Here is a 144,179-nt window from a genome sequence, read left to right on the forward strand (position 1 = left end):
TAATCAAAACATATTTATCATCATATTAGGTATGTATTCTGCGTAAAAGTATATTCTAAAAAGCTCATTCTTCTTACAAACATCCCTTGAATTTTGCTTTATTTGTAGTCTCCCTATGATGGCTCCGAGATATCATTATTTATTTATTTACTTTTTCATCTCCATCAAAGTCCCATAGATGTTATAGGCTCATTTTCTTTATATTAGTAACCGACAAATGCTCATCAGTGTCAATCACCCTTAAAGAGACGAACGTTGTCTCTCTCTCTCTCATTCAAAAAATCTTTATTTTAACATTTAACTGTTTAAACATGACATAACGTTAACAAGTGATGAAGCGGATCAGGATCTCTTATACATATGTTTTGGACACGCAAGTGCCTGGAGCATTATTGGCTATCTGTTCTGGACATAATCACAAAAGTAGTGGGGACTGAGTACCCAACCAACCCCAGATTGTTATAGCTGGGGAACTGCTAAGTTTTGTCACATAACCTATACTCATTTTGTCAGACTAACCCTTATAGCAGCTAATAAATGCATAGGCATTTGCCGGAAAAGTGAGGAGCCACTATCCCTGTAGATTAAAACAGTGGTTTTCAACCTTTCTTATTATGTGTACCCCTTGAGCTTTCAGGCATTATCTTCTTATTTAACACAAATTAAACATAAAGTTATGTTGCCTTCAAGGCAATAAATATAAGAAATAATATTATATTAAAGAAAAATAATAGTTGAAATTAGAAAGAAATAAGAATAACAAGTAATATAAATACATAAGTACAAAACAAATAATTAACCCGCCTGTGTTATAAGTTTTATGACATTTACCACAAAAGGAGCTTCTTTGAATATGTCCCCTTCAAACAGGCATTTAAACTTTATTGACGGACATGGACATGCTCGCTAGTATGAAGCAGATGCTATTAAAAAACAAACGCACCAACTAAACTCCCTGTGCGTTCTCCAATTTCATCCAACAGGTAATATTTGAAAAGGTCATGAGAGGGGTTCGTGGGTAAGAGAAGGAATGTTTTTGAAGTCAGACCAAATCGGATAATGATGAAGCACATGCAGGTGGAAAAACAAACGCATCAACTAAACTAAGACTGCTTTTTTTTGGCGGGACGGTTGAAATTGTGTGTGTGTGTGTGTGTGTGTGTGTGTGTGTGTGTGTGTGTGTGTGTGTGGTGTGTGTGTGTGTGTGTGTGTGTGTGTGTGTGTGTGTGTGTGTGTGTGTGTGTGTGTGTGTGTGTGTGTGTGTGTGTGTGTGTGTGTGTGTGTGTGTGTGTGTGTGTGTGTGTGTGTGTTTGTGTTTGTGTGTTACGAGTTTAAAGTTCAGAGTCTGTATGTTCAAAGCACTCTTCTGCATAGTGATGGCCAGGCATGGTCATATTACTGACACAGCTGCTGCAAGCAGCTATGAATGGTAAGATTTGGAAAAGTACTCAACTTTTGCTTTTTTGCATCTTCTTTTCAAAGCAAAACACTTTTATTTTATGCCGTCTGAACTCAGGGGTTGTGTTGGATTGTGCATTGAATAATACAAGAATTATTCCTCACACCGGTTTGATTGTTATGATTTCTACATAAAGCTGCAGTAATAACCCCGTTGTTACGTTAATCAAATAAAAGTACTTTTTTTTAAAAAGGTTTTTTTTATTTGGTGAGAAATATTGTGCATTTATACCTTTGTTTTTCTTTAAAAAGGTTCATTGAGGGGCTGGTGAATTAATGCTGAAAGTACGAGACTATATTATGAGACTACTATATTAGAAAAAAAAGAATAGCTACCTTTTAGTTTGAAAGGTTTAACAAACAAAACTCTTCTACAAAGCATTTCATGGTTGTGTGTGTGTGTGCGCGCGCGTGCGTGCGTGCGTGTGTGTTACGAGTTTAAAGTTCAGAGTCTGTATGTTCAAAGCACTCTTCTGCATAGTGATGGCCAGGCATGGTCATATTACTGACACAGCTGCTGCAAGCAGCTATGAATGGTAAGATTTGGAAAAGTACTCAACTTTTGCTTTTTTGCATCTTCTTTTCAAAGCAAAACACTTTTATTTTATGCCGTCTGAACTCAGGGGTTGTGTTGGATTGTGCATTGAATAATACAAGAATTATTCCTCACACCGGTTTGATTGTTATGATTTCTACATAAAGCTGCAGTAATAACCTCGTTGTTACGTTAATCAAATAAAAGTACTTTTTTTTGAAAAGGTTTTTTTTATTTGGTGAGAAATATTGTGCATTTATACCTTTGTTTTTCTTTAAAAAGGTTCATTGAGGGGCTGGTGAATTAATGCTGAAAGTACGAGACTATATTATGAGACTACTATATTAGAAAAAAAAGAATAGCTACCTTTTAGTTTGAAAGGTTTAACAAACAAAACTCTTCTACAAAGCATTTCATGGTTGTGTGTGTGTGTGTGTGTGTGTGTGTGCGTGCGTGCGTGTGTGTGTGTGAGAATTTTTTTTTTTTTTTTTTTTTTGGCGGGTGCTATAAGGCGGGACTTCCGGTTTGGGAAGGCGGGACTTCCGGTTAGGGGCGGGACAAAGGGCGTGACGTCACACCTGTCAAAAGTTTGACGAGTTGTGGTTCCTTTCTCTCTCTCTTGTATCAGTGTCACACCACCACCATATCTTGATGCCATAGTTGGGAGGCTTAGACAAAATGTACTGTAGAAATCCACACCCCCACAAAAAGCCACACAAAGATCCGTCAAGGTATAAAGTATATAGTACTCTACAATGGTATAATGCACTTCAGTGTCTGAGTAGCTGTGTAGCGTGCACGTCTACCATTGTTAGCCAACGTCTACCATTGTTACCATTGATAGCCAATGAGGTGTATTGACTGTTTCACATGAGATAGGAATTAAATCATCTAAATTAAACTTTGGCTGAGATACTGCACTAGCCTCAGCATGGGAGACAGAAGGTTGTCTCTCTCTGTGAAGTGTAAATGTGGACCAAGGGGGGACACTTTCCCCTTCCTGGCCAAGCAAAGGAACAGTAGGATCAAAGAACAGGTTCGTTCCTGTTATCACCTCTTTGTTACATTAAACAATCAATCAATGTTTACTTGCTAAGTTTTCAAACTCTGGGCTCCGAACCCATGCGGAGCCCAGGGGATTTTACTACCCCCAAAGGTGACTCAGGATGTTGGAAGAATATCAGCTGTTTGTTTCCCCCTCAAAATGAGATCAAAGAATATGTATTTGTTTGAAAGTATTCATTCTATGCAATATACCTCTTCACTTCAAGCTGAGTATAAGATGTCAACAGATGGCTTTAGACATAGGGGGTTTGTGACCCCTGCCGTTATCTCTGTAACTCGACTGTTGGATGTTGATTAACTTGTGAATCCTGAAAGTTTCTTGTTCCCAGGTTGATACTTCCTCCATTTGTTGAGGTGTGAAAGTTTGTGGCTTTCTTTCTTTGTTCTAAGGCTAAAGCCTTAGACTCCTCCCGTTGGTTTCCAGTTTCCTGTCATATCATATATGCCTTTCTTGGCTAAGATTCTTCAGAGTAAATTTGACCCCGGCTGCTCTCACAGGGCTTCTGCCTCAGCCCTGTTCTTTTGATTCTGCTTGTGTTAATAAACTTTGTGTTATTATGCAAGCCAGTTTCTACGATCCTTTTTTTCCACACTACATCTTTTTCATCGTTCACATCTCCACCTGGGGAAACCACGACACCAACATTCACTCCGAAATAACATAACACAAACACAAAGATCAACAAAATATTTGGTTAGGGTCCAATCAGACAATTACATTGTCTGTTTAACAGAGTTAAACAGACATGTTTCCTGAGGGGCAAATTTTACTAGACAAAAAAAAAAAAAAAAAAAAAAAATTGTGTGATGTACATGCTGTGAATGTTAGAAAACTGATGGGATCCAACTGGAGCAATTGAATCAGAGAGGTGCTTCTCAACTTTAATAAAAAGCTTTCCTTAGCAATACAAGATCACCTCAATGCTCTGGCTATGCTCTCAACAGAGAGAAAGAAACTACATCAGACAATCCTGTTATCAACACCAGAGGCATTGAGAAATTTGTCACTCAGAAAGACAGACAAGCAAAGTTCCTGTACAAACAAGAAAAGTCATTTATCCACTCACTCATATTATACAATTATCTTAGAAATACAAACGTACCCTTCTTTTCCTTACTCACTCACAAACTGTTGATTTGTATAGATTCAGCTGATTAAACCCTTTGATTGTTGTATTTGTTGCCATTCCTTTTTAAAGCACAACATGGAGCATTATACAATTGAGATAAACTATCACTGTTAAATTGTAGTTTTCTTCTGACTGTTAAAATGAATTCCTATACTGGACTAGGGAGAGAAACGGCGTCTGCCACTTCCCAAGCAAAGATTGTGATAAACGAATCATGAGAATGTGCACACTGGTGCGCTAACTCTGAACCTGGCGCATGGACACTTTGGAGACGTGGGAAAATGACGATGCCAATGGTGAATTTGAAGCAATTAATATTAATCTTATACATTTAATGTGCTCACATATCAGAGTTATAGATCCACATAATCATACCCAAGCCTCCTCTGTTATTTATGTAAAAAGTGAGACATCAGGTCATGTATTTAAATGCTCATATTAGGGTTCTGAGTGAAAACGAATGCTTGAACTGGTCCGTAGTCTTGTTTCCGGCAGCTGAGCTGAGCAGCAGCAAAATTCATAGCTGAGCATGTAGCAAAAATTATTTACTAAACAGGAACTACTACTTCTGAGAAATACACAATACTTCATTTCACACCAAAGTCTGTCATTTAACATCTGATTCTGGCACTGAGGTAATCATCTACTCCTTTTTTTATTGTTGGCTCAACTGGAAAGCTAAGTAGCCAGCTAACTAGCTACACGTAGCAAGCTAACGAGGAGAAGAATGGCTCTTTTTCCAACAGACTACAGCAGCCTTCTACAAAAGATTACTGAACTGGAGACGACAGTGCGAGGAATACAAGTAAACATAGAGGTAAATAGACTCTGTGGATATGGGAATGAAACGAATGTGCTGCTGTTTCAAAAGAGCGGAGAGGATAAAGCTAACTCACTACCAGCCGGGGCAGACAAAGCCATCAGAGCTAAGGAGGATCCTGTTCCCGTCTTTAAGCCAACAGGTCCCTGAATCACTCTCGGAGCTAAGCCTAAGAGAAAGTCATGTCCCCCTTCAAAGGCTAACAGGTCGAGCAAAGCGTCCTGATATCAGTAATGAAACGGACTGGCCTGCACTCCCTTCCCAGACTGCAGCCGAGACTTTAATTCCCTTGTTTGCTCAGACACAGATGTGGACATCTGTTAAAGGCAGAAGTATCACCAAATCACAAACCCAGTTTTATGTAGAACTAGACAATCGATTTGCCCCACTGCCTAATGACAAAGGATCCTGCTCTAATGAGGGCAATACACAACCTTCTGGAACTGAGGACTGAAAGCGCTTCAGGAAAACAAAAGCTACATGGTAAGCCAAAGCTTTAACCTCACACACTGATAGTGGGAGACGTTTCTGTTAAAGATGCTCAGAAGACATCCAGCAGCAATGTGAAAGTAAATGCTTAACTAATGACAGTATCAGACCTGGCTGACAAAATCTTGCATATTGAGGTGGATGTTGTGATTCATTTTGGATTAAATGATTTAGCCAAGGAGGAGTCCGAGGTGTTGAAGCAGAAGTTCACCCATCTGTTAAAAACTGTGAGCTGTTTGCAGCTTAAAGTGTTCATCAGTGGCCCGATACCTCGAGTCCGCAAAGGAGATCTGAAATTTTTAAGGATTTACTCTCTGAATACATTTTTGTCTTTGGCTTGTGGGGCCTCAGGATCTCGTCACAGTAATTCTGTGCATTAAAAATGCCATCTTTAAAATGCACCTTTGTTTGTTGTCAATAACATACACCTGCCCATACCATAACTCCACCGTGGCGATCCATAACGTGGACCGCTCACTGACACACGCAAACTGTCTGCCATCTGCCCTGAAGAGTGAAATCGGGATTCTCTCCAACGTGCCAGATGCTATCGAATGTGAGCATTTGCCCACTCAAGTCGGTAACGACGACAAACTGCAGTCAGGTCGAGACCCCAATGAGGATGACAAGCAAGCAGATGAGCTTCCCTGAGGCGGTTTCTGACACTTAGTGCAGAAATTATTTGGTTATGCAAACCGATTGTTGCAGCAGCTGTCCAGGTAGGTGGTCTCAGACGATCATGGAGGTGAACATGCTGGACGTGGAGGTCTTGGGCTAATGTGGTTAGTGGTGGTCGGTGGTTGTGAGGCCAGTTGGATGTACTGCCAAATTCGCTGAAACGCCTTTGGGGACGGCTTAAGGTAGAGAAATAAACATTTAATTCACGGGCAACAGCTCTGGTGGACATTCCTGCTGTCAGCATGCCAACTGAACGCTCCCTCAGGACTTATGACATTTGTGGCATTGTGCTGTGTGATTAAACTGAACATTTTTAGAGTGGCCTTATATTATGGCCAACTTATGGCACACCTGTGCAAAAATCATGCTGTCTAATCAGCATCTTGATATACCACACCTGTGAGGTGGGATGGATTATCTCTGCAAAGGAGAAGTGCTCACTAACACAGATTTAAACAGATTTGTGAACAATATTTGTGAGAAATAGGTATTTTGTGTATATAGAAAATGTTTAAGATCTTTGAGTTCAGCTCATAAAAAATGGAAGCAAAAACAAAAGTGTTACGTTTAAATTTTTGTCCAGTGTATTTTACTTCAGTCACACTGCTATCAGTCCTGATAAAGACAAAGGACAACATGTACCATTGGAGAACAATACAACAAGGACAAAACATGGCGTCGATGTGCTTCCATCAAGAAATCAAAATTGCCAAAAGAAAGAAATCAACCCACCCCCCACATCTCAAGACCCATTTGCTTCACCCCAAAATTCACCTACTTCCACCTAATTCAGTTTCTCTCCTACTCCTGCCTTCTTGGATTGAGCTGGTACTTGCTAGCACAAGATTGACATCCCACCCTTTTTTTTTTTTTTTTTTTTTACGTCACCATGATTCCATCTTCTCTCCCCGAAAAAAAACAATCAGCACCACCCATCCCTCCTTGACAATACCAGGCCCAGGAACCGTCTTCTCCTCAGGCTGATAAGAGCATGATCCAAACAGCCAGCTGTGTTCAGCTTTGAGCGACATATCTCTGATGTGTGCTGGTTCCGGACTGCAAGATATATTTTTGTAGGAACAACCAGAAAAGGTCAGGGCCTTACGGAGTTAATGCAGCTTCTTTAATTCCTGTGGTGACAGGTAACAGGTAAAATTGTTCAATTACAGAGAAACAAAAAGCTTAATAGAGAAAATGATTTGATTACTATAACATTTCATATAAAGTGTCCACCAGTGTCTCCAGTAAAGCTCTTCTTAACGTTAGATCTCTTGTAAACAAATTACTAATAATTATATTATTTTGACACATCACTTGGACTTTTTACTTCTTAATAAAACGTGGTTAAATGATGGTATCAGCAGTGTTGGGACTAACGCGTTATTAAGTAATGCTTTACAGTAATTATGATACTTTTGTGGTAACGAGTACTGTAATAATTACTTTGTCAAAATCATTAACGCATTTATCATTACTGTGATTTGAACAGGCTAGTTACTTGTTGCTTCACGTGTATAATTCAGTGTAGCAGCACTAAGGTGTCTGCAGGCAAATCCCCTCCACTGGAGTGCACTCGTCGATCAGCATCTGACAGGTACACGCACCCCAGGTCTGCTCCAGCTGTCTTCAATTTAAACATAATTTTTTTAATAAATGTTCGTGTGAAAGGGTTTTTTCATTAGAATGAGTTGGACGCCACTGCTGCTTTGCTTCACGTCGCTGCTTTGCTTGCCTGCACCATTTACCTGTGGAACCGTGTGTGAGTCCATCTGCCCTTTTTCGTAATCCTGTGCTGTGGGACTGGCCTTCCCGTGATTCGTTTCCCGATCCTGCCTCCCCCGACTCGCAGCAAGGCCTTGACTCACCTCTTAAAGTAGTAACCAATCATCTCATGGTTAATCTCTCAACCGCTGCCTCTCGGATTATTTTACGGTACCTCGGTACGGTCAGACTAACGAACCCGGAACTCAACCTTACTGTTTACTTGATTAATTTCTCCACGACTGTGTCCTGTATTTCACCAACACGGAGTGGTTCAAAAATGTGAACTATAAAGCCATCTCTCTCTACATTTTTTCCCGTCACACAACAGAAAATGTCATTTGCCGTTAATGCTTGTCAGATGCACTGTATGTCCAAAGTATATTTCGTTTCTGTAGTGATGAGGAAAGCTGTTGATTCCATACTAGGTATCAGAAATTTTGACTGGTTATTGACGAGCTGTTACCTGTCTTTCTTTGATACACTGTGATGGAAGAAGATCCAACAGCCAGAATAGGAGTTTTCATGTTAATTTTGCTGAAAGATACAAAATTTAAATATTTCAATTGGCAATCAAATTATTACAAAACCACAAAACTTAGGAACAGCATTCTATAGCAGCTGTGAAACTGTTATTAAGCGCTTTTCATACATAAAAATGCAACTCAAAGTGCTTTACAGGGTTAAACGGTAATGCTGCATGCAACACAATGGCTGCTCTGTAAAACTCCTTTAGATGGTTTTAATATATGTGACATGCCACAAGAAAAGTAGCAACAAGTCGGCCTCAGCCAAGCTAAGAAATCACTCAAAAACCTTTATTAAAATTAGGATTTCTTTTTTTTGCATAGGGAAACTAGTGTACCCTTGCAATAGCAGCCACACAAAGTAATGCAGCTTTTGTTACTATCCCCCACCTGGCTGCTCAGGTAGGTGAGAAAAACTTAGACCTGATTCTTCACTGATCTACTTTGGAGACTGCTAATATTCAAATTGACATAACTTCATTAAATATTCTTTGATTCCCACAGGTACAGTATAACATTATTGGAAGCTTAACCACCCTTTCAAAACACCCCATGGCCGACTTGTTAATAGTTTTTCTCGTGGTGCCCCACGTGTACACATTCATGTTAAAATTAACTCTTTGGTTCAAAGCCAAAGCAGTTGAAATTGGTTTCCTTGAAAGCAAAGTGGTATTAAATAAAGATATGTGAATTGCCAAGGCATAATAAACAGGTTGAACTCACTCTTGGAAAAGCCGTTTGTCTTCCTTTTGGAGGTTTAGTACAAACACCCCATTGTCGTGATTGATTCTGTTAGTACAATTAAGTTTTGTGTTTTTAGGCTTCAGGCAGAACCATGGTTCACCTGTGTGAACATCAGTGAAGTCGCACACTGGACGCTTTGAAGGACGCAGGCAAATGTTGCACTCGGTTTTTTCGCTAACCGAGCCTGAGCGAAAAATGCTTCTGAAATTGACCCTGTCAGGTTCTTCACTGTTCAGCCTTTGCAGCACTGTGACAGCCTCACTGGGATGAACCAGAGTCACCTGATAATACAGAGATTCAGAGGTTTTATTTTTTGTTCAACTAATATTTCTTAAAATATAATTCTTATATATAAACTTCATTCTTGAATTTACTGCTTTATGGACAAGCTGCAACCTGAAGTTACATGATGGGATAGGTCAATGATGCTAGGCTATTAGGCTTATTTAGGATGAATTGAATGTGCTATGTGCTAAGATCCTAAAAGAAAACAACATGGTGTCAGAGTGAACATCAAGAATGACACACTTTACACTACCACTGAACTTAAGTCTGCAATGAAATTGCATGGAGAACTGGAGAACATGCGTAACGCGTTTGAGCTAGGCAGTTGACTGCGGCTACAATAGCGGCATATGAAGACTTCTTTAAAGGAACCTGGATTGTGAATGAATACATTAGGCAATAGTTCAGTTTGAGTGTGTGTATTAACAGAAATATTTATTTGGAGTGTGTTCTCAATCTGCCTTGTCTGTGTGATGTTAAGTGTTTTTTGCACTTTATTTTGATAGGCACGGAATGTGGTTCTAGATCCTGCAGAGTGTGCTCTCAATTCCTTTTGATTGTGAGTGTGACTGTTTCCATCTGAGCGGGAGGAACTTCATTTACCATGTTTCAGTGATGTTCTGATGACGTTGCCATAACTAAGCTCTAAATAAAAACTACTTCATTGAAAGAATGAACGTGCAACAGGTTATGGGCACAGGCACAGCACGGGAGGCCAATGGTAAAATGGTAAATGGACTAGATTTATATAGAGCTTTATCACCACATTGAAGCAGTCTCAAAGCGCTTTACATATTAGCTCATTCACCCAATCACTCTCACATTCACACACCAGTGGGACAGGACTGCCATGCAAGGCGCTAGTTGACCACTGGGAGCAACTTAGGGTTCAGTGTCTTGCCCAAGGACACTTCAACACATAGTCAGGTACTGGGATCGAACCCCCAACCTCTCGATCAGAGGACGACCCTCTACCCCTGGCAATGGCACAGACTGAATCTCTTTTTCTTTTTTTTTCTTTTTTATTGCTCTTTGTGCTCAAGCAGAAAAATTCACAATGCATGTCACATGGTCTACAATACACAATCTCTTTCATCCTTACTGACCGCCAGAGGCGGTGCTTAAAGCACTGGATGTTCCATCTTGCACATGCGCAGGTCGAGTAATTATATCAACAAAGATGGGTGATCCGGAGAGTCCATATCTACCGGTGTCGTCAGGTGATCTGTTCCTTCTATATTCTCACGATTGCTGATAACGATAGCAGGTCGGTTGTTTGCTATTCACAGCTTGTCGTTTGTAGCTTTGTAACCGTAAGGTTGTCGCCTCGAGTCTTCTCGTCCTTTAGAAGCTGCAACTCGCTGTTTTCCCTTTAAGTGGGGCTGAGACACCACAGTCTGCGGCAGGTGAGTGCACTGCTTCGACTTAGTGACCAGTTTACCAGGGGCTGCCTGAGGTGGTGAGTATCGCACACTTTATTGTCATCGGTGATTTGCCTTGTGATTGTGTGCTGGTTCAGACTCGGTAGCTCCGCAGCTACGCTGCTGTCTCTCTTCAGTGATTCAACAGCTAAGGTTAATCTGCTGTGTTGCTATGCTGCTTTGTTAGCACCGTTGTGGTTACTCTGACCAGTGGATTTGCTTGTGTGAGGCCAACGCGGGCCTCCCGGCACGTTGCTGCTAAGCAGCGGCCGGTGTTTTGAGTGTGCATGCTGAGCGGCTGCATTCACCTCGGCACTGCTCTCTCTCTCTCTCTCTCTCTCTCCCGCTAACGGCAGTGTGCACGCTGAGGTTTTGTCAGATGTTGCGCCAGTTAGATTCACTGGAGCAGTTTGATCACTCCAGGCCAGTGCACTCGCTGGCCTCTGAGTGAAGTTCCTTCATTGAAGCCACTGCAGCTCGGCAGTTATCAATATAACTATTATAATATAATTATTATTGATATATAATTAATATAATTATCAATATGATTATTATTTATATAATACTAATTTGTATAATTATTATTCATATATAATAATAATACAAATTAATAATATTAATTAATAGTAATGAAAAAGAATTGGAGAAGAATGGACTGCCATTTGTGTGTCTCCTGCATGCCCCCCTTCAGGCAGAGAACGGTCATATTCAGTGTCCTGCTTGCCTGGGCATTGGCCACCTAAGAGAGGGGGTGTCCGGTAACTGCAGTTTTATGCCTCATTCACTGCAACTCTCCAGGTTGGCTGAGGCTGTGGGCAAAATAGACCTGCCCTCTGCAGGTAGAGCCACCGGCATGCTAAGCGTGCAGGCACAGCGTCCTGCGATCCTCCAAGGCAAGGAAGGTTGATGCTCTGGCTAACAAGGTAGATGCTCAGCACCGAGTTTGTGCAGATTAAGGCCATCTTGCTTAACCTACAAAGCCCGGTGCGCTAGTCTTCGCAGCTAACCCTGTCGCAGGTCCATCTCCCACCTTCAGGAGGAGGATGGACTGTCCACGGCAGCATCACGAACTCCGACAGTTCCTTCGTTTTATGTTCATGAAAAAGGTTTATCAGTACAGGGTTCTGCCATTTGGGCTATCCCTGGCCCCTCAAATATGTACCCGGTGTGTGGCAGCAGCTCTGTCACCGTTACAGGCCAGCGGAGTTTCAATATTCCCCTATCTGGACGACTGGCTAGTCATCTCCCCGACTAAGGAGCAGGTGTTGAGGGACACTGCTGCTCTCATCACTCACGTGGGAAATCTAGGCTCTAAGGTAAATTATGCCAGGAGCAACCTTGTACCCAGTCAGGTTGTGAGGTACTTGGGGCTTGTGCTGGATTCCTCAGCAATGCGGGCCTCCCTCTCTCCAAAGCAAGTCACCGCCATCCTAAGCCTTCTATGGTGTTTCTAGCATGGCACCCTCTTGCAGTATGGCCTGGTCCTGCGACTCATGGGGATGTTGGCCTCGGCATCCATGGTCATAGCACAGAGGCTTCTAACACTGCGCCCGTTTCAGGTATGGATGAACAGCCTGCATTTAGACCGCAGCCACCACCGGCACAAGGTTGTCAGGGTGTCTGCCCAGTGTCTCCTTACCCTCCGACCCTGGAGGAGGGAATACTTAATGTCGGGTGTACCCATGGGGAGGGTACAAAGGAGAAGGATGCTTCTCTTATGGGTTGGGGTGCTGTGTGGCAGTCCAGGACTGTCAGGGGCCTGTGGAGTGCCCAGCAGAAGCAGCAGCACAAATGTCTTGTTTTTATTATGTTTTTTTTTTAAGATCAAGGTCAAAGGAAGCAGAAGACAGGTATAAGAAATATAAAAATAAATTAGTTTGGATTATAAAAAGACAAAAAACGAATACTATGGTGATCTTACTTGGTAAAAATAGAAATTATATGAATGCTACTGAATTTCTCTTGGAGATGAATAAAGTATCTATCTATCTATCTATCTATCTACTTGAGGAATAATAAATACTGTAATTAAAAATGTTAAAGTTAAAACAACTTTCCCAAATTATTTGACCAAAAATAATAGACAGTGCAGGTGAAAACCCAATAATGGATAATGTGAATAGTATTTTTCTTGATAAAGTAGAGAAAGAAGAAATACTGAATATTGTAAAAAGTTGTGCAAGAACAGGATCCACCGACTGTTTGGATTTGGACATGATATTAGTTAAAAGTATAATTGAAGTGATTATAGAACCATTTACACATATTTGCAATATATCATGCACAACTGGAATATTTCCTGAAAATATGAAAACAGCTAAAGATATGCCACTGTATAAAAATGGAGATAAACATTTATTCTCCAACTACAGACCAGTATCGGGCGACCGTGGCTCAGGTGGTAGAGGGTCATCTTCTGATCGAGAGGTTGGGGGTTCGATCCCAGTACCTGACTATGTGTCGAAGTGTCCTTGGGCAAGACACTGAACCATAAGTTGCTCCCAGTGGTCGACTAGCGCCTTGCATGGCAGTCCTGTCCCACTGGTGTGTGAATGTGAGAGTGAATGGGTGAATGAGCTGATATGTAAAGCGCTTTGAGACTGCTTCAGTGTAACCATGTCGGAAATAAACTGAATAAATAAATAAAAATAAATAAAATAAATAAAGCGCTATATAAATCAAGTCCATTTACCATTTATCCTTGTTAACTACAATTTTCAAAAATTCCAGAAAAAACATTTGTAGCCAGGTTGGACAAATCTTTAGAAAGATATCATATTTTAACTAGTAATCAGTATGGTTTCAGAACCAATCACTCCACGTCAATGGCATTAATGCATCAACTGCAATAGATGAAATACATTATTTTGTAAGCATTTTTGTTGACTATAAAAAGGCTTTTGATACCATAGATCATACAATACTTTTAAATAGAGTAAATATGATTTTAGAGGGGTGGCACATCAATGGATTTTAAGATACCTAGAAAATAGAAAGCAGTATGTGGAGATGAACAACGAAATCTGCATTATATAATCTAACGTGTGGTGTACCTCAAAGGTCAGTCATTGGGCAAAAATTATTTACTTTATACATCAATGATTTTGTTTGTGTATCTAAACTGCTAAAATGTATTCTCTTTGCAGATAATACTACTTTATTTTATTCTGGGGAAAATTTAACGCAGGTGTTGGAATTAGTTGAAAATGAATTTAAAAAAAATGATAAATAATAACAAATTGACACTAAATTTTGGAAAAACAAACCATGGTATTCAGTAACAAAAGGAAAAATATTGAATGTTCAGTTATTATAGATGATATTGAAATAAATAGAGTAAGGGAAACCACATTTTTGGTTATTTCCAGCTCAAATTCTCATCAAACATGAAAATATCAAAAACAATTGCTGTAATACATAAAGTAAAGGATCTATTGGATAACAAAGCACTGTACATGTTATATAACTGTCTGTTCCTTATCTGACCTATTGTGTAGAAGTCTGGGGAAATGCCTGTAAGACAAACATCCAGTCAGTCTTTATATTACAGATAAGAGCCATATGAATAATAAGCTGAAAACAATATGGACATCCAACAAACTCTATATTCCATCAGTTAAAACTGTTGAAGTTCAATGACATTGTAGAATATGTTATTTTGCAAATTATGCATAAAGTGCATAAAAAAAATCTTACCAGTAAATCTCCAGGTCAGATTGTAAAAAGAGTAAGTAAGTATAACTTAAAAGGAAAAAAAAAATATTTATGAAACCAAAGTTTAGGACAAAATTAAAGGAGCGTTGCATTTCTGTGAAAGGGGTCTCTTTATGGAACAATCTGAGCAAGGATTTAAGAGAATGTAAAGCAAATATAAGATTTAAACATCTAATTAAAACAAGTATATTATAAAAATATAATGAACTCCTCTAAAGTACCATAATGTTGTATTGTTTTTGTTTACCCTTTTTGCATGTATGTTTTTGTTCTATAGTGTTGTTTTCTGGTTAGTTTATTTTTGGTTTCTTATGACAGAAAAATTTGACATGAATGCGTGGCTATGCTTATTTTGTAATTATTTGTTGTTGTTTTCTCATGCTGTTGTAAACTGATTATTAGTACAAAGGGACAGATTACATAAGATTATTATTCTTTCTGCTCCCATTCATTCAGAAGTTTGTAAACCTTTATGTTATTAAATTGATTTTTTCTTTTTTAATGTCTGGAATAAATAAAAATACAAAAATACATATGACCAAACCTCATAGCCATTGTAGTGCTAATCAGAAAAGTAACAAAACTGTCAAAAAAAAAAAAAGTAATGCTCCAAACTACATGAGTGAGTAATTAAATTTAAAATATTATCTACAATTCGGCTGTCTTATTTTTAAATCTAAAATAATTGTTTACTTTCGAATCGAGTGGTCAGAGCTTAGCTTTCATGCGCGGCTCGACTGGAAATTTGTAGAGTTTTCCAGATGGAGTATTGAACGGATTGCGTTCAATACCGACTCTGGTGGACCAGCGTGTTAGTGAGCAATTACACGGACAATTACATGTATTAAACAATCGGAAACTTGTCGACAAAAGGCTGACCATAGCTGACGGTTTGAAATGATCAATTAACAGAGCTCCAGTCAAATGTTTGAGACGCTGCCGGTAGCATGCCACAGTCACAGTGGAGACTGAGTAGGAAGTGAACTTCGTGACCTAAAGGAAGTTTGGGTTCACAGTGGGCCCGTAAAATAAATAAATAAATGTGGGTTACTCATGGGTGCAACTCTATGAAGTTTCTCCATTGCCCGCAGAGTTTGACTTTTCTCTGTGGCAGAAGAAGCCATCAAAGTGAGTAACACATTTGTCTTTGTTTATTTTGGTTTTTTGCCCATTTTCAGAGTGATGCAAAAATTCAGAAAATTTTATGAGCCCTACGTGATGAGTTAGAACTGCGGGCCACTCTGTCATCGGACGTCCGGCCGGGCGGTCACTAATTTTTGTCCATCTTTATACTCTTTTTTTATTTAGTTTTATAATAAACCTTTTTTTATAAAATCATCAATGCCTCGCCTGGACTCCATCATTCAACCAGAGCAATAAATCATGTCTCCAAATGAGGTCAACCGCAAATTTGCCGTGACATTGTCATTGTCTGACAGTAAACCTCTGAGAAAAAGTAATCAACTCAAAGGAAGTGGGATAATTATGATATTAAGAACACTTTCTCAACGTTCTGTGAATGCCGACTGATCCATTTAATTTCTATGATTTTTAAGGTTGTTCAAAAGTACACACAGGTTCATTAAAACACAATGGAACAATTGACGCATCAGAAGACAATAAATTGTAGTCTCACCTCAACTTCAGCTTGTCCTTCCCAGACCAAAGGGAACACAGCAGTGTAGCTGCCATTGAGATGATCCACCACCTGCCCACTCACACCTGCTTGCAGATCTCGATTCTTTAGTGACGCGAGTAAGACGTCTCCTCCTGAGGTCTTGGGATAGCAGTAGTAGTCCTTTATTATGATGCTGACCTCCAGCTGATCCCCTATGTACCACTGTCCTGCTTCCCCCACCTTTGGGAGAATAGTGAAGTTGCTGCATAATGGATTACTGCTATTTTCAAAAGTATAATTAGATGTTATGGATGGAGTTTTTGGCCATGCAATGGATTTAAGTATCTTTTCTTCTTCAAGAGACTCTTTTGAAGAAATTGGTCGAAATGCACAAAAGCTCTGGTGGACTTGTGGGATGAAGGCAGGGTTAGCAGTCTTCTGAAACTGGAAACAGAGTTATACAGTGATAGACAAAGACATATTAGAAATAGAAGGCCCCTTTTGAGTACGCAGCTCACCGAGAGGCCGAGTTTTAGAAATTATATAAAGTGTGAATAGAAGGTGGGTTCTCGGAGGAGAGTGGGGGGTACTTTTCCTCTCAGGATTGTCCCCACCTCATTGAGCAGGATCAAACTTCCTTATTATTATTTTATTATTAGCACTGTGCATTAATAATCCATCAATTTTATATAGCGCTTTATCATAGACACTCAAAGTCGCTTTACAGAATTAAGGCATTATTCTTTCACTCCACACTTAGTGGTGGTAAGCTACTATTGTAGCCACAGGTGCCCTGGGGCAGACTGACGGAAGCGAGGCTGCCATAGTGCGCCATCGGCCCCTCCGACCACCACCAACACTCACTCACACACTACATTCATACTAGGCAATGTAGGTGAAATGCCTTGCCCAAGGACACAATAGATACCACTGGGGTGACTGCCACCCCACTGTGGCACCTGGAATTCTCAGTGGTCTCCCATCCAACTACTAACCAGGCCCAGACCTGCTTAGCTTCCGAGATCTAACGGGATCGGGCAATGACAGACTGGTGTGGCCTGCATTAACCAGCCCTCTGTATGGTAAAAATGCAGCGGTTTAAAAACCTGTTTTCCCAAACACAAAAAATTTACTTCTTTCAAAAATGAAGACCTACTGGATGATGGTCAGTAGATAATCTTCAAATAATGTAGACTGATGGACAGACTTACTGCATTAGCTCAGATCAATAGGACGGTTTCTGTCCAAATCTTCCTCTTTTTCATGCACTGAGTAGGGCAAAGTTACAGGACCTCACGGAGCACCCACATTAAATTAGGGGGAAAAAAAATATCATTTGGTTTTTTAAGTTGTTTTAAAAAAAAATAATAATAATAATTTCTTTAGTTTTGTACATTATTAAATGTTTGTGCAGCAGACAGAGAAGTCCATCTGCCTCAAGTGTCACTTCCTCAAATGTCAGTGTGTTTGTGTGCACTGACATCACATTAAACAAGCAAAAAGCTAATTTAAATAGGACGGTCTGCACCAGTTCTGCTCGTGCACAAGTAATTGCTGCAATCTTAGTGAATTCCGCGCAGCAGGTGAGGAAACTGAAAGGATTTAGGGAACTAACTGGAATACCACCTTTTTTATCAGATCTTTGTGAATCCGCCCCTGAGTGTTTATGATAAAGCGCTATTAAAGGGCTGTGTAAATAAACAAGATTAGTGTGGATTAACTAGTGGCAGCTTCTACATTGTCATTTAATCTTGTGTCATGTAAAGTGATGTGCATCATTAACCGGTTTTGTTTGGGAACCGGTTCTTAGTCAGACGATTCTTTGGAATCACTAACAAAAACCCTTTACAATTCTGTATCGGTTGTTCCCGGGCTGTGCCACCACTGTAAACAAGCGCACCCCACTCGCAAATTTGCGATGATGTCACACACACACAAGCTACTGCTTGCACATCACTTTACATGACACGAGCTACTGCTTGTGTGTGTGTGTGTGACGTCATAGAAAAGGCTCCAAAGTTAAAGATAAATAAGTACTGTTGTTTATGGAGGTTTCCTTTATCTATGTCTGATGTGTGAGGAAAATGTTATTCGCCGCTGTTAATGCCAGAGGTGAACACACATGACTCCAGTTCGCCTCTGTGAGGAGCTGTGCAGTAAAATAAATATAGATGGTGCGCTAGCGCCCCCTCACACACGGAAGTCAAAAGCTGAATAAGTTTCACTTCTGGGCCATCCAGAAGTTTATTTCCAAATAAACATTTGGAAATTACCAAATTACTCCAAAATAACAGATACACACACTCGGGGTATTTGGAAGCCGTTGACAAAGTTTCAGGTTGAACAGGCACCATGTCGGGGAGATATTCGCTCCACACACACACACACAGACCTTTTTTGCTTTTATAGATAGACTGGTACAGTGCCCGTCGGAAGTATGCATTCATGTGGGAGCTTAAGTAGAGTTGTCAATTATGGCCAAATGAGTATGTGTTTGAAGGTTGGATGTACAGAGAGGTGTACATACTCTGTAGTATTATAAAGGGGTATATTTGAGGGTTCAAAATGTGGGTGCAATTTTCCTGGTTTAATTCTATGGGACATGCGCATGATAAATGTGTTTGTTGTTTTTTTTTATTCACTTTTATATTTTTTTGTTTGGTGTGTTTTTTTGGAGTCGTGTATTTTTTTAGCTCTCTGTTGTGTTTTTGTGCATTTTTTGTATAATTATTGTTTTTGTTGCCATTGTCGTGTTATTCTGTAGTCATTTTGTGTATTTTTTGTGAAAATAGTTAGTTATGTGAATTTTTTGTGTATTTTGATCCATTTTCATATGTTTGTTGTATTTTTCTGTAATGTATGATTTTTGGAGTCATCATTATGTGTATTCATTGTAGTGTGATTCTATTCATTTTGTGTACTTGTATCAATAATTTTTTTAAATGATTTTTTTTTGTTTTACTAATTTAGTATATTTTTATTATAAATAAATACCGTGTGTGTTCCCGTGAAATGTTTGAGACGCTGATAACCAAACTCCATAGTGATTGTAGCGCCAATCAAAAAAACAACAAAACTGCGCAAAACAAAATGTAAAGCTCCACAATACATGAGTGAGTATGTAAATTAAAGTGTTATCTACAATTCGTCTGTCTTTTTTTTAAAAACCAAAATCATTGTTTACCTTCGAACCAAGTGGTCACAGCTTAACTTCCATGTGCGGCACCACAGAGAATCTACAGTTTTCCAGATGGAGTATTGAACGGGTTGAGTTCAATACCGACTCTAATGAAACAATGCGTTAGTGAGCAATTACACAGTTATATGGTTTAAACAATGAGAAACCTGTCGGTAAAAGACTCACCAGTGACTGACCGTTTCAAATGACGTATTGAAAGAGCTCCCGTTTTTGAGACGCGACGACAGCATGTCAGGCACAGAGATGGAGACGGAAGAAAGAGTGGACTATATATAAATATATATATATATATATATATATTTTTTTTTTTTTTTTTTTTTTTTTTTGGGATCACGTGGATAATAACCATGACATATTCACTTAAATAACTTTTAGCACTACTAAAACGTTTTTAATATTTACTTTTTTTTTAACCCAAACAAACTGCGACGCAGTGACATCATGAACCCGGAACCTGAAGTAGCATGCTCAATACCGCGCTCATTACCAAGAGGGCCAAAAACAGGTGCACACACTTGGGGTATTTGGAACCCATTGACTAAGTTCAGGTCGAACTCATACCACGTCTTGGAGATAGTCGCTCCGCACGCACGCATGCACACACACACGCACACACACACACACACACACACCTTTTTTTGCTTTTATAGATAGATAAAGTCATGAAACTGTTAGGGTTGTGGAAGGTTTTGGGCTCTCACCTGCAAATTGTTCATCCATGAAAGTATGTATAACATAACACCTACAGTCAATAACAGGAGCAGGAAGCCACGTCTTGGAAGAAAAAGACTGTTGACTTTTGGTGTGCTTCTTGATTGGTTGTTCATAGTGAGTGAGGGCTGACTGCAGTGTACTTCAACCAATTCAACTGGTGCAGGACTGAAGTACACCTAAAAAAAACAAAAACAAACAGATGCTCATAAATCAATTCCCATTTATTCAGTATTACAAGTGTTGCTCTTAGGAAGTGCAATCTGATTAATACATTTAGATTAAAAAAATATATTAAGTTTCTTCAGCTATTGATGCTTTTGACAACACTTGGTGGTGATGCTTGGAAACTGCTAATAATTTAAAGGTTGTGGTTATTGATACGGATATGTATGAATAGACTGCCAATCTATTCATACGCAGCACCCCTCATTGGCCAGTTTAAGTGACATGATAGGTGCACCAAGTCTTGTGAGTTTTATTTTAGCTCATTTATTTTAAGCTACCCTGCTAACCATTTTATTTTAGCCCTAACCCTAACCCAGAAAATACCATAAAATGTTTTGTTTTTTTCATATAAGTATTTTTAAAGGTGGATTTTGCCGTGCTAAATATGTTGAAATAAAAAATATATATGACAAAAGTGGGATTTGAACCGATCATTGAGTACAGCACCAGCAAATAATATTTTGCTCGTCAACATGAGTCAAATTCTTTGATATCTTCTTTCATATACTTGAATTGTTTAAAGAGTAAGTACACCCTAAAACTACTTTTTTCTGTTGAATGCATATATGATTAGGAATGAAGTAATGTAGTTCATTGATCCTACTCTAATTGTTCACATTTTAGTTTAAGTATTTAAATGTTGCATTTTAGTTGTAAAATGTGACTACCCTCTATGGCATGGGTCACCAACATGGTGCCAGAGGGCACCAGGTAGCCCGCATGAACCATGTGAGGTGCCCTCAAGATCTCTTGTCACCAATGAGCTCTACTTTCCAGGATTCAAAGGTACAGAGATAAATACATAGAACAAATGTGTTTAGGCAAGGCGAGGCAAATTTATTTGTATAGCGCATTTCATACACAAGGCAACTCAATGTGCTTTACATGATAAAACATTCAATTGTTTAAAATCAATAAGAACATTTAAAATCATCAGTAAAATCAATTCAAATCATCAACAAATACATTATATCAACAACATGACCAAAAATATCTCTCTCAATCATACGCAGTAGAGAAAAAAAGTGCCTTTAACTTTGATTTAAAAATGTTCACATTAGATGCTGACTTCAGCTCTGCTGGCAGTTTGTTCCACTTACGTATTTGCAGCATAACAACTAAAAGCAGCATCACCATGTTTACTGTGAGCTCTGGGCTCCACTATCTGACCTGTGTCCATAGATCTGAGAGACCTGCTGGGTTCATACCTGACTAACATGTCACTGATGTATTCTGGACCAAACCCATTCACAGATTTATACACCAGCAGCAGAACTTTAAAGTCTATTCTGAGGCTGACTGGGAGCCAGTGTAAAGACTTTAAAACTGGAGTAATGTGCTCTGACCTCTTTGTTCTGGTTAAGACCCGAGCTGCAGCGTTCTGAACCAGCTGTAGCTGTTTGATGCACTTTTGGGGGATTCCTGTCAGAAGACCATTACAATAGTTCAGTCTGCTGGAGATAAAAGCATGGACCAGTTTCTCCTGATCTTTCTGAGCCATTAAACCTTTCACTCTGGAGATGTTCTTTAGGTGGTAGAAGGCTGTTTTTGTGATAGATTTGATCTGACTGCTGGATGTAAGATATGAGTCAATCAGAACACCAAGGTTTTTGACTTGGTCTTTAGTTTTAGTAAAGTAAAAGAAGAGCTTTCCTGAAATAAATGTCTTACATTCACCCATATTCCTTTTATTACTTTTTAGAGGCCAGTTTCATGCACAGCTTCTTTAAACATTTTAAATGTGACAATGGAATCAAATACATTAGTTCATGTAACCTTAGTGTGTATGTTCATAATCTCAAAGCAATGCCGACTTAGGCATGTCCTATTGGGAAGAGGCCTCGTGGAAGGCCCATGACACACTTCGGGGACTATGTCTCTGAGTTGTAGTGATTTACCTGCTGTTGAATTCCTTTATTCACTTTGTTCTCCACATCCGCTCTGCATCCAACTGACTCTGTTGACTCACTCCTTGGCAGGGGGAGCAAAAGGCTGCACGTCACAGTCAGTGAAACATAATCGCACGACGCAGCCTGTGTGTCTGCATGATAAGACCTCCAGTCCGTGCTCACCAGAAACTCTCGTGGTGACGTGACTAAAGCACATTTAAGAACTATCTAATCTGAATTGAAGACAATTTGAGACTTTTTAAGGCCTTTTATTTGTAAAAAAAATATTTAACACATTTTAAGGACCATCGGTCACCCTGTTATGAGATTCATCCAATGCTATTTTGAAGTCAACACAACATATTGACTTTTGGCCAGAGCTGTTAGCGTCGGACGCAACTAAAAGTGGCGCCATCTGAGAACGCAATGCATGATGGGCAATTGTCACATTGATTCTTGTTTAGGGATGGACAGTCATCATGTGTATCAAATATGAGGCTGTTTGACCGTTGTATATGACAGTTATAGCGGTTTTTCAATTATGGCGTGCAAAATGGCGCCAGTCAATCAGTTATAAATCACTGTCAGTGAATTTGATGTGAATCCATTGAAAAGTAGCCATGATACAGCACTGAAAATATGATGGTGAAGGATTTTCCAGTGTTATCATAGGCCCCTCCCACTGATCACAGCCTGTTTTTTCTTCATCAGCGATCTGCTCTCATCTTATAAGATTCATCCAACACTATATTGAAGTCAACACGACAGATCGCCTTTCCGCTTGAGCTGTTTTTGAATGCAAAGCATGGTGGGTATCAAATATGAGGCTGTTTGACCTTTTGTGTATGACAGTTGTAGCGTTTTTTCTATTATGGCGTGCAAAAAGGCGGCAGTCGAGAATGCAAGGTGTAACATAGTTAATAAGGTCTGGATTAAATCCAGCTAAATTGTGCAACAATGACACCTGCTGTCAGAGTTAAGCAACTGCAAAGTAGAAATCGCAAGGGATTCTGGGTAATCACAAGTGATTATGGTTAAACACAAGCGATTATGGGTAAACACAAGCGATTATGGGTAAACACAAGCGATTATGGGTCAACACAAGCGATTATGGGTAAACCCTTAACAGCAACGAGGGATTTATCGAAGGTAACTGCCTGCTAATGCCTTTAAATTACAATTAAAGTGTTGTTAATGCACATACACAAGTAAAGATGGCTATATCTGGTTAATGGTGATAACTTGCAACAGTATTTCCACCATGTTTTTAATAAGTAAAAGCTCTGTTTTGACCATTTAAAAGTATGCTAAAATATTGCAAGCTGACATTAGCATTTTACCATCTTCTAGGCTAGTGTATGTGCTGTAACGTTGAAGATTCATCTTTCTACTCTGTGTGTCATATTACAATGCAGGTATGTTGTGCTGTGCCATAAGTTAAGGAGTGTTGTTAAAAAAAAACCCACAAAAGTTTACTATTTCATGTAATTAGTCTTTTGCTAATTTGTATAGTTTGTTATGTGTTGCAAGTTAAAGAAAGAAAAAAAAAAATGTACTTTTTTATACTGTTGATAAAAATACCCAAAGTAACAGTCCAGCTATTTTGTTTGATATTTTTCTGTATATGTCTATGCTGTTTAAATTAAGAATGACAATATTACTTATTTATTTACATTCTGTCAATATGCCTCAGTTAATTATCCGCTATACGATCACAGTATGTCACCATGTCCTGTAGCAATTATAAATATATTTATCTATTTCATGGGTAATCCCTGAACAGCAACTAGGGATTTACCGAAGGCTGGTGTATGTGCTGTAAGACAGAGTAGGAAGCGTCATCTTTCTACTCTGTGTGTCTTATTACAATGCAGATGTAATAAATAGTTGTTACAACCCACATGAGCGGCTCCAGAGACTGATTCACTGAAGGCAGCCTATTATTACATACTGTAGGTCACAAAGACATGATGGGTATTTTTTTACATTGAGTCTTGTTTAGGGATGGACAGTCATCATGTGTATCAAATATGAGGCATGAGTTTAAACTTTGTATATTAGAATTATATGCATTTTTCTATGATGACGTGTACCATGAACTTTAACCCCTACTTATTATTTACTGGTAGGTCATACAGCTTTGGTGCAACGTAATAAAATACTCCACTTGAGATTAGCTTTTCAGAAATGTAAGCATCCAACTTGTACGATAAATTTTCGCAGAGATATGGAAAAGTTTGTTTTTTGACATTTTAAAGCCAAAAGAGGTCGACTGCACATCCTTGACATTGCCCCTATGAGATGACATATGTATCATTAGTGCTGCATTAATAGCCTAGGAGGAGGTCCACGACAAAGGAATTGCGGAAAAGTTGCGGCAGAAACAGAATAACAACTCCTACGAGAACAATTGCCAAATACCATAATGCTGATTCTTACCTTAGCACAAGTTCACTGGCAGACGAAAAGTAAGTCTGACAAAAGCTCAGTGTCACCTTCTTTTTGACTACTGAAGTATTTCCTCCTCCCTTTGGAACGGTTATGCAAACCTCAAACAAAAGCAGGATTGTATTCATAGCTTCAGGTGTTGCACAGAAAAACACCCTGTCCTAAGCCTATCACACACCCTATAATGGTGCGTCACACCCAGTCTCACTTGTCATTGAGCAATATTGTAAGCATTTTACGTACGAAGCTCTTAAAACATAAGACGCGTCAAGTTTGCTATATTATTTTTTATTGGAAGACAAACAATACAAGTAGAAACACAAAACCATAAAAAAACAACAACAAAAAAACAAACAAAGTACAGGACGGTAGCATATTAGTTATACAACTTACAGTTAATATATACATATAAAGCAAAAGGAGGATGGTGTGTGTGTGTGTGTGTTTTTAATGTCCCCAAAAGTACTGATGGACAAACTGACTGATGCAATAGGTTTAACCTGAATGAGTGTCCCCTATTTAGATTTTGTGTGTATGTGTGTTTTGAATGTTCCCAAAAGTAGTTTAAAAACATTAAAAAGTTCCAGAGTAGCCGTTCTGTTCCAATCAAATGCCTGCTTGTACCCCATTCAATGGAGCCCATTGGTTAACATATACAACAATGTGTGCGTGTGATAGGGGATTGGAGGGGGTGGAAGAGTCTTTTTTGCACATCATTTTAGCGTTCACTCGCAGTCCAATGCAATGGATAATTAAGAAAAAAAAAAAGCAAAGATAGAGTATTCTCTCTGAGTAACATTGCTTTAGTTTATTTTTTATTTTATTTTTTGAGCAGTTTTACAACATTCACATTAATCAGTTATAAAAGCTCAAGAAAGGAATAGGCTGAAGCTAGAAAGTGTATACGCCTACCCCGTAATCAATGTAATAAACATTTAGATTATCCGGTGATACAGCACAATTCGGTCTGTATTCAAGATAAGAAATCAGAACAGCATATTTGATTCAAGGTGGTTAGGACTCAGCCACATCCACTTAAGTATCACAATGAATATCACAATTTCCATGCTTTGTTTTTTTTTTATGTTTTGTTTCACACAATTTATGACGTCATTGAAAATAATCAGACTTTTCCACTCAAACAGTTACTCAGTACTCACAGTACTCAAGTAACATTTTCTTCAAGTGTTCCTTTTTTGACTTCCACTCGAGTAGCTGTCCAGGTCACCACCTTTCACTTCCACTCCAGTAACATGACTTCAAAGTAACATTACTTCTACCTGAATAAATATCCTGGCTACTCTACTCACCTCTGTTTGATTCTGACACAAAGTTTTAAAACGGCATCAAGAACAACAAATGTACATATGTATTTCTACTACTAATCCTCTTTGAGGTTGACATTACATAGACATCAGACAAAATTTCTTCCTCAGTTTCTCATTTACAAATTACTGATAAAAGAAAAGAAAAATGTCTGTACACTGGTGACCACATTCTATGATCAAGCAATGTAATAATATCCATAACCAGGTGCGTGTACAGCCTCTGCATCATGCGCCTGTTTACGCAGCAATAGGAGGATATGAAGTAAATTTTCCATAGGCAGACACACACACCGCTAGGTGCCTGTACCTGTCCGTGAATCATCTTTTACCATATTGCAAATACTTTCTCAACCATACACATACCTGTCAAGTTTTGGATTTGAAAATAAGGGAAATTTTCTGGTGCCCACTACGAGCCGTCCCACCCGCCCAACCATACTCCAGTATCCCTTATATTTTAAGATAGGTGTACAAGAAATCTAAAATACCCACTTGTCAACCACATATTAAATACAATTAAGTGATTAGAGTCTGGTAGGTTGACCTTTATTAACATTAAAATGCTGTGAACATTCCTACTAGGGCTGGGCAATATGGACCAAAACTCATATCTCAATGTTTTCTCAAAATGGTGATATACGACATAAATCTAGATAATTTTATTAAATAAAGTCTGACCAGAAATACAATTCTAGGTTGAATTTGCTGATGCTAAATGCCACACAGGTACATTTATTAACAAACAGCTGATCATTATGTGCACTCATTAATCATCTAACTGAGCTTTACATGTTGTTCTGAGAAGTAAAAGCAGCAACTCCTAAAACTAGTATTTTGTTTCATATGATATATGAAATATTATAGTTTTTTATATCGCCAAAATAGAAAACTCAATACATCTTGAATCTCGATATATCGCCCAGCTCTATTTCATAAATTATAAAACAGCCTAAATAAAAACATAAATGTGTATATGACGCACATGTGTTTATTTAATATACTTACAGTTTATATACAAGTCAACACGTTGCATATTTACTGTTTATTTCACATTGCTTGTCTTTAAGTTAGACATTAACATTTTATTTTCATTATATATTTTCTTATAATTTCTCATGCTCACTCATGTGGTTCTCTGGTATTCACTAATGACTTATTAGACACATTTATTACAGACTTTACATCCTTTAACACTTTTTAAAGCAGTGTATATTTGTGGAGCTTGTGATTGGCTGATTTTTCATGGTGACTTACGTTGTTCCTTCTTCTGTGGTAGACGTTAAAATCTCAGTTATTAATCTAACAGAACGTGTAACTGTGTCACATCCTGCTGCTCTTTAGGAAGATAAACTTTCTTGTCACATTTTACAACGTATTTACACCAGTTCTTTGTCTTTTTTTCGCTGGAAAGTCTTCATTCATTCATCTCTCTTCTGAGTTGTTTCCGGGTTTGTTGCCGCTGTCGGCACTAATCTCGGGAGAACTGCCTCTCAGGCCATTTCAGGTGGCAGTTCTCGTGAGGCTAGTGACGGCGTTCAGTTTAGTGAGGCATCTTTTATTTATTATTACATTAAAATATGGGATATTTATGGGAAAATGCTAATACGGGAAAATTTATCAGTTGACTGTATTTAAGGAGCAATCTGATCTGGGGGGTTTGTGAGCTTTCCAATCAGAGAGAATAATGTCTGAGAGCTGTTGATAATTTTTAGCAATAACTTTAGAGAAGTATTGCTGTGTCGCTTTGAATAACCCATTGACGTGCAATGTCAAGAGTTGGCAAGAGGGCGTTTTGAAGTATTTCCAGTTTCTGGAAAGTGTGTTTAATATTTCTAATAATGTCACACACATGGATACCAAATAATATTTCAAGAAGATATGCGAATTTGAATGTTGACAGTCTCCAAAATATTTTAAGAAATCAGGCCTCAACGTTTCTGTGGGTTTCTCACCTACCTGAGCAGCCAGCTGGTGGGAAATAACAGTAGCTGTACATTTGTATTACTTTGCATTAACCCAACAGCATTGGTCGTCAATAGATGTTTCAATCAGTTAAATATGATTCACATCCACAGTTAATGTCTTTGTCTTCATTTGTGTTTAATCAAAGCGCAGTGGGATCATTCATTCAAAAACTCTTTCATTTTAAGGAGCCAAACTCTATTTCTCGCATTTCCTCGGATGAGCTGATGTGTGATTATCTTGTTTGAGTCAATGTGCTGCTGCAGTAGAGAAATAATGGAATATGTGTGAAATTGAGTATTTCTGTGGTCAGAAAAGAAATAAAGAGGGAAAGAAAGCTATTTGTGTTCCTGCAGCCAGCAAATCCTGGTGAGTATTTCCACCAGCTAAACTGTAGTTGTGAATTAACTCTGCTGCTGCTATGATAAAAACACACTCCCTGCAGCAGAGTTTGTCCGACTCCTAATCAGAATAGATGCTTAGCTAGCCACGTGTTTTACTTTAACGGCCGGTTTATTGGCCGAAACTAATAACAATAGCCAAAGAATGTTTGTCAGCTGTGGACTTCCCTTCCCCTGAAAAACGGAAGTCTCCTTGCTCTAAAACAAATCGTTTTAACGTTTTAAAACATTCAAGACTTTTCTTGTTTAAACATGGAGTGCTTTCTTTTTGTCTTCAACTAGCATATTTAGCAAATAAAAGGAAATCACAATTTTCAGGAAATAAAAGTTTATGTGCCTTTTCTCCATTTCTCTCATGTTGACTTGTTCGTGGATTTGCCATGGTGCGTCAAATATCTCAACATCACAATCACAAATTATGTAGTCTTTAACTAAACTGAAAACATGATACTCACTTTTTAAAAAGCTTGTTCTCCTGGCTTGTGAGAGGGTGAAGATATCCACCTTTGGAATGTTCGATCCTGGTATTACAGCTCAGGTTTTTGGGTTTCAGGCAGAACCAGGGATACAAAATACAGTAAGCAAAACAAACTGTGGGCCAGATAACAATGTTATAGTTTTCAATAAAGTGAAAAAAATAAATAAATAAAAAAATGCTTCAACGTCACTGACCGATCTTTTTTTTTTAGAAAATGCCTGTTTTCTCAGCTTTTTGCTCTGAAACTGGCGATTTGTGTAAGATCTCTTCAACTGCTAATTACGGAAGAACTAAACAAGCTAGAAATAATTTTTTGATGAAAGTAGAGACTTTAATCTTTCAGAGTCTGGTGTCAGATTTCAGATTGTCATAGTACAAAATATTTAGTGGGTCTTTAAAAATCAGTCAAAATGCTTTTAAACGGCTGGCACTAAGGAATGTAGAAATTCTGAAAATGGCTGGCACTGAATGAGTTAAGCAGCACTGATATGTGTCCATGTTTACAGAGAAGTTGATGATACTAGCACTGAAATTAGTATTTTCTGCATTCACATTGTTTTTAATGATTTAAATTAATTTGCACTAACATTAACAATATTTTGGTGGAGCAATATTTTGTATCAGACTTTCCTTAAAAATCTAAACATAACACAAGGACATTGGACTAGTTGTGGTCAGTGTGTGTTAAGAAGAGCCAATGTGCAGTATACACTTTGTTTTACTTGGCTGTCATTCATGTGAAATTGATTGACAATGTTTTGTAATTCCTGTGAAATGGATTCAGTGCATAGATACATTCTGAATTTCTTCAGTGACAGTTATTGTGATGTATCGTGGATTAATTTTTCTGTGATATATTGATTATTGCGATAATATCGTTATTGCGGGCAAAAAAAAATTATTGTGATATATCGCATCGCAAGGTACCTGGCGATACCCAGCACTATAATTCAGTATGCTTTATATACGTAAATGGACTGGACTTGATTTTATATAGCGCTTTATCACCACACTGAAGCAGTCTCAAAGCGCTTTACATATCAGCTCATTCACCCAATCACTTTCACATTCACACACCAGTGGGACAGGACTGCCATGCAAGGCGCTAATCGACCACTGGGAGCAACTTAGGGTCAGTGTCTTGTCCAAGGACACTTCGACACATAGTCAGGTACTGGGATCGAACCCCCAACCTCTCGATCAGAAGACGACCCACTACCACCCGAGCCACGGTCGCCCTGTACGTCTGCTATATGTTGCCACCTCTAAAAAATTCCTTTCCTCTTGCCATCTAAATGATTTTTTTCTAGATCCGCCCCTGACCCCAACCCTGGTTTCAAGTGTGCTTGTTGAGCACACACAAAACAGAGTCTGTAAGATGCGTGTGACACTTTAAACGCACTTCAACTTTGAGCACCAACACTTTCTGTATCACCCAACTTCGCACCGGGCCCACTTGTTGGGCCCTCGCCGGTAAGTCCAGCTGCTGTTCACCCTGTCCTGTGCTTACTCTGAGAAGCAACTCTATCTCAACGTTGTGGGCTCTGGTTAGGAGCCCCTGCGTGTAAGTCCCGTGCTCTCTCTGCTCACCTATTGTCACGGCATGCCAGCCATTTCACCATGTCACATTTTAAAACTTTTTTAGGCCTGTACTGGCCATCTGTTTTTCTCTGTCTCTCATCCACTGCAAACAATATATGGCTCCACTCACCTCTGGCTGCCATAGCTGCACTCGCCTCGCTGAGAAGATCGCAGAGCTGGAACATCGTACATCCACATTGCATCGGATCCGTGAAGCCGAGCAGCAAATGGACACAGTCATCTTTGGTACCGGGCAACCAGGGTCTCCGTCTTTCACCGGTTCTGTGCCGTCACTGCCACTGGGGCCGCTTCGCCTCCGGACACCACCGCTCCTGGTCCAACGACTGGAGTCCACTTGCCCCGCCTTCAAATCCTGATGACACCTGGACCCGGCTCGGGGCCAAACCCAAGTTCATCTCCACTCCACGTGACCATCTGCCGTGGTCCCTGGTCCCGCACAGCAGGAGAAACACACGTCCGCCTCACACACCGCATCACAAAATCCAGCATGAAAACAAATTTGATATCCTCAATCTATCGGAATTCCCTTTTCTTGCTGCGCCATCCACTATGCAGTCCAAATCCCCTCCTTCGATCCCTCCTTCAGTAAATCCTGAGCTTTCCTCTTCCTCTGTGGCTCACTGCCTTTCCGTGCCTCAGTTCACTCCGGCCCCGCAGTGCACACATGACTTCCCTGCCTGCTCTTCTCCTCCGGTCTCACCGTCGCCTTCAATATCTCCAACTCCTCCGTCACCCATTCTGGCAACCCCACTTCACCCACTTTTACCCCCGACCATTCTAATTGTGGGTGACTCCATTACACGGAACATCCGCTTCTTCAATGCAGTCACACACTGTTTTCCTGGCGCCACCGTCCCTGTCATCCTCGATAAACTTCCCAGTCTTCTTCACTCACTACCACCGTCTGTCCATAGAATCATTGTCCACGTCGGCTGCGTTGATGCATCCCGTCGGCAGTCAGAAATCACCAAAACACACTTTACCAAACTCCTTCACTATCTCTCCACCTGTGGTAAATCCATATTCATCAGCGGCCCACTCTCCCCACTGCGGAATGGGAATTTTCAGCCACATCCTCAGCCTCCATACCTGGCTCCAAAAAACCTGCAGAGCTCAACATGTGGGCTACATTGACAATTTTAATCTTTTCTGGGGTCGGACATCATTTTTTAATCCTGATGGTTTTCACCTTAATAAACTGGGCAGTAGTATTTTAACAGCCAATCTTCAGCACACCATCCAGCATTTCCCACATGATTGACTATTTACAAAACACACACCGTCTCCTTCACCTTACTCTACTTTGCCCCACCAAAGTGCCTCCTCCTGCCACAGCTCCCCCTACAGGCTCCACCCGTTACTAAATTCTTCTGCTCACACCTTTCTCATTCAGTCCATAATCACAGCCAGGCCCCCTAAACCCTACAAAAATGACACTAAACGCATAAAACGCCCAATCCCATTCTCTGTCCACTCCCTTGTTCCTCACAGCCACCCTCAGTGCTGAAAATACTGAAACTGGCTCTCCTTAACACTCGTTCACTGAACAATAAAGCACTCATCCTACATGAATTCATAACTGACAATAACCTGGACTTCCTCTGCATCACTGAAACCTGGCATAAACCTCTGGACTATTTCTCACTAAACCAAGCTACTCCCCCTGGTTACACTTACATTGAACAGCCCCGTCTCACTGGCCGGGGCGGTGGCGTAGCCTCAGTCCATAAAAAAGCCCTCAACATCAGCACCATATCCACAACATCCTTTCAGTCATTCGAACACATCACCTTCAAACTCCCCGGTCCTTCCTCCCTCGTCATTGCAGTCATTTACCGCCCTCCTAAACCCAACCCATCCTTTTTCCCCAATCTATCTGATTTTATCACACAGCTCTCACCCATCTCACCTTCCATTCTCCTCCTCGGCGATTTCAACTTTCATCTGGACAACATCAACTGCCCCCATGCCTCTGAATTCCTTGCTCTACTGGACTGCCAGAACATCACTCAGCAAGTAAACTTCCCCACACAAACCCATGGCCGCACCCTAGATTTAGTCTGCTCCACCGGTCTCACCATCCAGCAACTTTCCAGTACTGACCTCTGCATCTCCGATCATCTGGCTATCACCATGGACGGTTTAACAGTCCATCTCCTAGCCTACTCCGATCACCTTCAACTATATAAAACTGCCGTGAACACCGCCCGCTCTAACTACTACTCTAACCTCATCCACAACAGTTCCAATAACCAAAAGGCTCTCTTCTCCACCGACAACAAACTCCTCAAACCCTGTGACAACATTTCCCAATTATTTAACACAGACAAATGCAACTCCTTCCTATCATTCTTCCAATCAAAAATTAACACCTTCTACAGTTCCTTAAATATTTCTCTCACTCCCGCTGACTCCTGACGTGCCTCCGCCCCTCTTATCACTTGTTCTCTTTCCAAATTCACACCTGTCCACTCAGTTGAACTGAGTGGACAGTTCAACTCTCCACCATGAAAACCTCTACCTGCGTACTTGACCCTGTCCCATCCACCTTTGTTAAGCACTGTTTCCCCACCACCTCCCATCTCATCTCAAAAATCATCAACTCCTCCCTCACCTTTCCCTCCGTCCCTTCATCACTGAAACTGGCTGCCGTAACCCTCGTCATCAAGAAACCTGGTCTCAACCCCGACATCATGAGCAACTTCTGACACATCTCCAACCTCCCCTTCCTGTCAAAAGTTCTAGAACGCGTTGTTGCCTCACAAATCACATCTCATCTCAACAATAATCACCTTTTCGAACAATTTCAATCTGGACTAAACACAGCACTAAAACAGCCCTCGTCAAAGTCACTAACGATCTCCTCCTCTCATCTGACTCCGGCCTACTCTCAATTCTGGTTCTTCTTGATCTCACTGCTGCTTTCGACATCATCAACCACTCCATCCTACTTTCCCGCTTAAAATCCCTCCTCAATATCACTGGCGATGCCCTCACCAGGATACAGTCCTACCTCACTAACAGAAAACAATTTATCTTCATCAACAACTGCTCCTCCTCCACTGCCCCCCTGTCCCAAGGAGTCCCCCAGGGCTCTGTGCTTGGTCCTCTCTTCTTCACCATCTACCTCCTCCCCCTCGGTAAATTATTCGTCGTCATGATCTCCGTTTTCACTGTTACGTTGACGACGTCCAATTATACATCTCCACCAAGTCTATCACCCATAAAACTCACTTCACACATTCAAACTGTATTTCTGATATCAAAACATCACCCCTGTCCTCCAAAACCTCCATTGGCTCCCCGTTCCTCAGCGCATCGAATTCAAACTCCTCCTTCTCACCTACAAAGCCCTCAATAATCAGGCCCCCTCCTACCTCACAGATCTGCTCCACCCCTATACTCCCTCCCGCAGCCTCCGCTCATCAGATGCAAACCTCCTCTCTGTCCCCAGGACCAAGCACAGAACCTGGGGTGACAGAGCTTTCTCTGTAGCTGCCCCCACCCTAAGGGAATTCCCTACCAAGCCACATCCGCAACTGCACCGACCTCCCATCCTTCAAATCATTTCTCAAAACTCACCTGTTTCACTCAGCTTTTAATGTTTAAACTCAACTCATGATTCATTCATTCTGATGCACAGCAGTGTTGGTAACATACTGCAAGAACACACCACTGACTCCTTGGTAAGTTAATAAACACCTCTGAAATTCTAACCTTTAAAGCCTGATTTAAAATTACTGTCCTTCAGTTATTCCTTGCAGGTAACAGTGACTAACAATGTGCTGGCTATCATCCTTTAACCCACTCATATATGCCACCGTTACATAATATGTTTTAATTCAGAATGAATTATTCATATAAGCTTGGTTGTGATCACAGCGCACCTAATCGCTCTCGATTTTATTTGAAAACGCTGCAAGACGAGCAACAACAATCGCTCTAGTATTTGCCTGTTTGATCTGCTCTAGACTTTGTCCAAACGAGGCGGACTATCTGAGCAAATAAATCATAGAGCATGTTTACCGCTCTAGGGTCTGTCGGTGAGAATGCACCCTCTGGAACAACACACACAATCCAGATCCCCCAAAACACCAAGCCCCCACACCAGGACCTAGTGAAGCCTAGCAAACCCACAGGGGAGCTTTATTAGTGTTCTGGCCTAGCTATTACTGGCTCTGATGCAAGGAGATGGACAGAGGGATCACATGCAGTGGCTCTCGAGGGTCCTAAAAGCACCCACAATGCCCTTGAGGCCCACCACACCCGCAAGCTCATTCACTCCACCAATAAGGAGAGATACCCACAGAAAGTTTCACCCGACCCGAAAGGGGCCAGGCTTGCATCTGAAAATTGGGTAAAGGATTACTGGATTGACTAAGATAAATCCCTAAATTTCCAGAACTGTCAAGAGATTTTACCACAATCTCAGCTTTTCCTTCCCAGACTAAAGGGAAAACAGCAGTGTAGCTGCCATTTAGATGATCCACCACCTTCCCGCTCACACCTGCTTTCAAATGCCGGTTCTTGACAGAAGCTAGTAAGACGTCTCCTCCTGAGGTCTTGGGAAGGCATTTGAAGTCATTCATTATGATTCTGACCTCCAGCTGATCCCCTATTCTAACTTGCTACACCCTGGATCAGTGGTGTTTTTAATAGTATAATCCGATGTTGTGGTTGGGGTTTGTGGCAGAGCAATGGATTTAAGAATTTTGTCTTCTTCAAGAGTCTCTTCAAGAGAGATTGGTCGAAATGCACAAAAGCTCTAGTTGATGGGAAGAAGCTGTGAGATGAATGGGGGATCCTCAGTCTTCTGGACCTGAAAACAGAGTGATGCAGTGATTTTGATGTAGCTTTGTAGGGGTGTCCTGATCTGATATCGATTATGAATATTGGTCCGATATTAGTCTGAAAACCAATATCGGATATCGGATTCAAATTTCCGGATTTTCCGATTTTTTTAATTTATTTTTCAATTTTTTTTCAATTCATTTTTTATTTATTTTATTCAATTGTAGAAGATTGTATAGAAATTATGTTGGAAATTATATAACCAATTGGTTAATAATAAATGGGTCAGTTTTTCTCATACCTACTTTTGCTGACTATTGTTCTCTGTTTGAGCACTTGATCAAGCCTTTTCTCACGTTCCACACTACAAAATAAGTCATTATTTATTTATTTTATTAAAGAAAAGAGAGAGAGAAAAAAAAAATTGAATAAAAGTATGTATCGGATATCACGCTGATATCGGATCAATAACTGCCATATACACAAGGCTGCAATATCGGTATCATATCGAAAATTAAAAAGTTGTATCTGGACATCCCTATAGCTTTGATTAATATAATGCAGTTACAAGTGTCCTTATAGGACACCAGTATTGAATTTTAATTGCAAGCTCTATTAAAAGATCATATAAAACACTATATATAGGGTTCTTTTATTTTATGTCCTTGTAGAGCAGCCAGGAGGAGAACAATTCATGAGAGACAGTGGCCGCCATTCATGTCCCAAGCTGTAGACAGGTATTGTGACAAAAAGGGTGACTGCTCAAAAAGGTGACTCTACCAGCTTAGGCGAGAAAGGTCTGTCTGCAGCTGGGCGTTCCCGGTTTGACTCAAGAACGCCCCCTTCCTGTTAGATTTTCATCAACCAATCAGAGGAAGTTATGTGGGAACGACATCAAGGGGGCAGCTTTGTGCAACCTAGCATACAGCATGCCAGAAAGCATTAAAAAGAAGAAGGAACAACATCACTTCCGCAACTTCAGTAAAAGTGAAAGTTGCAAATTATCATTGATTATTACAGTAAACAATTAACACAGCTGACTCGATACATGTCACTAATCTTTGTAGTAAATATTGTGCAATACTGTAGTAATGTTTTCACAGACATACACAATCTGCATCACTGTAAACAGTTTAGTCTGAACCTACTGCTAATGGCATGCTGTACTTACTCTTGGTACTTATATACTTAAGTGCAATTATAGTTTTTATAGCCTATGCCTCAGGTAACAATTTTAGGCACAAAGAGTTGACTTAATCCTAATATTTCAGATTTTTATATTGTTATCTTATTCATCTTGTTTATCCTTTTTTATTCCTGTTTTGTACTGTGCGCTGTGACATTGAAATTCCCCCACACTGTGGGATGAATAAGGGTTCTCTATCTCCTGACTCTGTACTTGTCATTAACCAGTAGTAATAATGTGCAATACTGTAGTAACTGTAAGAATGCAATAAGGTATCACAATGTGCCCACTCACTTCACCAGTCACTATGTGCTATTTATTATTTCCATATCTTTTATAGCCTTCACGAAAATATTTCTCTGGAACCCCGAATTGCGGAGTGTAAGGCATATACAATTAGGGCAGTTTTAATTATACTTTTTTTTAAAATTAAGATGTTTTTTCATCCGCCTTAAATGTGTCAACTTGTTCATTAAAACAACCTTTGTTTTATATCTTCAAATTATATTGTGTTCATCTGTATTTTACTGTTAAGACATTCAGTACATTTATATTTGGTAAAATTATAAATCAAAGCAGTCTCAAAACTGTGAAAGAAGTTATTGTCCTCTTTAAAATTGACACACACTGTTCTTACATCAACTTTGTAAGTTTTTTTGCTCTGATAAATATATAAAAACAAAAAAAAAAATCCACAGTGACAGGAGGTGTCGCCACCTTGTTTATTTACGTATCTGGCAGCCTGATGAACGAAAATGCCCATTTTTGGCCGTTGATGGACAATAGTGGCTTAGGCCATTGGAGCTGGCAATTTTTTTGGGTCTCAGATTTTGTCACAACACTTGACTCAAGCCTTAGACTTTTTTTACCTCCTGGCTGCTCTACAAAGACTTTTAAAGAAAGTATTCAGACTATCCCTCCAGTGTTATATATGTTCTTTTGATAGTTTTCTAATATAATTCATGACAAGTATCTTTTAAAATGAGGATATTCATTGCATAAGAAGATCATTTAAGTTGTAATATATTTTTTCATGCAACATTTTAATCCTTATATTGGCATCGAGTGTGCATCCAATGATTAAAAAAGTCTGAATGCTATTCTACAATTAAAAAGGGTCTCACCTCCACATTGTCCATCCACCAAAGTATGAAGATTATAAGACAACCAGTCAAGCACAGGAAGATGAAACCACACTTTGGAAGAAAAATGGCCTTGACTTTCGGACTGCGAAATGATTGTTCAATCATGGTGGGTGGTCTCTGACTGCAGTGTAGCACTTCAACTGGATCCAATCTGATGTGAAAAAGGCATTGATATGACACCTTTTTCTTATTGGTAATGTTATTAAAGATTATAATCATTTATAATTTTCTTTATTTTTGTCCTCAAAGCAAAAGGCTAAAAAGAATGGTTCCAATGGTTCAGACACATAAAAATCAAATAATATTTGAAGAAGATATGGCTGTTTGAATGTTGTCACTTTCTAAAGTATACTAAGGGAGAAAACAGTCTTCAAACATTCTGTAGTTTTTGTCACTTCAGAGCAGCGAGCAGAGTGGGCAGAAACAAAGGCTGTGCATTTGAATTACTTTGATCCAACCCCCTAGCAATGGTTGTGACTAGCTGAAGGGTTTTAATGTGATTCATCCAAAACTAGTACACCTTTATGTCAAAATGCCAATCAACTTGATGTATTACCCTAAGCCTTGCCCACCGGCCACGCCCCATAACTAAGCCCCTCCCCTTTACATAAAAAAAGGTTTTATTGGTCTATGCCCTCATCATAACTTAGCCTTGCCATCATCATTTTATAAAAATTATTAATATTAAAAAGTATTATTAATATTGAAAACATATTATTAATATTAAACACGTATTATTATTATTATTATTATTATTATTATTATTATTATTATTATTATTATTAATAAATATGAAATTATTTACATTCAACTATCCCTTTAGCAGGTATTTAATTATATGTATTTTAAATTAACAATAACAAAAAATAAAATAAAATAAAAAAAACTTTGGCAACCTCTGCTGTTTGTGTATGGATATGACATTTTAAAAACCGGATGGCTTCCTCTGCTGGACATATTTGGATTTAGAATTTTTTTTTTCTTTTTGTCTGCACATGCTGTCAAAGGTCAACACTACAAGAAGCATTCTTTCTAAGACAGCAATGCATAAATTGTTATTGCAATTAAATAAATGAATTTATTTTATTGCATAATTGTGACCATCACCAGCCCTCCCTAAGGAAGGGTAAGAAACACTTTATTAAAGGGAAAATATAAAAAGAAAGGGCAGTATGGAAAGCCGATTGAGCATATATTAGATATCTTTGATATCAAAGCTCAGTTTCATGTACTAGTGAGGTCTTTGACTGCTCGAGTTTACGAGTAGAATGTGGCAGGATTAGTAGGTTAGTATAGCTTTTAATCAGTTCAGCAGCATTACATGAATAATGATACCAGAAGAACACTGAAACATGTATTAGTAAACTAGCAGATAAGAAAAATCCCGACATGTTAACTAGTAAGGTGTTAAATATCCACTAGTTAACTAGTAATATGTATTTTGTGTTTACTAGTTGACTAGTGAACCTCAAAATGTTTACTAGTTAACTAGTTAGAGCCAAGATGTCCACTAGTGAAACTCGTTTGAGTATTTTTAACCTTACTTGTTAACTAGTGAGTCTCAAAATATTTACTAGTTAACTCGTAAGACCCACGCACAGTCCACTAATATCACTAAAAATGCAGTTACACAGTTTACTTGTTTACTAGTGAGGCTCTAAATATTCCCCCGTTAACTATTGAGAGCAAAAAGGCAACTAGTAACACTAGTTCATGTCATTTTACTCTTACTAGTGAACTAGTGAGGCTCAAAATGGTTAACTAGATATCTAGTACGACCCAAAATGTCACTATTTGCACTAGTTTTACAAATACTACTTGTGAAAGCAAAAATGTTTACGAGAAACACTTGTTAAAGTACATGCTAATGAGTGGGTGGGGTCGGAGCATATTCTAAACTTTCCCATTGGTTCTCTATATAGACTTCCACTTCCCACAAATTTAACCCTTTGTAACCCTTTCCTAACTTTCCATGTTGACTAATGCATGAAAAATGTATGTGTAAAATGTTATCTGTACTATAATTTCAGGATGGCCTGTGTGTGTGTGTGTGTGTGTGTGTGTGTGTGTGTGTGTGTGTGTGTGTGTGTGTGTGTGTGTGTGTGTGTGTGTGTGTGTGTGCGTGTGTGCGTGTGTGTGTGTGTGTGAAGCAAATATCTCCCCGACGTGGTATGAGTTTGACCTGAAACTTAGTCAACGGCTTCCAAATACCCCAAGTGTGTGTATCTGTTATTTTGGAGTAATTTGGTGTAGCAAAACGGTCAAAACGTTAATTTTATAAATACGGCTCCCTCGGTAAGGGCGCGGTATTGAGCGCGCTACTTCCAGTTCCGGGTGACGTCACTGTGTCGCAGTTTGTTTGGGTTAAAAAAAAAAAAGGTCAATATTAAAAATGTTTTTGCCCTTTTAAGGTAATATTTCATGGTTTTTTAATATTATTCCCGTGATTCCAAACTTCCTTTAAATCTCGGGTCACTGACTTCACTTCCTCCTTCATTTCATGACTGTGGGCGGTGGCTGTGTTGACTTCTTCAGACAGAGTAAAGAAAGATGCTAGCAGCTACAATGTAAACAAACACACACACATGGCTGATGCTTGTGCGTGCGCTACACCGGGATGAAAATACTGAACTCACACGGAGCCGTTTAGAGAGAGAGTTGCGACTTTGGTGTTGCAAAACGTTTATTTTTTGTGGTACTTCTGTGTCTTTCTTAACAAAGGAAAAGGATGTAGACACACACACACACAGTATTTATAATAAAAATATACTATGTGAGTAAAATAAAACAAAAAACTAAACAATATTTATACAAAAAGTACACAAAAGGACAACAGAAATGCATAAAAATATACAAACACGCTCCAAAAACACACAAAATTACTCCAAAAAACATACATTACAGAAAAATACACCAAACAACAAATATATGAAAATGACTCAAAATACACAAAATAACAATAGAAATGCACAAAACTACACCAAAAAAGATACAAAAATACACAAAATGATTCCAGAATCACACTACAATGTCAACAAAAAACAATAATTATACAAAAAAGGCACAAAAAGAAAACAGAAACATACAAAAATACACATAATGACTCCAAAAACATGCATTACAGAAAAATACATCAAACAAAAAAAATATAAAAATGAGTATAAAAAAACAACAAACACATTTATCATGCACATGTCCCATAAAATTAAACCAGGGAAATCGCACATACTATTTCACTTTGCACATGCAAATAAACTTCTTTATAACACTAAGAGTATAACACTACAGAGTATGTACACCTCTTTGCACATCCAACCTTCAAACATATTATCTTTTGGCCATAATTGACAACTATACTTATGCTCCCACATGAATGCCCTGTTATTTTGGAGTAATTTGGTCATTTCCAAATGTTTATTTTAATTTTATTTCACTTCTGGACTGCACGGCAAATGAAACCCATTTAGCTTTTGACCTCAGAGTGTGAGGGGGCGCTAGCGCACCATCTATATCTATTTCACTGCACAGCTCACTTCCGGTGCATGCAAGCGCTCCTGTGGACTTCTTTTGAGGAAACATACTTTTTTATTGTTCCTTATTTGGTGATGATATAGTTTCAACATGTTTATTTTCATGTTAGTTTGACCGTACGCTATTTAGACCGGACAGACCTCACCTGGAAGTTATTGACAGCAATGGCTGCTGTGTTGAAAGCTGCACATTTCTTCGCGGTGCGTGTGTGTGAGGACCAACGGAGGACATTAGAGTCCCAGGTAGAGAGTCTCGCACACACACACATTGATCAGGTTCGCTTCACTATCGATCACCATCTACGTGACATGCGTGCAGGTATGTGAGTGTTTAGTGTATAACGGACCACCGTTTTGTCTGATTACAGTCTGTGTCACGACACTCGTTCATTGGGTGGTAGTGACTGTAGTGTTACGCTCTGAGTCAGATCTAAGTGTTTACATGTTACGTAGATGGTGCTACATAGTGAAGGTCACCTGATTACTGCAGCTTCACTCACATCACATCTGCTACTACATCTAACTACTGACAATAGATACGTTTAGTGAAAGTTAGGCAGGCAAGGACACGTGGATGGACTGGTGCACATACATTTAGAATGGATTCACACATTTGGTCATTTATTACATTCAGGTCATTACCCAACGTTATTCGGACACCTAAAACATTGCTGAATCAACATTCAGCAACATTGCTGAATGTTGCTTGATCATAGCACTGCCCTTCAGGCTTCAGCAGTAGACATTAGGAATGATGGGTGCAGCACTTTAACCGCCTCACTCTTCTTACCCTGATGCTCCCATCAGCCTGGGACAGATTACATTTGGATTCTTCAGATCACATGACCATTAGATGTTTTTTTTAAAAATTAGGATCACTGACAAGTGGTTTTAGGGAGTGTTGTGGGGTGACAAATAAACTCTGGCAAAGTCCAGAAGTTCAGGTGTTTCAGTTTATTAAAAAAGTGCAAACAGTGACAAAAAGTAAACATCCCGTGTCATTTACAAAAATGAAGGGAAAAGAAAATCTCAATATTCACTGAGTAAACAAGGTCTAACACCCACCATGAGTTTGGCCTGTAGATGTCGCCCTCATTCCAGCTATAGACTGACTCAACATTCACAAAAGGCTCCTCCTATAGCCCAAGCCCCTCCCACTCACATTACGTAATGAGGAAAAAAAAGAAGTATAGTAAAGTATTATATCAATTGAATTAATACAACAGTTTATCATGGTCTAAGACCAAATACCATGATATTCCTTCACTGAATGATCCACATAAATCAGTGTAATTTAAATAAAACATAAATCATTAACGGTCACCTGACTGTACATGCGCTTCTGTTTGTTCCAAGCAGGTCGACACAAAGTCACAATAATTTCTTTCCCTGGTAACGAATTATATTCATGAGGAAAATTATTCAGTTACTAATTAATTGCTTTTTTGGGAAAGTGACTAGTAAAAAGAATTAATAACTTTTTAATGTTATTTTCCCAACACTGCTTGCATTATATACAATATTTTAATAGAGCTTGCAATTATTCAATTCCCCAAGGGGAGCCTTTCATTAATGTCCTTTTTTAAAGTATTATTTCTGTATTGCATAATACAGTGACTCCCAAACTGTTGGGCATGCTAGAATGGTCGAGCTGAACTTTGAGAATGATCTTTGCACACAATTTCAGTTCTAAAATATGTAATTTGTGAATTGTATGTAATTTTTAGGATATTTGAAGAACAATAGTCACAAAAAGTTTTTCATTCTTCAAAGTTTGGGAATCATTGGCATAACTATGGTCTGCTATAAGACAAGCAAAAACTTATCAACAAAATGTGTACAAAGACACTTCAATACTAGGGAAATATCTATATACGATTATGTGCTACATAATACTTTTCTATTGTGACATTTTATGACACAGCATACATCTCATTAATAACATTTTAAACAACTTATCTCGTCAATCTGAAAAAAAAACAATGGAATTAACAACATAAAAAAACAAACATTATTAACATCATTGATAGGTATTTGCATCCTTCAATATTAGACCATCTTATATGCTGACAAAATTAACTTGGAGCACCAGTTCCCAAACTGATTAATCTACATACACATGCTGTCTGGTTAAATTGTGAAACATGTTTTTCCATTTGATACATCATGTCACAAGGAAGATTTCAATGAATAAAGATTTGTTTTCTTACCTCAGCAAAAAAAAAAAAATGTTTAAGAAGGACAACAGAACACCTGTCACAGTGGAGCTGTAGCTGCTTTATGTAACTTCAGACAACAGTTCCTCACTCTTTGAACATCTTAAAAGTAAATAGCAGCCTTATTTTCATATAGCTTATCACGTAATGGTTTGAAGCCAAAAAAAAAACTTGTCAGCAAACATCAGTTTTGTTATGAAAAGCAAATAAACAGCAAAAGTGAGGAGATGGTGATCTGCTTCTGCAGTAAACCCCAAATCTCACCACTACACATTTAGGGCACATATAAAGATGGTGAACTCATGAAAGCTCCCAGGTGTTCACTGAAACAATCCTCAGCACTGAACACTGAATGCAGAGGGATTTTTTTTTTAGAGGTTATAAGAAGGGTGAGTCGCCTCCACCTGCCGAGCAAGCTGAGGTCCTTTGGTGTGAGCAGGACAGAGGTCGTAGTCATTTTTGTAAAAGTTTCCACTGACACGTTATTCTGTGAATCTTGTTTGAACTTGTTTCTATGGAGGCCTTTAGTATAGCAGTGATGAAACAGGTTCCAGAGTAAATAATGAAAAATGTTTCAGGACCATTAAATAAATATTTGACTATCCTGTGGCTATGCTTTCCTCATTATTTGAGTATGGCATGTTTGCATGCTTCTGTATACAATTTAATGAATACTGAAGATACGTGTAAATAGTGACATTTTTTTTGCATAATGGTGACCGTCACCAGCCCTCCCTAAAGAAGGGTAGTCCGGGACGTTAATAGGGGGAATATTATAAAAATAATGGGCAGTGTTACACCTGAGTGCGGGGAAATTACAATGAGAGTGAATGAGATGCTATTTGTTGTGCAGAGAAGGCATTATTTCTGTGCCAGTGAAGTAACAGAGAACTTTCGGGCAAACGTTAAGACACTATGAAAATAAGGGTTAAGAGAGAGAGCTACCAAGAGAAAAGATAAAACAAGAGGAAGCTCATGCTTCACTTGAAGGTGGGAATGTTGTTAAAAAAAACTGTGCCATAAAAACACAGAAACTGCTCCTCATTAGATAAGAAGAATCTCTGTCTCAAATCTGTCTAAAAATAATACTTGTATGATACATTTCTTGTCTGGATGTCTTATCATAAGTCATTGCTGAAATTTGTCAGCACATCATCAGGGCCATCAAGCAGCAGCATCTCTACAAATGATACCATCACGTTAACTCAAAGTGCACAACCAGTTGATCCTGCTCTTTCACCCACACACGTATCAGATGCTCAACAGGTTGTAAAAAGCACACATACAAGTGTAGTTGTATTTGTGACTAAGATTTGTTTATTTTATTTTTTCAGTTTTTTTACAAAATATATTTATGTATTTATTATCGAACGTGTATATTTATACGGTTGCTGTACGGACAATCCTTGGTGCTTATTAGTACGGTTACGGAAGTACAAATACATAGCGTCTAAAGTGTTAGGGTTAGGGTTAAGGTTAGGGTTTGGTTATAACTCAATATCGCAACCATTTTCAGGGTTAGCGTTAGGTTTAGGGCAAGCTGGTGCAGAGGGACGGGGGTGGAGGGTGGTGAGCACCTGCCCCGTTGTCCCTTGATGCCCAAAGTGATTTTTATTTTTTTGTGTGTGTGTGTGTGTGTGTGTGTGTGAATTTTCGTCTGTGTGGCCCAAAATAATAATAAATAAAACAAAATAATAAGCATTTAGATTCAACTTGGTCGGTCACATGATCTACGTGTGCTCAGTCTGCCTTCACTGCCCTGACATGCCCAAACAATAGACATGCCCTGCTACTCATCGCTAAACTGCTGGGGGTAGTACAGAAACGTCAGATAAATACATCCAGGATAAAGGAGAATGCGTGGTTAGACAAAGTTTGGTCGCCGCTATTTTGGATGCATTGGTTGTACATTGGGTGAGGTATGAGTCAGAGACGAAGTGGTTTAGCTCAGTGGTAGATTTCTTACCTCCCTTGTGGGGGACCAGAGTTCTAATCCTGGTTGAGTTCTTAAACTTTTTTTTTGTGTGTGTGTTCAATACCAAGGACTTCCTTGGTGAGCAGTGAAACCGAGATTAATAGTTTGATTGATTTATTATAACAAATGTTTAAAATACAACATGAGTTGTCTTAAAATAAACCTAATTCTAAGAAGAAAAGAGTGAGAACTGAGCGTGGGCAGGAGGGAGGAAGAGGCTCTGCAGTGTCCACCAATCGGCCAGGGAGACGCTGCTGCTCAACCACTGCCGCCACCGCTCTGCTCCGTGCTCCAAGCCCCCAGTCCTAACTCCGCTGCTCCCTCCTTGCGCTCCTCCCGCTCCGCTGCCTCGTAGACCCGGCCCTAGTGGACACAGCTCATCTGCCAGTGGGAGAGAAGTGGCTCTGGTTCTGCGTGCCCCTCCCCAGGTGTGAGACTCACTGCGTCTGGGTGGCACTCAAATCCTGACCGCCCAGTATACAGTAAACAGGCCTTGAGTATCACACCATTCACCGCATCTCCGTGCTCCACACCCCCAACCTGGTTCCGGCCCTGGCGTTGCTCACGCTCCCTCTGTCACCGAGTAGACCCGGCCCTACTGGATACAGCACAACAATGGACGCTGCCGTCTCACACACTCCCCGTTTTTCTTTTATTCCCTCATGTGAGTCACTTCCGGTCCTGCACAGCTACTCTGAATGCCAGCAATTGTCCTAAAGGTAGTGGGTTGGCCTACACTAATTAACTAAAATAAAGGTTTTCAACTAAAACACAGCAAACAAAACATGCAACAGAACTGCAATAAATCACGGCAAACTAATACAATTGACAAACAATATAACACATGCAAATAAAGAACGGAAGACAAATCAAAATAAATTATAATGGCCCCCCCCCACGCCAGTCCCTGGACCAATAACTCAGTTTCTATAACGAGCGGGGCATTGTCCTCTGGTGGCACAAGTGGATCAACGGGGTGATTGTTCAGGTTCAATATTAACTGTAGGGTAATACAACATTGTGGGCAGCTGAGGTGTTTCATTCTCAGTTTGTGGCAGTTCAATAGGCAGATTGTTGGTCGGAGCAATGCAAGGTTTAAGTGTATATCTGTGCAAGTTTTTTTCTTTACTCCCTTTTTCTGGTCGAACGCGGTAGATTAAACCCGATTTGCCAACCTACCTCCCTCATTACAACAATTACCGGAGTGGGGCTGCAGGTATCCCTCTGTGCGAGGCTCGGTGGCGCTGCCACGGCGTCCGGACACGTGTGTAGGGCTAGCTGGTCTTAGCTCTCTGATGACCTCACGAGCAAAGTCCTTCATTTGGTCCCTCAGCTCCTCCACAATCTCCTTTTTCAACTCCTGCTTCCATGTGTCATTCTGTTGATGAGATCTGGAGTGATTAGGGTCTCTTACCACAGAACACGTTACTTCACTTTGCCTTGGACTTTGCGCTCCTTCCTCCAGCAGGGCCTCCTTTTGCAGGGCACTGAAGGTAATTTCAGGGTCTAAGCGCAAAGCTCTCTTTAACGCTCGGAGCAAGGCGCCATCCTCCAGGCCAAGCATGAGGGTCAGTGGATGCTCCATCCTTATCTTGTTGATGCAACCGAAGATAGACCTCCCTCAAGCGCAAAGCATACGCTTGAATGGACTGGCCTGGTTTCTGCACACAGCCAAAAAATTGAGACCTTAAAACAAACAAAGGAGTTTCTTTTACATAGAATCCATCCAACACAGTAAAAATCTTTGCAGTCCTGTCACGCTCATCCTTTGCCAGCACAATAATTTGCTGTTAAGGCAGCCCTGACAATGCACCAATTACTGTAAAATTTTCATTTTTTGGGATTCAGTTAAATTATTAGCATCTAAAAGACCTTGCATTTGCTCCTTCCAATCTAAATACTTTAAATTGCCTTCTTGGCCTTCGAATTTGGGCACCCATGGGCCCCAGGATAGATTGGCATCATCATTTTTAATAACAATCTAAAAGTTCAGAAAAAAAAACGTGCAAAAAATGTTTACAAAAACATATTAATCTCTGGTTAAAAAACACTGCTCACGAGCCTATGGTCCTGTCGACAAATGCCAAAAATCTGTGTATCGTTACACCCCTACAGGAAAGAAGAAAATGTTTTTATAGCAATTTAGTTTTTTGTTGTCTTACTGGTGAGGCATTTTGTGCATTTCTGTTGTACTTTTGTGTATATTTCCTCTATAAAATATGTTTTTTGCAGTCACATTGAGTATTTGTGCTGCCATTTTGCCTTTTTTGGGGTAATTTTGTGTCTTTCTATTGTTGTTTTGCTTTGTTTGTTAGTACTGTGGGTTTGCAGGGTCATTTTTTGTGTTTTTCTTGTCTATTTGTGTACTTTTGTTGTAATTTTCTGTAATTTTTTAATATTTTTAAGTAATTTTGTGTATTACTCTTGTCGTTTTGTTGATTTTTGTAGGAGTTTTGTGTGTTTTTTAGAGTAATTTTTCTAATTTGGAGTGTTTTTTTGTCTTATACTGTGTTTTCTTGCAATGTTTTATTTTTTTTAAATGTATTCTTGCTCTTGTTTTGTGTATTTTTTCTTCATTTTGTACATTTACTTTGTGAGCCGCAAAAAATTAGACTGAGGGCCGCATGTCCCTATGTCTGCTTTAGACCCACATTACATTAATACATTTTATCCTGTATTGTTAAAAATTAAAGTACCAAAAAAAAAATGCTTGACTTGTGAACTAAAGTGTCAAGATAAAACAGAACAGTTGAAAAGACTTGTAACTAGGGATGTAATGACTCACTCAACTCCCGATACGATTCAATTCACGATACTGGGTTCACGATACGATTCTCTCACGATTTATTTTACAAAATGGGACTGTAGACAAATGATGGCTGACAAATATCCCTTTATTTTTTTCCGGGAAAAAAATTTAAAATACTGTATTATTTTCCTTTTATTTTTCATTGTCAAAAGAATCCCTTGACAAACTATTCAAAACAATGCAATTTAGCTAAAAATAAATCTTGAATGAAATAAATAAAGGAATAATACAAATGAAGAAGAAGCCTATTAATTTAAATTCTGGTTCTATAGTAAACAATGAAAAACTGCATAATAGTTCCTTTTCTTTTTAAAAGCACAACTGAAAATGTATTTTGTGCCTTAACAATTGGACTTTCAAAAGTTTTTTATACGTTATATGTTGGCTTAACATTAAATTTAACCTCAAATGTTACCTTTGAATTGGAATAACATGATGAGAAGTCATTGTGATGTTAATGCTACAGTAGAACTTTCTTGATAATTTTATCATAGTTACTGTTTCTAGATAGCAACTTCAGATATATCACACATTTCAAACTGGTTTATTTTGTACTTCAAGTGGTTATTCAGCATTTTTGGGTTTATTTGATAAACAGGTTAGAAAGTTCCCTAACTTTTCCCTTTTTTGAAAATGGGCACCTTTAGCATCGTTTTTCTCAAAAACTGCAAGGTTGTGCGCGGAGAACTTTTTCCTGAGGAATCTCTATAAATTTCTGATGTAAAATATAAAACAAATAGGTAGTGCCCCCGGGTGGAACGAACCCCTATTTTTAGGCCTTATGCTCCACAAATTCTCCTCTGCTCTGACTGCAGCTATATAATAAGCTAATGGCAAAGTGATACGTGCTTTCATGTCACGTCAGAGTATCAGAAAAGTCTCAAATGAAGATTTGTAGGTAGTTTCTTTTGACAAAATCTGTGTGTGTAACTCTGCCCCTCCTCCCAATGCGTGAGACTTGAGAGCCTTCTGCATTAGTTTAGCAGCTTTCAAATGTTGCACAAACACTGCAGTTAGCTTATTTGTTCTGTTACTTTGCTAGTTTAACCAAACCTATTCCTCTTTCAACATTGAGCTACAGCTGAGACACACCAGTATCTCTACATTAGCAGAGGAGAGAGAACCCTTCCTTTTCTGAATCACATGTCCTGAGAGGGAGAACAGTCTCTCACAGTGCACAGTGGTGCACTGTGAGAGACTGATATTTATGTGCAAGGAGTGCTAGTTTACCGTTGGAATCCTTTCTCTTCAGCCACCACTGCAGAGGGCATTCATCCATCTCAAGTTTTGATTCTGATGTGTAGCGGTTCAACATCTTTTGGATGGTCTCTGCTTCTTTGTTTTCCATTGCTAGCTCAGGCTGTAGCAGCATTGGCTACAGGAAACAGAAGTGTGTCGTCTTCTTCTGTGAGAAAACAGCACACTGGGTGTCTATGGCACATTACTGCCTCGGCTCTGTATGGAGTTTATCATTTTACTGCACCTAGGGAGGGAGTGGTTGTGAATTTAATCAATGCGTTTAATTAAATTTAAAGTGCGATTATGAAAAAATTAACGCAAATCGTTAACGTGATAATTTTCCCGGCTCCAATTTCAATAATTTGTAACTACGTGTGTGTGTTAGGTGGGGATGGGCAATATTGACAAAAATGTATCGCAATAATTTATAATATGTATCACGATAATGATAAAAATCACGATAAATAAAAACTATAAATAAAAAAAAATTTAAAAAAATTCACAACTTAGTGTAAACAGGTTCTTTACAAACACAAATCTGAATAGATCAACACTAGACACATTTAAAAAAGCTACAATAAATCCTGAGTTCACGAGCTGATATTTTATGGAATTATTTGTGCATGTGGATTACTATTAGTGATATTGTTAGTAATTTATTTATTTCCTCACTTGAAATAAAATTATATAAAAAAAAAAAAAAAATGCACATTAAAACCTCAAATAACTTCAATAGTGTTTTTACTGCTGATGAAATAAAATGTAAAAATATTGCGTTTCACAAATTGGGATGAATGAATAGTGACATTAGTTATTATGCCAATATATATTTCATACAACGTATGACATGTTTAGCTTTCATTCTTCCATATAAGTGTTAAATCTGACCATAAACAAATCGGTGGCTCTCTGTAGCTTTATGACCGTGAGACGTGTTCTTTTAATTGGTCTATTATTCTTTATATGGAGTGGTTAGTAGTGATGTAACGATTCACCCAACTCCCAATACGATTCGATTCATGAAACTGGTTTCACGATACAATTCTCTCACGATTTATTTTACAAAATGAGACTGAAGACAAATGATGACTGAAAAAAAAAAAATTATATATATGTGTGTATATATACTGTATGTGTATACATCAGATAATGGTTTCGACCAGCAGAGGGCGCTGGTAACCCAGTGGTTGGTTGGCATGCAGCTATTCTAGCAGTGAAGAAGAGATGCTATGCGCTAGCAGACAGAGCTAATAGAAAAACATGACTAAAGGGGTAAGGAATCATTTATGATCGTGAACATGTTTAAGAGTAGTAGGCGATTCTGCCGGCCGCCTACACATTTGGACGGATAAATTATCTTCGACATGAAGAGTTTTGTTGTTTGTATCAGGCATTTTCTTCCACGCTACTTGCTTACAATGAGCTGACCAATCGTGGCAAGGTCAGGTTCAACGTCACCGTTGCCAGTTTGTAATCACAAACAAATGCTTGGCTGAATAGATTACTGGGAATGCACCCTGCAGTTTTGATGTGCACATTGCACTGCAGGACCAGTAACATGGAAGTGAGGTTGCCAGGTTGGGTGCCCTCTAGTGGCCAGGGGACCCTAAGCAGCCGCTTAGTCTGCATATAGGCTGGGCTAGCCATGCCTGGCGCCGATGCTCACGTCACATGTGAGTGACATAGTTCAAAAAGAGAAGGATTAATAGATAGCTCTCTCTACTGTTTAAAAAAGTACTGCGATTCAATTTTCAGAGTATCGATTTGAACCGTGACACCTATGAATCGATTTTTAACTGCCATACAATTAATATTTACATCCCTAGTGGTTAGCATTAGCACTTTGCTCAGTCTGTGTGTCGGTGTTTTAGCTTAGCATAGTTAGCTTTAGTTGAGTTTTCAGTTCATAATAGTTGCTACAGGTTCATCTCTGTCCCCGTGTTTGTGGAACTTTGGGTGGATCTGATGGTTATCTGGCTTTAACCAAGTAGCGGTCCTTGATGTATCGCAGCATAGTAGCTTCAGGTAGCCGTGACGGACATCTCACACACACACAGACAGCGGTGTGTGCGGGGGGTGGTGGTGGTGCGCATCGTGCAGAGCTTCCGTAAACAACGTTACGCTCCAGAGAATAATAACTTGTTGACAACAAACTTGGCAGTTTTGGCCCTTGGAACGCGTTTTTTTTTGCGGGGCATTCTTGGCTAAATTGAGGGACAAATGGCCCATGGCCCTCGCTAATTTCCGACATGGGAATTTATCGTTGATATTGAGGGATAACATATTCTTACCGGATGTTAATACAGTCACACAGATTGGATTACACACAGACAACTTTGTTTACAAATCCTAATTCTACACACACAGATCAATGTTCAGATACACAGATTGTATTACGCACACACAAATAGTTTTGTTACAATAATGGCCCCATACAACAACATCCAAAATAATTTTGTTCAAAGAAAAAACAAACAAACATGAACTGTGGCAGAAAAAAATGAATGCAAAAAGTAAACATTGAAACCATATTTTTGCTGCGCTCTGATGAACATTTGACTCGTAAATTTAACCTGGAATTCACAAAGCTTATAAAACAGTTACTCACCAGACATTTTAGAAAAAACTTCTCTGATCCATCACAGACAAATAAAGGCAGATCTTCCAGGCATGTTCTCATACAATGCCTGGAAATGTCCGACATCTGAAAATGTAATTAAATTAGAAAGAAAGTGTTTGTTGATTTGGCAATAAACAGACATGCCTCTTACAATCCAGGCAATGTTTGCACTATGTGAAGCAGCAATATGTAAAAAGAAAAAATACCTTAAAAAAACTTTGTCTAGATACTGTAATTGAGTAGATTTGTATACTAGAACTTTTCAAAGTTAGTCACATTGTGTATTGCTGATAATTGTTATGTCTTTATGCCCCAATAAAGTCATTGCCTGTTTGATAAATAAAACTGATCATACAGTCTTAAAAATTATCCATTATGTAATGTGTTATGTATTATGTTGTCTTCAAGTGGTATTGATACTAACCTTCTCTGTTTCTTTCCCCCTCTGATTGTTAAAACAGAATACTGAAATTGTTCCGAATGTTCTTGTCCTGTGAGAATTAACTTTAGCTGAGGTAAGACTGAGCATTTATTTATAGATATAAAAGCATTTATTGATATGAAAGTCCTTCATCTCCATTTCAATTGTGACTCTAATGGAAAACATCAGATACCCTGTTCCCTTCCTCCTCACCGAGGTGTAACACTGCCCTCTCTTTTTATATTTTCCCTTTATTAAAGTGTTTCTTTCCCTTCCTTAGTCACAATTATCAGAAAATGGCTGAATTTACTTACACAGACTTAAATGTGCGGTTAACTTTTCTGGTGCTGGGTGGATGACTGGAACAAACTTTTTTCATAATTAACACATATCTTACACATTCTCACTTACCACTATCATGTTTTTTTTCTTCTTTTCATGAGCCTTGTGGGATATGTCCGCTTAATTTTTTTCTGTGTGTTTGATAACAATAGCACATTGATGCAGGGACCATGGGGCTCCATTAGGGAGGTTCCCAACATAACACTGTAATGTATCCGGGGGCGTTCAAATTGTGTCATTGATATCTGCCGCCTGTCGGGGCCCCCTACTAGCAACTCGCCAGTGACTACTCAGAAAAGGGCTCCGTGCAGGAGATTTTTGATGCTCTGTCACTGCAGCGTCTCACGGTTACATTATTTTGTCATTGAAATTGACTATCAGCTGTCCCTCGGGGGGCCCTTCAGCTCGGGGCCCTAGGCAATTGCCTGTGTTGCCTACCCTGTTGCAACGTCACTACACACACAAACAATCAGGGAGAGAAAACCAGCTTCTCTGTTTGTTATTCAGCTTATGGATTATGTTCTGTTTAAATGACATTTTCAGCTTTGCAAAAACAACTTTAAAGCCCCTCTGCAATCCCCACAACCTCTTTTTTTTTTTTTTTGTATCATGAAACATATTTCATCAGAGTTGTGGAAATATGCTGGGGGGAGGGGAGACTTGACACATCAAATTACTTAATTTTGCTATCGCCTATAGCAAGAGCAGGGTTTGTTTTATCCACAGCTTCAGCTTCATGTGTGTGTTTGTTTTTTTTTTGCATGGGAAATTCCAAAAGGGAGGAGGAGCTACTGCATTGGATGTGATTAAAACCTGATTGTCAAAACAGTATGACATTGTGCTGAACTTTCTTGTCCTGTGAGAATTAACTTCAGCTGAGGTAAGAATGAGCATTTATAGATATAAAAGTCCTTCATCTCCATTTCAATTGTGACTCTAATGGAAAAGATCAGACATTCTTTTTTAATCTTTTTAACCATTGGACTATACAAGTTGTTAAATACCAGTTGGTTTAGTCATTAAAGTCAGGTACGTTTACACATGAAAAAAACAGTTTTCTGCAAAAATAACCATAATTTATTATTGTAATGATATTTTGTGATATCAAATGTGAATGAGTGCTATAGTGCAGTGTGAGCATTCATGTCACAAAGCTGGGTTAGTGTAATGTAACTTTAATTGTTCAAGTCCTTCTTAAATCAGAGAATAGTGTAGACCAGGGGTCACCAACCTTTTCTGAGGCTGAGGGCTACTTCATGGGCACTGAGTAGTACCAAGGGCGACACAACATGTTTGCTACAAACTTCCAATATAACGGATCACTTTTTAGTATTAATAATAAAAACGATAATAAAAATGGTAGTAGAAGTAGTAATAATACTATGTGAAGAGACTACGCGTATATTATGGGTAATTATTCCCCACAATTAATAATCACAAAGATGCTGGCATTGTCCACCGACTCGTCACACTGGATGCTGAACCACCTGCACAAAGCGAGATCTCGGTCCAGTTGCTCTGTTAAGTTCTCGGATACAAATCACACCCGTCTAGCCATCGTACTTGCTCCAAGTTGGACATCGGAGAGGGTAGATATGACATATTTCTCATCTTTGAAAACTGTGTTAGCAACAATCATCATAGTTCCTTTAAAAACCTCTCCACCTGAAAATTCTCTCTTGTTCTTTATCAAAAAATGTGCAGCTCTAAACAAAGCTTCGGTAGCTTTTTGTGATTTTTTCACTCTCGTGACAAAAGACTGTTGTTTGTCCAAAGCTGCCTTTAACCTGTTGACTTTTTCTGTCCTTAATGCGGTGCCGGGCGAGTAGTTTGCAATGAAGCTTCCGTGACAGGTGCTGAAGTGTCTCTCCACATTATGTCGCTTTGGGAACAGTCGTCCCGCAAATAAGAGACACACATTTTTCTTTTAATGACATAAAAAAGAACTCTTCCTTCCAATCCAGGGTGACTACAGGTAGGAAAAAGTTATATTTAAGACTTTTTAAGATCTTTTTAATACCACCTTAAAGAAAATGTAAGACCAAACTTACAATGCAAATATAGACCAATTAAAGGCATTGATGTCAGTTAATAATGTACAATAAAAAAAAAAAAATTAAAATAAGTTATTCAAGAATATTCTTCAAATATGTTTATTAATGTGGAAAGAGAACAAAAATATCGACATTTTCCTAAATGATATTTATTGTAACACAATTCTCACAACATTTAACATCAGTGGACAATAACCTGGAAATCAAAATTGACTTGAACCTGTGAGCAAATCAAACGCCGAAGTGCTTTTATCAGATCCTTCACCGTGCAATGCCATATGTGGAGCTTTGATCTAAAATGAGGCCTTCTAAGACCCACTAAACATCCGACATCCACGGACCTCCAGATCACGTTCATAACACGTCGGTCGGTCTGAACCACATCTGCACGTCTATACGACGTCCAAAATAGGTCGGCATCTGACGTCATGACCACAACCTCACCTGGACATTGATATGAAGTTCAACGTTTGAAGCAATTTCACATATGAAATTTAAACAGCCTTGCAATCCCACACTCAGTCACAGACACATGCGTGTGTATGTGCTTCTGTTTATTAAAAATCACTATTCAGTATTATCCACAGTCATTAAGTATACATCCAGGTGTACTTCACTAACATTTATGCTCTGCGATCTTTTTAAGAAATAATTAATGTCGACCTCCCATTGAGCAAGTTAATGTTGAAACAACGTTGAGAAGCCGTCTTTTTCGAACGTCGTCGGGTCAGGTTAATTTAACAAACGCACACACAAAATTTCATATAAACATTACAATAGCCCCAAAATGAATGCTATTGTATTCCTCTTACAGTGCAAAACAGTTATTAAAATATATTTTAATGCTGTATTTTGTCATAGTGTTTCAAAAAAATAATTGGTAAACGTTTCAAATAACTGACAATGTACCTTTGAAAAATAGACCTTGGTCGTTCAAATGTTCATATGCTATGAGCTCCCCAATTTTCTTGTGGTTGCAGTAGGTACAATAGGTAAGGAAGTGATTGAAATCACTGTGGTCCACTTTTCTTATCCGCCTTTTTGGGATGTGGAGAATACGTCGTTTTCGGACTTCCAGACGATGTCTGCAAAAGACATCTCAACTTCAGGCCATCACGTCTTTTCAACGTTGTTTCAACGTCGGTCTGCTCAGTGGGGAAAATGTAACCAATCCACATTAGCAGCTTAAATTCTGTCCTGGCTAATTAAACCTTATATTTCTATTATGTGTAAGGGAAAGAGATGTCCTGACTGGACATCAAGGCATGTGCCTGAGTTCAGTTGATTTGTCTTCCAGCTCCCTCTCAACTAGCTGCAACAAATTATTATTTTCATAATCGATTAATCGGTCAATAATTTAATCAATTAATCGGATATTGAGGTATCGTATCATTTCTCAGAAGAAAAAGTTCATGTTTAGTAAATAAATTCCTCTGTGAGCTCCGCTCTGCTCTTTTGCTGCTGTCAGTTCAGCTGCTGGAAGGTTAGTGCTAATGCTAAGTGAATGCTAATGCTAAGTTAATGCCAATGCTAGGCTATTGTTAATGCTGGGCTAATGCTAATGCTAGTTGAATGGTAATGTTAGGCTTATTCGATTGCTTAGGCTATTGCGATTAGTATTAATTTATACTATCATTCTTTACTCTTTTTATTCTTTAAGGACTTAACTGGGAACTTGTTGATGTTATTTCATCCTGTTCATGCACATGAAAAATATATTTACCTTTTTTTTAAAGAAAAAAGTAAAAAAAAAAAATTAATGTAGCTTATTTAAAAAAAAAAAATTAAATAAATCTTGTTTAGTACCTATCTAATAGTTTATTTTTTCCTTTATTAATCTAGTTTTTAAGTGAAGGCACAGCACGGTTTTTATTAAAGAAACATTTTTTTATTCACATTGTTCTATCATTACAAGGTTTCAAATAGTTCTAAATTACACTTTAGCCTTGAGGTGTGGAAATTTTATGTTGAATGAGAAAACACATTTCACACAAACATTTCAGTCATTGCACACACATTCCAGAATGGACCTTCTTTGCAAACGGTCATACAGAACCTAAAAATAGCAGATGTTATAGTCTGACACTGTCCGACACCAGGGGTCACCAACGCTGTGCCCACGGGCACATGGTTGCCTGAGAGGACCACTTGAGGCGCCCGCGAGGCATGTTCTAAACAGAGGCGTTGCAACAGGGTAGGCAACACAGGCAATTGCCTAGGGCCCCGAGCTGAAGGGGGCCCCCGAGGGACAGCTGACTTCAATGACAAAATAATATAACTGCTTTGAGACGCTGCAGCGACAGCGCATCGAAAATCCCCTGCACGGGGCCCTTCCTGAGTAGTCACTGGGTAGTTGCTAGGAGGGGGCCCCGACAGACGGCAGATATCAGTGACACAATTTGAACGCCCCCCGGACACATTACAGTGTTACGTCGGGAACCTCCCTAATGGGTCCCTGCATCAATGTGCTGATGTTATCAAACACAGAAAAAATGAAGCGGACATATCCCACAAAGCTCATGAAAAGAAGAAAAAATCGTGATAGTGGTAAGTGACAATGCGTAAGATATGTGTTAAATTATGAAAAAGTTTGTCCCAGTTTGTCCAGGGACTTTGTCCCAAACTCCCAGTCATCCACCCAGCACCAGAAAAGTTCATTGCACATTTAATTCTGTGTGAAGTGAATTCAGCCATTTACTTCTAAACACATTCATAAAATGTGTTTATATGTATATATTAATCATTCAAATTTGACAGTGTGGTTAACAACCAACTTCTGTATTATGACAAACTTAGAGCACATATTTATTCTTACTTTACACCCCTCAGATCATGAGGGGGGTCTTGAAGAAGAAGAGTAGGACATGATGGCACCTTCATAAATCAGCAGCATGGCAGCACAGCATTCCATCACCACCTCCTCACCACACCCATGACACCACATCACCAGAATAGAAGGTACTCAAATATTAGCAAATCAAATAATATCAGATGATCCTGCACTGTGAACAAAAGCTATTGATGACAATGCTCGGTGTCAAATTGTGAGAGAAGAACCACTCCCAGGGCTCTACACTAAGTTTTCCAGTTAGAGCACTGGAGCACAATTTGGTCGCACCCTTTTTTTGAACGGGGGGGGGGGGGGGGGGGGGGGGGGGGGTGAGGTGGTTACGGCATAGCCATGCATGCTGATGAATGACGAGATATTTGACAAATGTTTTCAGGGTTTAGTGTCAGTATTAAGTTTTGCTTTATGTTTTTATTTTGCAGAAATACTGTACTTGAATTAAGTTAACTGTAGCATAACGAACTTAGCATCTGCATTGCTTCACCCCATGGAATTCAGTTCAGAGGGTCCATCTCTTATAGTGGGGTCTCCTAACCCTCTTCCCCTGGTCAGGGGTTTGCAACCTTTACTCTACAAGGAACCATTTAACCTCATCTCACCTGGATTAAAGTCCTCCTGGAGCTGATAATACAGTGTATTAAAGTCTATACAGTTAAATTTATATAGAATAATGTTTCATTTAATTTGATTTGATTCATATTGATCATGTAAATGAAAACTTAAAAACAGTTTAAAACAAAATTAAATTGACATCAAGAAAAAAACAGTATCTTGCATCTTCAAATTCTTACACATCTCAGTTTACATGAACACAATGTTATATAAAGAAGATTTTCTTAAGTTAATGTATTTGAAAGGCTACAAAAAGTAACTTGAATTTGACAACACATGATCATGTGATCAACACACGCTAATTGCTCATTTCTTGCCACACATAAAGCATCCGTATTTAACCTGCACATTGGTGGTGAAATGAATCTGTTCCCACAAAATTAAAATCTCTATTTTCTTCCAGAATAGTGTTTTTGTTGGTTTAGTTATTTACCAGGGATTTAAAACTCAAGGTTAGCCAAAGGTGCAGGAAAGTTGATGGTCTGTAGATGTTACAGGAGGTGAAGTAGGAAGGTGCTGAGTAATTGCACATGATTTATTTTAGGTTAAGAAATTGTTATATCTTGATTTTATTTGTCATTAATCAATAATAGCTTCTGTAAAAAAAATAACTATTTATTTTCAATAGTTTTTTGTTTTTTTTAAGCTATAGGGAGCCATTGCATAAGAGTCAAAGGGCTACATTAGGCCCCAGAACCGCAGGTTGCAGACCACTGCTCTGGGAGAACCGCAGCTGAACATCTGGCCTGGCGTCATAATCCATCAGTTCTGGTCCCTCCATGCTGGTTCTGATGAGCGTGTACGCTCTATCGCATGTTTTTCCTTTTTACTGCTGCTCTCAATGTCAGCGCACTGAAGGGCTTGTTATTCCTTGCTCCGTTTGCGAACCGCGTGCACTCCAAAGGAGCCCATTGGTGTTTATACTCAGCGCATTCACCGTTGCATTACCTGCAGCCAAGTTAAGAGAGCGTGCACCGTCTCCTCACCCGCAGCGCGGAGCGAGAGAGAGAGAAGGAGAGATAAGTGCACTCTGTGGGACTTGACGAAGCACGGAGCCGCTCCGTCCAAAATAAGGTCACCCATACGCACTCGCACGGATACGAACAGATTAAATTTTCACTCGTACACACTGAAAACATACTGGCATATGCGACCATTCTGGTCGCAGTCTCGAGCCCTGACTCCAAATAACAGACATGGACTTCCCCAAAGTTCGGAAAACCCACCTCAGGAGATTAACCAAAGAAAATTACAAAATGACAATGATGGTTAGAGATGGTTAGAAAATCCAATGAGAAATGGTTAGTGTACTCTTACTTTCCACTTCAATTCCTTGTTTTTTGTTGTTTTTTTGCTTGGTTGCATTTTTATCATACTTAAAATTTTGCACAGTTCAGTTGTGTGTTTTTCTGGCATTTATTGTATATATTGTGTGTAAAGTTTGCATTTAGTTTAGATAGTTATGTTATTCATTTTATATGTTAATATCATTCATCATCACTCTGGGGCCGGGAGGCCCCATAGTCCATCTTACTTTGGGCCCCCAGGGGGTCTAGAAACGCCCCTGGTTCTAAAAAAAAAAATGTTGCTATATTTTTTTAATCAGAATCACTCACATTCATGCAGATTTTAAAATAACGTTATGTAACATAAAATAAAATAAAATAAATTATGTACAACAAACTCTGGCCTTTTCTGATGTCAAACGTCATCATTGCGTGACCTGTTTCCTGACACGCTGAATCAGTACAACCAGAGTGCAACGTACAACGATGATGAGGAGTTAGCCTAATTATGCTTTATCCCCAAATATCATGACAGAAAAGCAAAAGAGGACATACTATTTTTTATAGTGATTACAGGGTCCTTAAAAAGTCTTAAATAATTTTTTTTTACAAAAAAAGGCCTTAAAAAGTCCTTAATTCAGAATAGATAGGTCTTAAATGTTCTTTAGTCACGTGGTGACGGACCGAACGCTCGGTCACTCACTGTGACACACAGCCCTTCTATGGAAAGCCATCGAGGTCAAAAACACGTGAATTTAACTCGTTGTTTACGTGTATTTCACGCGTTAAATTCGCATATATATACGCATCGACAACGTGTTAAATTCACGTGATATTGAGCCCTTTGGCCACTTGTCCAGTTTGAAAGTGTGTTCCCATTGGCTCCTGAGCAGTTGGATTCAACCTTTTTTGTAAGCCTGAGGGGGTTTCACTATTTAACAAGGAACTTCTAATTTCTTTGCCTTTTTCTTCCTTTATTGTGGAGCTTATAAAAATAAAACATTTGGGTTGCAGTTTTAGAACTTCATTAGTTATTATTTTTTTAGTTATGAATTATTTTTAACAGGATAAAATTTCCTCATTTTGCTCCACGATAGTGGGCATTCTAGCTTTAACACCATTCATCCGAGTTTAATTTAACATCATTAAAAACGTTAAAACATTTTTATGGCACTAGTAACTGCAATTAATATCTGTATTTGGTAACGAATAAACTTTCTGTTTTGAACACTTTATTTTAATATATGACCAGCAGGGGGCATACCAAACTATACTCCGATGCATTGATTAAATACAAGAAAAAAACAGGTTGATAACAATGTCCAGATTTAATCTTGGGGTGGGAATATTTTATGATGTTTTTATATTTTCTCTTCTTTTGACCATATATATATATATATATATATATATATATATATATATATTTTTTTTTTTTTTTTACACAACCGTGTCCCCTGACAAAACATCTCATTGCAGCCCATTGGAGCTATGTGTAGATGGTGGATCGTGTTTGAATATAATGTTGGTTCTTATTTTTAAGTTTAGAGCTTTTTTCCTAGTGTTTAGGTTAACGCTATTATACAGTATATGCTTTAGCAAATAAGTAGGTTTTGAGTTTACTTTTAAAGGTGGAGAGAGTAGCAGCCTCCCGTATTAAGACTGGGAGCTGGTTCCAAAGGCGAGGCGCTTGGTAGCTGAATGATCTGCCTCCTGTTCTACTTCTAGATACTTTAGGAACTTCCAGGACACCAGCAGATTGAGAGTGGAGTGTTCTGCCCGGACGATAGGGCACTAACGGGTCTTTAAGATACACAGGAGCTTGATCATGTAGAGCTTTGTATGCTAACGGGAGGATTTTAATATGAGAATTAAAGGATAAGTCAGTATCAAAGATAACTTCCTAAATTTTTTACTGTGGTGCTGGGTGACAGAGTAATGCCATCCAGAGACACTATTTGCTCTGATAATTTATCTCTAAGGTGTTTTGGACTAAATAAAATCACTTCAGTTTTATCCTGATAAGAAGGAGAAAGTTGTGACTCATCCAGGATGTGATGTCTTTAAGACAAGCCTGGAGTTTTTATAACTGATGAGTTTCATCTGATTTCATTGAGAGATAAAGCTGTGTATCATCTGCATAGCAATGTAAATTTATATTATGTTCTCTGATAATGCTACCTCGTGGAAGCATATATAATGTAATGAGTATTGGTCCCAGAACTGAACGTTGTGGAACTCCATGATTAACTCTGGCGTGAGCTGAGGACAGATTATTAACATGAACAAAGTGGGTTCTGTCTGATAGGTAGGATTTAAACCAACCCAGCGCTGTTTCTTTAATCCCAAAAACCCTTTCCAGTCTCTGCAGCAGTAGATGATGATGCACTGTATTGAAGACTGCACTGAGATCTAAGAGCACCAGAACTGAGACCAACCCTCTGTCTGAGGCTAAGAGGAGATCATTGGTTACTTTTACTAAGGCAGTCTTTGTGCTGTGATGGGCTCTAAAGCCAGACTGAAAGCTCTCGTATAAATTGTTCCTATGTAGGTGATCACATAGTTGACCTGCAATGACTTTTTCAAGAATTTTGGAAATAAAAGGGAGAATGGATATTGGTCTGTAATTGGACAAATTACTTGGATCAAGGGTTGGTTTTTTAAGGAGAGGTTTGATTACGGCAGTTTTAAAGGCCTGTGGTATATAACCTGTTACTAGAGTTGTGTTAATCCAGTTCATCATATTAGTGCTAATTAGTGGAAGAACATCTTTAAATAGTGGAGTTGGGATTGGATCTAAAAGACAGGTTGTTGGTTAAGAAGCACTAGCTATTGAGGTCAGTTCAGATAGACCAATTGGAGTGAAACTCTGTAAATAAAAGCTGCATGTTGGGGTAATTTCTGGAGCTGCTTTGTTTAATAAATTATTGAGCACTCCTGCAGGGGGGACATTAGCTTTGTTTCTAATTGTTAAAATTTTATCAGTAAAGAAGTTGATGAAGTCGTCACAGCTCAGGTTGACTGGAATAGAGGGTTCAACAGAGCTGTGGCTTTTGGTGAGCTTGGCTACGGTGTTGAATAGAAACCGTGGATTGTTTTTGTTTTCCTCTATTAAAGTTGAATAATAGGAGGTTCTAGCTTTGCGGAGAGCTTTTTTTTATAAGCTCACAAACTTTCTCTCCAGGCAGCATGAACTTCTACCATGTTAGAGCCGCTTCCTTTCTAATTTCCGCGTTGCCTGTTGTAAAATACGCAATTCAGATTTATACCAGGGGGCAACCTTTTTATGAAATATCTTCTTCTTTTTAAGCGGAGCAACAGCATCCAGAGCTGTGTGCAGTGACAACATTGCACTGTTGACAAGATGATCTATTTTCTCTGTTAGACATTGATAGCTACTCTCTGTTGAGATATCATATGGATCAGATGTAAGCAATGATGGAACTAAATCTTTAAATCTAGTTACAGCTTTCTCAGACAGTGATCTACTATAGTGTACTCTTCTCTCAGAATTTAAGCAGGCCGATATTTTTAATTCAAAGGATAACAAGAAGTGATCTGAAAGGATTTTGAGGATATATTGTCAGATGGTCAATATCTAAACCATATGTTAGAACAAGGTCCAGGGCATGATTAAGATATTGAGTTGGTTTGTTTACATGTTGTGTAAAGCCGATTTAATCTAATAGTGAGATAAATAATTTATTTAGGCTGTTGTTTTCATCATCTGCATGAATGTTGTTAAAGCTAGAATGCCCACTATAGTGGAGCAAAATGAGGCAATTTTATCCTGATAAAAATAATTAATAACTAAAAAAATAATACTATATATCATAAACCAAATAATAACTAATGAAGTTCTAAAACTGCAACCCAAATGTTTCATTTTTATAAGCTACACAATAAAGAAAGAAAACAGCAAAGAAATTAGAAGTTCCTTGTTAAATAGTGAAACCCCTTCAGGCTTACAAAAAAGGTTTAACCCAACTGCTCAGGAGCCAATGGGAACACACGTTCAAACTGGACAAGTGGCCAAAGGGCTGAATAACACGTGAATTTAACACGTCGTCGGCGCGTATATTCACGTGTTTTTGACCTTGATGGTGTTACGGTGGAAAAAAGGAAGGTTACCTCGTTTTGGCTCTTTGACACCCTCTGCGTTGGGAAGTGATGACGACCAGACTGAAGAGTTGGTGAATTAATAAAAAATGATTTTATTCTAAACTAAATAAAAGAATACAAAGTGGAAACAAAAATGGTGAACCCCTGGCCAGGCGATCCAAAGACAGAGTGCCGAGACACAATATTAAAGCCACGTATATCTCCCCTTAGTTCCCCCCCCTCCCTCCTCCCCCCCCCCGAGAGATAGGGATAGAGACAGGGAGAAGGAGGGAGGGCAGGAGATGGAAAGAGAGACAGTTTACTCCTCGAGTCAAAACAGTTCGCTCCCCGTTATCTGATTGCTATGGAAACGGAGGTGTGTGCGAATTATGTGTTTGTGTGAATGAATAAATGTGTATGGGGTGTGCTATGTGAGTGTGTGTGTGTCTGTCCTTGTGGTTGTTTTGGGAACAAGGCGTTCTGACCTGGAGTGAAGACAAGTTAAAGTTGAAGACATGAGAAATCACACAATGGAAAGTTACACCTTTAAGGATTAAAATATATGAGTAAATATATTATAAAGCATAACTAATAATTCCGCCCCAACAATGGCTTTCCAGAAGTAAAAAACACACAAATTAACGCGTGAAATACACGTAAACAGCGCGTCAATTTCACGTGCTTTTGACCTTGATGGCTTTCTTTACCCTTCACTTCACCTGCAGAGTGTCAATAAAGTTTAAAAAATAAAAAATTCCCCAGCCAAGAAGCGAATCAAGGGAGCGAGTTGGATGCAGAGCGGAGGTGGAGAACAAAGTGAATAAAGGAGCTCAACAGCAGGTAAATCACTACAACATCCTATATTGTTCTGTTTGGAAGAGACGAAACGCATCATTAGCCTCTCTGGTAGCTAGCCTGATGCTACTGTGTGCGCGCGCACACAAGCGTTTGAGTATGCTTGTGTGCATGCACTTGCGCCAGTGTTTGTGTGATTTGCGTGTGTGAGAAAAACTTTTTTGTTTTATTTTAGGGTTTAAATGTGCTTTATATATAGACTTAACTTGTACACAATAGGTAATAGTTTAAAGATAAAGCCTGGTCTGCAATGGAGTGAGGCTGGATTAATTACATTGAGACTGGGATTAAAGTAATTTATGTAGTACTTTATGTGTTAGTGTATGTGTGTGTTTTGCTCTTTGTGCTACTAACTTGCCTCAACCTAATACTGCAAATAAAAGAAGTTAATAATTTAGTTGTTGTAAATTGTGCTATAATACATACTAATGCTAGACTATCTTTCTCATTTGATCATAAATCATCAAACAATGACAGGCTTGATGATGATAAACACATGATGTAACCACAGAGAGAAGCTGTGACTGAGAACATCCTCTACATGATGATCACTGACATGAGGCCTGTGTCCATGGATGAAGATGAAACTTCACTACAATCATTCTCACCTTTAATCCAGGTCACATTCAGCTCATGGAGAGAAAATATGAAGAGATTTTAAAGGAAGTGAAGAATGCAATGAACACAAACAGAAAACTGTCTCTCACTGCTGATGTATGAACATGTGTAGCCAATGAAGTCTACCTTAGGGTGACCTGTCACTACATTTACTATGGGACAAATAAAGAGGCTCGAAATTAAAAATGTGGTGATTTTTTTATCCGATTAATTGATTAAATTATTGACCGATTAATCGATTATGAAAATAATAATTTGTTGCAGCTCTAGTTGAGAGGGAGCTGGAAGACAAATCAACTGAACTCAGGCACATGCCTTGATGTCCAGTCAGGACATCTCTTTCCCTTACTTTCTCACCTACCTCTTTTTCCTCATTTCTGTTTTCACAACATTTCAAATAAAAAATTGTGTTCATATTGTTATGTCTAAGGCGAACACATAATAGAAATAAAAGGTTTAATTAGAGATGAGGTTAATGAGAGAATTTTCAGGTGGAGAGGTTTTTAAAGGAACTATGATGATTGTTGCTAACACAGTTTTCAAAGATGAGAAATATGTCATATCTACCCTCTCCGATGTCCAACTTGGAGCAAGTACGATGGCTAGACGGGTGTGATTTGTATCCGAGAACTTAACAGAGCAACTGGACCGAGATCTCGCTTTGTGCAGGTGGTTCAGCATCCAGTGTGACGAGTCGGTGGACAATGCCAGCATCTTTGTGATTATTAATTGTGGGGAATAATTACCCATAATATACGCGTAGTCTCTTCACATAGTATTATTACTACTTCAACTACTATTTTTATTATCGTTTTTATTATTAATACTAAAAAGTGATCCGTTATATTGGAAGTTTGTAGCAAACATGTTGTGTCGCCCTTGGTACTACTCAGTGCCCATGAAGTAGCCCTCAGCCTCAGAAAAGGTTGGTGACCCCTGGTCTACACTATTCTCTGATTTAAGAAGGACCTGAACAATTAAAGTTACATTACACTAACCCAGCTTTGTGACATGAATGCTCACACTGCACTATAGCACTCATTCACATTTGATGTCACAGCTTTCATCTCATGACAAACATTTCACAAAACTTTAAAGTTTTTGCAATCTTTTTCCAGTCCATTTCAAAAGATCACAAAATATCATTACAATAATAAATTATGGTTATTTTTGCAGAAAACTGTTTTTTTCATGTGTAAACGTACCTGACTTTAATGACTAAACCAACTGGTATTTAACAACATGTATAGTCCAATGGTTAAAAAGATTAAAAAAGAATGTCTGATCTTTTCCATTAGAGTCACAATTGAAATGGAGATGAAGGACTTTTATATCTATAAATGCTCATTCTTACCTCAGCTGAAGTTAATTCTCACAGGACAAGAACGTTCGGCACAATGTCATACTGTTTTGACAATCAGGTTTTAATCACGTCCAATGCAGTAGCTCCTCCTCCCTTTTGGAATTTCCCATGCAAAAAAAAACAAACACACACATGAAGCTGAAGCTGTGGATAAAACAAACCCTGCTCTTGCTATAGGCGATAGCAAAATTAAGTAATTTGATGTGTCAAGTCTCCCCTCCCCCCAGCATATTTCCACAACTCTGATGAAATATGTTTCATGATACAAAAAAAAAAAAAAAAGAGGTTGTGGGGATTGCAGAGGGGCTTTAAAGTTGTTTTTGCAAAGCTGAAAATGTAATTTAAACAGAACATAATCCATAAGCTGAATAACAAACAGAGAAGCTGGTTTTCTCTCCCTGAGTGTTTGTGTGTGTAGTGACGTTGCAACAGGGTAGGCAACACAGGCAATTGCCTAGGGCCCCGAGCTGAAGGGCCCCCCGAGGGACAGCTGATAGTCAATTTCAATGACAAAATAATGTAACTTTGAGACGCTGCAGTGACAGAGCATCAAAAATCTCCTGCACGGAGCCCTTTTCTGAGTAGTCACTGGCGAGTTGCTAGTAGGGGGCCCCGACAGGCGGCAGATATCAATGACACAATTTGAACGCCCCCCGGATACATTACAGTGTTTCGTCGGGAACCTCCCTAATGGAGCCCCATGGTCCCTGCATCAATGTGCTATTGTTATCAAACACACAGAAAAAAATTAAGCGGCCATATCCCACAAGGCTCATGAAAAGAAGAAAAAAACATGTTAGTGGTAAGTGAGAATGTGTAAGATATGTGTTAATTATGAAAAAAGTTTGTTCCAGTCATCCACCCAGCACCAGAAAAGTTAACCGCACATTTAAGTCTGTGTAAGTAAATTCAGCCATTTTCTGATAATTGTGACTAAGGAAGGGAAAGAAACACTTTAATAAAGGTAAAATATAAAAAGAGAGGGCAGTGTTACACCTCGGTGAGGAGGAAGGGAACAGGGTATCTGATGTTTTCCATTAGAGTCACAATTGAAATGGAGATGAAGGACTTTCATATCTATAAATGCTTTTATATCTATAAATAAATGCTCAGTCTTACCTCAGCTAAAGTTAATTTTCACAGGACAAGAACATTCGGCACAATTTCAGTATTCTGTTTTGACAATCAGAGGGGGAAAGAAACAGAAGGTTAGTATCAATACCACTTGAAGACAACCATTGTTTACATAATGGATCATTTTTAAGACTGTATGATAAGTTTTATTTATTCAAACAGGCAATGACTTTATTGGGGCATAAAGACATAACAATTATCAGCAATACACAATGTGACTAACTTTAAAAAGTTCTAGTATACAAATCTACTCAATTACAGTATCTAGAAAAAGTTTTTTTAAGGTATTTTTTTCATTTTACATATTGCTGCTTCACATAGTGCAAACATTACCTGAATTGTAAGAGGCATGTCTGTTTATTGCCAAATCAACAAACACTTACTTTCTAATTTAATTAAATTTTCAGATGTCGGACATTTCCAGGCATTGTACGGGAACATGCCTGGAAGATCTGCCTTTATTTGTCTGTGATGGATCAGAGAAGTTTTTTCTAAAATGTCTGGTGAGTAACTGTTTTATAAGCTTTGTGAATTCCAGGTTAAATTTACGAGTCAAATGTTCATCAGAGCGCAGCAAAAATATAGTTTCAATGTTTACTTTTTGCATTCATTTTTTTCTGCCACAGTTCATGTCTGTTTGTTTTTTCTTTGAACAAAATTATTTTGTTCTCTTCATCTCTTCTCATCTTCATCTCTTCTTCACTGCTAGAATAGCTGCATGCCAACCAACCACTGGGTTACCAGCGCCCTCTGCTGGTCGAAACCATTATCTGATGTATACACATACAGTATATATACCAGTGGCAGCTGCTGGTCTTTCATGCAGGGGAAGCTCATTTTCTGCCTACTTCAGAAAATGTATCTGTTTATTTAAATGTGAATTCTAGTAGAATTCACATTTTGTTGTCAACAACTATTTGTAGATTATCACACACGCACGCACGCGCGTAGCTGCTGCACGCTGGAGTGTGAGTGTTTGGTCAAAAGTCTCACAACACAAGCAGTAACAGTCTCCACAAACACCAAAAACAGACACTAGGTTTGTCAGAAGTTAATTCGCTATGAGAGGATCAGCAAAGTCTCCGTGTCAACACAGAGCAACGGACTGAAATATTTGAAAAACCCGCCTGTGTGCTTACAACGTCATACTCTCTGATTGGCTCATTTCGCTGTCAATCAAAATTGAATTAGCCTGAGACAGATCATCCAATCATCATCCATTATTCCAGCGTCCGGAACAGACAGATCCAGCCCACTGCTCCATAGACCTCCTGTGAATCTCGGCGTCCGATGGGCGGGACTAAGTGCGTCATAACCGAGCATTTATCCAATGAGCGTCTAGTTTGACTGCAGTGGATCAACCACTAAATCCTCTCCCATTGAAGTCAATTGAAGCTGAACTTCACCACTATTTATTAACACTGTGACGCTGCGGTAATGAATGAAGAACGTCACGCTGTCACTCTCAGTTTCCTGTTATAAGAAGCTGATTCTGAACTAAACATACATGTGTTCTGTCATATATTTAGTCAATGAAATGTACACACAACACTACATATTTGACCACTGATTTTAGGGGAAGCTGAGGTTCCCTTGTAGTCTTAAAGCATCCGCCACTGATATATACATATATATATACTGTATATATATATATATATATATATATATACATTTTTTTTTTCAGTCATCATTTGTCTTCAGTCTCATTTTGTAAAATAAATCGTGAGAGAATTGTATCGTGAAACCAGTTTCATGAATCGAATCGTATTGGGAGTTGAGTGAATCGTTACATCCCTACTAACCACTCCATATAAAGAATAATAGACCAATTAAAAGAACACGTCTCACGGTCATAAAGCTACAGAGAGCCACCGATTTGTTTATGGTCAGAATGAAAGCTAAACATGTCATACGTTGTAAGAAATATATATTGGCATAATAACTAATGTCACTATTCATTCATCCCAATTTGTGAAACGCAATATTTTAAAATTTTATTTCATCAGCAGTAAAAACACTATTGAAGTTATTTGAGCTTTTAATGTGCATTTTTTTTTTTTTTTAGAATTTTATTTCAAGTGAGGAAATAATTAAATTACTAACAATATCACTAATAGTAATCCACATACACAAATAATTCCATAAAATATCAGCTCATGAACTCAGGATTTATTGTACCTTTTTTAAATGTGTCTAGTGTTGATGTATTCAGATTTGTGTTTGTAAGGAACCTGTTTACACTAAGTTGTGAATTTTTTTTATTTTTTTTTTTATAGTTTTTATTTATCATGATTTTTATCATTATCGTGATACATATTGTAAATTATTGCGATACATTTTTTTTTGTCAATATTGCCCATCCCCACCTAACACACATACGTAGTTACAAATTATTGAAATTGGGGCCGGGAAAATTATCACGTTAACGATTTGCGTTAATTTTTTCTTACATGATCCCACTTCTGACACCATGTAAACAGTTTGTTGTTTGTCTTGCTGGGAGCACTTGATGAGCATGAGTCTAAAGGATGAGACGTGATGATGGTCTCACCGGAATACTTTTATTACGCACCTCCGTGCACACACACCGTAGCATCACATGCAGTCACCAAACACGCAGTGAACCGAATGCCCCCTCTGCAGGCACAACATGTAACATGCACTTCCTCAGTATGGTGGCTCTGTTCGTACAAACATAATCATTTAGTAAATGATCTACAATAATCACACTTTAAATTTAATTAAACGCATTGATTAATTTCACAACCACTCCCTCCCTAGGTGCAGTAAAATGATAAACTCCATACAGAGCCGAGGCAGTAATGTGCCATAGTGTGCTGTTTTCTCACAGAAGAAGACGACACACTTCTGTTTCCTGTAGCCAATGCTGCTACAGCCTGAGCTAGCAATGGAAAACAAAGAAGCAGAGACCATCCAAAAGATGTTGAACCGCTACACATCAGAATCAAAACTTGAGATGGATGAATGCCCTCTGCAGTGGTGGCTGAAGAGAAAGGATTCCAACGGTAAACTAGCACTCCTTGCACACAAATATCAGTCTCTCACAGTGCACCACTGTGCACTGTGAGAGACTGTTCTCCCTCTCAGGACATGTGATTCAGAAAAGGAAGGGTTCTCTCTCCTCTGCTAATGTAGAGATACTGGTGTTTCTCAGCTGTAGCTCAATGTTGAAAGAGGAATAGGTTTGGTTAAACTAGCAAAGTTAACAGAACAAATAAGCTAACTGCAGTGTTTGTGCAACATTTGAAAGCTGCTAAACTAATGCAGAATGCTCTCAAGTCTCACGCATTGGGAGGAGGGGCAGAGTTACACACAAATTTTGTCAAAAGAATCTACCTACAAATCTTCATTTGAGACTTTTCTGATACTCTGACGTGACATGAAAGCACGTATCACTTTGCCGTTAGCTTATTATATAGCTGCAGTCAGAGCAGAGGAGAATTTGTGGAGCATAAGGCCTAAAAATAGGGGTTCGTTCCACCCGGGGGCACTACCTATTTGTTTTATATTTTACATCAGAAATATATAGAGATTCCTCAGGAAAAAGTTCTCCACGCACAACCTTGCAGTTTTTGAGAAAAACGATGCTAAAGGTGCCCATTTTCAAAAAAGGGAAAAGTTAGGGAACTTTCTAACCTGTTTATCAAATAAACCCAAAAATGCTGAATAACCACTTGAAGTACAAAATAAACCAGTTTAAAATGTGTGATATACCTGAAGTTGCTATCTAGAAACAGTAACTATGATAAAATTATCACGAAAAGTTCTACTGTAGCATTAACATCACAATTACTTCTCATCATGTTATTCCAATTCAAAGGTAACATTTGAGGTTAAATTTAATGTTAAGCCAAAATATAATGTATTAAAAAACTTTTGAAAGTCCAATTGTTAAGGCACAACATACATTTTCAGTTGTGCTTTTAAAAAGAAAAGGAACTATTATGCAGTTTTTCATTGTTTACTATAGAACCAGAATTTAAATTAATAGGCTTCTTCTTCATTTGTATTATTCCTTTATTTATTTCATTCAAGATTTATTTTTAGCTAAATTGTATTGTTTTGAATAGTTTATCAAGGGATTCTTTTGACAATGAAAAATAAAAGGAAAATAATACAGTATTTTAAATTTTTTTCCCGGAAAAAAATAAAGGGATATTTGTCAGCCATCATTTGTCTACAGTCCCATTTTGTAAAATAAATCGTGAGAGAATCGTATCGTGAACCCAGTATCGTGAATTGAATCGTATCGGGAGTTGAGTGAGTCATTACATCCCTAGTTTTAAGTCTTTTCAACTGTTCTGTTTTATCTTGACACTTTAGTTCACAAGTCAAGCGTTTTTTTTTTGTTTTTTTTTATCTATAAAACACCGATAGCAGGCCGGGTGAGACCCGTAGTTTGTTGGGACATCAGAGTTGATTGGCAATAACTAGCTCCGTAGTGTCTGACGTTTTAAGTCATTCTTTTGCACACTGCTTGATTTTTTTTTCCCATCGGACTTCCGTGAAGGGCTGCGGACCTTCCAAACCATCTTTTCCGACATGACGAATGCACTTTACGGGTGTTAATCGCGCTTGATCGCCGCTATCAGGTGAAGCTGCGCTGCTTACTCTCCTCCATGTTTACATGTGCGTAGTGATATTGCCTTGATTTTGGCTGACCTGGCTGTGACCTACTAACATTCTCGATGCTGAAAATTGGTTGAAAATTGAGCTCAATAGTGTATTTGTCTCAATGCGCAATTACACTTTTCTCATTAACTGCAGGATAATGCGTGGAGAACTTTTTGCAAAAGAAAAAGCAGTGCCCCGTTTGGTGGAACGAAACTGAACGATACAGCTCACATACAGTGGCCTAGTTAGAAACTAAACCAAAATTAAGGAAACTTAACAAAACAACAACAACCTCCCCCCCCCCCCCCAATAAAAATGAAAACTAAAAGCTAATTATAACTCTGCCAGAGTGTCTCTTATGGGTCACTTTGCCCATCCCAAGCCAGGATAAAGAAGGAGGGATGGACATTTTAGCTAGCAATTCCACCCCACATAACAGTCTTTTATTTAAAATTGGTACTTTAATTTTTAACAATACAGGATAAAATGTATTAATGTAATGTGGGTCTAAAGCAGACATAGGGACATGCGGCCCTCAGTCTAATTTTATGCGGCTCCCAAAGTAAATGTACAAAATGCAGAAAAAATACACAAAACAAGAGCAAGAATACATTTAAAAAAAATAAAACATTGCAAGAAAACACAGTATAAGACAAAAAAAAAACACTCCAAATTAGAAAAATGACTCCAAAAAACACACAAAACTCGTACAAAAATCAACAAAACGACAAGAGTAATACACAAAATTACTTAAAAATATTAAAAAATTACAGAAAATTACAACAAAAGTACACAAATAGACAAGAAAAACACAAAAAATGACTCTGCAAACCCACAGTACTAACAAAAAAAGCAAAACAACAATAGAAAGACACAAAATTACCCCAAAAAAGGCAAAATGGCAGCACAAATACTCAATGTGACTGCAAAAAACATATTTTATAGAGGAAATATACACAAAAGTACAACAGAAATGCACAAAATGCCTCACCAGTAAGACAACAAAAAACTAAATTGCTATAAAAACATTTTCTTCTTTCCTGTAGGGGTGTAACGATACACAGATTTTTGGCATTTGTCGACAGGACCATAGGCTCGTGAGCAGTGCTTTTTAACCAGGGATGAATATGTTTTTGTAAACATTTTTTGCACGTTTTTTTTTTCTGAACTTTTAGATTGTAATTAAAAATGATGATGCCAATCTATCCTGGGGCCCATGGGTGCCCAAATTCGAAGGCCAAGAAGGCAATTTAAAGTATTTAGATTGGAAGGAGAAAATGCAAGGTCTTTTAGATGCTAATAATTTAACTGAATCCCAAAAAATCTAAATTTTAATCGGTGCATTGTCAGGGCTGCCTTAACGGCAAATTATTGTGCTGGCTAAGGATGAGCGTGACAGGGCTGCAAAGATTTTTACTGTGTTGGATGTATTCTATGTAAAAGAAACTCCTTTGTCTGTTTTAAGGTCTCAATTTTTTGGCTGTGTGCAGAAACCAGGCCAGTCCATTCAAGCGTATGTTTTGCGCTTGAGGGAGGTCTATCTTCGGTTGCATCAACAGTATAAGGATGGAGCATCCACTGACCCTCATGCTTGGCCTGGAGGATGGCGCCTTGCTCCGAGCGTTAAAGAGAGCTTTGCGCTTAGACCCTGAAATTACCTTCAGTGCCCTGCAAAAGGAGGCCCTCCTGGAGGAAGGAGCGCAAAGTCCAAGGCAAAGTGAAGTAACGTGTTCTGTGGTAAGAGACCCTAATCACTCCAGATCTCATCAACAGAATGACACATGGAAGCAGGAGTTGAAAAAGGAGATTGTGGAGGAGCTGAGGGACCAAATGAAGGACTTTGCTCGTGAGCTCATCAGAGAGCTAAGACCAGCTAGCCCTACACACGTGTCAGGACGCCGTGGCAGCGCCCCCGAGCCTCGCACAGAGGGATACCTGCAGCCCCACTCCGGTAATTGTTGTAATGAGGGAGGTAGGCCTATTTGTAGGAATTGCAATCAGCCAGGTCACATTGCTAGGTTTTGTAGAGCATTCTGCCTGTCTCAGCCAGCTTTAAACTAAGCCACCCTACTGTTGAGGCCCATGCAGTGGGGTCTGGTCTGAGAGAAGACCAAAGGGCCGCTGCAGCGCTAGTTGGAAATTGCCCCAATGTGGATGTGTTGACATTGACAAAAAATGCATTTTTGTTCTGACCGATGAATGTTCCAGTAATCCTTTTATAATTGGCATGAATGTAATTAAGCCATGTTGGGATACAGTTTTCCATAACCCTAAGAAGCCTCTCTCTTTTGCTTGCCAAAGTTCAGGGTCCCAACAGGCGTGGGGAGAAGCCTTCGCCCTTTACCGGAGAACTGCTGTCTGTACGGAGGATGGGTTTAGAGGATATGTCTGGCCAGCTCAGAGACGAGGAGTCAGGATCCCCGCTCGAAGTGAGATTGTTGCCTGTGGACAGGCTCGAGCTGGACCGTCGGGAAGGGACTATTGTGGCCTGATTGAAGCCCTTGATGAGCTGAACACTGTCTCTGTGGACCGCGCACTTGCTATCGTCAAGAATGGTAGGATCCCTGTCCGTCTGAGAAATTTGAGTAACTACCCCATCACTGTAGGACGCTACCAGAAGATTGGCCGACTGCACCAAGTTGATGACGCTGACGTCCATGGTGGCCGTGATGTTGACCTGACCCCCAACGATGACGGAGAGGTAGAAGTTGGGTTGGTAGAGGCAACAGATGAATATGAGGACAAACACCACTTTGATAAATAGAGACCACGGTAAACTCCACAGTTGGTGGGAGTCCGAGCCCCACGTGATTGTTGACCTTGTTGGCAAATCGGGTTTAATCTACCGCGTTCAACCAGAAAAAGGGAGTAAAGAAAAAAACTTGCACAGATATACAATTAAACCTTGCATTGCTCCGACCAACAATCTGCCTATTGAACTGCCACAAACTGAGAATGAAACACCTCAGCTGCCCACAATGTTGTATTACCCTACAGTTAATATTGAACCTGAACAATCACCCCGTTGATCCACTTGTGCCACCAGAGGACAATGCCCCGCTCGTTATAGAAACTGAGTTATTGGTCCAGGGACTGGCGTGGGGGGGGGGGGGCATTATAATTTATTTTGATTTGTCTTCCGTTCTTTATTTGCATGTGTTATATTGTTTGTCAATTGTATTAGTTTGCCGTGATTTATTGCAGTTCTGTTGCATGTTTTGTTTGCTGTGTTTTAGTTGAAAACCTTTATTTTAGTTAATTAGTGTAGGCCAACCTACTACCTTTAGGACAATTGCTGGCATTCAGAGTAGCTGTGCAGGACCGGAAGTGACTCACATGAGGGAATAAAAGAAAAACGGGGAGTGTGTGAGACGGCAGCGTTCATTGTTGTGCTGTATCCAGTAGGGCCGGGTCTACGCGGTGACGGAGGGAGCGTGAGCAACGCCAGGGCCGGAACCAGGTCGGGGGTGTGGAGCACGGAGACGCGGTGGATGGTGTGATACTCAAGGCCTGTTTACTGTATACTGGGCGGTCAGGATTTGAGTGCCACCCAGACGCAGTGAGTCTCACACCTGGGGAGGGGCACGCAGAACCAGAGCCACTTCTCTCCCACCGGCAGATGTGCTGTGTCCACTAGGGCCGGGTCTACGAGGCAAGGAGGGAGCAGCGGAGCCAGGACTGGGGGCTTGGAGCACGGAGCAGCGCGGTGGCGGCAGTGGTTGAGCAGCAGCGTCTCCCTGGCCGATTGGTGGACACTGGAGAGCCTCTTCCTCCCTCCTGCCCAGGCTCAGTTCTCACTCTTTTCTTCTTAGAATTAAGTTTATTTTAAGACAACTCATGTTGTTTTTTAAACATTTGTTATAATAAATCAATCAAACTATTAATCTCGGTTTCACTGCTCACCAAGGAAGTCCTTGGTATTGAACACACACACAAAAAAAAAGTTTAAGAACTCAACCAGGATTAGAACTCTGGTCCCCCACAAGGGAGGTAAGAAATCTACCACTGAGCTAAACCACTTCGTCTCTGACTCATACCTCGGCAAATGTACAACCAATGTATCCAAAATAGCGGCGACCAAACTTTGTCTAACCACGCATTCTCCTTTATCCTGGATGTATTTATCTGACGTTTCTGCACTACCCCCAGCAGTTTAGCGATGAGTAGCAGGGCATGTCTATTGTTTGGGCATGTCAGGGCAGTGAAGGCAGACTGAGCACACGTAGATCATGTGACCGACCAAGTTGAATCTAAATTCTTATTATTTTGTTTTATTTATTATTATTTTGGGCCACACAGACGAAAATTCACACACACACACACACAAAAAAATAAAAATCACTTTGGGCATCAAGGGACAACGGGGCAGGTGCTCACCACCCTCCGCCCCCGTCCCTCTGCACCAGCTTGCCCTAAACCTGTCACGGTCCGGTGTGGGTGTGGACCCAAATGCAAGGAGAGATGGAGGCAGGATAGAGGTATAACATTCTTGGAACCAGTCCATGTTTATTCCTCTTAAAACAAAACTTAAATCCAAAACAGGAGGGAGCAGGAACAGGGAGCAAGACCAGACACAGCTGAACACGAAGAGGGAGACAACAAACCTGACAACATCAACGAACCAGCAACCACACTGTGACCAAACACTCAGTAAAATAGTGGAGGAGGCCTGATTAGGAATGAACCACACCTGAGTGAAAACATGAGGGAGCTAATCAATCACCAAGCACGCAGACATCACTGAGGGGTGGAGCCACAAACAGGAATCCCTGAAACACAGACAAGAGTTAAGCACAAACCAAATAAACAAAGACAGAATAACTAAACTAACCAACGGAACATGACAAAACCTAACGCTAACCCTGAAAATGGTTGCGATATTGAGTTATAACCTAACCCTAACCTTAACCCTAACCCTAACACTTTAGACGCTATGTATTTGTACTTCGGTAACCGTACTAATAGCACCAGGGATTGTCCTGGTTTATAATATTCCCCCTATTAACGTCCCGGACTACCCTTCTTTAGGGAGGGCTGGTGACGGTCACCATTATGCAAAAAAATGTCACTATTTACACGTATCTTCAGTATTCATTAAATTGTATACAGAAGCATGCAAACATACCATACTCAAATAATGACAAAAGCATAGCCACAGGATAGTCAAGTATTTATTTAATGGTCCTGAAACATTTTTCATTATTTACTCTGGAACCTGTTTCATCACTGCTATGCTAAAGGCCTCCATAGAAACAAGTTCAAACAAGATTCACAGAATAACGTGTCAGTGGAAACTTTTACAAAAATGACTACGACCTCTGTCCTGCTCACACCAAAGGACCTCAGCTTGCTCGGCAGGTGGAGGCGACTCACCCTTCTTATAACCTCTAAAAAAAAAACCCTTGCATTCAGTGTTCAGTGCTGAGGATTGTTTCAGTGAACACCTGGGAGCTTTCATGAGTTCACCATCTTTATATGTACCCTAAATGTGTAGTGGTGAGATTTGGGGTTTACTGCAGAAGCAGATCACCATCTCCTCACTTTTGCTGTTTATTTGCTTTTCATAACAAAACTGATGTTTGCTGACAAGTTTTTTTTTGGCTTCAAACCATCACGTGATTAGCTATATGAAAATCAGGCTGTTATTTACTTTTAAGATGTTCAAAGAGTGAGGAACTGTTGTCTGAAGTTACATAAAGCAGCTACAGCTCCACTGTGACAGGTGCTCTGTTGTCCTTCTTAAACATTTTTCTTTTTTTTTTTGCTGAGGTAAGAAAACAAATCTTTATTCATTGAAATCTTCCTTGTGACATGATGTATCAAATGGAAAAACATGTTTCACAATTTAACCAGACAGCATGTGTATGTATTTTAATCAGTTTGGGAACTGGTGCTCCAAGTTAATTTTGTCAGCATATAAGATGGTCTAATATTGAAGGATGCAAATACCTATCAATGATGTTAATAATGTTTGTTTTTTATGTTGTTAATTCCATTGTTTTTCCAGAATGACGAGAGAAGTTGTTTAAAATGTTATTAATGAGATGTACAGTATGCTGTGTCATAAAATGTCACAATATGAAGGTATAGCTGTTAGATTTCTCGTGTGTATCTAACAGGGTTCTTTTAGATCTGGAATTGGATTATGAAACAGGAGAGATTATTGACCTGCGTATAACAGTTTTAATAAATTTGATGGACACACAAGATACATGCATCAGTGAGGATTCTTTGACGCTTGTTACAAGGCCGGTATTGTCGAATCCTCCCGAACTGAGAAATACACAGAAGTTTATACCCCAGAAGGGCCGGATGCCCAGTCCTAAACAGGAGATGTCACTTCTGTTCCTGCCTGTAGCCTGAGGATTTAGTTAGAAGTGTGTTTTAGTTATAAGTGTGTTGAAATCTGCTGACTGTCTGTAGGTTTGTTATTTCAGGCTCAAAAAAAGGAGAACCTATATGTACACAGACAAAGCAGTGTTTTATGCTGGTTTCCAACGAGGTCTCAGGATACTGAGCAAAAGGTAGGAGATAATGTTGATGTTTATCGTAAAGCTGCCACTGGTGTTGTGTTATCGTTAAATCATGGCCAAAGCATAAGTACAACGAAACCATATGTTAGAGTGTTATGCTGAGACTAAATGTGCTGATGGTGCAAGAAGGCATACAACAGACAGGAACAGAAAGTAAGTGTCCCTGCTCTGCACTGTGATGACCTAATGGCCTGAGCTAGTTAGACATAAAGTTCCCCTAAGCAGAAGCCTGCAGCTAGGATGTTGACTGTAAAGAATGAGTGGAAGAGAACACATATCAACATAGCACATAATCGTATATAGATATTTCCCTAGTATTGAAGTGTCTTTGTACACATTTTGTTGATAAGTTTTTGCTTGTCTTATAGCAGACCATAGTTATGCCAATGATTCCCAAACTTTGAAGAATGAAAAACTCTTTGTGACTATTGTTCTTCAAATATCCTAAAAATTACATACAATTCACAAATTACATATTTTAGAACTGAAATTATGTGCAAAGATCATTCTCAAGGTTCAGCTAGACCATTCTAGCATGCCCAACAGTTTGGGAGTCACTGTATTATGCAATACAGAAATAATACTTTAAAAAAGGACATTAATGAAAGGCTCCCCTTGGGGAACTTTAATAATTCCAAGTTCTATTAAAATATTGTATATCATGCAAGCAGTGTTGGGAAAATAACATTAAAAAGTTATTAGTTCTTTTACTAGTCACTTTCCCAGAAAAGCAATTAATTAGTAACTGAATAATTTTCCTCATGAATATAATTTGTTACCAGGGAAAGAAATTATTGTGACTTTGTGTCGACCTGCTTGGAACAAACAGAAGTGCATGTACAGTCAGGTGACCGTTAATGATTTATGTTTTATTTAAATGACACTGATTTATGTGGATCATTCAGTGAAGGAATATCATGGTATTTGGTCTTAGATCATGATAAATTGTTGTATTAATTCAACTGATATAATACATTATTATACCCCCCATATTACGTACTGTGAGTGGGAGGGGCTTAGGCTATAGGAGGAGCCTTTTGTGAATGTTGAGTCAGTCTATACCTGGAATGAGGGCGACATCTACAGGCCAAACTCATGGTGGGTGTTAGACCTTGTTTACTCAGTGAATATTGAGATTTTCTTTTCCCTTCATTTTTGTAAATGACACTGGATGTTTACTTTTTGTCACTGTTTGCACTTTTTTAATAAACTGAAACACCTGAACTTCTGGACTTTGCCAGAATTTATTTGTGACCCCACAACACTCCCTAAAACCACTTGTCAGTGAGGCTAATTAAAAAAAAAAAAAACATTTAATGGTCATGTGATCTGAGGATCCCAAATGTATTGTGTCCCAGGGTGATGGGAGCATCAGAAGAGTGAGGCGGTTAGAGTGCTACATCTATCATTCCTAATGTCTACTGCTGAAGCCTGAAGGGCAGTGCTATGATCGAGCAACATTCAGCAATGATGCTCGATCAATAGATTTTTTTTTTTATTCCCAGATTTTACAGAGGACATAAAAAAAAGCAAGTTTTATTCCCAGAACACTTTCAGACATGTTCTGGGCATGTCTGGACAAGCTATATGTTTGGACTGTAGACACGTTGATGCTGCTGCAGCGGGCGCTTGCTCGCTCGCTCTCTCTGACAACATTTTTTTTGAGTCGTTGCTATGGTGAGGCAGTGTGCATCATGACAAAATGAGTGATCAGAATGATTCAGTGCGAGTGAGAACAATTTAATATTAACAATTTCTTTTTTCCACCTGGTTTATTGTGACGGAGCTCAATTTTGTGGCGGCATGAAGCTTATAAAACCAGGAAAAATCCACAATTTAGTCCCGTCATTATTTGAGCCACAGTGTTCAAAGTGTGAGAAAAAAGTAGCGGCTTATAGTCCGGAAATTACGGTAGTCATTTACTTTGTCCTTTGACTTTTGGTTTTAATATTTTCTAATACCATAGTTTATATACTGTATAAGGACAAAAACAACGTATAAAAAAAACAAGATTTGAGCAATGAGAGTGAGAAAGCAGATGTTTTATTAGGAATATTTTCCTTATTAATAAAACACCAACACTGAAAAGTTAAAAAAGATACAGAATAAGATGACTTTAGTCATTATGACTGCTATGGAACTCATAGAAGATATTGTTTTCAAGTGTGTCCTAAAAACAAGAAAATGTATATCCTACTGTTGGATCTGAAGGGTTTCACTTTTTTTTAAGTCTATCATAGAATAGAATAGACCTTTATTGATCTCCAAGAGGGAAAATTTACACACACACAAAAAAATGTTGAAGAAATCAACCTGGACTAGAACTCTGGTCCCCCACATGAGAGGCAAGAAATCTACCACTGAGCTAAACCACCTCATCTCTGACCCATATGTCGGCAAATGTACATCAAATGTATCCAATGTAATTTGGGTTATAACTCAAATTGGGTTATCACCTAATTTGAGTTATCGTGATGGTATCATTTGTAGAGATGCTGCTGCTTGATGGCCCTGATGATGTGCTGACAAATTTCAGCATTGACTTATGATAAGACATCCAGACAAGAAATTTATCATACAAGCAGATCAAGTTAATAAGACATTCAATAAATGTTATTCAGGGCCGCCTCATTTTTTATTAGTTATTATTTTTTAGACAGATTTGAGACAGAGATTCTTCTTATCTAATGAGGAGCAGTTTCTGTGTTTTTATTGCAAAGTTTTTTTTAACAACATTCCCACTTTCAAGTGAAGCATGAGCTTCCTCTTGTTTTGTCTTTTCTCTTGGTAGCTCTCTCTCTTAACCCTTATTTTCATAGTGTCTGGACAAGTTATATGTTTGGACTGTAGACAGCGACATGTACATTTTATTGACGTTTAAAAGGGTGCTTAGGAACGTGTGTATAAAAAAAAAACGTGTGTATAAAGAAGAAGCGTGTTTTTGTTGTATTCGGTATATTTCCGTAAAAGTTTGCAGATTCCAAAAGAAAAGATCAGCATAAAAATCCCTACATGTTAACTAGTAATCTGCTAAATATTCACTAGTTACCATGTATTTTGTGTTTACTAGTTAACTAGTGAATCTCAAAATGTTTACTAGTTAACTAGTTGGAGCCAAGATGGCCACTAGTTAAACTAGTTTTAACCTTACTATTTAACTAGTTAGGATACACAGTTTTTCCAGTTAACTAGTAAAAGCGAAAAGGTTCACTAGTTATTAGGGGTGTAATGATACACAAAAATCACGGTTCAATACGTACCTCATTTTTGAGGTCACGGTTCGGTTCATTTTCGATAAAGTATAGAACAAAATGCAAAACATGAATTTGCTTGTTGTTTATTTGAAACTTTAGTAAACCAACAATGTATTTAACATTATACAGAATATGAAAATAAAGTTAAAAAAAAATACAATACTTGTAAAGGGCTGCCTGGTAATAATATTCTCAAACAAAAAAATACATTAAATATTATAGAAATAAGCTCACAGCTTGTTAACAGCTTTTAACAAACAAAACGTACAGCCCAGTTCAGCATGTAGCCCTTAATATTTTTGGTGAGAAAAATGTTCTTGTCCATATTGTCTGCAGTAAGTGCAGATCTGCTGGCAGTTACAAATGCAAAATGTAAATTTGCTTGTTCATTCAAAACTTTAGTAAATCATCAATGTATTTTAATCCAGAACGGCTGGAGGAGGTGTACGTGGATCGGGAGGTCTGGGCATCTCTGCTGAGACTGCTGCCTCCGCGACCTGGACCCGGATAAAGCAGAAGAAAATGAATGGATGGATGGTATTTAACATTATACAAAAAAAAAAAATACATAAAATATTATAAAAAAAATAAGGTTTTAAACCGACCACACTTCCGTTGTGGCCGGTTTGCATTCGTGTTGTGACCTGTTTGCATTCGTGTTGTGACCTGTTTGCATTCGTGTTGTGACCTGTTTGCATTTGTGTTCGTTTCTGTAAATGCATTCCCCTGACACTTCCCAGCCACCGTAGTTTGTGCCCAAGGTACACCAAAGAACAAGTCAAAATCTGAAGGCACACTTATTGTGTAAAATCGCCTTTATAACATGTGTTATCACTCATATCATGTACAATATCTGTAAATGTGCATAATTATTTATGAAAGCCAAATAAAATGCAACAGACAACTATATTATTCATGAAATATATGTTTACAAAATATATATAAAAAAATGAAGTATATTTTGCCAATGTATTATGAAATGAGTGTATACAAAGTAGTACATTAAAAAAATAATTATTTTTTGTCTTACAATAATACTGCAATAATTAGGGCCCTATAAAATCAGTTAATTTTTCTCCAAATTTTGTTTTCAACATAATTTTTTTTTTTAAATCTGTTTTTTTTATATATCATTTTTTTCCATAAAATATTAGTTTTTAACTCCTGTGAGAAAACTGAATAAATAATAATAAATAAAAAACAATAATTTAACAAAATGTCAAGAATAAAGTAGAATTAAAAGGTAGATATAAGTTGTAGTGACATGGATTATTCTGACTGCTCCTTTTTAATTATTTATATGTCATATAAATATGTATGAGAACAGCATTAATTTCACCCACTCAGGGATCAATGGTTTACTGAATCTGATCAGGTTTATTGATTAAGTTTTGATCAACTTAATATAAATTCACCTAAATTAAATGATCCTGATGACATCATAATAATTAAACAACAACAAATGGATGTGTTAACACAGTAAAGTGGTGACTCTGTGTTTAGGAGTCACTGATGAGTTGCATAATTTTTTGGCAGTTTAGACACGGGGTTTCAGATGGTTTAGGAGCTGTTTGAAGCATCCAGGACGAGAGGGGAGCAGGCGGTGCACCTAATAAACGGTCCCCAGAATCATTTCCCCATAAAATAAATGTTCCTTTTCTTCACGGTGAAGGTGTTTCATTTATAGAGCACTAAATAATAATGTATGATTGTTGTCCCAAAATCCCACGGCACACCTGGACTTGCCTCACGGCACACGGTTTTGGAACCACTGGTGTAGAGGTTGATTTGCGTCACCTGACTTTGACCCGCTTGGCCGCCTCTCATTGGTCAGCCCATATACGTACTGACCAATGAGGAGAGGGTCTCAGCTCACAGCCACAGGCAGGTGCAGGTTTTCTGTGCAGTGCAACTGCTCTGGGCAGCAGACAGTTTACATCAGGGGTCACCAACGCGGTGCCCGCGGGCACCAGGTCGCCCGTAAGGACCAGATGAGTCGCCCGCTGGCCTGTTCTAAAAATAGCTCAAATAGCAGCACTTACCAGTGAGGGTATCACTGAATCTCCCGGGGCCACCATTCTCCCGATTTTCTCCTGATTTCTGCCCGACATTGTCCGGGCGGACCATCCTTCACTGAGCGTCGTTTCCAGCCGGACAATATTAACGATTACACCGCATAAGAAGAGGAAAAAGACTCTTCTTCCTCTTCTTATGCGGTGTAATTATATTATTGTAATTATAATATTGTTGTAATAATAATAACGATTACACCGCATAAGAAGAGGTGTAATCGTTATTATTGTCCGGCCGGAAACGACGCTCAGTGAAGGATGGTCCGCCCGGACAATGTCAGTGAGGAAATCGGCAGAAAATCAAATCCAACCATGTGTAGGGAAGTGTTTCTGTTATGGTTATAGCCGTTGTTGTATAGGCTATGTTTAATTTTCCTTTTGTTGATTATTTTTATTTCAAGCATACATTGCATAGATTGATGGATAATTTATGCAATGTATGCCTTTTTTGTTTAATTTTATGTTATTTATTTTATTTATTCTACTACTACCACCATTTACCATTTGCACGGGTACTGTGGAATTTGTTCTTTACTTTATATGTGTTTTTCAAATAAAAGAACACTGGGAAATTGAATTATTTCATTTTCTCTTTAAAAAGCGGGGTCAATTAGCATGTGTGCGAAACATTTAGGTTCAACATTTAGATTTAATATTTAGATTTAGATTTAACATTTAGATTTAGATTTAACATTTAGATTTAGATATAACATTTAGATTTAGATTTAACATTTAGATTTAGATTTAACATTTAACATTTAGATATAAGATTAAGCATTTAGATATGATATACATTTTATAAATTTTAACCTTAACTTAACATAATAAAATCAGTATTAGGAGTACTAGAGCCATCTTAAAGAAAAATAAATCTACAATTTCGAGGTTAAACTCATATTTACGAGAATAAAGTCATACTGACTAAAGTATTACAAGATGCGCCATGTTTGTCATTTTCGGTAGCTGCTGCTCTTTTAATGTAGACTAAAATAACCACAATCATTTCTTAAAGGTATGACTTTATTCTCTTAAATTACGAGTTGAAATTAAAAGTTTAATCCAAATTTGTTTGAATTTGGTCTATTTAACCTGGCTCACTCCTAACCTGTCATACATTTAATATGGAATGCTATTTTTTTTAGTTTACCGTATATAGAAAATTTCTGCATCAATTTCAAGTTATAATAAAATTCATTATTTTATCGGAGTAACTATTTTTTTTTTCTTTTGTAAGAACTGCATGAATAGTATGATATTGTAACAATTACACCATAGGCTGTCGTTTATCACTCTTCTGAGCTATTGAAATACTCCTACTTATTTCTTCTGTGAATACAGTTAAACAAAAAAGAAAATCATGAGAACAGTTGTAAAATGATCCTCTATGTTATTTTTTTTTTTAGCTTTTTATAAATATAACATTTTTCATGCATTAGTCAACATGGAAAGTAAGGAAGAAGCAAGTGCATTACAGAACTTGCTCCTTACAAAGGGTTAAATTTGTGGGAGGTGGAAGTCTATATAGAGAACCAACGAAAAGGTTTAGAACAGGGGTGCTCACACTTTTTCAGCATGCGAGCTACTTATAAAATTACCAAGTCACAATGATCTACCACAGATCTACCCACCACAAAAATGCAAAACATATATTTCACATATATTTATTTTCACATATATTGAGGATTCTTTACATGTACAATGTACGTTGATGTACCTTGCATAACCGCATGAGCTAATTTTGCACAACACAACGTAATTAACTATGAACATTTTTTGTAATTACCCGAGTTTACTTTGATGACTTGCACTGAACTGAATCAGCTAGGGATGCTTAGTCCGGACAGTAGCTGCTAACAGCCAGCCTCAAGCACACTTCTAAATGTTCATCAGTCATGGTGGAACGGTACTTGGACTTAATGATCTTCATGTGGGAAAAGGCTGACTCACATAAATAAGTGGAGCCGAATAATGCAGTCAAGGAGGTAGCACATTTCCTCATGTTGGGGTAATTTACCTCTGTAAGTAAGTTCCAGAACTGTCCATGAGCTCTTGACTTCAGCTCAATGTCGGCTTGTAGAGTCAAAATCTCATCTTCTACTCCAGAAGAGTTCAGGTCAAACAGTGTTTCAATTTTTGATGCGAGTGAATCAACATCAGCATTTTCCTGAAAAGGATAGCACATGAATGTAGCGACTGGCTCGAGCAAAGAAAAGTCTTGAAAGCGTTTGTCAAACTCTGACAGACAATTGTCAATCTGCTTCGTGTAGTGTGCACTGTCAAGTTGCACGCATGCCTTCCCTTGCGTCTCCAGCTCTGACGTCAGGTTCTGGAAATTTGCTAAATCATGGTCCTGCAGCTTTGAGGAGAGATGTTGCATCTTTCGTTTGAAAGCATTAACTGAGCTGATCATATTGATCACTGTTTTGTCTTTTTCTTGCAGCTGTAGAATAAGGTCATTCAACATGTTTGTCAGATCACAGCCACTGATTGTCATTTAGTTGCTTGTATTCTGCATGTCCAGCTACACAGAAAAATTCCTTAATCTCAGGACAGAGCTCTCGAAATCTTTGCAGGAATTTTCCTCGACTAAGCCATCTCCCGTCAGTATGTAGCAACAACTCAGAGTGGTCGCAGTCAGCCTTCTCCAGATGTGCACGGAATAACCGTCTTTGAAGCGATCTGGCTCGAATAGAACAGGCGATCTTCGTTGCCACATCCATGATCTCTTTCACGTTGAGCATTTTAGCGCAAAACGCTTGTTGGTGGATTATGTAATGGTAGTTCAGGAAGTCTGGGAAAGCATCGTCCTGCCTGCACTTGGCAATAAATCCATTCACGCGGCCAACCATTGCGGGTGCTCCATCCGTGGTGACAGACATCAATTTGTACACTGGGAGCTGAATTTTCTCAATAAAGATTTAAACGACAGAAATATGTCCTCTCCTCGCGTGTGTTCTTTCATGGGAAGTACTGTTAATAGCTCCTCTTTTGCAGTGATATCACTAAACACCATACAAATGAAAATGCACATCTCGGCTGTGTCACTCACGTCAGTTGATTTGTCCAACTGCAGTGAGAAACACTCACAATCCCTGATGTCCTTCCACATTTGCTGGGTTACATCCTTAGCTATGGCTTCACAGCGCCGTGTAACTGTACTTCTTGACAGCTGCAGAGCTTTGATTGAAGATAATATTTCTGCCTTATTTTGAAAGTCTCGAAACAATGAGTCAGCTGCTTCAACGAATGCCTCTTTTACTATCTCTCCATCTTAGAAGGACTTCATGTTATTAACGATGACGTGACTCACCCGGAACGATGCTTCGGTGGCTACTTTTGCTTTTGAAGTATGTTGTGTGAAAAATGACTGCTGTCCGGACAACTGGGATTTTAGTTCATTCACCTTTCTCTTTCTCAGCTCGCTTTTTGGCGGGAAGTCGGTGTCGTATTTTCCATGAACGGTCCGGAAATGCCGCTCCACCTTTCCTTTCTTTGGTATTGCGATGGCAGACCAGCAGATGAGGCAAACGCACTTAGAAAATGACATCGTGAACAGAAAGTCCACCTCCCATTCCGTATGAAAGTGATACGTTTTTGTCTTGTTACTTGGTCCAGCAACCCCGCTCATTTTTGATGAACATAGGCTTTCTTTAGCTTAAAATCGGAGGTAACTCGCTGACTAGCTTGTTAGCTTTGCTGCACTTAGCGCTGTTGTTTGCGCATGCACGGTGACCTAAAGGTCAGGAAAATTCAGTCGTCATCTGACTGGCTGCCCTGCATGTCAATCAAGTGACGGGATGGCTGATAGGCTGACCTTTAGGTCACCGCGCATGCGCAAACAACGGCGCTAAGCGCAGCAAAGCTAATAAGCTAGTCAGCAAGCTACCTCCGATTTTAAGCCCTCGCTTTTTTGACGGGATGGATGATAGGCTGACATCAGCCGCTGACGTCTGTTTTTTTGATGTCATGCGATCTACCAACACTACCTTTGCGATCGACTGGTAGATTGCGATCGACGTAGTGAGCGCCCCTGGTTTAGAAAATGCTCCGACCCCACCCACTAATTAGAATATACATTAACAAGTGTTTCGAGTAAACATTTTTGCTTTCACTAGTAGTATTGGTAAAATCAAAACTGTACTCATCAACAAGAGCCATACTAGTGCAAATAGTGACATTTTAGGTCTTATTAGATAACTAGTTAACCATTTTGAGCCTCACTTGTTCACTAGTAAACTGTGTAACTGCATTATTAGTGATACTCGTTGAGTGTGTGTCTTACTAGTTTAACTGGTAAACATTTTGGCTCTAACAACATAACTAGTAACCATTTTGAGGCTCACTTGTTAACTAGTAAACACAAAATACATGTTACTTGTTAAAGCTAGGGTAGGCGATTTTCTCCAGATGAATTTTTTTAGTTTTTGGTTGAAATTGTCTTTAAGTCCTGACAGAAATTAAGATCTTATGTTCTCTGAAAAAGGATCAAAGAAAATCCATCATCTGTAGCAGCTGTAAACCTGCAATACCTTCCACCAATGAAAAAAACAAACCGTTTTTTTTTTTTTTAACAAATCCCTGTCTCCCTGCTCGTTCTCGATCCCTCGCATGCATGAGCTCACACTGAAAGCGCGTCACCACTGACAGAGTTAAAACAGAGTTTAAACAGAGTTTTGACTCTGTCACTGTCAGTTTTTTTAACATATATAATGGTAAAGTTTATTATTTACTTACTGCTGAATGAGACATGAGACAACAAAGTTTCTACACAATACAAGCGATGAGCTGAGCTTCTCTTCTACACCAACTGTGCGAGTGCATGTGAGTGTGACGGAGCACAGGGGGGAGGTGGAAGGGGGTAAAGGCGGAGCCGTCGGGGTGGCTACATTCAAAATCATGCTAGATTTTGAAAATTGCCAATCCTACCTTTAACTAGTGGATAATTAGCACCTTACTAGTTAACATATAGGATTTTTCCTCTCTACTAGTTTACTAGTACATGTTTCAGTGTTCTTGCGGTGAGCACTTGGGGACTGTTCTCTCACCCAAGGGGTTAATGGGTCGGAGGTATGGTTTTACAACCTATATAATATGTTGGCGCGCTTTGTATCATTATTCGTGTGATGCTGCTGAACTGATTAAAAGCTATACTAACCTCCACAAAAAACGGTGGACGACTCCAGGTACTTTTTTGTTGTCGCGGCTCTGGATCAGCAGTCCACACACCACGTCATGCTGCTGCCGCACTGTGGGAAATACTCTACATTCAAGCAGCTGCTGCATTGGAGATTTAGCCTGTCTTCCGCGGTGAGGATAAATCAGTTGCTTTCCCTCCCGGGATTTGGGTGATGGCTCGGCGGTTGACCTGATGGACGGCATGCTGTCGTTACTGGGATCAGATGATGGAGGCTTCCTTTTCCTGCACATTTTCCTTCATCAGCTCCCACCTCCAGTGCGCACTGCTTTAGCCAATGCCCCAAGTTTGACAGCTGGTGATTATCAAGGGTTGGCTGAAGAGGCCAATCGCGTTCTGCGGCTACCAGACGTTTCTCCGTGCAGGGTGTGGCATTAAAACACCTGTGGAAGACGGATGTGGACAAGAGCTTGGCGGTGGTGGCTGGAGTCTCCGTCCGGAGACAGCGCAGAGGCTCCCTGTGTTTTTTCCACCTGAGTTTTGGCTAAAGCATGGCACTGCATGCCTCCACGAGCTTTTGAGATGCAGGGAAAAGCCAAAGCCAGCATTCAGTAGCAGCTGTGGGTGGTGGCGAGCAAGAAGAGCTGCTGTTCGTGGAGGACTCCCATTCTGGGAAATGGTTCCCAGTTGATTCTGATTCTCAGAAGAGTCTTCTTCCTCCAGCAAAGGCGGACCTGTCATCACGGAGCAGCGGCCTGTTGCTGAGCGCAGCGAACGGATCCTCTATTGAGACTTATGGCATCAGGTCTGTGACTGTTTGTTTTCATGGGCGCAGTTTTAATAATAAATAATAATAATACATTTTATTTAAAAGCGCTTTTCCAGACACTCAAAGACACTTTACAGCATTATAACAACAAGAGCATTGATAGAAGAGAATATGACATAGAGAAAAGGAGTGAGTGGGTGGGTGGTTTAAACATTAAAAGCTGAGTGAAACCGGAGGTCGGTGCAGTTGCGGATGTGGCTTGGTAGGGAGTTCCATAGGGTGGGGGCAGCTACAAAGAAAGCTTTGTCCTCCCAGGTTCTGTGCTGGGTCCTGGGGGCAGTGACGAGGTTATCATCAGAGGAGCGGAGGCTACGGGAGAGAGTGTAGGCGTGGAGCAGATCTGTGAGGTAGGAGGGGGCCTGATTATTAAGGGCTGTTTAGGTGAGAAGGAGGAGTTTGATGCGCTGAGGAACGGGGAGCCAGTGGAGGTTTTGGAGGACAGGGGTGATGTGGTCACGGGAGCGGGTGTGGGTGAGGAGGCGGGCAGCTGCCTTTTGAATGTATCGGAGTTTATTTAGGAGTGTGGAGGTTGTACCAAAGAGGATGCTATTGCAGTAATCAAGGCGGAATGTGATAAAGGCGTGAATTAGAGTTTTAGCGGCGGGGAAAGAAAGTGAAGAACGGAGACGAGAGATGTTTTTGAGGTGAAAAAAGTGCTTTTCATGATTTGCTTGATGTGGTGGTTGAAAGAAAGGTTATTATCAAAAATGATACCAAGGTTTTGGCAATGAGAGGCGGGACACAGGGTAGAGTTATCAATGATGAGGTGAAAGTCAGAGGCAGTTTGGGTGAGGGAGTTTGGACCAATGAGAAGTATGTCTGATTTGTTACTGTTTAAGATCAGGATGTTTTCTTGGAGCCATGTTTTGATATCAGAAAGACAGTTTGAAAGTGTGGAGTGGGTTTCATGGGTGATAGACTTGGTGGAGATGTATAATTGGACGTCGTCGGCGTAACAGTGAAAACGGAGACCATGACTACGAATGATTTGACCGAGGGGGAGGAGGTAGATGGTGAAGAGGAGAGGACCAAGCACAGAGCCCTGGGGGACTCTTTGGGACAGGGGGCAGTGGAGGAGGAGCAGTTGTTGATGAAGATAATTTTTTTCTGTTAGTGAGGTAAGACTGTAACCAGGTGAGGGCATCGCCAGTGATATTGAGGAGGGATTTTAAGCGGGAAAGTTGATGGTTGATGGACTAAGTGTTGCACGACCTTAAGTTTGTGTTTGTCTATTTAAACGATATCCTGGTGGCCAGTCCGTCGGTGGATGACCACCTGTCGCACCTAAAGCTGTTTTTTCAGCGCCTTGACAAAAATGGCCTGATTGTTAACCTGGCTAAGTGCCAGTTTAGCCTATTGGTGATCAATTTTTTAGGCCACCGTATTTTGTCTAAGGGCGCAGTTCCTTTGCCGTCCAAAGTGCAGTCCTTGGTAAATTTTCCCCGTCCGGTATTGGTTAAGTCCCTGCAGGAGTTTTTGGGAATGGTATATTTTTACATTCGTTTCCTGCCCCACGCGGCCCACCTCCTGCAACCACTGTATGAGGCCCTGAAAATGGGGAAAGCCAAAGACCTCGTTGATTGGACCCCTGAGCGGGTCCTAGCTTTCGACCGTGCTAAAGCTGCTCTGGCGGAAGTAGCACATCTGACGCACCCCTGTGAGGGCGGTGGTCAAGCAGCGCGTGGCTGGCGTGTGGCAGCTGTTGCATTTTTCAGCAGTAAGCTTAGAGACAACAAGCATAAGTACTGTGTTTTTGACAGAGAGCTGCTGGCATTGTATTTAGCAACTCGTCATTTCCGTTTCCTGCTAGAGAGCCGTTCTTTCACAGCCTATGTCGACCATAAGCCTTTGATATTTGCCATGGCTAAGGTGTCTGAGCCGTGGTCAGCTCGTCAACGGCGCCACCTAGCGTCCATCTCTGAGTTTACGACAGACATTCAGCATGTTGCTGGGGAGGCCAACCCTGTTGCTGATTGTTTGTCACGTATGCTGGCTTGTCCTGTGCTCCTCGGGGTGGATTAATCTGCCATGGCAGCCGACCAGGCCAGTGATCCAGACATCCTCACCCTTAAGTCAGCCAGTACAGGCCTTAAGCTTGAGGAGTTTGCGGTGCAGGAAGGTGGTCGTGCTCTCCATGGGACGTGCCGGTTGCCTGGCCCCGTAGAGTTTTTGAGTTGATTCACTCCCTCTCGCATCCGAGGTTCCGGGCGTCGGTCAAGCTGGTCGGGGCAAAGTTTGTCTGGCTGGGGCTTTGCAAAGGGGTCAAGGAGTGGGCGATTTTGTGCGTGACGTGTCAGCGCGCTAAAGTTCACAGGCACACTAGGGCACCCCTTGAACCGTTTCCGATTCCAGCTAGGCGGTTTGATCACGTGCATGTGGAGCTGGTGGATCCTCTGCCTTCCTCGCAAGGCTTTACACACCTGTTGACAATGGTAGATAGGAACACCAGATGGTCAGAGGCAGTTCCTCTGTCTTCCACGATATCTGCGGATGTAGCTCGTGCATTTCTTTTTGCTTGGGTTGCGCGTTTTGGTACCCCCTCAGGCATCACCTCCGACAGAGGTCCTCAGTTTTTCTTGGAGCTCTGGTCAGCGCTGGCTAGGTCCCTGAGCGTGCAGGCTCACCGTACTACTGCGTACCATCCCCAGGCTAACGGTTTGTGTGAGCGTTTTCACTGGTCGCTCAAAGTGGCATTGCGCACTGCGCTCTCGGATGGTAACTGGGTGGATCGTTTGCCCTGGGTGATGCTTGGTCTGCATTCAGCTCCTAAGGAGGACTTGGATGCCTCCCCTGCTGAGTTGGTCCTCGGTCAGCCGCTCCGTGTACCGGGTGAAATTTTGACTGAGAGTTCTGCCCCTTTTTCGCGTCCCACTGTGCGTCCTTTTTTGCCTGAGAACGCTATCGTGCTGGTGCACCAGCTTAAGTTAATAACTCAAGTTGATTCCCATTTTGACATAAAAGTATACTTGTTTTGGATGAATTACATTAAACCCTTCAGCTAGTCACAACCATTGCTAGGGGGTTGGATTAAAGTAATTCAAATGCACAGCCTTTGTTTCTGCCCACTCTGCTGGCTGCTCTGAAGTGACAAAAACTACAGAATGTTTGAAGACTGTTTTCTCCCTTTGTATACTAGAGAGTGACAACATTCAAACGGCCATATCTTCTTCAAATATTATTTGATTCTTTGTGTCTGAACTATTGGAAAACTTAGAATCCACACTTTCAGAATCTTTAAATTAAAATACCACCTGGCCTACATGGTCCTTCACAAATGTAATTTATGTATGTAAGTGTAACATCCAGTCCAAAGTGGAAAAAAAATACAAAAAACCTTGTCATGTACTGTAAATGTTTGGGCATATCGCCCAGCACTAGTGATAAATGCTGTTAAAAGTAATTAAGTTAGAGGTTGGAATTTTCATTTTATCTTTTTCCTTTGAGGACAAAAATAAAGAAAATTATAAATGATTATAATCTTTAATAACATTACCAATAAGAAAAAGGTGTCATATCAATGCCTTTTTCACATCAGATTGGATCCAGTTGAAGTGCTACACTGCAGTCAGAGACCACCCACCATGATTGAACAATCATTTCGCAGTCCGAAAGTCAAGGCCATTTTTCTTCCAAAGTGTGGTTTCATCTTCCTGTGCTTGACTGGTTGTCTTATAATCTTCATACTTTGGTGGATGGACAATGTGGAGGTGAGACCCTTTTTAATTGTAGAATAGCATTCAGACTTTTTTAATCATTGGATGCACACTCGATGCCAATATAAAAATGTTGCATGAAAAAATATATTACAACTTAAATGATCTTCTTATGCAATGAAAATTACATGAATATCCTCATTTTAAAAGATAGTTGTCATGAATTATATTAGAAAACTATCAAAAGAACATATATAACACTGGAGGGATAGTCTGAATACTTTCTTTAAAAGTCTTTGTAGAGCAGCCAGGAGGAAAAAAAAGTCTAAGGCTTGAGTCAAGTGTTGTGACAAAATCTGAGACCCAAAAAAATTGCCAGCTCCAGTGGCCTAAGCCACTATTGTCCGTCAACGGCCAAAAATGGGCATTTTCGTTCATCAGGCTGCCAGATACGTAAAAAAACAAGGTGGCGACACCTCCTGTCACTGTGGATGTTTTTTAGTTTTCATATATTTATCAGAGGAAAAAAAACTTACAAAGTTGATGTAAGAACAGTGTGTGTCAATTTTAAAGAGGACAATAACTTCTTTCACAGTTTTGAGACTGCTTTGAGTTATAATTTTACCAAATATAAATGTACTGAATGTCTTAACAGTAAAATACAGATGAACACAATATAATTTGAAGATATAAAACAAAGGTTGTTTTAATGAACAAGTTGACACATTTAAGGCGGATGAAAAAACATCTTAATTTAAAAAAAAGTATAATTAAAACTGCCCTAATTGTATATGCCTTACACTCCGCAATTCGGGGTTCCAGAGAAATATTTTCGTGAAGGCTATAAAAGATATGGACATAATAAATAGCACATAGTGACTGGTGAAGTGAGTGGGCACATTGTGATACCTTATTGCATTCTTACAGTTACTACAGTATTGCACATTATTACTACTGGTTAATGACAAGTACAGAGTCAGGAGATAGAGAACCCTTATTCATCCCACAGTGTGGGGGAATTTCAATGTCACAGCGCACAGTACAAAACAGGAATAAAAAAGGATAAACAAGATGAATAAGATAACAATATAAACATCTGAAATATTAGGATTAAGTCAACTCTTTGTGCCTAAAATTGTTACCTGAGGCATAGGCTATAAAAACTATAATTGCACTTAAGTATATAAGTACCAAGAGTAAGTACAGCATGCCATTAGCAGTAGGTTCAGACTAAAGTGTTTACAGTGATGCAGATTGTTTATGTATCAGCAGCATAAGGACATGAACAGAATAAACAGCAGGTAAAGTGACTAGTAAATTGTCTGTGAAAATATTACTATGGTATTGCACAATATTTACTACAAAGATTAGTGACATGTATCGAGTCAGCTGTGTGAATTGTTTATTGTAATAATCAATGATAATTTGCAACTTTCACTTTTACTGAAGTTGCGGAAGTGATGTTGTTCCTTCTTCTTTTTAATGCTTTCTGGCATGCTGTATGCTAGGTTGCACAAAGCTGCCCCCTTGATGTCGTTCCCTCATAACTTCCTCTGATTGGTTGATGAAAATCTAACAGGAAGAGGGCGTTCTTGAGTCAAACCGGGAACGCCCAGCTGCAGACAGACCCTTCTCGCCTAAGCTGGTAGAGTCACCTTTTTGAGCAGTCACCCTTTTTGTCACAATACCTGTCTACAGCTTGGGACATGAATGGCGGCCACTGTCTCTCAGGAATTGTTCTCCTCCTGGCTGCTCTACAAGGACATAAAATAAAAGAACCCTATATATAGTATTTTATATGATCTTTTAATAGAGCTTGCAATTAAAATTCAATACTGGTGTCCTATAAGGACACTTGTAACTGCATTATATTAATCAAAGCTATAGGGATGTCCAGATACAACTTTTTAATTTCCGATATGATACCGATATTGCAGCCTTGCGTATCGGACGATACCCCAATTGATCAGCATGAGTCATACATACTTTTATTTAATTTTTTTTTTTTTATTATTTGTTTTCTTTCTCTCTCTCTTTTCTAAAATAAATAATTTATTTTGTAGTGTGGAACATTAGAAAAGGCTTGACCAAGTGCTCAAACAGAGAACAATAGTCAGCAACAGTAGGTATGAGAAAAACTCATTTCTTATTAACCAATTGGTTACATAACTTTCAACATAATATCTACAGTCTTCTACAATTGAATAAAATAAATGAAAAATGAATTGAAAAAAAAATAAATAACAAATAAAAAAAATAAGGAAAAAAATTAAACAATCAGAAAATCCAGAAATTTGAATCTGATATCTGATTATTGTTTTCAGGCTAATATCGGACCGATATCTATAACTGATATTGGATCAGGACACCCCTACAAAGCTACATCAAAATCACTGCATCACTCTGTTTTCAGGTCCAGAAGACTGCGGATCCCCCATTCATCTCACAGCTTCTTCCCATCAACATGAGCTTTTGTGCATTTCGACCAATCTCTCTTGAAGAGACTCTTGAAGAAAACAAAATTCTTAAATCCATTGCTTGGCCACAAACCCCAACCATAACATCTGATTATACCTTCAAAAATACCACTGATCCATGGTGCAGCAAGTTTGCTATACTCCCAAAAAAGGGAGAAGAAAAGTGGAGAATAGGGGATCAGCTGGAGGTCAGAATCGTAATGAATGACTTCAAATGCCTTCCCAAGACCTCAGGAGGAGACGTCTTACTAGCTTCTGTCAAGAACCGGCATTTGAAAGCAGGTGTGAGCGGGAAGGTGGTGGATCATCTAAATGGCAACTACACTGCTGTTTTCCCTTTAGTCTGGGAAGGAAAAGCTGAGATTGAGGTAAAACAACTTATCATACTCTTTTTTTTTTTTCTTTTTTTTTTCTCTTGTCTACACATGCTGTCAAAGGTCAACACTACAAGAAGTGCGATCTTTTTTAGACAGCAATGCATTTTTTGTTATTGCAATTAAATAAATTGCATTATTTTTTGCATAATTGTGACCATCACCAGCCCTCCCTAAGGAAAGGTAAGAAACACTTTATTAAATGAAGAATATAAAAAGAGAGGGCAGTGTTACACCTGGGTGAGGGGGTGGGGGGAGGTGGAGGGGGAGGAGAGCAGGGAGGAGCAATTGAAGGTAGAGAAATGGAAGGGTGAGGAAGAGTTGATTACTGTAAAGTGAGAGTGAGATGTGAAGTTGTAGACGTGAGGCTTAACTATAATGGTGGTGGCTGTGGACAGAGGGAAGGTGTGAGTGGTAATACCTGAAACAGGTATTTGGGATCAACGTGTCTAAAGTTAAGCCCACTACAAGTTTTATCCCACAGTCCAAGCCATGCTAGTGCATCGTAGACCGACGTATGTGCAAGAAACCGCCACTGCAAACCCAAGCGCTGCCCCGGACTCGAGGACGCAGGCAGATTAGCAGAAAGAGCGGGGGCCAGGGTGCCCCGGCAACCCCCCACCCCAACATTATGTTGTGATTGTTTTTTGAAGTTATATTTTTCAAACACAGTCTCACAGGGGCACATGAAACTCACACTTTAGTAAAAGTATTATTCTGTGTTCCAACACAATTTCCACATTCTTTTAATGCTGCTTTAAAGTACTTTTATTGTGTGTGTTTCTTCAAACAAAGATATGCTTCAGGTAGAATAGATTCATGCCAGGAACACTGTTGTCAGCAGGAAAAACGTTTACGGTTAGGGAATTAACTTCCATTTTAAATACCTGTTTGAAATCCTTTCTAAGCGGAACAAAAACGTGTTACGAGCAAAAAAATCAAAGTAAAGTCTCAAAAAATAAAATCTCTTGACATTTCTGGAAAATTGGTTATTTAGCTTAGTCAATCCAGTAATCCTTTACCTATTTGTCAGATGCAAGCCTGGCCCCTTTCGGGTCGGGTGAAACTTTCTGTGGGTATCTCTCCTTATTGGTGGAGTGGAAGCGCTTGCGGGTGTGGTGGGCTTCAAGGGCAAGGTGGGTGGTTTTAGGACCCTCGAGAGCCACTGCATGTGAACCATCTGTCCATCTCCTTGCATCAGAGCCAGTAATAGCTAGGCCAGAACACTAATAAAGCTCCCCTGTGGGTTTGGTAGGCTTCACTAGGTCCTGGTGTGGGGGCTTGGTGTTTTTGGGGATCTGGATTGTGTGTGTAGTTCCTGAGGGTGCAGTCACACTGACAGACCCGAGAGCAGTTAACATGCTCTATGATTTATTTGCTCAGATAGTCCGCCTCGTTTGGACAAAGTCTAGAGCAGATCAAACAGGCAAATACTAGAGCGATTGTTGTTATTCGTCTTGCAGCATTTTCAAATAAAATCGAGAGCGATTGGGTGCGCTGTGATGGTCACTGTTACCTGCAAGGAATAACTGAAGGACAGTCATTTTAAATCAGGCTTTAAAGGTTAGAATTTCAGAGGTGTTTAATAACTTACCAAGGAATCAGTGGTGTGTGCTTGCATTATGTTACCAACACTGCTGTGCATCAGAATGAATGAATCATGAGTTGAGCCAGGCTACCATAAACTTAGACTCACTAAAAAAACACATCTGTTACACAGCAGGCTTTTAAAATATTTTTGGGCATTCAATATGATTATTTATAACTCCGATATGTGATGACATTAAATATTTGAGATGAATTTGGCTTCATACTACTACCATTTTCCTATTTATTCAAAATGTTGGTGCTCAAAGTTCAAGTGCGTTTAAAGTATCACACGCATCTTACAGACTCTGTTTTGTGTGTGCTCAACAAGCACACTTGAAACCAGGGTTGAGGTCAGTGGCGGATGTAGAAAAAAATCATTGAGATGGCAAAAGGAAAGGAATTTTTTAGAGGTGGCAACATATAGCAGACGTATATAAAGCATACTGAATTATAGTGCTGGGTATCGCCAGGTACCTTGTGATGCGATATATCACAATGATTTTTTTTTGCCCGCAATAATGATATTATCGCGATAATCAATATATCATTGAAAAATTAATCCACGATACATCACGATAACTGTCACTGAAGAAATTCAGAATTTATCTATGCACTGAATCCATTTCACAGGAATTACAAAACATTGTCAATCAATTTCACATGAATGACAGCCAAGTAAAACAAAGTGTGCACATTGGCTCTTCTAAACACACACTGACCACAACTAGCCCAATGTCCTTGTGTTATGTTTAGGTTTTTAAGGAAAGCCTGATACAAAATATTGCTTCACCAAAATATTGTTAATGTTTGTGCAAATTAACTTTAAATCATTAAAAACAATGTGAATGCAGAAAATACTAATTTCAGTGCTAGTATCATCAACTTCTCTGTAAACATGGACACATATCAGTGCTGCTTAACTCATTCAGTGCCAGCCATTTTCAGAATTTTTACCCCCTCAGTGCTAGCCATTTTAGAGCATTTTGATTGATTTTTAAAGACCCACTGAATATTTTGTACGATGACAATCTGAAATCTGACACCAGACTCTGAAAGATTAAAGTCTCTACTTTCATCAAAAATCGTTTCTAGCTTGTTTAATTCTTCCGTAATTAGCAGTTGAAGAGATTTTACACAAATCGCCAGTTTCACAGCAAAAAGCTGAGAAAACAGGCTTTTTCTAAAATAAAGATCTGTCAGTGACGTTGAAGCATTTATTTGTTTTTTTTTTTTGCTTTATTGAAAACTATAACATTGTTGTCTGGCTCACAGTTTGTTTTGCTTACTGTATTTTGTATCTGCTCCCCCCCGTCGATCACACAGATGTAACTTCCTCTTCCTCCCGACACGCAGAGATGACTCATTTAGCTCGATTATTTGATCATCTTCTCTCACCATCTCGACACTCTCAATAGTCCATTTAGTTCCACACATGCTCCGGTCGAGTGTGAGCTGGTGGGAACTTCAGCATCAACTCTCTGAGCACCATTGTCTGTCTCGTAAACTTTCTTCTGCCTCTAAGCTCTACTCATCACGGGTGATCTCTCATCCAAAAGTGCGCTGCTACCACCTACATGTCACCTATTATTTTGCTATTTGGCTAACAGTTGAATGTTTTGCTTACTGTATTTTGCATCTGTACATCAAATTACAGGTTAGATATTGATGAGGGACCTCCGCCAGAGTGTATTCTAGAATTCTCCATGATATAACGCAATTGATGAGTTTTCTTGTAAATGACACTGAGCGTTTGGATTTGAAATGACAAATTATCTCGTCAATGGCACTGAGTGAGTTAACAAGCAGAATGATTATCTCCTCTGCACTTCTGTAAGATTCAAAAAATAGCTTCACCAGGTTTACCTTGACAGATATTGATTTATAGACGCACAGAAGTGAATGGACATGAACCTTCTAGTCACTAGCTTGACACTGTTAATATTTACTGGAGTGGAGATGAACATCCACACAGAAAAACAGCTTCTGTCCATGAAAACAAACAGGACAATTGTCACATCCATCACATTGAAGAATCATTCTGTAACATTAAACAAAGTGTAAGACTTGGAATTGTGAGTGATAAAAAGTGTGTAGTAGTTTTATTTAAATTACTACGGTGCAATATGTTTTTCATTTTCCAAAAATATGGCTTTAAAACAGTTGTTTTCACTGAAACAATCTGTAACCAGTTGGGGGAAAAAGTGTCACTGGCATGTTATTATTATTTTAACATTGAGATGTTAATGATGCCACACTGTTCTTTAACTAAGTATAAAAACCTATTTTAAGGGGCATATGATGAATTTGTGTAAAACTAAAATAATCACACTGTATATTTGTTATTTTGATTTGGTTTTAAAATGGAATAACCAAAAAATGAGGGCACACGGATTACGATGCTACATATGCATATGCTCCCCAAATGTGTGCACATTCAGCACACACTGGACACACCCACTCCAGCGCACATTGCCTCACACACACTCAAACCTGCACAATCCGTGAACGGAACACACAAGCTGCAGCGCACAAAAAACACTCAAACGAGCGAAACCTGTGCACAGACACTCACCGATGTCTGAAGGCAGTGGAACGTAAGAGGGGAGAGAAAGTCCGGGGCCATTACTCCCTTTTGGAATGACTTTTTTTCTTTTTGGAGTGATACAAATGTGTGCTCACGGCAAATGCGTAAGGGTTGGCAGCTATGTTTTTACCTCTTTCCCCTCGTGCGCCAATGTAAACAACGCACTTCCGTGGCATTACCGGTTGGCGAACTGTGGCCGCATATTTCTGTGCCCGTGTGTACAAAATAGGGTGGCAGCAGGGGTGGCAAGGCTTTGTTGCCACCCCGGCAGCCCCGCCCCTGGTTGGGGTCAATTATAATTGCAATCGAGTAATTGATAATCATTTACAATTGTGTTGTGATTAATTGTAATTGAACTTTTGTAATTGAGAATGTTATTGTAATTGACTTTCTGAGGATAAAAAATAATTGCGATTTCATTGTAATTGGAAAAAAAGCTGGTAACTGTAATCATGATTGAAATGTATTTGATATTTGAAACTGTAATTGTAACAGAAAAATGTAATTGACCCCAACCGTGTTTGAAACCACATATCTACTACCTCTGTTCTGAGCAGTAAAAGAGCATTTGGGCTAATTCTCAAGGTGAATCACAGTGTACTCCAATCCGTTTCACAACAGCAGCAAAACCTTATTCATGAACACCAATGACTGTACAACTTCTCTCTCTACCTTTCTTTGTTCTGTTCTTTTTACATCTTTGCCTTTTTTGCCCTCATTCAGGTGTAGCACTGTCCTCTGATTACATATTCTGTTATCTCCTAATAAAACTTATACCCTACCTTCGAGAAGGCTGTTTATGTTCAAAAATATGCAATGTGAAAATGTCTGAATTGCAGAAAAAACATCATATACAATGCATTTAGTGCTAAAATAATTCTCAAAATCTCTGTCCTACCAGGTGATTTTGGTTCACCCTGGTGAGGCCGTCACAGTGCTGAAGAGGCTAAATGGAGAAAATGCTGACAGGGTTTATTTCAATAGTACCTTTCGCTCAGGCTCAGTTACTGAAACTACAGTGTGCAATGTATGCTTACGGCCTACAACACAGCCAGTGTGCAACTACACTGATATCCGCACTGGTGAGCCCTGGTTCTGCCTAAAACCCAAAAGCCTGAGCTGTAATACCAGGATTGAACATTCCAAAGGCGGATATCTTCACCCTCTCACAAACCAGGAGAACAAGCTTTTTAAAAAGTGAGTATCATGTTTTCAGTTTAGTTAAAGACTACATCAGTTGTTATTGTGATGTTGAGATATTTGACGCACCATGGCAAATCCACGAACAAGTCAACATGAGAGAAATGGAGAAAAAGCACATAAACCTTTATTTTCTGAAAATTGTGATTTCCTTTTATTTGCTAAATATGCTAGTTGAAGACAAAAAGAAAGCACTCCATGTTTAAACAAGAAAGATGTATTTAAATTTAAGTAATGTTTTGTAGCCCTTCAAATCCATTAACTCGTAAAATTATTCGATATTATTTAATTTTTGTGTAGAATTCAATACACTGTATTGTCTTCATTGAGAAGGGTTTTTTTTCAGCTCCAGGTGGACTTTAATCCAGGCAAGATGAGGCAAAATAGCACCATTTAGAGTAAAGGTTGCAGACCCCTGACTTAGAGAGATATTTTTATTAATTATATTGGTCATTTTAAACTGATTATTGTCTTTATTGTTCATTTTTTGATTTTTCTAAATGGTGCACTGTGAAACATGTGACACACCTTTAATTTACTTGTGGGAAATGCACTATACAAATAAATTTGTCTCACCTTGCCAATGTTGTAGGAAAATCAACTTGAGAGTCCCTGTTCAGTCTTCTGGATCTTCAAGTGTCACTGTGTATCAACAAAATAAAGGTACAGCAAGGTTGATCGAACAACCTAATGTATTAGTACCACACTAGCGCTACTGACAGGTAAAATGAACAATATTTCAAAAACTGTAACACTTTATTCAGCGTTTCGTTTCTGGAGATAAATGTATGAAACAAAACATTTGATTTGCTAATTGTGTCACTTATTGTTGTGAATCTAATATTTCTATTTTACTAAGAGTAATGATTAATGTTCATTGTCTAAAGCTGATCTAATCAAGTCTTCTCTTACTTTACATAACAGTACTCAGTCATTGGTTCTTAACCTTTTTGAACTTGTGGCCCAACCTTTCGAGTACAGAGGGATGCAGGGCCCATTTCATTATTTCAATAGTATTGATTTGATTTGTATTTAATAACTATATCTAATCTACTTACAGTTTAACAACCCTAAACCTTGACAAATGACATGAAATCATAAGCTCATCCATAATATATATATATATATATATATATATATATATATATATATATATACACAGTATATGAAAAGGTTTCATAAAAATCCATGGAATTGTCTTCACTAATAACAGCATTATTGAAAAATATCTAACTCTTTCTGATATTAATCTGAAAATGACATTATATTTGCTGTATAACTACTCACATGTAGAACAAGCCTTTAAAGCAGCTGCTTTGTTTGCCCAAGATTTTGGAGAAAAGCTAAAAGCAGGGAAAGGAAAATAGAGCAATTAAACACATTAGAAATAATAGAGTAATAAATAATGTCAAGAGATTGAAAACAAGTTGTCAAACATTACAGGAGATACTGTAGCTACCTACTTACTTGACTGTTACAACAGAGGATCTGTTCTTTATTGATTAATTCATTCTTTGTTCATATTGCACATTATGTTAGCTTACAGTGATGAAAATAATAAACACTGTTTTGTTGTTTAAGCTCATTTATTATTTTTCATTGATTCAGTCATGTACCAAAATCCATTTAAATTAAAAAGCATTGCTTCTCGTATCAAATACTGTTAGGTGATTTATTTAAATTAATCAAGATTGATTAATTACAAAGTCTCTAATTATTTCTTATTTTTTAAATTGTCCTCTGACAGTTCAGTTTTCCAAATTTATGAGAAGAAAAGTTGATTTTATAATATTTGTCTAATTGGAGAACTTGCTATTCACTCTGTTATTTTTTTTTAACTGTCTATTTACATATTCAATGTTTGTTTTATCAGTAGTTTTATATGAAGAACTGCTGATGTTTGAACAAATTCATAATTTGTTCAAATTCATAATTCCTAAACAACTTATGCCCACTTTGTACACATTTACTTTTGTGAGGTTGTTTAATATGCAATCTTTTTTATTATTGTTTACCAGATAAACCAACTGTCACCAGCAGCATGTTCAGACCCTCTGGCTTTTATTACAAGGGTGTATGGAAATCACTTGGTACTATTCAAGTTCACCAGTTTGACACTCCATCCATTGTTCAGTGTCTGAGAGGGAAAGTGGTCCACCTGTACGGAGACTCCACCATGAGGCAGTGGTTTGAATACCTCACCAAAGAACTACCAGGTAGTTACATTTTAGCAAGTACTGGTAATATATAAATTACATTCCACTTGATTATTTTTGTCAATATTTTGCTTTCAGATCTCAAAGAGTTTACCCTTCACATTGACAAGGGAACTGGTCCGTTTATGTCCCTGGACTATAAAAACAACATCCTTGTCACGTATCGCTGCCATGGACCTCCTATTCGTTTTAAACCTATCTCAGTTAGTGAGTTACGTTACATTGCAAATGAACTTGATAATATAAAGGGAGGTTCCAACACTGTCGTCGCTTTTACTATCTGGGCACACCTTGGAACATTTCCGATGAAAATCTACATCCGGCGGTTAATGAGCATCCGGAGTGCAGTGCTGAGATTGTTATTAAGAGCTCCAGATACTCTTGTGGTGATAAGAAATGGAAACCCTCAAGCTCTGTCAACATCCATCTCAATTTTTAACAGTGACTGGTACTCACTTCAGTGCAACAAGGTATTAAGGGCGGTGTTTAAAGGCATGAATGTTCATCTGGTTGATGCCTGGGAGATGGTCCTTGCTCATCAACTTCCACACAACCTCCACCCAGAACCTCCAATCATCAAAAATATGATTAATGTTCTTTTATCGTACACATGCCCCCAAACACAAACCAAGTAGTATTTTACCACTATTGGTCAGAAAAAGATAAAAAAAGGAATTTAGATCAGAGCAACTCCAAGAGATGGTAGGTGCAGAGCAGTGTTGGGGAGTAATGGATTACATGTATTGGTATTACTTAATCAAATTGCAAATTATGGTGTAGCTGAAATTTTATAGACTCATTACATGTAAAGGGATATATTTCAAGCCTTTGTTTGTTACAATTTTGTTGATTATGGATTAAATCTTGTAATAAACACGGAATGTCCAGAATGTTTGTTTATAAGACCTTTAATCTTCAGCTGCTCAAACACGCTTCACTCGTACAGAACACTTTCCGACTGCTGTAAAATGGCCGCCCCACTGTCGTAACACTCTGCTGTCTTAAAAAGACAGTACACAAACACTCAGTTACTGTCGTAACACTCTCTGTCGTAACGCTGTCTGAAAGAGACAATACACAAACACTCAATTACTCTGACACCTCCCCCTTTTTTCTCTTTTTAGTTTTATTAAGTAAAAGCATAAACTTTCCAATGAAGAACAAAACTATTATATGGGAATCTGAGTGAAACATTGATTAAACAACAATGAAGGACATTTACCCTATTGTCAGTCTTTAGTAAAACTGAAAGTCAGTGAGCACCTAAATTATCAAACACTTTCGATATAACGTAGTGTACATTCTGGAACACTTTTTACAATAATCATTAACCAAACCACTGTACAATATTTCTGGAACTCGTTTGATGATACAACTGTACAATATTTCTGGTGTGATGGGTCAGTAAAAGTAAAGGACTTCAAGATATTTTCCGCCTCACTTCCCATTGCATAAATCAAAGACCAAACTTGTACTTTCCGGACTTAATGCTGAGCTCTGTCACCGTCCTAAATCTCTCGAACCTTCTCTTCCAGTCCGTCCACTCCATCGTTTTATCAAAGCTGAAACCTTCCGGTGGGTTGAATTTTCCCATGATTTACACTCTTTGCAAAACACGGACCACTTCTGACACCATGTAATACACACGGAATGTCCAGTCTGTTTGTTTATGAGACCTTTTATCTTCAGCTGCTCAAACACGCTACACTCGTACAGAACACTTTCCGACTGCCGTAAAATGGCCGCCCCACTGTTGTAACACTCTGCTGTCTTAAAAAGACAGTACACAAACACTCAGTTACTCTGAGACATCTTATGAAAAGCCCAAATTCAAAATCTCAGAAAACTAGAATATAACACAAAATTAATAATTAAAAAAACAAACTGTCGGCCCTCTGAAAAGTATAATTGTGCATGTTTCAGGCCCTTTTTGCATGAATTACTGCCTAAGTGGCCACTTTTACACAGGAGCTTTCATTCCCTTTAAATTCAGAATTAAAGTTAAATCCTCTTTAAACTGACTTGGTAAACACTTAATTCCGAATGCAAATGTAATTCTAAATTAAGCTTAAATCCAAATTAGGTGGCTGGTTTAACACTTAATTCCGCTTTCTGTTAATTCCGGTCATTCTGCGCGTGCTCAACGTCTCCCGATGATGCGCTGGTGACAACATACAGTAGTTGAAGCTGGCCGCCCGGACCAGAGCCAAGACTATTTATTTAATAAGAGCTTTAAAAGACATGAATATAACGTAAAGATTGGATTGAAAAAAGCATATATATGCGGATATTCACACGGACTTGTTACGCACACACTGACATTGGCAAATGGAAAATAGGCTTCATCGGGCCATGAAGCACCAGAGCTTCACTAATGATGCGCGGATAACTATAAAGTTAATTTTTCACTTAATGTCCTGTATAGTAGCGGTAGAGCAGCTGTTGCACTAACCACAGGTTTTGATTGACCAATGTGCGGTCGTCTACATCCCGTCTCCGCTGCTCTATCTATCTCTGCTCCGTGGTCGAAAGCAAAACTGTATGTTATCATTGAGCTGCTTCTTCAAACCAATCAAAACAAAAGTGAAAACAGTTCTTAGTTCTTATTATGTGGCTATGTTGTAGCCAAAAAGAAAAGGTTTGTTGTTTGTTTTTTTCGGTAGACGTGAATGGGTACCGTTTGCCTCCTGTCCAATCAGAGCCCTTCCCAAGCCCCAGACCTAAAGCAGAAATAAATAAAGCCGAATAAACCTTTTTTCCATGTAAACCTCAATTCGGAATTACTATTTCCATGTAAACACAAAGTAAAACCCTTCGATTCCGAATAATTTAATTTGGAATCAATTATTATTTTGTGTTATGAAGACGAGGGGTCTTCAATAGCTCTTCTGCATTGTTCAGTCTCATGTCTCTCATCTTTCTCTTGGCAATGCCATACATATATTATCTACCAACCAAGATGGCACCGCGGATGTTTGCCTTGGTATTGCGCTCTCTCGTAGTTGTTGCGTTTTTCTTTATTTTTGTAGCTTCTTGATCCCCTTTTCTGGTCTTTTTCACCAGAGAACTATTAAACGTTGGACATTCCTCTGCTGATCTTTTTTCACCGGTTCTCATTGAACCAGAAAGTTATGCAGAGATTCTCACCTGAGGAGCAGCAGCTCTCTATGGAATTCGCAGGAGACGCAGACGGGCTAAACGAGCAGGCACGCTCGTCAAACCGAGGCAGCGGGGATTACGCACACTGCGCTTCCATCCATTCACTTGGCGAATGTTCGCTCTCTGGCTAATAAGATGGATGAACTGCTGCTCCTAAACACCAGAAACACGGACTTTTGCAGATCCGCCACCCTGTGTTTTACTGAAACCTGGCTCAGTGAACTCATCCCGGACAGCTCTCTAAATCTACCGGACTTTCAGCTCCTCAGAGCGGACCGCGTAAAAGAGCTCTTTGGGAAGACGAGGGGAACATGCTTTTACATTAACCAAGGTTGGTGCACAGATGTCAGTGTTGAAGCAGACGTGTAGCCCTAATCTGGAGAGTTTTTTTCATAAATTGTAAACCGTTTTATTGTTTTATTATCCTCACTTGTTATGGTCGGTGTTTACATCCCACCTCAGGCTTGCGTAACAGAGGCGTTATAGCACCTGGCCGACCAGATAGCAGACGTGGAGAAAAAACATCCTGACTCTTTGCTAATCATTCTCGGGGATTTTAACAGAGCAAATCTAATCCATAGAAATCATAGAAAGTGTCCCACCAGGGGTGCTAACACACTGGACCACTGCTACACTGTAATAAAGGATTCATATCACTCTGTTCCCCGTGCAGCTTTGGGGCTCTCTGATCACTGTCTGATCACCTCATCCCGACCTACAGACATAAGTTTAAATCTGCTAAACCTGTAGTAAGGACTGTAAAGAGGTGGACAGAGGAGTCAAAGCAGGAGTTACAGGACTGCTTTGACTGTACTGAGTGTTTTTGAAGCTGCATCAGACAACCGAGATGAACTGACTGACACTGTGACATCTTACATCAGCTTCTGTGAGGACACGTGTGTGCAGACCAGGACCTTCTGCACATACAACAACAACAAACCCTGGTTCACACCTAAACTTAGGATGCTGCGTCAGGCTAAGGAGGAAGCCTACATGAGTGGGGACTGGGACCTGTTTAAGCAGGCCAGGAAGAAACTGTCCAAGGAAATCAGAGTAGCCAAGGGGTGCTACACTGAGAAGCTAAAACAAAGCTTCTCAGACAAAGACCCTTCAGAAGTGTGGAAAGGCCTGCGTGAGGTTACAAACTTCAGGAAACCCTCCCCCCACCCTGCAGGTAACAATACACTGGCTGAAGACCCAAATAGCTTCTACTGCAGGTTTTCACACCCACCCCATGGCTCATTAGCATCAGCCCATCATCTGGACTCTGCTATTCTATTAGAAAGGGCCAAAGTCTGCCTCTATCTACTCCATAACCAACACCAGTCCAACCAGTGCTGAGGAGTTCATCATGAGCTGGAGGTTATGGACCATGGACGTAGTCCCGGTCCTGGTTCTGGTCCATGAACCGCGTTCCTGACTGCTCCATCTGCATTAACATCTTCCTCCTTTTTTTCCTGCATAGAAGCATTAAAATATTTGAATTTATTATTTAATTTGGCAGTCTCCACAATAAGAAAATACAAAAACAAACAATTGTGTAATCCTTAAGCCAAAGTGTGTAGGTTGAAGCAAAGCTTATACAAACCTACCTTATCACAATGAAACTAAACAAGGCTCTCTAGATAATCACAAAAATATTGTATTACTATTTTAACATATAATCTACACAAGTGTTATATACAGTTTGTACATTCACATCAAATATATATACATGAATGTATATATGACATGTTTTTGGTAAAATTGTTACTCTTCTTTGTTATCTTTACGAACAATATATGATTTAAAAAGCTTTTTAAACTGGTTTATGTTGTTTTATTTCATCCCTTACACAGTTTCATAATTTAACCCCTGATATTGTTATATTTATCCTTTTGACTGTTGTTCTAGCATTTTTAATCTTGAAATGTAGTTTTCCTCTTAAATTATTTTCCCCTTCTCTCTAAAAAAAAAAATATTTTCTGCAACGCTTTTGGAAATAAACCTATACTTTATAAATCATTTGGACAGTTTTGGGTTTGATGCAATCTGGAGTTTCAAATCTGGTGTTTTTAACAATAATCCATGTGTGTGTTCTCTTTATCCTGCGTTATGTATCAGTCTGATGAATCTTTTTTACATTATGAATAACGGTTGGATGTTCGTCATGTATGTATTTCCCCAAACTTCTAGATAGTAAATCAAATATGGTAAAACAAGTGTATAATAAAGAGTGTGCAATGATTTTTGATTAAGAATGAGCCTTGTTTTGTCCAGGAATAGAAAATATTAATTGTTAATAATAGTTTCATTTATTTATAAACAAATATAAATTCAAGTAAATGGTGTATAATGATATTTCAGGATGGACCAACGGATAATACTGTACATGTTGATGTTTGCATAGAATGAATGAATCTAACTAGATTTGTTCTGAGATGAAGACAAGCTGAGCTACAGATGAAGCTCCAAATCCAACTCTGAAATCATCAGAAACGTTGTTACCACATAGTTCAATAGTATTATTACATGATCATTGTGTAACAATAAGATAAGTTCTGAATACAGATCAATGAAATATTATTGCTGCTTTCAGGAATATTAAAGTATTGTTATGGTTTCCTAGCTAACCAGCGGCTAACTGGCTAGCCTGCACCACGTTAGACGTAACGTTCATAATATGGATGAGAGAATATTGCAGCAAGCGAATATTGGTAGTAGTTTAACAACAGGGTGAAATAAAACTTACCAATATTAACAGTTCTACAGGACGAGTTCCTCCGTGGCTGTAGTTCTGTTCGGTCCGTGGGGCTCCGTCCACTTTCCCCTGAATCTCTTCAGACACTCACAGTACCAGGAAACAGTGTTCTCCTCCTCTGACCACTGCTCTGTCTTCTTTCACTCACTTTGGACTCACTTTTAAATGTTTTTTTGTCAGATTTGCGCTAACGTGACCAGCCGCTCGCCAGCTTAAAAAAATGGTTGCTTTTCATTTTTGGAGGACCGTCAATAACCCTGCCTAACACCCGCCCACTTCAGAGCTGAGCTGTAGCCCAGAAGCTATGTGGGGCCAGCGTAGCTCTGGTTTTTGGCTCTGAGAGCTGGAGCCATGTTGGTGGAAACAGAAAGGCTCGGACCCAAAACACGCGCTAGCTCCAAGTTAGCTCCAGCTCCTGCCCGGTGGAAAAGAGGTATCAAAGAGATGTGTGCCAGCTATTCAAGAAACAAAAGATCAGAAAAGCTCCAGGACCAGATGGAGTGTCTCCCTCCTGCCTGAAAGCCTGTGCTGAGCAGCTGGCCCCCATCTTCACACGGATCTTCAACACATCACTGGAGCTGTGTGAAGTACCCTCCTGCTTCAAAAGCTCCAGCATCATCCCAGTCCCAAAGAAACCTGCCATCACAGGACTCAATGACTATCGATCCATTGCTCTGACGTCCGTAGTCATGAAGTCCTTTGAGAGGCTGATACTGAGCCACCTGAAGGACATCACAGGACCCCTGCTGGACCCCCTGCAGTTTGCTTATTGGGCAAACAGGTCGGTAGAGGATGCAGTCAACATGGGACTGAACTACAAATTGCATCACCTCGACTCCCCAGGGACCTACGCTAGGATCCTGTTTGTGGATTTCAGCTCTGCGTTCAACACCATCATCCCGGACATCCTTCACCAGAAACTCACTCAGCTCACAGTGCCAGCCTCCACCTGTCAGTGGATCACCAACTTCCTGTCTGACAGGAAGCAGCAAGTAAGGCTGGGAAGCATCACTTCCATCACCCAGTCACTCAGCACTGTGTTCTCTCCCCACTTCTATTCTCCCTCTACACCAATGACTGCACCTCAGGGGACCCCTCTGTGAAACTCCAGAAGTTTGCAGACGACACCACCGTCATCGGCCTCATCCAGGATGGGGACGAGTCTGCCTTCAGACGGGAGGTGGAACAGCTGGCTCTCTGGTGCAGTCAGAACCATCTGGAACTGAACCCGCTCAAAACTGTGGAGATGACAGTGGACTTCAGGAAGAATCCCCCCCCACTCCCCCCCTTACCATTCTGAATAGCAAAGTGGCTACCGTGGACTCTTTCAGGTTTCTGGGTTCCACAATCTCACAGGACCTGAAGTGGACCTCCCACATAGACACAACCAGGAAAAAGGCACAGCAGAGGATGTACTTCCTGCGTCAGCTGAGGAAGTTCAACCTGCCCCAGGAGCTGCTGATAATGTTCTACACCTCCATCATTCAGTCTGTTCTGTGCACCTCCATCACTGTCTGGTTTGGATCTACAACCAAACTAGACAGACACAGACTACAACGGATAATCAGGTATGCAGAAAAGATCATTGGTGTCGATCTTCCCTCCATCCAAGACTTATACCTGTCCAGGGTCAGGAAACGGGCAGGTAACATCACTGCAGACACCTCACACCCTGCACACAATCTGTTTAAACTCCTCCCCTCTGGCAGATGCTACAGATCACTGTACGCCAAAACTACCCACCATAAAAACAGTTTCTTCCCCCCAGGCTGTCACTCTGATCAACACTAAACAGTCAAAGAGTGTCAGACCTGCTGCTGTGAAATAACCCTGGAACTAAACACGTAATAACCTTGGTTCAAACTGTCACTGAGAATGTTCATGTACATAAACGTATACTATTTAATTTAAATGTTCACCTGCACTACCGCACTATTATCTTATTATTATGAGTATTATTATTAAAATAATCTTATCTTGTTTTTGTTATCTTGTAATATTTTTGTATTTAATTTTGCACATATTTGTCTAACTGCTGTTTATATTTTTTCTAGTTAATTGTTATTAATTAATGTTTACATTATTAGAGAGAGCACAGTTCACCAAGTCAAAATCCTTGTGTGTATAACATACAATACATGGCCAATAAAGTTGATTGTATTCTATTCTAAAAAAGATTAATTGGACACACACACAGAAACTTTTGAATCCCAGACCGGTCTGCCCCCAAAAAAACCCTTTGTCCGCATTTGACCTGTAACCCTTCAACTTGACTGTGTCTCATTTAATTCAAAACTGCCACAATAGGTGATTTAGTTTGTTTTTTTCTCCATTTGCTGCTGTTTCCTGATGGCTGAGAACCACAGTATGTTCTGTGTTAATGACATTCACACAATAAAGGATTTTCTTCAAATACAAAATCTTAAGGTGACTCAAAGGAAACATGAGCTTGTCATTGTTCTTGCTGTGTTGCTTTACCCTGACCTTGTTATTTGCCCACCATCAAAGTTGAGCTGCAGCAGAAGAACCTCCTGAAAACATTGGTCGATATTTTTTGTGTACAAGTGTACAGTGGGATTGAGGAGGTCTTCAAACTGATGTTTTGTACAAAGAGTTTATACTGTAGTTGTTTCTCATTTTCAAAACTTGTCGCTAGTTTGGCTTTTACATCCGATTTAATCAATGCACTAAAACGTAAATGTAAAGATACTAAAATGACACCATACAACGCAACACACATACAAATTCTCAAGACAATCATCACAACAGGCCTATAAATGACAAGCATACACAGTACACAAAACACATACTACAGAAATACTACAGTCTATCAAGATCTTTTGTCAAGCACTTAGTCCCCTGAGGGCTGTTTTAAAGTACTTTATGAATATAGAAATATAAAGAAAGTAAATAAATACACCTTTGGTTTTTGCTTTTAGCCAGGAATTTACCTTTATTTCAAACAGGTTTAAATTTATAACATTTTCATAAATGTTATTTTTCCTCCTGCAGGAATTTTTTAATACATTGAAAGTGCTTAAATCAAACCAGGTTGAGCAATGTTAGAATTTATTATCATTATTTATTTTTTTAAACTTTATTTAAATTTGTTAAAGACCTTTGTGGATAAGTAAAAACCTTCACAGAAAGTTCTAACGGTGCATTTTGGGGCATGTGCGTGATAGTAAAACATTAATCATATTCTTGATGATTGGAGGTTCTGGGTGGAGGCTGTGTGGGAGTTGATGAGCAAGGACCATCTCCCAGGCATCCACCAGATGAACTTTCATTCCTTTGAACAACGCTCTCAGAGCCTTGTCTTGCTGTAGTGAGAACCAATCACTGTTGGTTAGTGTTTCATATAATGACATCAAAGCTTTAGGGTTTCCAGTTCTTATCACCACTATAGTGTCAGGAGCTCTTGCTAACAATCTCCCTACTGCACTGCGGATGCTCATTAACCGGCGGATGTAGACTTCTACAGGAAAAGTGCTGAAGTGCGACCAGACACTAATACCTACAACAGTAGAAGCTCCTCCACTGACACTATCAAGTTCGTTGACAATGTAATGCAAATGTTGGATTGGGACATTGCCAAATCGAATAGGTGGACCGTGGCACCGGTATGTCACCAGGATGTTGTTTTTTCTGTCCTCTGCTTTTAATGGACCACTTTGCTTTGAAGTGTGCAGGTCAATCATCTTGAGGTCTGAAATAAATACAAGAAGGTATTTAACTAAAGACAAAGTATTACAAGAGTTTGAGGAGGTGCACTTACCTGGTAGAGCTTTACTGAAGTATTCAAACCACTGCCTCATGGTGGAGTCTCCATACAGGTGAACCACCTTTCCTTTCAGACATTGAACTATGGCTGCAGTGTCAAACTGATGAACTTCAGTAATGCCAAGGGATTTCCACACACCTTTATAATAGAATCCTGAGGGTAGCAATGTTTGACCTAGTACAATATATATCTTATTAGAAGCTAATATAAGCAAAGTGATTTTTAACAGGGATTTAATTGGGCATTAAATAGATGAAAAAAATATTTGCACTCAAATAACTTTATTATTAATGTATTTGTACTGATTTTGAAGAAGAATAGTTCCAACTTTTACCTTTTATGACCACAAAAATTTAAGGCACGCAAATATAACACATGTTAAATGACCACCAAGCCAAAACATTACTGAAACATTTCACTCCAAGTGAAAAGTAAGAAAATACTCTTGATTAAACACAGAACAAACAATTTCAGATGACCGAAAAGATAGTAAAAATGAAAATAAAACAAAAAAGCTAAATGATGGCTATCCAAAAGGAGGGAAAATACCTAAAACAAATGCATTGAGGATTACTTACCACACCCCCAAATCAAAGATATAACTTAAATGAATGTTTATTGTTGTTACAGTACTGTATGTGATAACCCTCAAACATCAGTGATGTTCAGAAGCTATCACAGGCAGACACAGAAAATGACACCTCAGAAACTGAGCATTTTACCAAAAGATAGAAAAACAACAGAAAGATAAGTTTTCCAAAGCTGGATATGTAGCAAATGGTTATAGACAAAGCGGAAACCTTTTCTCCAACAGCAAACATCACATCTCTTTGAGCCTTGATGCATATATAAGTTCAGAAAAACCTTCAAATGCATGAAACTGATCTTAAAACAGCATACATGGATTCTTCCATCGAGGAAATAATTTACATAGAACAACCCGAGGGGTATAAAGAAGAAACAGAAGCAGGAGAAAAGTCTGTGTACAAATTAAAGACATCCCTGTAGTTTGAAACAATCAGGAATAAATTGGTACAAACTTCAAACAACTTTCAAAGAAACCCAGCTGACCATTGTGTGTACAGAAAACAAATAATATGTCATCATTTGGGAGGATGACTTGATAAACATTGATATTTTGAACGATTTCGAAACAAATTTGAAAACAAAATTCAACGCAATTTTTTACGACATCATTTTGAGCAAAAATAAGTTAAAAGATATACATGCTGAACATATTGGAAGAATTACGAGATGATCTATTGCAGTCCTATGTCTTCCCCATGTAAGCAAAAACTTGACTACAATTAAACTAGTGAGAATGGTGAACGAAAGTAGTAAATCCTACAGGCCATCATGAGATAGTATGGTAGGTGGTCTGATTTTTTCCATGAACTGCACCAGACCGATCAGTTGAATGGTGAGCACATTTTCCCAGACATTCGCTAAACCTGTGATAGAAATTTAGTGAATGCAAAACATGTTTTGAGATACCTGAAAGGTACATGTGAAAAACAATGAAGACTTGAGCCTGATAGCCTACAGTGATTCTGACTGGGCATCCTCACTTGAGGACAGATGAAGCAATGGGTTATTTCTTTGCCTCAGCCAAACACATGGTCCTGCCATTTATTGAAAATCCAAGAAATAATCCATGCTGGCTCTTTTTCAGTGTAGGGAGTAACAGTAATGTATTAGTTTTTGCTGTAACACAGTAATGTAACACTAATACAATTTTGCTAGTATTATACTTGTTACATATCTCAGTAACGTGCGTTACAATGCATTTTAACTTGAGATGTGAAAAACAGCACCAGTAACATGAAGAAACACCTGGACCGGTGCCACGCTAACACCAAGTTGACACAGAGAGACGCAGGCGCGGCGAAGAGAAAGAGTGCAGAGGACAAAAGTGCAGAAAAGAGTCAGACAAAGCAGCAGAAATTAAGTTTCTCTCGGTCTGCCGTGCTACTTGAACCGAGAGAAGTGAGGAGACTGGTGGCAGAGTATGTGGTGGAGGATATACAGCCTCTGTCAACAGTGGAATAGCCAGCTTTTAAAAAGCTTGTCAGCAAAATGGTCACGTTATCTCGTGACTGGTTTGTATTGAGCGCTCATATAAAATAGTGTTACAATTTTACTGGTCACCATGTTAGCAGCAGTAAAAAACAGTGCACTAAAAAAGCCGACAGATATTGTAAATTAACATGCAACATTTAAAAGGAAAGAGAAAACAAAAGAGAAAGAGATTGTGCGTCTTGTCATGTCATAAGTCTATAGGCTACATTATAGATGTTTCTAGCTCTATTGTGTTTCATAGGAATAGGTCTTGACTTTAAATATTTACAATGTCTTTATCATAACTTACCAGACTTTAACTTTGTCTGCTTTTGTGTTTCTGAAGGTCATTGTTACTTATTGTGCCATGAGCCTGTGCCTATTATATTAAGTTGTTAGTAGGCTACACAGTCATTATGCTATACCACATTACCCTCCACTGGATATATAATCAGCTGCAATAAACTATGTTTTAGCATTTTAGAATGCTAGTCATACTTCTGCGGTTATTTTGGTGAAAGTAACTCAAAAGTAGTGTAACTCATTACAATTCAGAGACAGTAATATTGTAATGTAACTCAATACTTTTAAATGACGGTAACTGCTAATATGTAATGTATTACAGTTCAAAAGTAACTTGCCCAACACATGCTCTTTACACATGAGGCTGAATACATCGATTTAACAACAACGAGAGAAGAAAGAATATAGTTTACTCAACTGTTTAATGGCTTTGACAACAAGAGCTTCAGGTGTACAAAACTCCATGATGACAACCAGGATGCTATTGCATTGTGTAGGAAACCTGTAAGCCGAAAGAGATCAAAACACATTAATGTGACAATCATTTTATATGTGAGGCATTTAAAGAAGGAAAAATCAATGTTGTGTACTGTTCATCTGAAAACATGTTTGCTGACATCAATACCAAACCTGCACCCAAAGCAAAGTTCACACACTCATACCTATTATTCCCCAGCCTTCCTCAATTTTAATTGCACCTCATACTGTACATTCCCTCACAGCACACACCCACAAGTTATGGTAAGTGGTGTTTACATGCACAAAAGATTGGCCCCATAGCGTGTGACTGGCTGTTGATGTTGATGGGTGTGTCTTGGTGCTAAAAAAAGATCTTTCTACTTTGTAAAAAGAAAAGAATTACATTGAGTGACTCTGATGTGATTTTCCACTGTGATTTAGAATGTTTCATCATTCAAGGCATGCTAACCTTTTAAAAAGCAGATTTGGTCCTATTAAAAATGTTTTGCTATTATAATTTGTCAATCATGAGGCAAGGGCATTCTATTAAAGTAAGGCGTGCTGTGGTATTGTTTAAATTGATTATTATTCATGGTTTCTTTCTGTGAGTATTACTATAATTATATGTCTTCATACTCAATAATCCTGTTAATAAAATATATTCTCAGTCAGGCCAACTTTTTCAAAGCTATTTTTAGGACAAAGACAAACAGTTTCAGAACAATTTTAACTTAATCTAAATCTACCAACAACACAAGCAAGTAGATAAGCGATGAGACAAATCAGATATAAATAACTGGGACACTTTTAAAACTAAAACACAGTTTGAGCAAAATGCACAAAATCTAAATCGTCAACAAACAAGAATAATTCTATTTTAAAGATTAAATTTAATACACATTAAACAACTCATACAACAAATACCTAATAAATCAAATAAAGTAGACACAATAGATGCCTAAATGATAATAATGAATCAATCATTATTCTTGTACTCAATTTGTTTTGCTTTGAATCAGCAGTAAATGTCATCTTTAATTATACCTAAAATTGTTTGAATATTATTTGTAAACATCTTCTAATTAAAATAATACTGTTAGATTTAAACTTTTGAAATCTGTGCTTTGACCAATAATTTCTGTATGTCTTGATCTTTGATGAGGTCATGTTTGACTCTTACAATCGCAAATGTCTTACGTATCATAACAAAAGATGACATGTCCCAGTCATGTGCGAGCCAAGGGAGAAGAAACACTAAATAACAACATAGAATAAAATTGCTGAAAAAACTATTTTTGTGGCCCAGGAGTGAGATGACCCTGAGGACCACAGCTGTGCATTCGATGAGTGCCTGTTATCCTATTGACTTGTCGAGTACAGAGCCCGTTGGAAGTATGTATTCATATAGTGGGAGCTTAAGAAGAGTTGTCAATTATGTGCATAATAATAACAACATACTCTGTAGCATTATAAAGGTGTAGATTTGCAGGTGCAAAGTAAAATAGCGTGTGCAATTTCCCTGGTTTAATTCTATGAGACATGCGCATGATAAATGTGTTGTTTTTTTAGCTCATTTTTATATTTTTTTCGTTTGGTGTTTTTTTCTGTAATGTACAGTGCCCGTCGGAAGTATGCATTCATGTGGGATTATAAGTAACGACAATACCCGTTGCTCGCCTCCCTGGTTCAAGCCTATTCAGCCTCCGCCACAGCCAAACAGTTGTCCTGCAGCTGGATTCAAGTTTCCTACAGCTTATGGTGGTCACAGGAGTGAGCTCGGATATGACTTGGCCCCCCCACAGCAGCACTCAAGCATGTCAAGGTCACAACAACTGCCCGCTGGACGGCCTCAGGGAAATAATTACCTCATCTCAGAGCCAAGTTACCATGGGCCACGCCCAACAATCCCTAACTTCTTAAGTCGAGACTCAAGTGAGTTTGCTCGGCTCAAGATCTCACTGGAGAACCTCTTACCTCAGACTGCAAGCGAGCTGTTTAAGTATCAGGTGTTGGTATCCACCCTTCTTGGATTCCTTAGAGGGAGTACTGGAGAGTGCTCCTTCTGGGGATTCCCTCGTTCTGCTGGGGGACTTCAACGCTCACGTTGGCAGCGACAGTGAGACCTGGAGGGGCGTGATTGGGAGGAACGGCCCCCCTGATCGGAACCCGAGCGGTGTTTTGTTGTTGGACTTCTGTGCTCGTCACAGATTGTCCATAACAAACACCATGTTCAAGCATAAGGGTGTCCTAATGTGCACTTGGCACCAGGACACCCTAGGCCGCAGTTCGATGATCGACTTCGTAGTCGTGTCATCGGACTTGCGGCCGCATGTCTTGGACACTCGGGTAAAGAGAGGGGCGGAGCTGTCAACTGATCACCACCTGGTGGTGAGTTGGCTCCGATGGCGGGGGAGGATGCCGGTTAGACCTGGCAGACCCAAACGTATAGTGAGGGTCTGCTGGGAACGCCTGGCAGAGTCTCCCGTCAGAAGGAGCTTCAACTCCCACCTCCGGGAAAACTTCAACCATGTCTCGGAGGAGGCGGGGGACATTGAGTCCGAGTGGGCCATGTTCCGTGCCTCTGTTGCTGAGGCGGCTGATCGGTGCTGTGGTCGCAAGGTAGTCGGTGCCTGTCGTGGCGGCAATACCCGAACCCGTTGGTGGACACCGGGGGTGAGGGATGCCGTCAAGCTGAAGAAGGAGTCCTACCGGGCCTTTTTGGCCTGTGGGACTCCGGAGGCAGCAGACAGGTACCGACGGGCCAAGCGAAGTGCAGCCACGGCGGTCGCCGAGGCAAAAGCCCGGACATGGGAGGAGTTTGGTGAGGCCATGGAGAACGACTTCCGGACGGCTTCGAAGAGATTCTGGACCACTATCCGGCGCCTCAGGAGGGGGAAGCAGTGCACCGTCAACACTATGTATGGTGCGGACGGTGCGCTGCTGACTTCGACTCGAGACGTTGTGGATCGGTGGGGGGAATACTTCGAAGACCTCCTCAATCCCACCGACACGCCTTCCAATCAGGAAGCAGGGCCCAGGGACCCGAGAGTGGGCTCTCCTATCTCTGGGGCTGAGGTTGCCGAGGTGGTTAAAAAGCTCCTCGGTGGCAGGGCTCCAGGGGTGGATGAGATCCGCCCGGAGTTCCTCAAGGCCCTGGATGTTGTGGGGCTGTCATGGCTGACACGACTCTGCAACATCGCGTGGACATCGGGGGCAGTGCCTCTGGATTGGCAGACAGGGGTGGTGGTCCCCCTTTTTAAGAAGGGGGACCGGAGGGTGTGTTCCAATTATAGAGGGATCACACTTCTCAGCCTCCCCGGTAAGGTCTATTCAGGGGTACTGGAGAGGAGGGTCCGCCGGATAGTTGAACCTCGGATTCAGGAGGAGCAATGTGGTTTTCGTCCTGGCCGTGGAACTGTGGACCAGCTCTACACCCTCAGCAGGGTCCTTGAGGGGTCATGGGAATTCGCCCAACCAGTCCACATGTGTTTTGTGGACCTGGAAAAGGCATTTGACCGTGTCCCTCGGGGATTCCTGTGGGGGGTCCTCCGGGAGTATGGGGTATCGAACCTCCTGATAGGAGCTGTTCGTTCCCTGTATGACCGGAGTCAGAGTCTGGTCCGCATTGCCGGCAGTAAGTCGAAATCGTTTCCGGTGAGGGTTGGACTCCGCCAGGGCTGCCCTTTGTCACCGATTCTGTTCATAACTTTTATGGACAGAATTTCTAGGCGCAGTCAGGGCGTTGAGGGGGTCCGGTTCGGGGGCCTCAGTATTGCATCACTGCTTTTTGCAGATGATGTGGTCCTGTTGGCTCCAACATACCGTGACCTTCAACTCTCACTGGATCGGTTCGCAGCCGAGTGTGAAGCGGCCGGAATGAGAATCAGCACCTCCAAATCCGAGTCCATGGTTCTCGACCGGAAAAAGGTGGAGTGCCTTCTCCGGGTTGGAGATGAGGTTCTGCCCCAGGTGGAGGAGTTGAAGTACCTCGGGGTCTTGTTCACGAGTGAGGGAAGGATGGAGCGAGAGATCGACAGGCGGATTGGTGCGGCGTCTGCAGTGATGCGGAGTCTGCACCAGTCCGTCATTGTAAAGAGGGAGCTGAGCCAAAAAGCGAAGCTCTCTATTTACAGGTCGGTCTACGTTCCAACCCTCACCTATGGTCATGAACTTTGGGTCATGACCGAAAGAACAAGATCACGGGTACAAGCGGCCGAAATGAGTTTCCTCCGTAGGGTGGCTGGGCTCTCCCTTAGAGATAGGGTGAGAAGCTCAGTCATTCGGGAGGGGCTCAAAGTAGAGTCGCTGCTCCTCCGCATCGAGAAGAGCCAGATGAGGTGGCTCGGGCACCTAATTAGGATGCCCCCTGAACGCCTCCCTAGTGAGGCGTTCAGGGCACGTCCCTCCGGAAGGAGGCCCCGGGGAAGACCCAGGACACGCTGGAGAGACTATGTCTCTCGGCTGGCCTGGGAACGTCTCGGGGTCCCCCCGGAAGAGCTGGAGGAAGTGGCCGGGGAGAGGGAAGTCTGGGCCTCCCTACTGAGGATGCTGCCCCCGCGACCCGGAAACGGCTAAGCGGGAGAAGATGGATGGATGGGTGTTGGTCGATCACCTGCACCTAGAAGAGGCCAAGCTAATTGCCGACGCCTACCTCAACTCTCCAACGCTCTTCTCAGACACGATGGTAGCCCTGAATGACAAGTACGACCAACCGCATCAGATAGCTCTGAAGCGTATAGCTGCTGTGTTGGACGCACCGGACATCAGGCGTGGAGATCTGGCTGCATTCGAGAAGTTTGCACTCCAGATACAGTCACTGGTAGGAATGCTGAAAACATTGGGGCCCGAAAGAGAAATTGAATTACAGTGTGGCTCTCATGTTGCTCGTCTGCTAAGTAAGCTGCCACCTGAACAGAGAGCAGAGTTTCGCCGCTGCATGTTCCATCAGGGCACACGCACCCACACATTACGGACCTTTCAGAATGGCTGAAATATGAGTCTTGGTGCCAGGACTCTGAAGGACAGATAGTGGGGAGATGGGCCAGAGAGAAGCCGGTGTCCAAGCCGGAAGGACGACATGTCCTCCATGGTGCGAAGGAAGAAGTTGGGAAACCCGAAGTTCCAGTGCCAGGGAGCTCCTTTAAAGAGAACAAAAGCCGGCCATACTGTCGATTCTGTAACAATGATGAGCACTACCTCAGCCAGTGTATAGCAGTATCCAAGCTGAATAAGGAGCAGCTGACAGAGTGGATTAGGAGTAATAAGAGGTGTTGGCGCTGTGCACGGCCACACCAAGCAGCCCAGTGCAACTTAAAAAAGACATGCAGTCTCTGCCAGGGGAAACATCTTCAGGGTCTGCATGAGATCAATGTGAGACCCCCTAAGTCATCTGCGGTGGAGAACCACGGTACAAGGGCCACGACTGAGGTACTATACCTAGACAGACCAAGAGAAGGCAGCAGAGTTCTTCTGAAAGTAGTCCGAGTCCACATTCACCATGGTGACCGAACACTCGACACCTTTGTCATACTGGACGATGGTTCAGAGAGAACTATGCTGTTGCCAGAAGCAGCGGAGAAGTTAGGTGTGCAAGGGACCCCAGAAGACTTACCTCTACGTACAATCAGACAGGACATACAGACCCTCAGCGGTGCATCGGTGTCATTCACAGTTTCTTCTCCGACAAAGCCAAAGAGAAGGTTCAAGATTTCAGGGGCATTCACTTCAGCTCGCATCGGGTTAGCTGACCATACATACCCCATCAAGCAACTTCAGCAGAAGTACAAACACCTTATTGGCCTTCCCCTGCATAATCTCACAAAGGTGGAGCCCTTGCTTCTCATTGGTAGTGACCACCCCCATCTCATCACTCCCATTGAACCTGTCAGGTTGAGACCTCCAGGAGGGCCTGCTGCCATTCACACTAGACTGGGCTGGAAACTGCAGGGCCCAGCTAGTGTAGTCTGTGACCTCACCCGACCACATCAGTGTCTATTCACCACAGTAGCCCCCCAGGTGAACGAGTTGATGAAGAACAACCAGAGACTATGGCAGGTTGATACTGTTCCATTCAGAAGTGAGAAACTGGTTACTCGTTCAAAGCAGGACCAAGATGCCATCAGTATCCTTGAGTCCAAAACCACCAGAGTAGAGGTTGATGACATACTACGTTATGCCACCCCTCTGCTTCGTCAAAAGGAGATGCCGCTCTTTCAGGCCACTAAAGAAACCGTCATCCCCAGTCTACGAAGTGTAGAAAGGCGACTGGCCAAAGATCCTGCAAAGGCTGAATCTTATCGAGTGGAGATGGAGAAGCTGATGGTGACATTACACTTCGCAATAACCATACTCATATTAATCATGTGTTTTAAATGTAATGTGCGAAGTCTCCTAAGCAATTCAAGAAACCATGTGACCAGATCATGGAGGACTTGGTTTGTAACAAGACATAAGACCATAGCCTAGCACTAGCTAAAGACAACAGGATGTAGTAGCTGTAACTAACTGCACATTAACAGTGTTGGGAATAACGAAGCTATCTTTCCTATAATGGAGTAATCTAATTAATTACTCTTCCATTGTTACAACGCCGTTATCGTAACTGGGAAAGTAAAGTGGCATGTTACAATTTGGTTTCATGAAGTGCCACGGTGTCAGACATCTAGGCAGCGGGCAGCCCATCTCAGCTATTTTCATCCTGCATACAGCAGCAGGACAGTGGAGAGTGCATGGGAGAGCAGGGGTGGTAATGATTGGCTAAAAAGTTGGGTGGGCGGAGATTTGGTTGAGCCAATGAGAGCCTAACAGGAAAAAACGTATCACGTGCACCAAGCAGTATCAACAAACAAACATGGTGGCCGACGCAGAGAACACCTCCGCAGCTGCAATCTGCTCTGTTTTAAAAGACCTAGATATATTGTTGAAACCACAACAGAAAGAGGCTTTAAAACCATAAGTCTGTACCGTAATACACGCTGTTTTTGTCTGCTGGCTCACTTTAGGGAACAAGAATTACGCTTGTCACGCAATTTTCATCAGATCCGCTCATTGTTTGATTGGTTACTCTGCACGTGTTTGTCCCGCCCCACTCAGCCACCAGAACTCAAACTCTGTGTGCGCTTCCAGACTAATCGCCTGTATGAATAATACAAGGAGATTCAAGAGAGTCCAGCTGCAGACCTGCACGTTAAGCTCCTGCTCATGAGATTGGGATGAATTCCAGGCTACATCTCTCCCGTCTTCTGATTTGATTTTCATCACAGTCTATTTTTGTCTTGTCCTTTATTCGTTGACGATAATGTTAATCAATTTAGTCATAGCTGTAGTCTCAATCAAGGACTTCTTTTATGTGTTTTAGTTTTTATCATCAAAAATATTTTTGACACTGTTTAACATTACAGTACAAAATATAAAAAATTACTTCATAATTACTTTGCAGAGTAACTCATTGCTTTTTTAGCATAGTAACTGAGTTACTAGCTTGATTGGTTTTAGGGAGAAATAATTTGTAACAGTAACTAATGACTTTTTAAAAATAAAATGCCCAACACTGCACATTAATAAGTAGATAGAGGTTGCAAACCAACTATTTTCCCTGCCTATTACACCAATATCAGTGATGTCCCGAAAAGAAAAAGAAAATGGCTTTTGGTGTATTATATTAGTGTAATTGTGGCTTTTCTTCTGTCTGTTTTGTAGCATGATGTATTTTATAACCTAGTTTTTGTTTGCATGATGCATTTACAAGTTGAAATTGCGCCGGCTGGAGGCCAGAGAAGTTTGGTGTGCTTCAGCAGCAGGGTCGGGATTATGCTAATGATTGTTCCCTTACATAACGCGGCTCTGATTTTTGACCCGCCATTAAATCCTGGACACAGAAATTTGAAACACAGAGTGTGAAGCCTAGTTCCACAATTACATTGTAAATGGTTGAATGGCTTTTTACATATTTTAAGGAATAAAGTAATGACCTATTTAATGTGTGTATAATAAAATGGCTGAATTTTCTTTACACGGTCTTTAAAAAAAAATAAAAAATACATATTCAATTTTATAGAGAAGAATCAAAAACCCCTTCAAAATCTACTTTTTTCAAATTTTGTCTGTAAAAAAATAAATATTCTTACCTGCAAATCTTTTCTTCCCCAACGTCAGTCAAAGAAAATGGATGCAGTGACAAGATAATCTATTTTCTTTATTGTTAGACATTTATAGCTACTCTCTGTTGCGATATCATATGGATCAGATGTAAGCAGTGATGGAACTAAATCTTTAAATCGAGCTAGAGCTTTTTCAGACAGGGATCTACTATAGTGTATGACTTCATGAATTTCTTTACTGATAAAATTCTAACAATTAGAAACAAAGCTAATGTCCGACCTGCAGGACTGCTCAATAATTTTTTTAAACAAAGCAGCTCCTGAAATAACTCCAACATGTAGCTTTTATTTACAAACGTTCACTCCAATTGATCTATCTGAACTGACCTCATTAGTTAGTGCTTCTAAACCAATAACCTGTCTTTTAGATTTAATCCCAACTCCACTATTTAAAGATGTTCTTCCACTAATTAGCGTAAATATGGTGAAATGGATTAACACATCTCTAGTAGGGATGCACCGAATATTAGGTGGCCGAATATTTTCGGTGGCCGTATATACTCGGACAAATATTGCAAAAAAAGCCACATTCGGCCTTCGGTTTAATGAGTTAAAAGCAAGGCCAAATAGTAGCGTGTGACTCAATGACGCAATCAAACAATGTGCAGTGATTTTGAGTCAGAAAAGTGTGTGCGCGTTGCTGCAGAACCAGAGCAGCAGGAGCAAAGCAGCAGCTCCTCCTTTCCACACTCAAACATAACCAGACTCTCTCCTTTCCGCTTACCGCTCTTTGTTGTCCGTCAGTCTGTTGTTAGTGCTCTGACCAACAAATCCTTAAACATCCCCATCGTTTCCTCCTCAGTTGACAGGCGATGTCGGGTCTCGCTGCATAGGCTGGTGTAGCATTAGCAAGAAGTGCTAACAGCTGATATGTGTAAACAATGGCTATAGCTCCAAGCAGTGACTCCCAACACAATCGGTATCAGAACAAGTAGTGTCCAGTAGTGCAGTTTGCATTTACATATATGGTAATAAAGTATAATATATATTCTATATTAAACCGCAGTGTTGTTTTAGCTGTAAGATAATTGGAGAGGGATGAGCTCACATTTTAGGAGGCGTATTAGGTGACGTCACCTGCCAACGTGGGCAAAATCCAACTTGCCCATTTGGAGCTGACTTTTTTACAAAATGTGTAATAACAAAGGAGGGAGGAAACAGAACTTCACCTTTGGCCCTCTGAATGAGGCTAAAGGGATCTATATCACTGTAGCAAAACCATTATAAAGTGATTTTTTTTTCATCATACCTCCCCTTTAATGCACTTTCGGTTTTTTTTTTGGAATGCATGTTTTGTTTTATTTCAAGGGCTAATATAAATGAAAAAGTTTGTTGTGCTTTTTTTGAAAAGCAAAGGCTACTGGAATACCTAAAACATGTCAAAATATTCAATAAACAATTACTTTCTTTAAAAAAATATGTCTAAAAATGTTTTCTAGGCTATTTATGCCTATTAAAAAAAAACTAGTGAAAACCTTAACAACCGCATTCAATATTCAGTATTAGGTCAAGCGTTTACATTTTATTGAAGTTTTCACTTCAGTGCATTCCTAATCTCTAGTAACAGTTTATGTGCCACAGGCCTTTAAAATTGCTGTAATAAAACTTCTCCTTTAAAAAACCAGGATAAAACCGAAGTGATTTTATTTAGTCCAAAACACCTCAGAGAGAAATTATCAGAGCAAATAGTGTCTCTGGATGGCATTACTCTGTCACCCAGCACCACAGTAAAAAATCTAGTTGTTAATTTTTTACTGACTATCTTTTAACTCTCATATCACAAGGACAGCCTTCTTCCACCTCCATAATATCTCAAAAATCAGGAATATCTTGAACCAAAGTGATGTTAAAAAACTAATCCATGCATTTGTTACATCTCAATTAGATTATTTAAACTCCCTACTGTCAGGATGCCCTAATAACTCACTAAAAAGTATCCAGTTAATTCAGAATGCTGCAGCTAGAATGCTAACAGGTAACTGGAGCGAGCATATTTCTCCAGTGTTGGCTTCCCTTCATTGGCTTCCTGTAAAATCTAGAATAGAGTTTAAAATCATCCTGTTAGCATACAAAGCTCTACGTGATCAAGCTCCTGCATATCTTAAAAACCTTTTTAGTGCCCTATCGGCCAGGCAGAACACTCCGCTCTCAGTCTGTTGATTTTCTTGAAGTTCCTAAAGTGTCCAGAAGTAGAACAGGAGGCAGAGCTTGTGGCTACCAGGCTCCTCGCCTATGGAACCAGCTCCTAGTCTTAGTATGGGAGGCTGCTCCTCTCTCCACCTTCAAAAGTAAACTCAAAACCTACTTATTTGCTAAAGCGTATCCAGTATAATAGCAACAATCTAAAACGGACTTGGTCTCGTTGTTTTGGTCACAATCACAGACCATTACACACAATGGTCAGCACCTCAGACTATTGCAAAAGACTATTACATTCAAAACCTCACTTATTTACAAAAGCGTACCGTATAAATGCAATAATTTAAAGCAGACAAGGTCCCCTCTGTAGTGATCCCTGAGATCACTACGTGCGCCCAGTACAAGACAAATCTCGTCTGTAGTGGTAGCATTTTAGAAAATGGCGGAGGCCGCAAGACGTTTAATATTAATATTAACCTAACCACTTGTGTATCATATTTTTCCTGTAGTCTGTGTCTTCTCCTCGCCCTCCGAGGACTCTCTTTTCTGTTTCAGGTGTCTTGATGTTGGAGCTGGTGGTTCCTGATCGATGGTTTGCAGCTCAACTAGTCTGGGACACTTGGATGAACTGATCAATGGTTCATGGTTCAACGAGTCTGGGACACTAGTCTGGGACACTCAGATGGACTATCCCTCTATCCTATAGTCTATCCTTCTCGGATAGACTATCCTTCAATCCTATCCTATTTGCCCTTCTGTTCAATAACCCCAACCAGTCGAAGCAGATGGCTGCCACCTCTGAACCTGGTTCCGCTGGAGATTTATTCCTATAAAATAGAGGGAGTTTTTTCTTCCCACTCTCGCTAAATGCTTGTTCATGTGGATCTTGTTGGGTTCTTTTTCTTACTATGGACTTTCTTACAATATTTTGCTAAGCGCACTGAGATGATTTTGTGTTCATCTGCCCGGTTCTTGTCACGAGTGGCTTAATTTTTCCCAGCCCCATTTCCATGCCCATAAATGTTCCTCAGTCCTCTCCAAATATCTCTGGTATTGCTCTGCTCCAGCAGCTCTGTAATTCCTCTGCAACCGAGTTAGTGCCGTTAGCTCTTCCATCTTGTTGGAGAGAGATCTTCCGTTCCCCATAATAACAGATGGTAAACATGGTTTATACCGTCTTTTCCGCTGTCGTCCTTTTACTTCAGCTCTATTATAACATATATACAGTACATACATGACATATATATTAACAAATATACCACACACAAACTGTTCCACAGCCTTGTACCACTTGCTGACGAACTAAAGATTTTTTTGTTGTCCGTGCATAGACCGACCTAAAATTTAATCGTCTAGTAAATTTTAGGTCTCGTAATTTTCACTAAATAGTTTCTGGGAGAAGTTTATGTTGTGTTTGAATACTATTTGATTTCTTTGAAAAGCTATGATTTCTGCTAATATAAGTAATTTTGATTTAGTGATCAGTAATATCCTGCATTATGAACATTAGAAATTGCTCATTTTTTAAAGGTCCAATATCATGCAAATCAACTTTTTTGAGCTTTTAACCTTGTTACAATGTTAATTCCTTCTCAAAAACACCCCCAAAGTATTATTGGGGTTCCTTCCTGGATCTCTGACAAATCCTCAATAACCCTACTCTCTGAGTCACCTTACAAACTAAATCATCAACCCCCCTTTCTAAACAGGATCTACCAGCGAACCTATTTTCTTATCACAGGCTACTATAGGATTTGTTTTCAGTAACTTTGAAGAGCATTCCTGAGTTTCAAACCGCTTTTTATTACCCCCTCTAAACAAAGAGCAAAACAACCAGATGAGTTTGTTCCCTGTTATCACTCACCTCATCTAAGACCAAAGAGAAACTTTTGCTCTGATGTTTAGATTCACAAGACTTCAAACTTTGATCTTTGTCCTCTGAACTTTGGGAGAAACCCCAGTTCTCCCTCTCGTTCCTCCCCCAGTGGTAAGCTTCTACTGAAAACAAAGAAACTTTAACTATGACTGAAAATCACAAAAGAAAACAATATTGTATTGATCTATGCAAGCAACTTCTGATGAACTACGGCCGGGCCTGCGGAACGTCTCCGCGCCCAATAGCACGTACCACCTTCCTGAGAATTCAGTGAAATGACACGGTTCCACCGAGTAAAACAAATTAAATTGTGTGACATAAAATTGTATTTTATGTTGGATTGCCTTTGAAACAATATATCACACGACTATGTTCCAATAAATTAAAAAAAGTCTCTGAGGCGCTCTTGACATCCGCTTATAGAATGTCCATGTTAAATTACAGCCCGATTGAACGAGCATTAACGGAGGATTAGTCATTTGAAGAAGTGTACTCTCATCTGACGCTAACGGCTATGCTAATGGCAGTTCGGCATGACAAAATTGCTGCTTCCAACAGTGCATCCGAAACGTGTCCTTTTCGCTTTAGCTGGTGTTGGGCACAGAACCTCCTCGCGGACATTTTGGAGTGTGGCAGGGCTAAAGATATCTCGGATTGTGTAACGCTTCACTTCCGGGTCACGTACTTTGGCAAATCAGTAATGGAGAAAATGAATAAAGGTGTTCGTTTTCTATTTTTCGTTTTCTGTACCGAAGCAAAAGAGCTTGAATTTGAAAAACAAGGCGTTTTCTGTTTTTTTTTTTCATTTTCGTTTTGGAAACAAATATCAAATAACGAGTGTTTTTTTTTTTTTCATTTTTCATGTTTTTGTTACATAATGAAAAACGAACGAACGAATGATATCACAATTTAATAACCACATTGCTTTTGTTTATTATAGAATTATGAAAAAAGTTGAATTGCAATCTTTGATTCCTTTGAATTATTAAAACTGTGCGTATTAAAGTGTAGAGTTGGCTGTTACAATCCGCCTCCCTTGTTTATATAATTGGGTTTAGTCTAAAACTTAGACATATTTTCCTCTGTCGAAGAGAGAGCACCCGGGCTTTTTAAAGTCATATTAATAATCATAATTCATATTCTCATTCATATAACCCATTATTCATAGCCACCTACAGCTGCTTCTCTGCCCTCTTCAAAAAAACAACATCTGAACCGCCCCCTCCAGGAAGTGCGGAGGTGCACTCCGCTCATGTGGTTTCCAGCGCATCTTGTGGTTCCACGCATTGGCGTAGTGATATGTGTAACCTGCCGTTCTAGTGAAAAGGAATATATCTATACTTTTTTGTCATAGTGTATATGTAAAGCTACAAATGTATTCTCTGTGGGCACCAACGCTGTATAACGCCCAGGGAGCAGACGCATTTTTAGTACCTGTTCTATTGCCTTGTATCTCCTTTGACTTGATCTGACTTGTTTGTGACACAATGCGACACAGCGGTTGGACAAAACAAGTGATTGTCATGATAAAGTTTCTCATTAAGACTATTTCTAAATTTCTAATATGCATATCTTCATTATAATGTCCCTCTGCTTTCAGTTTCAGAGGACTGCTGACCCCGCCTTCATCCCACAAGTTCCCACCGTCCACCAGAGCTTTTGTGTATTTCAACCAATCTCTCCTGAAGAGGCTCTTGAAGAAGAAAACATTCTTAAATCTATTGCATGGCCAAAAACTTCATCCATGACCTCTTTGAAAAATAGCAGTAATCCAAAATGCAGCAAGTTCACTATTCTCCCAAAGATGGGGGGAGGACAGTGGTACATAGGGGATCAGCTGGAGGTCAGCATCATAATGAAGGACTACAACTGTCATCCCAAGACCTCAGGAGGAGACTTTTTAGTCGCTTCGCTAAAGAATCGAAATCTGCAAGCAGGTGTGAGCGGGCAGGTGATTGATCATCTCAATGGCAGCTACACCGCTGTCTTCCTTTTAGTCTGGGAAGGACAAGCTGATGTTGAGGTAATACAATCAGTTACCGCACTAACTGTGGTGCTGTTTGTGTTGAAATGAGCCTTTGATCAATATGTTTTATTCTGAGCATGTTTGCAAAGGAATTTTTTATAATAGAGAAATTACTTTATTGACAAACTTTTTCTCTAAATGTTTTTTTATAATGTTTCAAAGCTGCATTATGTACTTATTTTGGTGTTATTTGGTCAAAATTTAATAATAACCTTTCACCATATTGTAATTTAAATATTTCTGGGAAGACACTGGACCTCTGCTCCTTCTCCTGGCTCTGTATTGGAGCTTTAGAAATCCAGGAGCATGACATGACAACAGATGAGCTGTTTTGGGGCGTTGCTATTGACTGGCCGACTAAAGTCGATGAGCGTTCACATTGTATCTCTAGTAAAAGTGCAATAGCAGATGTCCCAGCAGGAAAAGTCCACATCTCAGCGTAAGACACAATGGTTACACAGCAAAGCAAACTGAAAAAGCGAGACCGACGTGGTGAAGCAACAGTTTAAAGTCCCAAACACACTCCGGCAGAACGGACTCCACGGAGGTTTGCGCAGACTCAAAGTACATACGAGTGTCAGAGCGAGAGTGGTAACAGACGTTGAAATTGTGTACAATATGAGAAGCATATTCAAGGTTGAGAGAACATGCACAATCCATTTTCCGTCTGGATGCAGAATGGGTCTGTTCTGACCTGCAGCTGGGAATGTTGGGAATAACTCAAGGTAAAATCCCTACATTTGTCAATAGTCTCTTGAGAAAAAAAAGTCCCTAAATGCCTCATAGTTGTGCGCGTTCACGATGATGCCGGTGAATTTGAAACAAGGAGGGGGAGCGTGGTTGAGTCTATACAAGTCTCACAATTCTACATACTGGAACTTTAAGTAAGACACTCTTTTAAAATCTATGTAATCTGCTATTAGTTTCAATGTCAATTTTTCAATCTTATACTATTATGGACCATGTAAACTGTTTCAGATCAAAATATTTCTTTTTTAAGGTGATTCTGGTTCATTCCAGCGAGGCTGTCACAGTGCTGAAAAGGCTGAATTGGGAGAATCCTGACAGAGTTTCCTTCAAAAGTGTCTTTCGTTTAGGCTCAGTTGCTGAAAGTACAGTATGCAACATATGCTTACAACCTACAGTGCAGCCAGTGTGCAACTTCACTGATGTCTGCACAGGTGAGCCCTGGTTCTGTCTGAAGCCCAAAAATCTGAGCTGTGATACCAGGATCCAACATTCCAAGGGTGATTACCTTCTCCCCCTCAAAACACAGGTGGATAAACTTTTCATGGTGTAGGTGTACATGCTTAAAATTTTTCAAACTACGACCAAATTTGTGCTTGTGATGTGTGAAACAAATGTCTTTTCGTGTTTTGTTACAGAAAAATCAACTTGAAAGTTCCTGTTCAGTCTTCTGGATCTTCAAGTGTCACTGTGTATCAAAAAAGTAAAGGTACAACAAATACAGTATTAACTCTTAATGTATTAGTGGCAGAATAGACTCAGTGACAATTTTCTTAAAACTAAATGTTTTAAAACCTGAGGTGTCACTTACTTAGTAGCATGAGAGTATAAGTTGATATTTATTAGCCAAAGATGAACTACTCAAGTCTTCCATCATATTACACCACACTAGATGGTGCATTTGCTCGTAACATTATCTCAGTGCAGCGATCATGGGTTCAATGTCCCATTGGTGGTCCACAAACTACTCACTGTTAGCCCTGCCTAGGACGCTGGGTGCAACGTTACTGTATGGAGTTGGCCCAGTGTCCTTCCTACTTTTGTTAAGTTTTTCCCCAGGGTCTCAGGCCCTTTTTGTTTCTTTGAGTTGTTTCAAATGCTACTTTTTAGGGACTTTGTTTTAGTAAACATGTTTTTATCCATCAGAATGTTTTGACTTTGCCCTTCAAACCTGTGACTAACCTCCTAGAAGGGGACCGTAGCATAATTTTAGCCAAAGGCTAAAGTGAAACTTTGCTCAGATCTTTTTTTTTTGTAGACTGTCTGGGTTGCTGGCCAAATTGAATACAAACTTAGTGGTTTCATGTTCAGTCTTCGTTTTTAAATCCTTTACCAGATCAACCAACTGATAACAACAGCAACAGCATGTTCAGACCATCTGGCTTCTATTACAAAGGTGTGTGGGAATCGCTTGGCAGTAAACAAATGTACCAATTTGACACTGCATCCATCACTCAGTGACTGAGAAGGAAGATGGTCCACCTGTATGGAGACTCTACTGTGAGGCAGTGGTTTGATTACCTCACAAAAATAGGAGGTAATTACACCTTTCTAAAACCTGCTCATATAGTATTTATAGTTAACTTTTTTTTTATCTCCCTTTATTGCTTCTAGATCTCAAGGAGTTTAACCTTCAGACTCAAAAGACAACCGGTACAAGGACGAGTCCATTGTTGTCCCTGGACCATAACAACAGAATCCTTGTCACATACGACTGTCATGGACCTCCTCTTCAATACATATCAATCGCAACTAGTCAGTTACATTACATTGCCAACAAACTTGATAGTATAATGGGAGGTTCCAACACTGTCGTAGCTCTTAGCGTCTGGGCACACTTTGGGAATTTTCCCTTGGAAATTTACATCCGGCGACTATTGAGCATCCGCAGGGCAGTGCTGAGATTGTTAACAAGAGCTCCAGATACTCTGGTAGTGATAAGAGGTTGAAACTCAAGAGCTCTGTCATTTTCGATCTCAATTTTCAACAGTAACTGGTACTCACTTCAGTGCAACAAGGCACTCAAAGCGGTGTTTCAGGGCATGAATGTTCACCTTGTGGATGCCTGGGAGATGACACTAGCTCATTCCCTACCTCATGATATTCACCCACCACCTCCAATCATCACAAATATGGTTAATGTTCTTTTATCGTACACTTGCCCAAAAATGCATAACTAGAAGTAATTTATTATTGTTGGTACGGAAATTTTAACTATAGATTTAAAAAACGTGTTGGTGCTGGTATATTTCTGTACCATTTATTAGTAGTAAAGTTAACATCACGTTTTTTTTGTTTTGTTTTTTTTTCCTCTGTTAAGAAGTTAGTATTATGAAATGGATGCCAATCTTTAGCTCTGAACAATATCTTTGTTGTTTAATGCTGGCTTGTCTATCTATGCTTTTCAATGTCTTTTTTTGTCACATGATCTCTCTTGCGCAGCACATAAGCACTTGTTTTTATTTGCTTTAATCATGTCCTGATGAAGAGTCTGAGTTGACTCAATGCGTCGACATGACATCCCTGTATGAAATACGGAATTTTTACACCTCAAGAGTGCCTCGGATTTTCAGTTTTGGCGGCTGCTGCTGCCACTTTGTATTGTTTATAGACATTCCTGGAGAGAGACAGGCCAATAATTAGGGGTGGAAAAAGAACAGAAAACATCTACTTAAGTAGAAGTACTGTTACTATGATTACATTTTACTTAAGTAGAAGTAAATTTACTGGTGTAAAAATCTACTTCAGTAAAAGTAAAAAGTAGATCACTTAAAATGTTCTCAGAGATAACGTTCCTTATTTTTTTTTTAGTTTTTTTTTTTTGGGGGGGCATCTCTTATATGCAATTAAAAAAAATAGACCTGTATAAAGATACAACTAGGTTATTTTTTATTATTATTATTAAAGAACACCATTTCAAAATAACATGCATGAGAACAAGACATGGTGTGGGTCACCTGGATAAATTTAATAAAATAAATGTTAAGGATGTCAATTCGATGAGGTAAGTACTTGTGTCAATACATCCAATGTGTCAGAGCATCCATTAAAACATCTCTGAAAGCAAGAAATGCGTACAGTAAGTAAGTAAGTAAGTATTTATTTATAAAGCGCTTTTCGCAGATAAAATCACAAAGTGCTGTACACAGAAACAATAAACATACATTTACATCACATGTGTAGCATCATAAAAGGGCAGTAAAAATTAAAAATAAAATCTTGTTAACTAAAAGCTTTTTTGAAAAGCGAAGTCTTCAAATGTTTTTTAAAAGTGTCCACGCAGTTCATCTCCCGGAGAGACTGGGGCAGACCATTCCAGAGTCTGGGGGCTGCAGCCTGGAACGCCAGGTCTCCTCTGGTTTTAAATTTAGTTTTTGGGAACCTTAGTAGACCCTGACCTGAGGATCGAAGGCTGCGTCCTGAAGTGTAGGGACACAACATGTCTGAAATGTATAGAAGGAGCCTGGCCATGCAAAGCCCGGAATGTTAGAACCAGTATTTTATATTCAATCCGGAAATTGACAGGGAGCCAGTGCAGGGAGGAAAGCATCGGGGTAATGTGTGATGTTCTGGACGTACCGGTCAAAAGTCTGGCAGCAGCATTTTGAACCATTTGGAGTTTACACAGGGTCGACTTATTAAAACAGGTAAAAACTGAGTTACAGTAGTCAATGCGGGACGAAATAAAAGCATGGATGACCAGTTCCAGATCAGGTTTGGACAGTAGATGCCTCACTTTTGAGATATTTCTCAGTATGTTAAATAAAGTCTTTAAAACATTCTAGGTGGAATGAGCCGAAGGAGGAAAAAATGATACTGATGCCCCAGGGTGACGTGCGCACGCCTACAAATACAGTTTTATATTAATAATAATAATTGTAATTAAAATCACATGATCATTGCACAAAACTGATGATCAATTGGCTGCAACACCTGTAGCTGTTATACACGTCAATAGGCTCATGCCACATCTCCCCCTTAAATCAATGGGAGCATTAAACAACATGCTTTAGATTCACTAACTTAACTCATTCAGTGCCAGCCATTTTCAGATTTTCTACCCCCCTCAGTGCCAGCTGTTTTTGAGCATTTTGACTGATTATAAAGGCCCACAGGATATTTTCTACTATGACTATCTGAAATCTGAAAGATTGAAGCCTCTACTTTCATCAAAAAAAAAAAAAGTTGTTTCTGGCTCGTTTCGTTTTTTTGTAATCAGCCGTTGAATAGAGCAAGTTTTACACAAATCTTCAGTTTCAGAGCAAAAAGCTGAGAAAACAGCTTTTTTCTAAAAACCCTGCGAGTGACTTTAAAGCTTTTTTTTTTTGCTTTAGTGACAACTCTAACATCTGGACATTGTTTCCTTATATATATATATATATATATATATATATAAAAAAAAAAAAAAAACACTGAGACTGGGCTTTTGATTGCAAAATTATTATTATTTTGCTATCTGGGTCAGAGTTGAATGAATTTCTTACTGTATTTTGGCATTCCTCCAAGTTTCTCTCCCGTCAGTCTGCACACACACAACTTCCTCTTCCTTCCTCCGTTTTTTTATTATTGTTTTATCTCACCATCGCCACACTATCCATGAGTTCCACACATGCTCTGGTCGAGTGTGCGCTGCTGGGGATGTCAACTCTTGTACGTAACGCCATTTTCTGTCTCGTAAATGCCTTTCCTCTTCTCCCTCTTAGCTCTGCTGAGCATGGATGATCTCTCATCCAAAGGTGCGCTGCTACCTCCTACATGTCACCTATTATTTTGCTATCTGGCTCACAGACTGGGAGTATTTTATCCCCCCCTCCCGACACGCAGTGATGACCTGTTTAGCCCAGTTAGTTGATAGTTTTATCTCACTATCGCAACATTATAGATAATCTACTCATGTCCACACATGTTCTGAGTTAGTATGTGGAACTGTGAGCTGCTGTATACTTCACAATATCACTCCGTAGCGCAATAATCTCACACGCTCCTGCTTCTTCCTCCTTTGCTGGGTAGCATCAGTGGCTAATCTCTCATCTAAAGGTGCACTGCTGCCATCTTCAGGGCACCGTTGGTCACTACAACACCCCACAGCTTAGATATTGATGAGGGATCTCCGCCAGGGTGTTTTCTAGTAATCCCCGTGAAAAAAAACGCAAATTACTAGTTATCTCGTCAATGGCACTGAGTTAACAATGTCAGTTAAACATGCTTCTAGAACTTAGCATCATGTCTCATTACATAACTTTAACAGTAACAGATTATAACTCCACAAAATATGATATACAGGGTAGTGGGTGGACTACCACGCTCTGATAGAATAGCTAGGGGATTATTCAACCCCGCGTTGCCTCCTAACTAAAAAGTTAACTTAACTGCGGGCTTCACAACATGCCCTGAATGTGTTGTCACAACACTGGATGATGATGTCACATCGGCAGTCCTGTGTCAACAGGTACAGGACTCCTGCCACCCAGAATGATATTGCTGCTGTCCTGCAGAGGCAAACGTTTCTCCAGCCGAGCCGCTGTTTGTTCGTTGTTGACAAGCTGCAAGTGTCTATGGTTTCTCGTCACCTCTCCGTGTGGCGTTCTCACTATGAACAATCGTGAATTATGGTTTGAAGCCTGAATGATTCAAGTCTGTGTCCATAATTTTTTTATATCTGTCTTGAGTCATACCTCGTCACCAATGTGAAGAGTAGAAAGCGGCTTCGCTGAGTGTTTCCTGTTGAAAACACTTTCGTTGGTTTGCTTGGCTCTGGAACAGCTGACTGTGTGGTATAGAGAAAATAACCTGCTCCTGAACACATCCAAAACAAAGGAACTTTTGGATTTTTTTACATAAATCAGCACTAAGCAAGGAGATGTAGAATCGTAAATTTGGTTTTCACATGTAGTATAATGGATATACAATATAAACAAAAAAAGGCCGGCTACAAAGAAACTTCGGTGACCTCTTCAGAATACTACTCACTAGCTTATCCAGTTTTGTTTGTTGTTGAACGAGTTGTGCACGCTTTAACAAAATCATTGTGTGTTGTTGCTTCTAGGCATTTTGCCACTTCTCTGCAATTTTGTGACGTTGCCAGCATTTTTCGTGGTGCTGTCTCATTTTAGCCAATTGAGACTGTGAAAACTATTTTATTAACACAGCAACTTGTTAAACACAACTTGAAAATTGCAGAAAACAATTGTAAGACCAAATAATTATGTTATTTTTTTAAAGGCCCCTACCTGGAATTTGCCACTGTCACAAACAACCTTCTTGATAACTTCAGGTGCTGCTTTCTGCTAGAAAAGGAAAGATGAGTAATTTATTGTATCTATGTGAGAGAGCATATGACTTTATTTGCTTTCAGTCAAGATGCAACAAATTTACGTGTCCGGTACCGGTAACGGTGCACGCTGTGTTTGAATCCTCCATTTTCTGTGCGGTTGTCATCGTGTTTTTTGAAGCAAAAGTGGATTTATACGTGCTGGTTTGGTTATTGGTGGTGAATGAAGGATCGCAGACCTGAACTGGAGATCTAAATTTAGCGCTCCGTGAAGGAAAAAAGGAAGCCTCGGAGTCGCAGATTGCCAAGCTATCCAGCTAATATGCCACCGCCAAGAAGAAACCCAGCCGTCACTCTTCGAGTTGATGGAGGAGGTTAATACTAGAAGTCCCAGGGATTTCTATATCCCCCCAGAAGTCCCAGAGCAGGGTCGAATGAACTCTAGGATCAAACTGACGACTCTGATGGCTACAATTTGCATCTATTCATTTGTAAATGAATCACCTGAGAAATCAGCAGGGGGGAGAGCCTGACTCTAACATTGGAAGTCTGGAATGTTAGGGGGAAGTGCCCTGGAAGCTAAAGTCACAATGCCCCATTTATTAACTCGTTCTGCTTGATGCTGGGGGAGAACAAACACAGACTACAAACATTGAAAGAAACAGAGTCACTTGAGGGCAAAAAAACATCAGATTTAATGTGTAGTGTAAATGGGGCCTGAGACAAATCCAGTAAGGACATTGTTACTGAGCACTTCAAGAACCTGGGTGTGCCTCTCAACAATAAACTGTATAATAAGGGCCATAGTGTAAAATTATATATATATATATATTTTTATTATCACAATCCCTTCACAACCTGGTCAAGACACTGATGTGCATCAGAATTTATGAACTTTGATGAAATCATAGCATGTTCAGAATGTGTTCAGAGTATGTTCACAGGTTGGGGTGGGGTAGGGAGGAGCTGGGATAATTTCCATACCTATAGGAATAGCCTATTTTCATGCAGCCTTTTGTGCTGTGGGGAATAAATAGCTGACTGCTTTCACCGTCGACACTCCACACTTATTCTACTCAAAATGCAGAGAAGAGTTACCACTCAAGAAAAAAAAGTAACCAGAAAAATTGTAGATGTTATACAAAAAAAATGACACAATCAGGAAAAAAGGTTGCTGTGTCATAGAGGGTTAAAGCCTCCACCTTATGAGAATTTTAAATATATATTTCTTACATAGTCCATTAACACATGTAAAAAAACCCAAAAAGAGTTAAAATATCAATGCAACTGTATATAACTATATATTAACTGAAATTCTTCCTGAACCCAGGATGCAGGGCCCCTCCTGTGGTGCGACACTTACTGCCTCATTGACATAACAAAAGCAGCTGAGGACAGGCCTTAGCTCAAATCCTTTGGGTCGAATGACCCCTCTCTGGGTTTTATAGGTAAAAAGTTCATTTGACCCCTCTGTGGGACTTCTAGTGTTAAACAGCTGAAAATACAAAACGTAGAAAAAGATAAGACAATCGCGGAACTAGATGACATTGAGGGCTGTCACCCGCTCCCCAGGAGGAGAGATAATGACTTGCCAGCTGTAATCATGAGATTTATCAAGCGGAAAAAGAAGATTGCGTTGCTAAAACAAGGAAATAAATTGAAAGGAATAAATGTGTATCTAAATGATCATTTAACAAAGAAGAATGCAGAAATTGCTCGCAAAGCCAGTTACCTAAGGAAGCAAAATAAAATCCAACGCACTTGGGTGAGTAACTGTAAGGTTTTTATCAAGCTTAATGGAGCCCCCAAGCAGGCAAAGGTTTTGGTAGTAAGGAGCTGAATAAATTTGACTGAGAATCTATAAGGAATACAAGGATTATTGACAAGTAGTACCTTGAGCTCGGGTCAATTGACAGAGCCAATCTCAATGAACATGATCCAGACTTTGAAATGGACCCTGATAATATGTTTTTTTCACTTCAGAATCAGAATCAAAATCAACTTTATTGGCCAGGGGTGAATGAATACACACGAGGAATTTCTTTTGGTGACCTGTGCTCTCTCAGGTAGTGTAACATTAAATAATAACAATCAACTAGAATAAAGAAAAATAAATAAAATAAAGAAAAATAAATGAAAAAAGAAGTATAAACATAAATATAAGAGTAGTTAGACTAATATGTGCAAACTAAATAAAAATAACAAGATAATAATAATAATAATAATAATAATAATAATAATAATAATAATAATAATAATAATAATGAAATAAAATAAAAATACAATAATAATAATAATAAGATAATAGTGCAGTCGTGCATTGATGAGTAGTGCAAATAGGTGAACATTTAAATGAAAAAATTATGTCCATGAACATTTCACAGTGACAGGTTGTTCCAGGGTTGATATGTTTAGTTCCAGGTTATTTCACAGTAACAGAAACAGGTCTGACACTCTTTGACTGTTTAGAGTTAATCAGAATGACAGCCTGGGGGAAGAAACTGTTTTTATGGCGGGTAGTTTTGGCGTACAGTGATCTGTAGCGTCTGCCGGAGGGGAGGAGTTTAAACAGATTGTGTGCAGGGTGGGAGGGGTCTGCAGTGATGTTACCTGCACATTTCCTGACCCTGGACAGGTATAGGTCTTGGATGGAGGGCAGATCAACACCAATGATCTTTTCTGCAGTCCTGATTATCCGTTGTAGTCTGTGTCTGTCTAGTTTGGTTGTAGATCCAAACCAGACAGTGATGGAGGTGCACAGAACAGACTGAATGATGGAGGTGTAGAACATGATCAGCAGCTCCTGGGGCAGGTTGAACTTCCTCAGCTGATGCAGGAAGTACATCCTCTGCTGTGCCTTTTTCCTGGTTGTGTCTATGTGGGAGGTCCACTTCAGGTCCTGTGAGATTGTGGATCCCAGAAACCTGAAAGAGTCCACGGTAGCCACTTTGCTGTTCAGAATGGTAAGGGGGGTGAGTGGAGGGGGGATTTCTCCTGAAGTCCACTGTCATCTCCACAGTCTTGAGCGGGTTCAGTTCCAGATGGTTCTGACTGCACCAGAGAGCCAGCTGTTCCACCTCCCGTCTGAAGGCAGACTCGTCCCCATCCTGGATGAGGCCGATGACGGTGGTGTCGTCTGCAAACTTCTGGAGTTTCACAGAGGGGTCCCCTGAGGTGCAGTCATTGGTGTAGAGGGAGAATAGCAGTGGGGAGAGAACACACCCCTGAGGGGCGCCAGTGCTGAGTGACCGGGTGCTGGATGTGATGCCTCCCAGCCTTACTTGCTGCTTCCTGTCAGTCAGGAAGTTGGTGATCCACTGACAGGTGGAGGCCGGCACTGTGAGCTGGGTGAGTTTCTGGTGAAGGATGTCCGGGATGATGGTGTTGAACGCAGAGCTGAAATCCACAAACAGGATCCTAGCGTAGGTCCCTGGGGAGTCGAGGTGATGCAGGATGTAGTTCAGTCCCATGTTGACTGCATCCTCGACAGACCTGTTTGCCCGATAAGCAAACTGCAGGGGGTCCAGCAGGGGTCCTGTGATGTCCTTCAGGTGGCTCAATACCAGCCTCTCAAAGGACTTCATGACTACGGACGTCAGGGCAATGGGTCGATAGTCATTAAGTCCTGTGATGGCAGGTTTCTTTGGGACTGGGATGATGCTGGAGCTTTTGAAGCAGGATGGTACTTCACACAGCTCCAGTGATGTATTGAAGACCCGTGTGAAGATGGGGGCCAGCTGCTCAGCACAGGCTTTCAGGCAGGAGGGAGACACTCCGTCTGGTCCTGGAGCCTTTTTGATCTTTTGTCATAACAATATCATAACAATAACAATAATTGAAAATACAGGAGGAATATAATATGGTCAATTCAGGTGAGACCTTGTCAATCATACACTTCAACAGTAGAAGAATGTACGCAAACTACAATCATATAAAAGAATATTTGCAGCAAATTAAACATCCTTATAGTATTGTAGCAATTTCAGAAACATGGTTTAAGGAAAATAAAGGCATTCAGTTTGGTTATAATCTGAACTATGTAAATGGAGAAAATAAGGCATATGGTGGGATGGCAATATATGTCCATAAATCAGTGAAATACAAACAAGTGGAAAGTATGTCACTAACAATAAGTGATGTACTACAATTGAAATGTATTGTGAAAAAAACATATATAATCATCAGTTGCATGTATAAACCACCATGCTCAAGTATTGAAATATTCACCAAATGGATAGAGAAACTGTTTTCAAACATAAATAAAACACTATTAATTTGTGGTGACTATAACATTGATTTGATGAATCCTAATAAACATACAGTAACAGATGAGATTGTGAATATATTAGGATGTACATTATGAGCCTATTTAATAACTCGGCCCAGTAGAGTTACAGAAAATAGTACCACACTCATAGACAATATTATTACAAACAAAATAGATTATATAAAAGCCAGTGGATTAATGATATCTGACCATTTACCAGTTTTTGCAATTTAAGATAACTATTAAAAGAAAGATATTCATCAAAATCCTGTTCATGTGCAGTTAAGATAAGAGGATGCAATAAATAAATTTCAAACTGACCTATTAAACAAGACTGGAATTGTGTGTACGAAGAGGTTTTGTTCACTGTACAACATAAATTGCCCCATGCAACAATACTACCAAAGGAAGAAATTGATGGAATGTCCCTGGTTAACTAAAGGCTTACTAAAGGCATGTAAAAAGAAAAATCATCTCTATAGAAAATGTATAAAACTACAGACAAAAGAAGCTGAAAATTGCTACAAATCGTATAAAAACAAATTAACAAATATTATAAGAATAAACAAGAAAAATAACTACACAAATAAATTAAATGAGAATAGAAGAAGTATGAAAGGGATCTGGGGCATATTGAATAGCATAAAAAACATTCTTATCCAGATTTTTTTGTTATTAATAATGAAGAAAACTCAAATATGCTGCAGAATTGCATCAGAATTGGCAGAAACGATTCCAAAGTCGAGTAATTTTTTTTTATTTGTATTTTTTATTTTTTTATGATAACTGTTCTGGCTTGAATATTTAAGTGAACTTGAATGTTGTGTGGGGGCATTTGCAATTTTGTTGTACTTTGTACAATGACAAAAGATTCTGATTCTGATTCTAATGATGAATTGGATGAGTCACTTATAAAAAGAATTCCAAAGACCATTTTTCTATCCGGTGTAAGTGAGTTTGAGATCCTTAACATTGTTAATAAATGTAAAAACAAATTTTTGATTGATTGATAATAGTAAAAAAAAAAAAAAAAAAAAAAAGGTTCTGAAAGGGACTCAGACCCATACCTGTGAAGTATCCCATTTTGGCCGGGAAACTCCCGTATTTTACCCCTCTTTCCCGCCATCTTCATATACACATTGATGTTTTTATTTAGGCTGTTTTATAATTTAAGAAATAGAGCTGGGCGATATATCGAGATTCAAGATGTATTGAGTTTTCTATTTTGGCGATATAAAAAACTATAATATTTCATATATCATATGAAACAAAATACTAGTTTTAGGAGTTGCTGCTTTTACTTCTCAGAACAACATGTAAAGCTCAGTTAGATGATTAATGAGTGCACATAATGATCAGCTGTTTGTTAATAAATGTACCTGTGTGGCATTTAGCATCAGCAAATTCAACCCAGAATTGTATTTCTTCTCAGACTTTTTTTAATAAAATGATCTAGATTTATATCGTATATCACCATTTTGAGAAAACATTGAGATATGAGTTTTGGTCCATATTGCCCAGCCCTAGTAGGAATGTTCACAGCATTTTAATGTTAATAAAGGTGGACCTACCAGACTCTAATCACTTAATTGTATTTAGTAAGTGGTTGACAAGTGGGTATTTTAGATTTCTTGTACACCTATCTTAAAATATAAGGGATACTGGAGTATGGTTGGGCGGGTGGGACGGCTCGTAGTGGGCGCCAGAAAATTTCCCTTATTTTCAAATCCAAAACTTGACAGGTATGTGTATGGTTGAGAAAGTATTTGCAATATGGTAAAAGATGATTCACGGACAGGTACAGGCACCTAGCGGTGTGTGTGTCTGCCTATGGAAAATTTACTTCATATCCTCCTATTGCTGCGTAAACAGGCGCATGATGCAGAGGCTGTACACGCACCTGGTTATGGATATTATTACATTGCTTGATCATAGAATGTGGTCACCAGTGTACAGACATTTTTCTTTTCTTTTATCAGTAATTTGTAAATGGGAAACTGAGGAAGA

At 39.5% G+C, this 144,179-nt stretch overlaps 3 protein-coding genes, 1 long non-coding RNA gene and 2 pseudogenes across 12 annotated transcripts in view; 2 read left to right on the top strand and 4 right to left on the bottom strand.

Moving 5' to 3' along the window:
- LOC114464395 (NXPE family member 3-like) overlaps nucleotides 1–24,795 on the bottom strand; it is a 28,077-nt gene extending 3,282 nt beyond the window's left edge. The window contains exons 1-6 of the mRNA XM_028448517.1: nucleotides 24,712–24,795; nucleotides 22,282–22,354; nucleotides 20,146–20,334; nucleotides 16,264–16,689; nucleotides 9,187–9,488; nucleotides 8,403–8,473 (exon numbers count right to left, since the gene is read on the bottom strand). Of these exons, the coding sequence (XP_028304318.1) occupies nucleotides 8,403–8,473; nucleotides 9,187–9,488; nucleotides 16,264–16,689; nucleotides 20,146–20,271 (925 nt within the window). The 5' untranslated portion in view covers nucleotides 20,272–20,334; nucleotides 22,282–22,354; nucleotides 24,712–24,795. The remainder of the gene's footprint in view (nucleotides 1–8,402; nucleotides 8,474–9,186; nucleotides 9,489–16,263; nucleotides 16,690–20,145; nucleotides 20,335–22,281; nucleotides 22,355–24,711) is intronic.
- Nucleotides 17,193–17,311, bottom strand: LOC114466245 (uncharacterized; annotated as a pseudogene).
- A 20,577-nt stretch (nucleotides 24,796–45,372) lies between the features above and the next one.
- Nucleotides 45,373–52,070, bottom strand: LOC114464396 (uncharacterized). The gene is made up of 3 exons (XR_003674194.1): nucleotides 51,991–52,070; nucleotides 49,374–49,626; nucleotides 45,373–47,020 (listed from the first exon to the last, which is right to left on the bottom strand). It is a non-coding gene; the product is annotated as an uncharacterized LOC114464396 (long non-coding RNA).
- A 1,548-nt stretch (nucleotides 52,071–53,618) lies between these two features.
- On the top strand, nucleotides 53,619–105,074 carry LOC114464803 (NXPE family member 3-like). 9 transcript variants are annotated; one of them, XM_028449371.1, is made up of 9 exons: nucleotides 66,447–67,707; nucleotides 68,041–68,136; nucleotides 70,415–70,659; nucleotides 93,626–93,797; nucleotides 96,157–96,588; nucleotides 101,670–101,965; nucleotides 102,561–102,631; nucleotides 103,987–104,184; nucleotides 104,263–105,074. In XM_028449371.1, exons 3-9 carry the CDS (start codon nucleotides 70,619–70,621, stop codon nucleotides 104,817–104,819), a joined length of 1,767 nt encoding a protein of 588 aa, XP_028305172.1. In that variant the 5' UTR covers nucleotides 66,447–67,707; nucleotides 68,041–68,136; nucleotides 70,415–70,618; the 3' UTR covers nucleotides 104,820–105,074. The 9 variants fall into 9 exon arrangements, with proteins under 9 accessions (XP_028305174.1, XP_028305173.1, XP_028305172.1 ...); XM_028449373.1 differs by lacking the exons at nucleotides 66,447–67,707; nucleotides 68,041–68,136; nucleotides 70,415–70,659 and adding exons at nucleotides 53,619–53,645; nucleotides 57,649–57,777; XM_028449372.1 differs by lacking the exons at nucleotides 66,447–67,707; nucleotides 68,041–68,136; nucleotides 70,415–70,659 and adding an exon at nucleotides 56,674–57,777.
- A 7,866-nt stretch (nucleotides 105,075–112,940) lies between these two features.
- On the bottom strand, nucleotides 112,941–116,773 carry LOC114464806 (NXPE family member 3-like). Its single transcript, XM_028449383.1, has 3 exons — nucleotides 116,647–116,773; nucleotides 113,862–114,041; nucleotides 112,941–113,792 (listed from the first exon to the last, which is right to left on the bottom strand). The coding sequence occupies exons 1-3, from the start codon at nucleotides 116,771–116,773 to the stop codon at nucleotides 113,236–113,238; spliced, it is 864 nt and encodes a 287-aa protein (XP_028305184.1). The 3' UTR covers nucleotides 112,941–113,235.
- Nucleotides 116,774–121,272: 4,499 nt separating this feature from the next.
- LOC114465830 (uncharacterized) lies at nucleotides 121,273–133,814 on the top strand (annotated as a pseudogene).
- The last annotated feature ends 10,365 nt before the right edge of the window (nucleotides 133,815–144,179 follow it).

The sequence above is a fragment of the Gouania willdenowi genome, chromosome 6, assembly GCF_900634775.1.
Source record: "Gouania willdenowi chromosome 6, fGouWil2.1, whole genome shotgun sequence".
NCBI lineage: Eukaryota > Metazoa > Chordata > Actinopteri > Blenniiformes > Gobiesocidae > Gouania > Gouania willdenowi.

Coding starts and splice junctions, on each gene's coding strand:
- LOC114464803 (XM_028449368.1), top strand. CDS start 78,728: ATGTACACAGACAAAGCAGTGTTTTATGCTGGTTTCCAACGAGGTCTC. Junction 96,589..101,669: donor AAGGAAAAGCTGAGATTGAG/GTAAAACAACTT, acceptor CTGTCCTACCAG/GTGATTTTGGTTCACCCTGG. Junction 102,632..103,986: donor TGTGTATCAACAAAATAAAG/GTACAGCAAGGT, acceptor ATTGTTTACCAG/ATAAACCAACTGTCACCAGC.
- LOC114464806 (XM_028449383.1), bottom strand. CDS start 116,773: ATGATTGTCACATTAATGTGTTTTGATCTCTTTCGGCTTACAGGTTTC. Junction 114,042..116,646: donor GTTGTCAAAGCCATTAAACA/GTTGAGTAAACT, acceptor ATATTGTACTAG/GTCAAACATTGCTACCCTCA. Junction 113,793..113,861: donor CTTCAGTAAAGCTCTACCAG/GTAAGTGCACCT, acceptor TATTTATTTCAG/ACCTCAAGATGATTGACCTG.